Below are 144179 nucleotides of genomic sequence, written 5' to 3' on the forward strand. Positions count from 1 at the left end.
TGTTTTATTTATTAGCTTCACATATGTTGAGGCCATTTATAAATTTTTGCTGCAAAAATTTGACTCCAATGGAGACAGAGGGTTGTTGGCACTAATTTTCCATCAGTGAGGAATATCCCTGGTCACAATGGCAAGTGAGCATAGGTTGTTGTTTCCGTCCCCTGAACCAAACATAGAAGATGACTCAGGATGTAAGGAGGCAGATGGAGGACAGAGCTTCACCCTCCCATCCATTGAAGCACAAGTGGTGAGAAATCCTAATAAAGGCAGAACATGGGCCTCGTGTAGGGAGAGGGGAATGGTAATTCGAACAGGAGAGGGTCCCATATCTACTGATAGTTATGCTTCCTTTTCTCCCCTAAATGGATTGTTGCTGCCCTGTGGCTCTTACAGTTCAGAAAGTCAGCTCTAGAAACTTAGAGCCATCATGGGGCACTGGAGCTAAATCAGGTGACACCAGGCAAGGGTGAAGGTCCAATGTAATTGAGTACAGGTCAGTTGGCTGACCACATGGGTATTTTCTCCTCTTCTCCCTTCCCCTCACACTACAGGCTATGCAGGGAGCAAATGGCTATGATATTAAACTTGTGGAATGGAAAAACACAAAGATGTAATGAAATATAGAAAAGTCATCTCTAGACATTCTTGCTCTCCATCCTGCTCATCTCAAGAAAAACTTCCCCAGATGAGCATAGGCCAGGATTTAAGACATTTGCTCCTCCTCCCATATTGACAGGACTAGCAAAGGCAGCTAAGAGTCCCAAAGGAACAAAGAGGTAAGCTCACAGGGGAGAAAAATAAGGCATCTGAAAAGCATCAACAAAATGAACAACTGGAACATCCTACACCAAAGAGAGTTGAATAGAACAGGCAGAACCAGAGTTTGAAATAAGTATAATAAATATCTTCAGAGAAAGAGAAAGTAGATAATATAAGCATAAAATGCAAGCAAGCATTATAAAGGAACATCAATTAGAATTATTGTGTATGAAAAATATAACAGTTGAATTTAAACCTGATTGGGGTGGTTGAAGAGCAGAATGGACACAGTCATAGAACAGAAGGTTTCAGTTCAGTTCAGTTCAGTCACTCAGTCGTTTCCGACTCTTTGAGACACCATGAACTGCAGAACCCCAGGTCTCCCTGTCCATCACCAACTCCCAGAGTCCACCCAAACCCATGTCCATCGAGTTGATGATGCCATGCAACCATCTCATTCTCTGTCGTCCCCTTCTCCTCCTGCCCTCAATCTTTCCCAGCATCAGGGTCCTTTCAAATGAGACAGCTCTTCGCATCAGGTGGCCAAAGTATTGGAGTTTCAGCTTCAACATCACTCCTTCCAATGAACACCCAGGACTGATCTCCTTTAGGATGGACTGATTGGATCTCCTTGCAGTCCAAGGGACTCTCAAGAGCCTTCTCCAACACCACAGTTCAAAAGTATCAATTCTTCTGTGCTCAGCTTTCTTTATAGTCCAACTCTTACATCCATACATGACCACTGGAAAAACCATAGCCTTGACTAGACCTTTGTTGGCAAACTAAATGTCTCTGCTTTTCGATATGCTGTCTAGGTTGGTCATAACTTTCCTTCCAAGGAGTAAGTGTATTTTAATTTCATGGCTGCAATCACCATCTGCAGTGATTTTGGAGCCCCAAAAAATAAAGTAAGCCATTGTTTCCACTGTTTCCCCATCTATCAGCCATGAAGTGATGGGACCGGATGCCATGATCTTAGTTTTCTGAATGTTGAGCTTTAAGCCAACTTTTTCACTCTCCTCTTTCAGTTTCATCAGGAAGCTCTTTAGTTCTTCTTCACTTTCTGCCGTAAGGGTGGTGTCATCTGCATATCTGTGACTATTGATATTTCTCCCGGCAATCTTGATTCCATCTTGTGCTTCCTCCAGCCCAGCATTTCTCATGATGTACTCTGCATAGAAGTTAAATAAGTAGGGTGACAATATATATCCTTGAAATGCTCCTTTTCCTATTTGAACAAGTCTGTTGTTCCATGTCCAGTTCTAACTGTTGCTTCCTGACCTGCATACAGGTTTCTCAAGAGACAGGTCAGGTGGTCTGATATTCCCATCTCTTAAAGAATTTTCCACAGTTTATTGTGATCCACACAGTCAAAGGCTTTGGCATAGTCAAGAAAGCAGAAATAGATGTTTTTCTGGAACTCTCTTGCTTTTTCCATGATCCAGCAGATGTTGGCAATTTGATCTCTGGTTCCTCTGCCTTTTCTAAAACCAGCTGGAACATCCAGAATTTCAGGGTTCACATATTGCTGAAGCCTGGCTTGGAGAATTTTGAGCATTACTTTACTAGTGTGTGAGGGCAATTGTGTGGTAGTTTGAGCATTCTTTGGCATTGCCTTTCTTTGGGATTGGAATGAAAACTGACCTTTTCCAGTCCTATGGCCACTGCTGAGTTTTCCAAATTTGCTGACATATTGAGTGCAGCACCTTCACAGCATCATCTTTTAGGATTTGAAATCGCTCAACTGGAATTCCATCACCTCCACTAGCTTTGTTCATATTGATGCTTCCTAAGGCCCACTTGACTTCACATTCCAGGATGTCTAGCTCTAGGTGAGTGTAAGTGATCACACCATCATGATTATCTTGGTTGTGAAAATCTTTTTTGTACAGTTTTTCTGTGTATTCTTACTACCTTTCTTAATATCTTCTGCTTCTGCTAGATCCATACCATTTCTGTCCTTTATCGAGCCCATCTTTGCATGAAATGTTCCTTTGGTATCTCTAATTTTCTTGAAGAGATCTCTAGTCTTTCCCATTCTGTTGTTTTCCTCTATTTCTTTGCACTGATAACTGAGGAGAGCTTTCTTATCTCTCCTTGATATTCCTTGGACCTCTGCATTCAAATGGGTATATCTTTCATTTTCTCCTTTACTTTTCACTTCTCTTTTCACAGCTATGTGTAGGGCCTCCTCAGACAGCCATTTTGCTTTTTTGCATTTCTTTTTCTTGGGGATGGTCTTGATTCCTGTCTCCTGTACAATGTCACAATCCTCTGTCCATAGTTTATCAGGCACTCTGTCTATCAGATCTAGTCCCTTAAATCTATTTCTCACTTCCACTATATAATCATAAGGGATTTGATTTAGGTCATACTTGAATGGTCTAGTGGTTTTCCCTACTTTCTTCAATTTAAATCTGAATTTGGCAATAAGGAGTTCATGATCTGAGGCACAGTCAGCTCCTGGTCTTGTTTTTGCTGACTGTATAGAGCTTCTCCATCTTTGGCTGCAAAGAATATAATTAATCTGATTTCGGTGTTGACCATCTGGTGATGTCCATATGTAGAGTCCTCTCTTGTGTTGTTGGAAGAGGGTGTTTGCTATGACCAATGCGTTCTCTTGGCAAAACTCTATTAGCCTTTGCCCTGCTTCATTCTGTACTCCAAGGCCAAATTTGGCTGTTACTCCAGGTGTTTCTTGACTTCCTCCTTTTGCATTCCAGTCCCCTATAATGAAAAGGACATCTTTTTTGGGTGTTAGTCCTAGAAGGTCTTGTAGGTCTTCATAGAACCGTTCAACTTCAGCTTCCTCAGTGTTACTGGTTGGGGCATAGACTTGGATTACCGTGATATTGAATGGTTTGCCTTGGAAACGAACAGAGATCATTCTGTCGTTTTTGAGATTGCATCCAAGTACTGCATTTCAGACTCTTTTGTTGACCATGATGGCTACTCCATTTATTCTAAGGGATTCCTGCCCACAGTAGTAGATATAATGGTCATCTGAGTTAAATTCACCCATTTCAGTCCATTTTAGTTCACTGATTCCTAGAATGTCGATGTTCATTCTTGCCATCTCCTGTTTGACCACTTCCAAATTGCCTTGATTCATGGAACCTAATATTCCAGGTTCCTATGCAATATTGCTCTTTACAGCATTGAACCTTGCTTCTATCAACAGTCCCATCCACAACTGGGTATGGTTTTTGCTTTGGCTCCATCCCTTCATTCTTTCTGGAGTTATTTCTCCACTGATCTCCAGTAGCATATTGAGCACCTACCAACCTGGGGAGTTCATCTTTCAGTGTCCTATCTTTTTGCCTTTTCATATTGTTCATGGGGTTCTCAAGGCAAGAATACTGAAGTGGTTTGCCATTCCCTTCTCCAGTGGACCACATTTTGTCAGAACTCTCCACCATGACCTGTCTGTCTTGGATGGCCCCACACAGCATGGCTTACTTTCATTGAGTTTGACAAAGTTGTGATCCGTGTGATCAAATTGGCTAGTTGTCTGTGATTGTGGTTTCAGTCTGTCTGTGCTCTGATGCCCTCTCTCAGTGCCTACTGTCTTATCTGAGTTTCTCTTACCTTGGATGTGGGGTATCTCTTCACGGCTGTTCCAGCAAAGCTGCTGCTCCTTATCTTGGATGTGGGGTAGCCCCTCTCAGCCACCCCTGCACCATCGCAGCCACGAGTTGTCTTTAATGACAACTTGGCCAAATTCCCCAATTCTCTGATCACTGTTGGTTATTAAAAGTTAAATCCCATTAAGATGTCAAACTCAGTTTCAATACAAATCCCTTCTCCTCCATCTCCTCTCCTAACATTGACGGTATACAGAGTCCTCAGGCAGCAGAAGTCACAAGTTTCCTGTGTCTCTGCTCTCTCTGCTCTGGGGGAGGTCGTAAAGCCCAGGCTGATGATGACTCTGTCTGTTCCTTTCCTTAAACTTGCCCTAACTCTTGTAGTCTGGAATAAGAAATCTCATCAAACTACTCAGTTTTTAGTCATCAGGAGGTTCTCTAGTCCCTCTCTGTTTATGTTGCTTTAAGGAGTCAAGAAGCCTCAGCTCTACCTACTCCAAACAGAGAAGAGAAGCAAGAGGCTCCCACCCGTGCGCCCTACAATGCTGAACATCAAGCGACCAGACAAGGATGAAGCAGTGAGGAACTCACCTCAGGCACAAAGTTGAAGGAAGTACCAAAAAAACTCAGTAATCAAGATGAATGGTATATTAATGTAACATTTTTAAAAATCAAAATTAAGACAAACCAAATATCAAAATTTTAAATAATCATCAGAATTACTGATTTTTCCTTTTGCCTCAGGCTCCAATGCACAATAACCCATGTCCCACTTTTTGCAATCCCATGGACTGTAGTCCATCAGGCTCCTCTATCCATGGGTTTGTCTCAGCAAGAATACTGGAATAGGTTGTCAAGCTCTCTTCCAGGTGATCTTCCTTACCCAGGGATTAAACCTATATCTCCTATGTCTCCTGCTTTGCAGAAAGATTCTTTACTGCTGAGTCACTGGGAAAGCCCTCAGACTCCAATGTGTCACTGGACATCTTGATTGTGACTGCCTCCATCTCTCCCCTCCATAGGACTTCACCATGAGCAGAAAAAGAGTTAGGTGGTAGCTGATAATACCAGGGTCAATTTCGCTTTCTCATTGTAAGCCCTGAGGAAGATACATGGGTTGTAGCACTGATGAGTCCTTTCATAAAATAGGAGAACTAGTGCCTCATGATCCACAGCAGATGGCCCTACATTCTGGCCAATTTAAGGGTATTACCAAAAGCCCAGCAAGAGTTTCAAGGATAAAGAGACTCCAAAGAGTACCAACAAATACAGAATGCATGTTACTTTCTAAGTGTACATGGTACATTTTATAAATCTCCATATTCTGGATTCTAAAGAATCATTAAATTGCAGAGGAAATATACACTGAAGATTTTTTAAAGTGTTAATATTCAGCAGTATTTGACCTACAAAAATGGAAATTTTACTTGGTCCAAGCAAATATATCCCATATACTACCTATTATTTGACCATAATACTGTAATATGAGCAATCAATAACAAAAGGAGGACTTGAAAAATATTTCCAAATTTTTTAATATAATTTCTTTAAAAATTGTCTTCAGCAAGCTTGATTTGGACTAAGTAAATTAAAATCTATTATAAAACCTTTACAATAAACCTTTTAAAGCTTAAAACATGTTTTACGTTGGTTGGAGAGCAACCAACACAGACAGAACTTGAGAGATTCTGATTCCTTGAGAGAAGAGAAGAATTCTGAGTGAAATCCATAGTCACCTTTTTCTCCAGGGGCGTTTGTAAATATTTAGCACAAGGGAATAGAATACTAACAGAAAGTGGCAGTTTCAATGGTCTAAGAAGATAGATCTTGGAGTTTAAGACAACTGCAAGAGCTGGGGCTGGAGGGGCAGAATCCTGAGAGAAGAAAACAACAGGAAAGTTACTCTAAAAAGTCTCTATTAAACTCCACGTGAGATTTTGGCCAATTTCTAAACCACACAGAGGGCATGACTCCAAATAACTATCAAGAACCAGGAGCTAGAAGGACAAAGAGCTGAGCAGAGATTTTAGAAGAGTTGTACAATGGTCTGGGAAGACAGAGAAAGGAATTCAAGGGTACTAAAATGAAATGCCCTGGTAAACATTCCAGGCTCTCAACTGAGATACTGGAAAATCTTTATCCTAGGAGTAAAGACATAATTAATAGAACAACCCTAATAATATTTAAATGATCTGTATGTACTTTCTGCTGCCAAAGTGATATTAACCCTCTTGGAAGGAAGAAAACATCTCTCTATAATTTTTAATCCACTTAATATACAAAGTCCAGGATCCACACAAAAAATATGGGGCATGTTTAAAAAAGGAACCAGTTAATCAAAAGTCAGGTAGAAACAGACCTACAGATGAATCAGATATTAAAACTAATAGGTACATTAACTATGCTCAATAAAGGAAAATATGGAGGATTTTAGCAGAGACTTGTAATCTATATAAAAAATTTTAATGAAATTTTATAGATCCAAAAATATAATAACTGAAATTAACAATTCAGGCTGCTGCTGCTACTGCTGCTAAGTCGCTTCAGTCGTGTCCGACTCTGTGAGACCCCATAGACGGCAGCCCACCAGGCTCCCCCATCCCTGGGATTCTCCAGGCAAGAACACTGGAGTGGGTGCCCATTTCCTTCTCCAATGCATGAAAGTGAAAAGTGAAAGTGAAGTCGCTCAGTCATTTCTGACTCCTAATGACCTCATGGACTGCTGTCTACCAGGCTCCTCCATCCGTGGGATTTTCCAGGCAAAAGTACTGGAGTGGGGTGCCATTGCCTTCAGGAGATGAGTTTAATAATAGATTAGACAGAGTAGAAAACATAATTTGTAAACTAGAATACAAGCAAGTTTAAAGTATCCTGATTGAAGTCCTGAGAGAAAAAACATGGAAATTAGGAAAAAGAGTACTAGAGATATGCAAACATCCAAAATGTATAATTGGAATCTTGCAAAGAATGAAGGCTAGGGGCTCAAATGGTAAAGAATTCACCTGCAATTCAGGAGACCTGGGTTCAATCCCTGGATCAGAAGATGCCCTGGAGAAGGAAATGGCAACCCACACCAATATTGCTGCCTAGTGAATTCCATGGACAGAGGAACCCGGCAGGCTACAGTCCATAGAGGTGCAAAGAGTTGGACATGATTGAGCAACTAATAAAGAAAGGAAAGAAAGGAGAGTGAACACGAGACAGAAACAATATTTGAAGAAATACTACTTGAGAATTTTTGAAACTGACAGGCATCAAACCACAGCTTGATTAAGTTTAAAAACCCAAGCAGGATAAATATAAAGAAAATTACATCTAAGCACAACATAGTAAAGTATGGTAAAAAAAACAAAGACAAAGACAAAATCTTAAAATTTGACAGAAGGGGAAAAAAAGACACATTGCTTTCAAAGGAGCAATAATAAGTCTTAAGGCTGATTTAGCAACAAAAATTATGGCTGTCATAGGAAAATGAAAAGACATATTTAAAATACTGAAAGTGGCCAACAACCTGTAATTTTATAGCCAGTCAAAATATTCCTCAAAAATAGAGATAATAAAAAAACTCCTTATGCTAGAAATAAAGACATGCTTAAGAAATTAGGATATATCAGAAGGACATAGGAGACTGATTAAAGGGGCTCCCACTGGCCAAATCTAAGACAATTTATTAAGCATCAAAATAAGAAAAAAAACATTAAGAGATTATACCTCATTGAATAAAATAAGAATTCTTGAGTCCGTATGGTTAGTAAATATATTATTGAACTAACGTATTATGTCAACCAAAAAAATGTAGAGGAAGTTATAGATTTAGAAAATTATCATTTTGCAACCATCAGGGTAATAACTGATTCGGGTCTATGGATAATAAAACTACGTGGTGAAAATGTGATGAGGAAATAGGATATTTTGATGGTCTCAAAATATCTGCCTACTTATTAGTTACAGAGACATCATGTACTTTCTAATGTGATGCTTCAAGAAAGGAAAATACATTTCTTATGTATTATTTCTGCCAAATAATGTATAATTTGACTCTAAAAATAAGAAACCCCAATTGAGAAATACCTGCAGAAAATCTGGCCTTTACTCTATAAAATGTCACTATTATGAAGGAATTAGGAAGCTGATATTATCCATCAAGCTGTAGACAATATTGACATGAACTGATGCAACGGCAATGGAGATTTTGAGAAGGGATCAAAAACATGCTACAGAAATTGTACATTTTCAACAAATAAAGACTTCTGAGATGTGGCAGGAAAGAAAGATGAGGAAGTACAAGTTTTCCAGCTGGAATATTTATCCAAAGTGAGATTTAGAAGAGTGCTTTTACATGACAAGGTAGGATATGGTTCTGTTTTAGAAGTAGACTTACCATGAGATACTCATGAGCCCTCCTTGTAAAGATGTCTGGCTACTGGTTGGGTTGAAGGATGAGATCAGGTCAGGACACAAATTGTGGAGACATCTGCTTGTAGGGAGTGAGTGAAGTGGTGGGATCAGATAAGAGCACCCAGGGGAGCAGGAAGATTAAGAAGAACAGAAAGAAGAATAAGCGTAAAGCCCGTCGAAGGACCAAGCAAAGAAAGAGGAACCAGCCAGGAAAATAAAAGGGAGGATCAGAGAATTTAGAGGAGAATCTTAACAGGTTTGGTGTCCAGGAAACCAAGGAATAAGAGAGTTTAAGATCATACACTTTTGACTTTCATGCATTGGAGAAGGAAATGGCAACCCACTCCAATGTTCTTGCCTGGAGAATCCCAGGGACGGGGGAGCCTGGTAGGCTGCCGTCTATGGGGTCACACAGAGTCGGACACAACTGAAGTGACTTAGCAGCAGCAAGATCATACACCAAGTACATCCCTGTGACTTCTCTGGTGGCTCAGACGGTAAAGTGTCTTCCTACAATGCAGGAGACCTGGGTTTGATCCCTGTGTTGGGAAGATCCTCTGGAGAAGGAAATGGCAACCCATGCCAGTACTCTTGCCTGGAAAATCCCATGGACAGCGGAGCCTGGTAAGCTACAGTCCATGGGGTTGCAAAGAGTCAGACACGACTGAGCGACTTCACCTCACCTTACCAAGTACATCAGATACCAGCTGTACTGACAGATCAGCACGTGTGCTGTGCTTAGTCCCTTGGTACTGTCCAACTGTTTGTGACCCCATGGACTGTAGCTCACCAGGTTCCTTTGTCCATGGGATTCTCCAGGCAAGAATACTGGAGTGGGCCATGCCCTCCTCCAGGGGATCTTCTCAACCCAAGGGTTGAACCGTGGTCTCCCACATTGCAGGAGGATTCTTTACCATCTGAGCCACCAGGGAAGCCCATAAGGCTGACTAACACGTGATTCCTGCCCCTACAAAGTTCAAAAGTGTGTCAGAGGAAAAAACATAAATAACACAAAACATTTAAATTTTGCACATGAATCTACACAGAACACAATGACAGAAAAACACAGATGCATTACCATGAGAACACAAAGGGGAAAGCTTTCTCCTCTCTTAAGATGTTAGGTACCCATGGCCTCTGGGTTCTGTGGAGCATCTCTGGGTTTTCTGGAATGTGTAGCTTGGTGCGGTGGCACTCACTTCCTGCTGGTCATTACCAAACCCAGGACAACCACTGGTTGAGTTGAATGAACTAAGTATTTATCCTCAGAGGGTCATAAAAAGTAACAAATGGGAGACTTACAGCTTACAATGTGCAGCATAGTCACTACTTTTTGTTTTCAATCACCTCTTTTTCTAAAGAAAATCAAGAGAAGCTCACCCATTCTCAGTCCCTTTTTCATTTTTGGTCTTTTTCTTATCACACTGTTGTTTGGAAACTGTGGAGAAATGGATATATTGAATAGGGGAATTCTCCACAAGGTCATGGAAACTTCAAAAACTAAGTGAGAAATGCAAGTAGGTTAGTGCCAGGGGAAAATAGCAAGAGATAAAATTGGGAAGAAAGACAGAAATCCAGTCAAGAAGACAGCTACCCTTGAGATGAAGTGATGAAGAAGACAGATAAGGAAATTGTAGAACAAGTATACAGATGGTACTTAATAGGTGCCACTCTGCTAAGTGTTCTACAGGCATTAGCTCACTTAGATTATATCTGAGATACACCTATCATTATTCTCATTTTACAGACGAGGAAACTGAGGCCCAGAGAGATTAAGTAACTTGTCCACAGAGTTAGTGAATGGTGGAGCCAGGACTCGAACCCCAGCAGTACACCTCCAGAGTCTATCTGTGCCCTCACCCACCACACCCTAGAGCAGGACTCATATGCTAGATAAAGCCATTTGTGATAAATGCTCTGAAAGAAAAGAATAGGGGACAGCGAGAATCATTTCCTGGATGGGGAAATCTTGGGCAAATCGAGGGTAAATGATCTTTCCCTGATTGAGCCCATCAGTAGTGCAGCTGAGGTTTACATTTGGATCTCCATATTTCTAGCCCAGTATGGACTTCTTTCCCTTTCCTGGTGCTGCAGTCTTGAAAAGGCTGAAAATGAAATTTGAGAAAGGACTTAACCACGAATCAGCTAGAATACCTCATGGAGGGACTGAAAGAGCTCTTGACAGGATAGAAAGACAGACATGTTCAGTCTTGCCTCCTTCATTAACACCTGAAAGACACCAGGTGGGTGTGTAGAACTCTGTGCCTTGGTTTCCCCCTTTGTAAAATGAGAGCATGTAATAGATCATTGCTGTAGCCTTGCTTGGCACCTCTCACATTTTCTGACCTTCACCTCAACAAGGCTTTCAGTGGGATTGTGGACATTTTCCAGTTCAGTTCAGTTTTCACTGGAAAAACCATGGCCTTGACTAGACAGACCTTTGTTGTTAGGTAATGTCTGCTTTTTAATATGCTGTCTAGGTTTTTCCAGTGGTCATGTATGGATGTGAGAGTTGGACTATAAAGAAAGCTGAGCGCCTAAGAATTGATTTTGAACTGTGGTGTTGGAGAAGACTCTTGAGAGTCCCTTGGACTGCAAGGAGATCCAACCAGTCCATCCTAAAGGAGATCAGTCCTGGGTGTTCATTGGAAGGAGTGATGTTGAAGCTGAAACTCCAATACTTTGGCCACCTGATGGGAAGAGCTGACTCATTGGAAAAGACCCTGATGCTGGGACAGATTGAGGGCAGGAGGAGAAGGGGACGACAGAGGATGAGATGGTTGGATGGCATCATCGACTCGATGGACATGGGTTTGGGTGGACTCTGGGAGTTGGTGATGGACAGGGAGGCCTGGCATGCTGCAGCTCATGAGGTCGCAAAGAGTCAAACACGACTAAGCGACTGAACTGAACTAGGTTGGTCATAACTTTCCTTCAAAGGAGTAAGTGTTTTTAATTTCATGGCTGCGATCACCATCTCCAGTGATTTTGGAGCCCAGAAATATAAAGTCAGCTGCTTTTTCCACTGTTTCCCCATCTATTTGCCATGAAGTGATGGGACCGGATGCCATGATCTTCGTTTTCTGAATGTTGAGCTTTAAGCCAACTTTTTCACTCTCCTCTTTCACTTTCATCAGGAGGCTCTTTAGTTCTTCACTTTCTGCCATAAGGTTGGTGTCATCTGCATATCTGAGGTTATTGATATTTCTCCAGCAATCTTCATTCTAGCCTGTGCTTCCTCCAGCCCAGCGTTTCTCATGATGTACTCTGCATATAAGTTAAATAAGTAGAGTGACAATATACAGCCTTGACATACTCCTTTTCCTATTTGGAACCAGTCTGTTGTTCCATGTCCAGTTCTAACTGTTGCTTCCTGACCTGCATACAGATTTCTCAAGAGGCAGGTCAGGTGGTCTGGTATTCCCATCTCCTGAAGAATTTTCCACAGTTTATTGTGATCCACACAGTCAACGCTTTGGCATAGTCAATAAAGCAGAAATAGATATTTTTCTGGAACTCTCTTGCTTTTTCAATGATCTATCTGCTGTTGGCAATTTGATCTCTGGTTCCTCTGCCTTTTCTAAAACCAGCTTGAATTTTCCAGTTACCCCAAGCCTTTATGACATTTGTCAGAGGCCACAACATTGCATTGCACCTAAAAGAAGAATATACTTTAAATATATGGTATGCTCAAATAAGAGTTATCCTTTAAGAGACATGCCTACATATCTGTAAATAGTGAAACCAGTCCTGCTCAAATGAGGACAGCTACAGAAGAATATGCTAACAAAAAATATTTGGTGTGACTGGATCTGAGTGGTACAAATACCTAGCAGTGTGTGACTGTACCTAGCACCTGCCCAGCCATAGTAGATACAGGAATGATATTCACTAGCCCCCTTCTCAGTTTTCTGTAGCTTCTGCTTACAGAAGAAGCTTCCATACATCGTATTAGCTTCCATACATTTTATTTCCTGGTGAGTGATTTCTTACATATTTGTTGTCCCATTTATTGTTCTTTTTATGAGTTTAGATAATGTTATAATTATTAACTGCTTTTCAAAGTAAACTATTGGCCCTTAAGATTTTTTTGTTTTTCCTTTTATATGATTTCCCAGTTTGGAAAAAGACTTTTTACAAAGTGTCAATAAGCATACCCATCTGCAAATGGGCACATTTTAAAGCATTTGTCAGGCATATTAGTATTGGTTTGAAGGAAGACACCAACTTCAATGTCTTGCCTTTGGAAAAATAAAAATGTTTGGGATAAAAATAGAAGCTCAGTCTTCCAGGACTGATTTGTATGTCTTTAGACATCTAACACTCTTCGACATCAAATGTATCATCATTGTGACATTGGTGAATATAAATGGGCTGGCAAAATCTTTTAGATGAGAAAAAATTGAGATTTGATTGATTGACTCTCTCTGCAGTATAGATGGACTCAAACATAAATGTAAATTCATATATCCTGGGAAGTTATAAAGGGATTCTCAGAGAATAGTAATGTCAAAAATAAAATAGCATTTATTGAGTACTAACTTTATGCCAGTTATATGCTTGGCAACTTATGTATATATTTTTAAAGTGAATCTTTACAACTGCCCTGTGAGGTATGTAGTATAATACTCATTCAACAAATGAAAAAAAAAAAAAAAAAACTAAACAAAACTGAGACTTAGAGAAGTTAAGTAACACCCTAAGAATTACTGGAAAAAGACAAATTCCAAAAAGAAGGATTCACATTGGAGGAGTCACACTTGAGTTAGGGTTAAGACTCTCCTCTTTAGTGTGGCTTCTATAACGAATAACCACAAACTCGGTGACCTAAAACAGCAAGTAGTAAATCTCTTATATTTCTGGAGATCAGAAGTCCAAAATCTGTCTCAATGGGCTGAAATCAAGATATCAGCAGAGCTGAGTTCTCTTCCAAAACTTCAGGAAAGAATCCATGGTTGGCCTCTTGCTGTCTATGTGGCTGCTGGTACTCCTTGGCTTGCATCTGTGTTCACCCTCCACGGCCTGGATCTTCAAGTCTGTCTCTGTTCTGCCTTCATGTTGCCTTCTCTTCTTCTGTGTGTGTTACCACTTACTCTGCCTCTGTCTTTAAGATACTTATGATTGCATTTAGGACCCACCTGGACAATCCAGGGTAATTTACTCATCTAAAGATCCTCATTTCATCAGGTCTTTTACCTTATAAGTGATATTCAAGAGTTCAGGCATGAGGCCCTGTTATCTTCAGGGGGCATTATTCAGCCTACTACAAAGGACACACGAAGACATTCTCCTCCATATGAGATTTTCTGTTGTACCCGTCACTCTTTCCTGGACTTCAGGATGTTTAACGACAGTAATATAGGCTCACAATCTCTTGACTATGGTCATGAAATCCTGAAAACTGAAATATTTCTTCATAAATTTGGTATAAATTCCTCAACAATGAGAGCTGATGCAAATTGACATGAAGCTTTTTATAATCTTTGTCTATCTCCTTAGCATGACTGTTCATACATTCACTATGGAAATATTTTCTTATGTTACTGACTGCACTGCTAAGGATGTTACATAATTTACGTTATTTCTATTCTAACATCTGAGAAGATCTGAACTCTGAAAAACATTTGATCCCAAGAGTTTTAGATAAAGGATTGTGAACCCATGGTAAGATAGGAGACAGAAATAATCCCAAAAGATTTAAAAAGTGATGGAACCTGTAAGACAAACTAAAAATTACTTAAGGACTCTAGAGTATAGCTGGAGCCTTCAGGGAGTCAAGAAACCATCACATTTAGGAATCCCTATGAGGTGCTTAAAAAATAATTTCTAGGAAGATAATAAGTGTCATAGAAAAAAGTGCAAGTAATGGGAAAAAAGGACAAGGTATTCAGAGAATAACCCCTTCATCATTTTATCTCTAAGAAGTATTGTACCCAAATTGTTTGGCTTTCTCATGCTCTCCTGAGTACCAGAACTGGAACCCCCGTTCCTGACCCATAGGCCACATGTCCTGTTGTGACCATGAGCGAGGGTGTCAACAGCAGAGTGGCAACTGGTATGCTGGCTTGTGCCCTAAAATACTGGTGCAGCCACTGCTTCAGACTCTGCACAAAGCCCCTCAGGGAAGGACTTCCCCATGTTCATTAGAAGAGCCTCTTCTGATACCATGATCAGTTCATGGATGTTAGGGCCATGGAATCTCAGATTTCGATCGCCTAATGGAGTTACCCTTTCCCTGGCATGACCACCACCACCACCACCCTCATCATCTTCCTCTCTTGAATTTTATCTAGCCTTTCTCTCACCTTCCAAAAACATGTCCCAGTATACCCAGTCCCTTTCTCCCAACATACACACACACACACATCTTGGAGAGGAGGTGCATTTGGCACCTTTGAAAGGATGGCCTCCTTATGTATATTCACACAAACACAAACACCATACCTCTCCAATACCTTCCTTGTAAAGCTCTAAATACAGACCTTTAAAGGTTATTGCTCCCCCAAATCTTAATCTTAATCTTTAATGAGTATCCTAACATAATCCTCTTGGGTCAGCCATTTAAAAATGCGTGACCTTGGTCAAGGAGAATGTGAGTGGCTGAAGAGGGCAAATCAATCATGTTAACAAGAAAGGAATTATTCAATGAACATGAACTACTTTGGAAAGATGGAAAAAGTTTAGCAGCATCATTTTCCTTTGAAAATGATAATCTATACAGATATCCCAAAGGAAATGATATTATCTCAGTTGGTGACTCACTGAAGTCTGTCATGATTCTTACTCTGTTTCTGTTACCATCAATATAAATGACATCCCTTATGGTCTGGGTGATATTTTAAGTTGGCCACCAAACTTTTTATTGGTATTATACAGGAATGAGAGATTCCATGTAAGTAAACTTTTCAAAGAAATAAAACATGCTTTTATAAAAGCCAAAATGTAGAAATAGAGTTATAATAATTTTAATGGAAATATTTGTGGTGCCTTGTTCTGCTTTCATAAGAAAGAGATAGGTGGTGTTTGACTTCTGGCAATTTGATGTGCAGAAGTCCCTGAACATGGAGGCAGCTCACTAAACTCACATGATCAGTTCTTAGCAAAGAGAGCAGGAGAGTGACAAACAAGTGTCCTCAACTAATTCTTGCCGCACTCTGACAGGCTTCACAAGAGTTCCCTGGCCTTTAGTCTCAGTCTGCACCACCCTCTTCTCAGCTCACCTCATGCATCCATAGACCTCTCCCAGATACCCACAAGAGACAGCAGCACTAAGCTCTCAGAGTCCGAGAGGAAGATGGTGGAGCTCCAAGTCGTGAGAGAAGGTGAATAATGTGGCTATGTTGAGGTAAAATGTCTAGTGTGACAGAGAAAACACACCTAAAAGCTAATTTTATAAAAATATTTTGGACTATTACACTAACATTTGAATAAGTACATAGCATCCAAAAGTACAGAAAACCACGAGATCATTCAGGTTTGATTTAATCAAATCCCTTATGATTATACAGTGGAACTGAAAAATAGATTCAAGGGATTATATCTGATAGAGTGTCTGAAGAACTATGGACAGAGGTTTGTGACATTGTACAGGAGGCAGGGATCAAGACCATCCCTAAGAAAAAGAAATGCAAAAAGGCAAAATGGTTATCTGAGGAGGCCCTACAAAGAGCTATGAAAAGGAAGAGAAAGGCAAAGGAGAAAAGGAAAGATATACCCATTTCAGTACAGAGTTCCAAAGAATAGCAAGGAGAGATTAGAAAGCCTTCCTCATGATCAATGTAAAGAAATAGAGGAAAACAATAAAATGGGAAAGACTAGAGATCTCGTCAAGAAAATTAGAAATACCAAGGGAACATTTCATGAAAAGATGGGCACAATAAAGGACAAAAATGATATAGACCTAACAGAAGCAAAAGATATTAATAAGAGGTGGCAAAAATACACAGAAGAACTATACAAAAAGGATCTTCATGACCCAGATAACCATGATGGTATGGTCACTCACCTAAATCCAGACATCCTGGAGTGTGAAGTCAAGTGGGCCTTAGGAAGCATCACTATAAACAAAGCTAACAGAGGTGATGGATTTCCAGCTGAGCTATTTCAAATCCTAAAAGATGATGCTGTGAAAGTGCTGCACTCTATATGCCAGCAAATTTTGGAAAACTCAGCAGTGGCCACAGGACTGGAAAAGATCAGTTTTCATTCCAATCCTAAGGAAAGAATGCTCAAACTACCGCACAATTGCACACATCTCACATGCTAGTAAAGTAATGCTTAAAATTCTCCAAGCCAGGCTTCAGCAATACGTGAACCCTGAACTTCCAGATGTTTAAGATGGATTTACAAAAGTCAGAGGAACCAGAAATCAAATTGCTAACATTTGTTGGATCATTGAAAAAGCAAGAGAGTTTCAGAAAAACATCTACTCCTGCTTTATTGACTACTCCAAAGGCTTTGACTGTGTGGATCACAATAAACTGTGGAAAATTCTTCAAGAGATGGAAATACCAGACCACCTAACCAGCCTCCTGATAAATCTGTATTCAAGTCAGGAAGCAACAGTTAGAACTGGACATGGAACAACAGACTGGTTCCAAATAGGAAAAGGAGTACGTCAAGGCTGTATATTGTCACCCTGCTTATTTAACTTCTATGCAGAGTATATCATGAGAAATGCTGGCCTGGAGGAAACACAAGCTGGAATGAAGATTGCTGGGAGAAATATCAATAACCTCAGATATGCAGACGACACCACCCTCATGGCAGAAAGTGAAGAAGAACTAAAGAGCCTCTTTATGAAAGTGAAAGAGGAGAGTGAAAAGGTTGGCTTAAAGCTCAACATTCAGAAAACTAAGAACATAGCTTCCGGTCCCATCACTTCATGGCAAATAGATGGGGAAACAGTGTCAGACTTTATTTTGGGGGGCTCCAAAATCACTGCAGATGGTGACTGCAGCCATGAAATTAAAAGACACTTGCTCCTTGGAAGAAAAGCTATGACAAACCTAGACAACATATTAAAAAGCAGAGACATCACCTTGCCAACAAAGGTCCATCTAGTCAAAGCCATGGTTTTCCTGGTAGTCCTGTATGGATGTGAGAGTTGGACTATAAAGAAAGTTGAGTGCCGAAGAATTGATGCTTTTGAACTGTGGTGTTGGAGAGGACTCTTGAGAGTCCCTTGGACTTCAAGGAGATCCAATGAGTCCATCCTAAAGGAAATTAGTCCTGAATATTCATTGGAAAGACTGATGCTGAAACTGAAATTCCAATACTTTGGCCACCTGATGCAAAAATACTGACTCATTTGAAAAGACCCTAATGCTGGGAAAGATTGAAGGCATGAGAAGGGGATGACAGAGGATGAGGTGGTTGGATGGCATCACTGACTCAATGGACATGAGTTTGAATAAACTCCAGGAGTTGGTGATGAACAGGGAGGCCTGGCCTGCTGCAGTCCATGGTGTCCCAAAGAGTCAGACACGACTGAGCAACTGAACTGAACTGAACTGAACTGAATCCGAAGGGAAATGGGGACTGCTCATTAGAAAGAACAGCTTCTTGGAAACAACATCAGCTTGGGAACAAGAGGACTAGGTTCTGGTCCCTATTCTATCTTTTATTAACTCTGTGTATTACTCAGTGAAAGACATTTAACCTCACTGATTCTCAATCTTCAGCTGTAACAATTATGTTACGTATAAAAGAGCACTTTGAGACTACAATGAGTTAATACATAGGAGATGTTTTATAGATTCCAAAGTACAACACAAAGATATATTTGCCATTCTAAATGAGATATTCTCCATGTGTATTAAAACACTCATTCCTTTATAATCAAAGACACAACTTCTCTAAAATTTCCCTTGATAGGATCCAACTGATGATTGTTAGGATCCACCAAAACTTGGCAAAGTTGTTTTGGATCAAACTTAATTTTGGTAGGATTTTCCACTATCTAAGTAACAGCTTTGATCCTCTTTTGATATTGTATAAAGTAGCAAGATGAGAGAGTCAACATTTTAAAAGGTGGTTTCTATGTGGCTCAGAATTTGTATTCCATGAATAACCTCATAACATAAGTAAAGAGTGCTCATCCTGGTGAGATGGCAGATTAGGAAATCCAAAATTTATTTTTAATGTTAGCAGAAAAGGCAACATCTTAGAAAACAACACTTTCTCTGGAAACTACAATAAGAAAAAAAAGAATCAAAATTCATCAAGTCTTCATAAAGGTAGAAAGCAGCCCCAGTAGCCTCCAAAATCTTCTCAGAAATGTCTGTGACAAATTTACCAATGGATGCTTTCTGATTCTGATGCCGAAATTTCCATCACTTGCCAGTGAGAAAGAATGTCAGAAATAAAATAATAACTTTGTTTAATATTTATGCTATTCTCTCATATTAAATATAATTTATGTGATTGGTTTTTGTATTACACTGTTTAATTATGTATACTTGAAGAGGCTTTATATTATACATGGTTATCATTTATGATTAATTAATTCAATATGGAGTTTGTGCTCATGCCTGTAAAATGTTGGGCACAAGGCCCTGTGTCAAGATCATAATCCTCCTCTTTATCATTCTTGCTACAAGAAAATAAAGATTTAATTTACAGCATATTTTCCAGGGATGTGCTGTACTGTGCTGTGCTTAGCTGCTCAGTCACGTCTGACTCTTTGAGACCCTGTGGATGGCTTCTCTGTCCATAGGGATTCTCCAGACTGGAGTGGGTTGCCATGCCCTCCTCCAGGGGATCTTCCCAACCCAATGATCCAACCCAGGTCTACCGCATTGCAGGCAGATTCTTTACCATCTGAGCCAGCAAGGAATACTCCATCCTAAATGCAAATATTCCCTTTTTGTGCTGAACATCATTTAATTTTCCTTGAAGGACTGGAATCATCGTTGACAATTAGGAAGGTGCAGATAAAAGACAGAAGATGCAAATAAAAGCAGTCACTGGCACAGACTACCTGAGGCTAGTTTTCCCATCAAACCACTCTCCTAAAAGTCACTGTTAAACTTCAAATTACAGAAACCAAGGGTTTTCTTGTTGAGTCTCCTTCTACTTACTATTTCTCTAGTAACTCTTCTTTCTTAAACATGTTTCTTTTGGGGGCTCACAATAGTACCTGTTCATTGTTTTATGGGTACCCTTTTTTGATTGATCCTTCTCACTCTCCCAGGTTGGCTTTTCTTCCATCACTCATTCTCTTCTTGTACAATTCTTGGCCATCCTGGACCTGGTTCTCTTCTAATGCTACTTAGTCTCTTTGAAAACTCATAACCACTCCCATAGATTCAACTTGGATTCATCTGTAAAATGATAGCATCCAAAAATGATATCTCTATCCTTAAGTGCTCTCTTTATACATTTATTTTGACATCAGTAGTCCTTTTCAACCCAAATGTTCCATAGACTCCTCAAGCTCAATTTATCTAAAGCACAAATAATGAATTTTTCTCCTTTTGTGAACCACAGTTAACAGCTTCATTATCCTTTCCCTTCCAAGGGTCATCAACTTTGAATTCTTCCTCATCCAATCAAATCTTAGTTGTGTATGGCTGCCATGTTTCTTAGCATCCTCTTCATCTTAGCATTATTCAAGCCCTTATGATCAAATAGGAGTAAAGAAGGAACTAATATATTTAAGTGCTTACTTGTGGGCTGCAGTCCATGGGGTCTCTAGGAGTCGGACACGACTGAGCAACTTCACTTTCACTTTTCACTTTCATGCATTGGAGAAGGAAATGGCAACCCACTCCAGTGTTCTAGCCTGGAGAATCCCAGGGACGGGGGAGCCTGTTGGGCTGCCATCTATGGGGTCACACAGAGTCGGACACGACTGAAGCGACTTAGCAGCAGCAGCAGCAGACACTCTATATACATTTTTCCATTCATTCCATCAAGAACCATACCACACAGGTATTATTTTCACCACCATTTTTCTGTTGAAAATGCTATAAAGTCTCAGAAACATCCAAATGTTGGCTAATAGTTACAGAGCTACAATGGAGCTTGAATTGAGGTTTGACTAGAAATCTTTGTCTCTTCCCACCTCCCATTTTAGCATTTCTTTATCCCAACCAATCTCCCTGTCACTGGGGGCCCCTCCCCAGACTAGTCTTTTGAAGCAGTGGTGCCTGAGCAATGTTTGATGGAGCAGCTTAGTGGTCTGTGGGTCTTCATCATATTTTGGTCAACATTTTAAAATTTAGAAATACCACCAGCCTAACAACAACAATCAAAAAAGGTGCATCCTGTTTTTTTCATTAAGATGTCAGACAGTCCTGCAATGCTAGGCAGTTTCCCACACAGCAGCAATCAATTGACCCAACCCAAGTGTTGACCACAACCTGACCATAACTCTGCAATTCACTAGACTCCATCCCTCCCAGATGTCTGTCAAATATGCCCAGGTTCAGTTTATCATTGAGATTTCCTCATTAAACTTATACTATTGCATTTCTAAGAACAAGTTGCTTCATTCAATGATATTACTTGTGTTACTCTATTGCCATTTAAATTTGCAGTTCCTGGTCGATAAGTGTAATATAAGTGTAAAATGGAGCTGCTATAACAAAATACTATAGATTGTGAGGCTCAACACCAGAAATATATTTTCTCACAGTTCTGGAAGCTGCTAGCATGGTCAGGTTCTGGTGAGTGCTCTCCTCCCATCTTAGAGATGGCCACCCTCTCGCCGTGTACTCACATGGCCTTTCCTTGGTTCATGAATGTGGAGACAGAATGAGATCTCTCTTCCTCTTTTTATCAGGCCATCCATCTTATTGAATTAGGATCTCACCCTTATGTACTTATCTAACTTTAATTACTTCCTGAAAGCCCTATTCTCAAACATAGTCCGATCTCGAGTAAGGACTTTAATATATGAATTCTGAGGGGACACAATTCAATCCATAAAACAGTTTAATAATAATTATTGTTGAGTATTTACTATGTACTCAACATTGTTCTAAGTACTTTACAATTATTATCCAACCTAATCCTGATAATAATTCTATGAGATGGATACTTTCTATCATTTTCTCCATTTTCCAGATAAGGAATCAGAGAGAGGTCATGTAACTTTCCCATATCCCACAGCTAGCGGGTGACTGAGCTGGAATTTGAACCCAAGTGGCCAGATTCTTAACCTCCATTTAAAATTGCTTTTTAAATTCCCCAAAGTTTAAAAGTTCAGCCTTTCCTTCCAACATGAGCATCACCTGCCCTCTCAGGTAAATGAATCACTGGTCATTTTCTACTTCCTATTCACATCCTTTGTCTTTTTTGAGATTCTCCCCTCTTTTTTCCCAAGGGCTTGTACAGACTCTCACCCTCCAAAACCCTGGCCAAGTTCCATCTCAGTTGTGAACTTCTCATGACTTCTGAAACCTCTAAGGTATGTGAGCTCTCTCCTCTCAATGCTCTCCAAGCCCTTTACTCTTTATTCCTGCTGTAAGTATTGCACTACCCAATTCTATTTTAAAGCATATGTGTGTGTTTCCCCTTGAAATCAGATCCCATGTTTTTGCTTCTTTGTCTCCTTAAGATTGACATACAGAGGTGCTCAGACATGCTGGTTACGCCAAGTTGACCTGAGGTGTTAAAAATATTTTCCCCAGTTTGTTTTATTGAGATATAATTCACACTTAAGACCATATTAGTTGAAGATGATTTGATATATGGATTAATCAGATAATCTCTGAAATTCCCTTCAGTCTAAAACCCTGTAATTTCTAAATACATGTATGTAAGATATGCATTCCTCTGTTTGAAGTGCCCTCATTCTTTGAACTTTTCCATTGCTTTTTAAACAATTCCTTTGATTTTTAACTTTTTCTTTCTCCTCCTTTATATTCAGGGGAATTATCTTTTCCATTTGATATGGTTTTTGATTTGAGGTGGCAGGAAGATGGAGGTAGGTCTAAATAGGAATGCTTTTTTTCTAGATACTCTGTCATAATCTGTGCTTGAGGTTTTAGGAAGTCTTATTTTCGCCTGAGTGAAATATTTCTTGTTCTTAATTTTTTTTTCATATCACTTTGGACTTTATTTTTAAAACCCATAATGGAAGCAGAAACCCAGAGCTGAGTTGAAGTAGATATGTGCTTTACAGAGGCCTGCTGGTGAGTGGTACTGTCCTGACTGAGACAAAGTTCCACACCGAATAAACTGAGTCTACTTGGTTCAGTAGCATATCTTAGAAATCAGCCTGTAAAGCCTGCTAGACTGAGAGGCTTTGTGTAAATGCTGTATTTTACTGTTACAATCACCATTTCATATGTGTTTCTCTCAGGTTGGGTGTGAACATAAGAACAGAATTCAATATTTTGGGAGGAGATAGAATAGCATGAAAAAAGGAAAGCATCAAAGATTCCTATCATGTTTGAGCCATTTATTTTAACTTGCATCTGTACCAAATGTCTCATTAGGTAATAATTTGATTTGGGGTAGCACTGTATTTTTCAGAGCACTATCACACCCATTATCTAATTTCATCCTCAGTGTAAGTTTAGAAAGTATCATTATTCTTATTAACATCTTCATTTTCTATAATCTCAGAGAAGTATAAAGACATGCCAAGGTCACAGAGTCATAAATTGTGAGACCAGGATTTGAATCAAGACCCTCCAACCTCAAGCCCTAGACTCTTCCTGTATGACTACAATGTCTCAGCTTTACTAGGTCAACCAGTTGGCATTTCATTGTCAGTTAATCCCCTTTGCTTCCTTCTGGCAGAAGGCCAACAGGAAGAGCAGCAAAAAGATTCAGATCATTCTCAAGCTGAAAAGCCAACCTCTGAGGAATCCAGAGCTAACTGGGTAATAATTAGTGTATAGTGGTGATGACAACCAGAGAATTTTCCATTATTGTCTTACATACTAACAGACTGGTATACCTGTTCCTTTGAGAAGTCATCATTCGGATGATTCCTATAAGCCCACCCTGGTCACTGCACCTGGTGCTCTTGTAGGAGGATTTACACCGCTCATGACCCATGCATGTTCATGGATATGTGTAAAATCCAGTTGAAACACTTATGTGGAAGGTGAAATGTGGTACTTCCTGGTGCAAATGATACCCTGCAGGAAATGTTAACCTTTCACATGAGCTATTCAATGCTGTGCCCTCTCTGGCCCTTTTTTGTATACCTTTATCGCTCAGTCTATAATACACACTATATTAAAACAAATATTTTCAGATTTTTATTCTGCTCATGTGGTTTTTGAGATGAAGGACTCTTTTTTTTTTTTTTTCTCATTGATATATAGTTGACTTACAATATTGTGTTAGTTTCAGGTGCCCAGCACAAAGAAACTGGTTTTCTCCAGTGCTCCATGGGAACTGTATCTAGTGTTAGGGATATGCATATTTGATTCTCACAAATGATATGTGGCATGTAGTTTGCTTAAAAATCCTTATCAGTATGAATAATTAGAGGAGGCTCTGACCTTTAAAGTGGGAAGCATTCCAAGTTATTTCATATGTATCCACACCTTTACATATCTGTATATATATATATATATAAACACTTGACTTATAGCTTGCCTTAGTCTATTATCTAATTATAAAGTTTCCTTTGGAATGGCCATCCAAAAAAATTACCCATGCTTCTCCAGGATTGGGTTCTGACTTCGTAATCTTATTTTTTCTGTATATATATTTATATTCAGAAAGAATGGAAAATGAAAGAGAAAAAGGAGTATGCACATGTGATTGGAAAATGTGAAAACTTCCTATTGATTCTCAGACACAGCTCAGTAACTTACCCTGAGATACAATCTCAGTAATTTTTCTCTGTCAGTTCCTTTACAAAAAGAACTAAGACAGTGATGGACATAAGGGGACCAAACCTCCTCCCATCAAAAAATTTCCAGAATATAAGGGAAGGCAATGGCACCCCACTCCAGTACTCTTGCCTGGAAAATCCCATGGATGGAGGAGCCTGGTGGGCTGCAGTCCATGGGGTCGCTAGGAGTCAGACACGACTGAGCGACTTCACTTTCATTTTTCACTTTCAAGCATTGGAGAAGGAAATGGCAACCCACTCCAGTGTTCTTGCCTGGAGAATCCCAGGGACGGGGGAGCCTGTTGGGCTGCCATCTATGGGGTCGTACAGAGTCGGACACAACTGAAGCGACTTAGCAGCAGCAGCAGCAGCAGCAGAAGCCAGTAAGGGTAGAGTACTATTATAAGTTCTTTTTGGTTTACATCATCTGATCAGAAGGGGAAAAAGGAGGGAAAGAGAGTGGAAGGAAGAAGGGATGGGCTACATAACACATATCAGTTGCAGATAAAATCACTCTGGGTTATGAACACTTCATTCTCACTTACAGATATGGAATTTCAAGAATGATTATTAATGATTGTGACTCAAGAGGGAAACTCCTTTCCCTCCTTCGTTGTGCTGAAATCCAAGATTCTAATCCAACAAGTCACCTACTGAAGGATCCCGCCCCAGCACTACCTAATGATGGCTTCCTCACCAGGATCGTAGCGAGAACTGCAGCCACTGCCAGAAATGTCTGCCCCAGATTCCTTTCCAACTCAGCGCCTAATGCCATTACGTGTACTACAACAGCTGCACGGATACCTCCGTGAGCCGTTTGGGTATTTCAGAACAGATAGAGAACTGCCATTTACTTATGCCCAACACTAATCCAAACATGGTCTTTCACAAAAGGATCTAAATAAAATGAGCCAACTGGACTAATAACAAAAGTTTGCAAATGAAGCTTTCGAGGAGAATGTTTTTCCATCTCCAATGAATGCTACAGACCTCAGGCATATAGGGGAGTACAGAGAACAAGGCGTCATTATGTCACCCAGCCACCCAAGTATCATGAAGAGGCTCTGCCTGTTTTCTTGTCTCTACCATCCCGTGTAGCTGACTTCTTTGTAGGGAGTCATCTATGATTGTCATATGCGGTCACGTCTTCTCATCCACAGGCAGTCACTATGACCTGCTCAGCAGGTACCTGGGGAACAGAGATGAATGACCATAGGCCCCCCTCTGTTCTTTAACAGTATAGTTAGAGAAACAGATACTTACACAAAGACACACACACACACACACACACACACACACATTTTGTATAATGACCTGACCTGACCTCTACCCGGGGGGACATGGGGTTTCAAAGGAGAAACTGGCCATCTGGGGAAGAGGCAAGGAAGGGGATAGTTCATAGAAGATGCCACCTTAAAGATTATCTAGTCCTGTGGTTTTCCAGCTGTGCTTCTTTAAGCGCTAGGTGCCACAGAAAGGGAGGTGCTGGGTCGTCCTAGGCAGCTTCGAGTAGATAGCATCAGCCTTTATCAATTTTTTATATAAAAGTGCCAAATGGTGCATTGTTTAAAAAAATTATTGTCAACCCCTAGTACACAGAATCCTCAAAATGGTACATTTCTTTAGGGAAAGAACAGGATTTACTGCATGGGAGAGAAAGTGAGCCAGTGAAAGCTGGAGGGTTTTGATTTGTGTTTTTTTTTGTTTTTTTTTGTTTTTTTTTTTGGTCCACTCCAAGGACGGAACCCAGGCCTCAGCATTGGGAACTTGGAGTCTTAACCACTGGACGGCCAGGGAAGTCCCAAAGCTGGAGTCTTGATAATCACCCAGAGAGGACTAATCTCCTCTTCATGAGAAATAGAAATATATGATGGTCAGAGATGGAGAGAAGGGATGAGACGGAAGGAGTGAGGGAAGAAGGGAAACACGACCGGAGGCTGGAGCCCAGATTTTTGAAAAGGACAAAAAGCTTTATTGACATGAGTATCTAATAGGAAATTCAAACTATTTGTTTGTAACACTCTTCATCTTCCCAAAAGAATCAGTAAATTATTTTATAACACACAGACTCATGACTGTTGTTGCTGATGTTTTTAAGGGAATTTAAGGTAAAGAGCCAAATTTTATGCTTGAAGGAATGAAGTGCAGAACAACCAAAGCATGCTGCCTCCCCAGCGGCAGTGGGGCTCATAGGATGGGGCCCTGGGAATTATCCTTCCACATGCTATGCACTGAGATTTGAGTCATCTTTTCTAGATCTCAAAAGCCAAAGCAACTAAAATTTCATTTGAAACAAATAAGTGGGTTGGGCCTGCAAGTAAAACTGGTTTGAAAGACATTTATTTAACCCAAGCCTTTCATCTAATGAGGAAAAATTGCAGGCTCCAAAGAGGTGAAGGGGTCTGTTGAGGTCAAGCTCCAGGTCTTATCTGGCAGAGTAAGGGCCAGAATCTAGTTCTTCTGACCCAAGAAAAGCCTGGCTCTGTCTACCAAGCCAAGTTCAGGTTTAGAAATCTGCTAGAACCATGGTATTCAGAGGGGCAGAAGGTAAAACACTGATAAATCCCTATCTGAAATTCCAAAACCCTGCAGGGCCCAGAAAAACAAAACACTACACAACAAAATACAGCCTCAGAAATCAGAGAGACTTCATGGATTTTGCTGTGCAATCTTGGTCAAGTGATTTAATCTCATTGAGCCTCAGGCCATCATCTATAAATGGAATAAATAATACTTATCACACAGACAAGATTTTCAAAAAATTTAATAAAGCAATATATGTAAAGTGTATGCCACATGGTAAGCAATGGATAAATGGAAGCAATTATTATTGCTATCAAATGGAGATCTTTACAAATGTACCATAAGATTGATTTTTAAATGCTTTTTGCTTAATTATAAGACTAATATATTTTCACTATCAATAATTGAGAAAATATAAAGGAATTTTTTTAAAGACTTTCCACATTCCTGCTACCCTGAAACAACCACTGTTAGTACGTTGATGTATTTCAACAGGAATGATTTAGAATGTGCCGTTTCTTGTGCCTTGTAACCTTCCAAGAGCACTCAATTTAGAATAAAAAATTGGCAGGAATGCAGTCTGTTCTAAAACCAATTTCTTGTTTGTTTTTTATTTTAGGGGTAGTGGGAGGAGAGAAATTATACACAGATATAAACCATGTCAATACAAACATTATCACATTTTAAAATCATATTTTCATCCTTTTTTACAACTAGATTTGCAGAGTGCTTTATGGTCCATTAAACAAGTTCCCATGTACTATCTTTCTCGATGCTCTTAACAGCCCAAGGCACTAGGTACTATTATTATACACATTTTGCAGATGAGGAAATTGAGGATCAAAAAAGTTAAATGATTTAGTCCAGGTCTTTCAGGTAGTGAGAATTTGGGCAGAAGCCTAAGATTTCTGACTCAAAGCTGGTATCTTTCTACTAATTATCCATACCAACAAGAACTCTAATTAGCCTTAATCATCTGAATGTCCTCAAAGATAAATTAGGAGACAGCATAGTGAGCTAGAGAAAACACAAGAGTGCAGGTCAGGAGAGCTCCAAGTCATGCCTGCTTTCAGTATTGGCAAACATATGTCTTCCCTGGACTTAAGGGTTTCTCATTTCTCCAATGGGAGGGGATAGCCTCTTGAAGGAAGCCTCACACCTTCTAATACTAAATTCTCTCATTTTAAGGCACATCTTCTAACTTGTGAAAACATTTTTGATATGGTACTTTAAAAAAAAGATCTCTAAAAATCTAAATGAGTACAGTGAGACACCTCCGATCAAAAATGACAAGAAGCTTCAATCTGGCTCAAGTAATGGGAAGTCCCAGGCCCAGTTCAAGTTCTAGAACTGGATGACCTGTTGCCGCTGGGAGAAGAGCTCCTTTCGCAAATATACAGTGCTGTGGGCCCCAGTCAGGCAGAGGGAACTCTGCCAAATACGAGTATCTCAAGTGGAATTCCAAATGTGGATATCTTTTTCCTAAGTGTGGTGCTCCACCAGTTGAATTCTGATGACTGTTTTATGGTGTGCTAGCTTGTTATTAGCTGGATATCAATTTGAGATTTTTCAGAACACATATATTTTTGGACCAGGCTTTACAAGAGATGCCGAGAGTGGCTAAATACCTTTTTTGGAGAGATGGGGAAAGAATCACTGAACATAACTGGATTATCTGAATCTTAACATCAGAGGCTCAATTATTCATCTAAGCAATGCAGGTGCTGATGGCATCAGCTGTCTCCAGGACTGCCAGCCTGGTCAACTCAGGCACAAGCTCCTTTTAAATACAAATGAATGGCCACTTATTCCTCCTGATCCTTAGACTTTGCTGACCTCAGACTGCAGCAGCTTCTCCATTCCAGGAAGTCCCAGGATGGACACAGGGCCAGCTGTTGCATGGCAAACGGTGGTGAGGGGTGGGGATTACATTGTAGCTCTCTCCCAAGCTGAAACAGCAAGGCTGTTCTGCACATTCCATTTCCTAGATGGTTGAACAGACTAAAAGAAGATGATTTTCTGAGCCATATGACTAACTGAATCAGCATTCTTAGTTCCAAGTTGTGTTTATATTTTTTTCATTACCCAGGTGTGTCATATGAGTCCCCATCAGCTCAATCAGATTATCATTCCCTAAGAACAGTACTCTATCAGAAGGCAAAGGAGTATGCTGGCCTTGACAGAGGTATCAGTGTGAATTCCAGCCTTACTATTCTGTGACCCTGGTCAGGTACCTCTGTGCACCTCTGTTTTCTCACCTGCCAAATGGAGAATACGACAGTACTGACCTTGAAAATTTACTGGGAGGGTTTTAGAAGTTGTTTCAGGTAACACAGTTAGCATAAGACCTGGCATGTCTAAACGCACTGAGTCAAGATTAACTAGGAAGTGGAGAAGGGAATGGCACCCCACTCCAGTACTCTTGCCTGGGAAATCCCATGGGCAGAAGAGCCTGGTAGGTTGCAGTCCATGGAGTCTCTAAGAGTCCGACACGACTGAGCGACTTCGCTTCACTTTTCACTTGCATGCATTGGAGAAGGAAATGGCAACCCACTCCAGTGTTCTTGCCTGGAGAATCCCAGGGACGGGGGAGCCTGTTGGGCTGCCGTCTATGGGGTTGCACAGAGTCGGACACGACTGAAGTGACTTAGCAGCAGCAGTAGCAGAAAGGCCTCTACCTACTGCCTGCTCCATGCTGTGGGCCATGGGATACACATACATACAAATTCCATGAAAGAACAGGGAGTGGGGTGAAGGGCAGCCCTGGACTCAAATACTTAAACTACAACATAAGATTAGTATGATCACAGAAGAAAGTACCCCGAACTGCACATCCCCCAGGACTTGATGCAGGGCATTGCCATACTAGGTACACAATCCATGAGGAATGATGTTCTGATTTGAGTGGTGCTGGTTGAAATCTATTAAGCTGGTAATCACACACACAGTACCTCAAAAGAGTCCTTTAGTGATTTTTTAATGCAGAAACTACAGACGGGTTCAATTTGGCAGTGTTATTAAGCAAATAAATGGATTTTGAGATATTTAACTTCTAATCATATATGAACTTCAGGAAGCTAAATGCTCCAATGACATAGCTAAATACCTTTCTGTTACAAAGCCGTGGTTTGACTTTTGAGGCAAAGTTGAGGGCCTAAATTCAACCCCATTAGTTCATATTCTGTCCAAAATGCAGTTTATAATGAAGCCAGCAAATTAGGTCCCTTGACCATAAACTTCACAGAAGGAAAGCAAACAGAGCATGAATCAAAAAGGCTTTAGACGGCAGTTGGCTATTAGTAACATATAAATTAAGTGTAAAATCAAGGTGGGGGGGTGGCATTGGGGTAGGGAAGTGAGTTGCATGGTTACCGTCTCCATGGAACTTAACACAAGCAATCTGAATACAAATAATAATGATGATGGCCATAACAACGACGATGCAAACTTAGTTATGTTCTTGACCAACGATAAGCTCAGAAAGTTGGAGAGAAATTCATTTTCACTTCACTGCCACTGCCCTTAACTTGTCAGCTGCTTGTACCAAGTTGTTAGGGCCCATATGGTGTTGAAACATCACAAGCCGCTCCCAGGCCTCATCTGTAGTTTTGAACAATGGGGTGAGTCATGGTTAGCCACAAGTGCGAGTCTATTACCACTGGCGGTTTGTGTCACCAAACTTGCACAACTCTGCCTGAATCATATTAATTAAGTTTTGAGGGCTGCTATTTAAAGGTATTTAATTCTCCCCTAGAGTTATATAGAGTGGGAACCGGGCCCATTGCTTTCAAAGGAGTTTGAAAACTCACACATCGGCCCAATTGTTTTCCTACATATTTAGAGAATGTTAGAACACTCTGCAATGGCTCCACGAACCGTGGAAGTTTCTTCCCAGTCTCTGCGGTCTATTGGCTAAATTTATATTGACGGATACTTCAGAGCATGGATTATTGAGCTAATAGACCACAACGACTCACTATTGTGTACATCAGAACTGTCACGTCCATTTATAAGGCAAATCTGTTCCATGTGACTGAAAAGAAAGAGATATAGCAGAGAATACTTTTGAAAAGTCACCTCACAAGCACTGGTTGATGTTAGTCTTACAAAATCATCTGTCGAGAAAACATGAAGGACTCCAAGAACACTCATGCCTCGTAATGGCCTATAAATGTTTTGTAAGAGTTCCAAAAAGTGCACAACCAGTACATTTCTGTTTTCTATTTTTGTGTCTTAAAAAAAGTAAAAATAGCCAAAGGGCTGGATTTTTTTTTTCCCTTTGACAATTTGTGAAAAAATAAAAAGTTCAGTCTAAGGCTGAAACATTGCATGCCAAGTTTTTGCCTGGAACTAATCTTTATGGTTGAGTTACAAAGCCCCTGAAACTGGGGGGTTTCAAATGGAAATGCTGACACAGCTTTGCCCACAGTGGCAAAAAGGGAGGGGCTGTATTGCCTGTTTGTACCTTGTTTGCTGTATTGTCACTTTAAAAGTCTCGTGGTCTAGACCTGGGTGTTATACACTGCCTAAAAGCATATGTCTATACATGTGTCCTGACCATCTGGGGTTTAGAAAGAAGTTAGCACAGAACCCATTTTTGAAATGAATCTGACACCCATTGTGAGATAGGATAGACTTTTTCCTGATTTATAATAGCTTTCATTATTCCAGAGACACACCTTTCCCTGGATTTAACAGCAGTAACTACCAACAGAAAATGGGGAGCAGTCCACTCTTCTTCTTTAATAGTTCTTTAAATCTTAATTTTTGACAATTGTCTGCTGGTAAAGCTACAAAAGCTAATGATGAGCTGTTTGTGTAGATTCAGTGATAATGTGAATTACTTGGACAAGAGGATGTGTGAGGCTTTGAAGTACTTTTACTCTACATCACTACCAGCGTTTTAAGGTGGATAGCTAATGAACTTACTTTAAGTAGAAAGACAATAGTTGGAAGCTTTTGAGAGAAGCTTTTTTTCATTTCTAGCACCTGATGGATGCTGTTCAAAAAGCACTCAGTGACTGCTATTAAAATAACAAAAACAGAACTTCAGAACCCTGCAACCTGCTTGTATTCTAAAAGAGCAACAATAAATAATTATTGGTTAATGCCAAGAAAACCCATGAAATCTGCTGAAACCACTATCCAATATTCCTGTGGATTCCATGCTATCAGTCAGAATTCCTAGGTGTGGACAGTCAGCCTTGGTTACAATGACGGTCTAAAGGAAAGCAGCCCACTGGGGTCCTTAGACTCAAGGTAGGTTATGATTTTGGTAGTTAGGAAGAAGTACTAAACCTCAGCTCACAAACGCAGCATATTAAGGAAAAAGGGGAAAACCTGCTTCATTTAATTTTTCCAGTGAGTCTTTATTCTATTAAATAAAAGAAGGGAAAAAAGGCTTTTCTGAACTTTAGTGTTTTGTCGCTCGGGCTTTATTTCCACCTTAAAATCTTTACCTGGCCATGATCTGTTGTTCCATTACTGGAGGGCAAAAATGGGAGGAATTGTCTGGGCTAAATTGCAATTAGGCAGCCCTGAGTGCGGCTGGCACCAGTTAACTTGGGATATTGGAGTGAAAAGGCCCGTAATCAGCCTTCGGTCATGTAGAACAATGCATAAAATTAAATTGACATTAATGAATAATTGTGTAATGAAAATGGAAGAGGAGAGTTAATTGCATGTTACAGTGAGTGTAATGCCTAGATAACCTTGCATTTAATGCTATTCTTAGCCCTGCTGCCAAGACTGCTACACAACCTCTCTCAGCAGGAAGTCATTAAAGCTGTGAGGAGATAATGCAGGCTCAGTGAAACCTAAGTGGCAACAATATAACAAGAGTTTCTTTCAGACCTTAGTGTTTTCCAAAAAAAAAAGGGGGCATGTTGAGGTAATTTGTACACATCTGAATGAAAACAGGAAACTCAGAGCAATCTATTTGCAGTGTGTCCAGTCCTGCAGATTTCCTAACTGTTTTAGAGACCAAGGTCAGATCCTATAATCAAAGACAAGCCTAAACCACGAGGGCTTACAAGGCAATAAGCACCCAGCTGTCTACCAGCTACAACTTAGTTTTGTTAATCACTTAGTGTAGCCGCGTCTGTGAAATGCTTGACCTCAGACTTAGAAGACTAGAGGAATATCCTCCAGCCCAGTTCATGCTCACCACCTGCTCAAACAGGTAATCATTTCAGGAGCCCTAACTTTCTCTGAAACCCATCCTGAAACGTTCATTTCAAGCTGTGTGTACTTTGACCATAGCAAACAGAGCTTTCTGTATCTGTGTTTTAAGAGAAGAAAAGCTGTTTTAAAATTTGCAAGAAAAAAAGCGACAGTATTTTTCTCTTCACTAAGTTTCTTTTTTCCTGTTTCCAACTTTTGAGTCATTACCAGGTATTTGCGGGTTTGATCTGTCTTACGTTTTGGCCTCATCTGCAGACTGTCCTGACTCTGACAAACGAGTACCTTTTCAGCCTGGAAAGGTGTGAGTCAACCAGCATGTGGGACTGATCACCATGGAATCGGCCCTGGACAGTGGTCCTGGGTGGAGTGCACACAGAGCAGCGTTCAACTAGAAAGACCAGGTCAAAACAGATTCCAGGGGAAGTGGTTGGAGGAGGTGAATGAGTTTAAATATCTGTCATTTTGCATTTTTATAAAATATAGTTTTAGACCTCACTAGAAAAACAAAACTCTGTGTTAGCAACAGTAGCCAACACTTACTCATTGAAAGAGGACTCATTCTTTTTCAGTATCATATTTCTGTTTTGCAAATCCGAGTGTCGGTACCTATTTCAGCCAAAGTGATTTTTGATTGAGGAATTATTTCATCCTTAGGGCTTTATTTTGTTATTTTTGACTTGCCCAGAAACCTGTTCTTCTCACATTATTTGGGATGGATCTTCAGTGGTGTTTGGTGGAGGCCTTTTGCTCCAGTCTTCCACTCTTATTGCCAAGTCCTGCTGGGCATGGCCAGCATGTAGAGCCCCTGCTTAGAACTCAAACAGTAAAAGATGCTTCTTCCATCAAGAAATTCTCAAATACTAAATCTCTGAGAAAAAGATAACCTGGCCAAATAGCACTGGGGAATGTGTCCAAGGCACTGGGGACTGTGTCCAAGGCACTGGGGACTGTGTCTAGAACCCCAGACATAACATCAGGTTCATTGGCCAAGTTAATGCTTATACACTTAACATTCTCAGATTAAAAACAATAGTAATAAAGAGGAGACGGAGGGAGAGACAGAGTAGAAATAAAAGAACTGGAAGAATTCTGACTTAGAAGTAAGCTGTTAGCATTTTTTGTTTCCAGAGTTTAACCAGTCCAAGAGCCCTGTCCCTTGCTTGCTCTGTGATTTTGGCAACTTATCCTCTCTAAAACCTCACTTTTAAGATAACAGGGCTCACCTCCTAGGAGTTGGGCAGGCTAAATGTGATAATGTTTATAAAGTAAGTGCTGCTAAATATCACTACTATTACTTATCATCTTCATTCTCATCAATTCTAAGATCCTTGCCCTCCTGGGAACGCTTTTGTCCTTGCCCACCACACAGACCATGCCCATTCAGTATACCTTTTTAAAAAGGTAATTTTTGGCTGTGCTGGGTCTTGGTTGCTTCACATGGGTTTTCTCTAGTTGCGGAGAGTAGGGTTTACTTTCTAGTTGCAATACACGGGCTTCTCATTGTGGTGGTCTCTCCTGTTGTGGATCACGGGCCCCAGCGTTCGGGCTCAGTAGTCGTGGCCCACAGGCTTAGCTGCCCATGGCATGTAGAATCTTCCTGGACCAGGGATCGAAACTGTGGCCCCTGCATTGGCAGGCAGGCTATTAACCGCTGACCACCAGGGATGTCCTCTGTATACCTTTGATTCCTGCAAAAGCCACAGCCTCTTAGCCAAATCATTCTGCTCATCCTGGGATCTCTCTATATAATTCTTATTTGAAATATCTTTCCCCATTCTAATTTCCCCTGACTTATATGTCTCATCTTAGAAACTTAATTTTATTTTCTTATATGCAGTGTTAAGTCTTCTTTATAACATTCAGCTTGTGGGCCCCTACTCGATTAAAACAAATAATAATGTTTCATATATATCTTGATTTTAATGTACATTAACTCTAAAATTAAAGTACAAGGAACGAAAATGTTCAAACATGAGAAAAAGAGCACTATAGTTGAAAATATATTCAACTAGAATTAGCAGAAAATATAGAATTTTGATTGAGTTTCTGATTAGGTGGGGAAGATTTGTTTCAAAGCTTTCTATAGAGACTTTAAAAATAAAATTTCCCATCTTAATGAAGGACAGTGTTATGACCATGACAATGCTTATGTAATGAATGGGGACTTCAGCACATATCTGGCCACCGTGTTAAACAGTTATAAATACTGAACAGATAAAGATGGGGGAAGTATTAGAGACTAAGCTAAGTACATTCTAAGTTTTTGAGAGAGAATCATTAATATGACTTAATTTTGTTTGGCATTTTTGGAGGAGGAGGGATAGAAGTGATCTGCTGGAATAGAGAAGGGATGGTTATTTAATGTTTACTACCACATTATGAATGAGTGAATCACTCAGAATAAAGAGATTTTGCCTACATACATACAGATCAAGAGATTGCAAAGTTTACTTATTGTTAAAACTAATGAAGGGCGTGGATTGGAGGGAAGACTTTATTTTTTTTTTCTTTTCTGAGTCCTTTTGAGCACCTGAATAAAACTTGCATTTAAAAGGTTACACCAAGGAGAAAAAAAGAGCTCTGGATTGAGTTCTGGTTTCCAATAATTCCTAGCCATTAGAACTGGAAGGGAAATCTGACCTCAATTCCATTCACTTTTCTCACCTAAAGAGTGAGGGGCTCTGGTACTGTGTGGATCTGAAGACCTTCATCAAGACAATATTTTGAGATAGTCCTGCAAAATTAAATATACCTTTATGTGTGTTAGTTGCTCGGTTGTGTCCAACTTTTTGTGACCTTATGGACTGTAGCCCATCAGGCTCCTGTGTCCATGGGATTCTCCAGGCAAGAATACTGGAGTGGGTTGCCATTTCCTCCTCTGGGGGAAATATACCTATATTGAGCATTTATTATGTGGAAAGTATGTTATCTTACAGGGTACAAAAGCACTGGAATAGTTGTTGTTCAGTTGCTAAGTCATGTTCACCTCTTTACGACCCCATGGACTAGAGACAGGCTCCTCTGTCCTCCAGTATCTCCTGGAGTTTGCTCAGTTTCATGTCTGTTGAGTCAGTGATGCTATCTAACCATTTCATCCTCTGCTACCCACTTCTCCTTTTGCCTTCAGTTTTTCCCAGCATCAGGGTCTTTTCCAGTGAGTCAGCTCTTCGCATCAGGTAGCCAAAGTATTGGAGCTTCAGCTTCAGCATCAGTCCTTCCAGTGAATATTCAGGGTTGATTTCCTTTAGGATTAACTGGTTTAATCTCTTTGCAGTCCAAAGGACTCTCAAGAGTCTTCTCCAGCACCCCAGTTTGAAAGCATCCGTTCTTTGGTGCTCAGCCTTCCTTCTTTATGGTCCAACTCACATATCTGTACATCACTACTGGAAAAATCATAGCTTTTACTAGATGGACCTTTGCCGGGAGCCAGCGTGAGGAGCTCCGCCCATGGCAAAGGTCATGAGGAAGGAGGCTCGGCATACGCAAAGGTGGGATCAAGCCTCAGGAGTCCCCCTGGAAATTCTCGAGCACCTACCCCCAAAACCAGAGTCTGCCTACTTTACTTTGTGCTTTCACCTACACCTCTGACTTTACGGGGGGCTGTCCTGGGCGTGACAAGAATGTTTTAGTTCACAACCGTGAGAGGCAAGAGTGTTTAAACTGTCTAAATACAGATTCCTTTGAGCAGTTAAAAGATTGATTAGAAATTGTATTGGTGAAGGGTTTTTCACTTGTTGGGCCAATGTTTGCTGCTAAGTTTCCATATCCCTTACCTACTGTGTCCCTGGCAGTGTATTGATTGATATAATTGGTGTATAGGAATATAAGTAGTAGCTTTAATGTTTGTAACCTTGGACCCTTGAGTTAATTCTTTTTCTTGTTATAGCCCACCACACCTTTGCCCTGTAGGAATGCAACTTTATCTAATGCTTTTGGAGGGTGGCGCCTGACTAATCACCTTTAGAGAAAAATAAGTTTTCTGAAGAAAGGGTCTTAAAATGTTAACAGGCCTTCAGGCCAGAAGATGATGCAAATCACCTAAACTTTTGCATATGATAAGTTTGCAGGAAGAAAGCCTGGCTTACTGCATGACTCTACCCCTTCCCCCATTATCCTCTATGCATAACTTAAGGTATAAAAACTACTTTGGAAAATAAAGTGCGGGCCTTGCTCACCGAAGCTTGGTCTCCCCATGTCGTTCTTTCTCTCACCTTCTGGCTGAATTATTCAGCCTCTTTTCTTCACTGAATTTCTTCCCTGAGCTATCCTTATTCTATTACTCTTTATATCCTTAATTAACGTTTAATTAAGCAATTGTTTCCTGATCCTTGCCGACACTGTCCCCGCTTCGAATTCCCTGGATCCACCGGGGCTGGACCCCAGCAGACCTTTGTCAGCAAAATGATGTTTCTGCTTTTTAATATGCTATCTAGGTTTGTCATAGCTTTCCTCCCAAGGAGCAAGAGCCTTTTAATTTCTTGGCTGCAGTCACCATCCATAGTGTTTTGGAGCCCAAGAAAATAAAATCTGTCACTGTTTCCACCTCCACAAGAATGGTGCATGTGTGATAAGTCGCTTCAGTCATGTTCAACTCACTGTGACCCCGTGGATGGTAGCTGCCATGTTCCTCTGTCCATGGGATTCTCCAGGCAAGCATACTAGAGTGAGTTGCCGAGGCCTCCTCCAGCAGATCTTCCCAAGCCAGGGATCGAACTTTCATCTCTTACATCTCCTGCATTGGCAGGCAGGTTCTTTACCACTAGTGCCTCCTGGGGAGCCCTCCACTGGAATAGTACCTGCCATCAAAAAATACCTACTTCAGGAGCCAGTGTATACACCTTTGGAAGGTCTTCAAGTCTTAAATGATTTCTTTTGGAAATAACCATCCCTCTGACATAAGTGTTTTAAGGAACAGAAACAGGCCTTTTCCCTGGAATAATGATCCCAGGTGCCTGGGATGGTTTCTGTGAAAGTTTCCCTCCCTTCTATGAGACAAACCACACTTTTGCTATGGACTCCTCTAAGCAGTTGGAAAGCAAAGAATTAATCTATATTTGATTAAAAATAACAGTATAATTGCTGATAATAATCATGATAATGAGAACAGTAACAAAAAAGGAACCCACCTGTGAGTTATTTCAATTCACATATGGATTTAAACTAAAAATCATCTTAGAAGCTAGGCATAGAGTAATATATTTTGGATATTCTTTAGACAAAGTGGGGAACTGTTAATCTAACCATCTAGACACAGATCTGGGAAGATGGATGTGGGAAGTTAAAAATAAATATATAAAAACTGAGCCTTTTTTTCTTTTAACTGATGTTTTGCCAGTATGTTATAGGCTTCATCAGAGAATGCAAATACAAACTTTCGTTTGGACATCAAAGCATTTTTCAATTCTAGCTTAGGTAATGAAATAAATGTGTAAAGTCACAGATCCAGCGGCTGCTTTGTGTAGCTGGTTGTTTTATCACAACATTAAAAAAAGATAGCTATGTAGATTTAGCTTTAATACCTAGAAAAAATTTGGAAAGTCATCAAGAGATTGATTTGCAAACAAGGAGAAGACACTAGCTAGTGCTCAGCATGGCTTATTTAGAATAAATTCCACTGGATTAATCTGATCTTTTAGACAAAGTGACATACCTGACAAATGATGGGCTGTGGGTGTTTGAGAAGAGGGAACAAAGATAAAATATATAAGGAGATGTCAATGACTAAGGTACATTTAAAACCAGCTTCATAGACATAGGAACACATACTACTTTTCAAAAAAATTCTCTCTATTCTCTTTTGTGTTCAATTGTCTCATCTATAACATAAGAGGTGGATTGAATGAGTGTTTTTCAAACCATATGTCGTGGCCTTTTTTAGGGTCATGAGATCAACCTAATGTGTAACACTAGCAATTTTAAAAACATGAAGTAGAATAAATCAGAAAAGAATCCATCAGAGTCAATTGCATGAGTCAGTGGCTCAGAGGTAAAGAATCCACCTGCCAATGCAGGAGATGCAGGAGATGTAAGTTCGATCCCTGGGTCAGGAATATCCCCTGGAGGAGAAATAGCAACCCACTCCAGTATTACTGCATGAGAAATCCATGGCCAGAGGAGCCTGGTAGGCTATAGTCCATGGGTCACAAAGGGTTGGACACAACTGAGCACTCACACACAAAAGGGTAAGTACACGTCTGTATAACTTTTGTTTCAACTGTGGGTTGTGTATGTGTTTATGTTAACATGTTTATAAACATTTATATGTGTGTATATACTTTTAGCAGAGAAGGCAATGGCAACCCACTCCAGTACTTTTGCCTGGAAAATCCCATGGACGGAGGAGCCTGGTAGGCTGCAGTCCATGGGGTCGCTAGAGTCGGACACGACCGAGTGACTTCACTTTCACTTTTCACTTTCATGCACTGGAGAAGGAAATAGCAACCCACTCCAGTGTTCTTGCCTGGGGAATCCCAGGGACGGGGAAGCCTGGTGGGCTGCCATCTACGGGGTCGCACAGAGTCGGACACGACTGAAGCGACTTAGCAGATATACTTTTAGTGGAATATAATATAAAATATATTTCTTATTGTGGGTTGTATGCCATATACATGGTGCTTAAAAGAAAATAGATATAATACAAGTTTGTATATTAGACCTTAAAAACTCAGTACTGTGTGAGCTTAAATCACATTGGAACTTCATTATAAAATAAGAGCTTATCTTGCTATACTTCTCACCTTCCTTCTGAAGAAATGGGTAATTTTTTTTTCTTCTCTTCCTCCTCCTTTTAACCTCTTCTTCCCCCCTCGTTACTTTTTTTTCTTTACCCCTCCCCTTCCTTCTTTGACCACAATTGAAACTTAATCATTTTTATGTAATTTATTGAAGGGTTATATGTAATATGTGTGTAAGTAGCAAAACATAGTAATAAAGTAAACCCATCATCAATTTAAGAGCAAGAAAAGAACAATACTGTCCTATTCAATCCTAAAATCTCTTCCCTTCAAAGGTATCCACTAGCCTGAATTTCATATTTATTACTTCTTTATCTATTCTTGCCTAATTTATTGTGTGTGTGTGTGTGCTTGTGCATGTACGCACTAATTTCTTCAGTCATGTCTGACTCTTTGCAACACTATGGCAATAGCCCACCAGTCTCTCCTGTCCATAGGATTATCCAGGAAAGAACACTGGAGTGGGTTGCCATGCCCTCCTTCAGTATGTATGTGTACGTGTGTGTGTGTGTGTGTGTGTGTGTGTGTGTGTGTTAGTCACTCAGTTGTGTCCAACTCTTTGCAAACCCACGAACTATAGCCTGCCAGGCTCCTCTGTCCATGGAATTCTCCAGGCAAGAATATTGGAGTGGGTTGCCATTTCCTTCTCCAGGGGATCTTCCTGACCCAGGGATTAAACCTGTGTCTCCTGCATTGCAGGCAGATTCTTTACCATCTAAACCACCAGAGAAGCCTGTATATGTATATGTGTTCCTAAACACTATTTTTTTTGCTTTGATTTGTAATGACTTTTATACAAATGTTACGGATGTGATGTAACTTTTTGAAACTTGTTTTTGTTGCTTGAGTATTCATGAGTTCATCCATTTCCAGTGCTATATAGTATTCCATTCTTCCATTCTATTACTATGCCACCATCCGCTTCCTGGTGAGTTTCTTCTCTTGGCACACATAGCGAGAAGTTCTTGTCTAGTGCTTCCCAGTTGCTTCCATAGGCTGGAGGACTGCAGCTGCCCTACTTCCGTCAGCAGCCCCAACAGTGCACCTGTGACTCCTCCTTGACACAGCACTCTTCAGCTGCACACAGGACAAAAACCTCTGCTGTTGTGTATACTTTGTCCAGGCAAAGGATTGCCAGCTTTTAGAGTATGGGACTGTTGATTTCACAGTGTGGTTTTTCAAAAGAGTCAAGCCAACTTTTAGTCTGAATAGCAAAAATAAGCCTATTGTACCACATCCTCACTATAGTTAATATTATTAGACTTAATTTTTTCCAGTTTAATATGGATATGAATTATATCTCATCACAGTCTTAATTTTGTATTAGTATGACTTTGAGCAATTTTCATACAACATTTGCCTTATGTATTTCTTCTTTGTAATTGTTGTTGTTTGGTTGCTATGTCATGTCCAGCTCTTTGGGACCCCATGGACTGTAGCCCACCAGGCTCCTCTGTCCCTGCAATTTTCTAGGCAAGAATCCTGGAGTAATTTGCCTTTTCCTTCTCCAAGGAATATTTCCAATGCAGGGATCAAACTCCACATCTCCTGCATTGGCAGGTGGATTATTTACCACTGAACCACCAGGGAAGACCCTTCTTTATGATATGCCTGTTCAAGTATTTTACCCATTTTTAATTTTGGATGACCGTTTTGCTTATTGACTTGGGAAAGTTTTTTTATGTAGTCAGATTATCAATATGTTGTTTGTTTTTTGTTGTCTTAGTTTAGACTGTCATAATAAAATTCCATAAGCTGGCTCAAGTAACAGAAAATTATTTCTCACAATTTTGGAGGCTAGAAATGTGAGATCATTGTGCAGCAATGGTCAGTTTCTGGTGAGAGGTCTCTTCCTACCTTGCAGACAGCCACTGTCCTCTTTATCTGAGAGAGAAAAAGAGCGTCACTTGTATCTCTTCTTACAAGGGCACTGATCCCATTATGAGGGCCCTAACCTCAGGATCTCATCTAACTTTAATTTCCTCACAAAGGTTCCAACTCCAAATAACTTGATAGAGGAAGTTAAAGCTTCAACACATGAATTTGGAGGAGATATAATTCAGTTCATAGCATACTTATTACAAATCTCTCCAGGTTTGTGGTATAAAAAGATATGCACTTTCATTATTGTTCTTTATGATGAACAAAAATAAGCTCACAAATCTTTTTCTAGCAACAAAACTGTTGTATTATATATCCTTCTAAGAATGTTAACTTTTTGCCTTTACTAATTCAGTTTTAATCCATCTGGAATTTGTTTCTGTGAACAACCTGAGGTACAGATAATTAAGGGTCTGAGTCCCATTTACTGAGCAGTCCACATTTCTCCAGGGCTGTTATGCCACCTGTATCACAGTGGTCGTCAATGGCAACCTCTGTAAGGTTTCCATGCATGCGTGCATTTTTCTGAGTTCAATTCTGTTACATTGATCAATTTGATTATCCCTGTGCCAGCACACTGTCCAAGATACTATATATTTATAATATATCTTGATATATGGAAGGGCAAAATCCTCTAGGTCGTTATTCTGCTTCAGAAGGACTTTGACAATTCTTGGGCCTGTCTTACATGTAAATTTTAGAATTACCCTGTTAAGTTCCTTTGGAAATTTTTTTTTAATTGAATAAACTATATTAAAATTGGGAATAACTGAAATCCTTACAATATTGACATTTCCTATCCAAGATCATGGATTATCTCTCCATTTATTAGATCTTCTATGTATTTCATTAATGTTTTAAATTTTTCCCAAACAGGTGTAAAATTTTTGTTTGACTTATTCCTAGATATCTTATATTTTGTTGAAATTATATATATATATATGTGTGTGTTTTCATTTTTGATTCCCCTGTACAGATATATGATTTATTTTTATATATTGGTTGTATATCCAGCCATTTAGTAAACATTTATATTAATTCCAAATATATCTACAGATTACTTTGTATTTTCTATGTAGAAAATAATATAATTTGAGAATAATGATATTTCTGTTTCTTCTTTTCCAATTTTAACTTAATTTTTAAAAATATTTTAATAGTGTAATGGCTAAGTCCTTCAGAAAAACGTTGAATAGAATTAGGAGCAATGGGCACTTTTGTCTACTTCTGGATTTTAAAGCTTATGCTTCTTATTTCTGACAATTAAGGGTGATGTTTATTATAGTTTTTTCTAGGAAGGAAGTTCACTTTACTCACAGTTTGCTAAAAATTTTGTTTAAATTTTAAATCATGAATGAGTACTGAATTTTCTCAAATGCTTTTTTATTTATTGAAAAAATTCATATTTTTTTCATTTAATCTATTAGTGAAGTAATTCTATTGATCAAGCCTCTAAACTTTAAGCCTTCCTTACATTCTTAGGATAAGTTAACTTATCATGCTGACTTTCTTTCTCATAATGACTCTGTGTAGTTTTCTAATAATTTGTTTCAAATTGTCAAACTCATAATTATGAGTTGAAATGTTGACTAATTTACCTTAATTCCTCTACTCTTGTTTTTGTTTTAAACTAAGGAATTCTAACTTTGTAAATAATAATTGAAAAGTATTCCCTTTTTTCTCTTTTCTAGAAAAATTTAACATTGGAAGACTTTGTCCTTGAATATTTTATAGAACTTGTCTGTAAAACCACCTATTCCGAATATTTTCTAGGTGAGATTCTTAACCACTAGTACACTGTTTTGTTCTGTTCTGTTTTAAATTATGATAGTACTACTTGGATTTTCTGTATCTTCTTTTGTCAGCTTTTGCAATTCAGATTTTCTTGATATTTACTCTTTCTGTTTCTAGTTTAAAATTTATTAACATAAAGTTATCATACTTTTCTGTTATGTTTTAAATATTTTGCTATATCTTAGTTCCATTTTATCATCATTAGTATTAATTATAACCCTTTCCCTTTTTAAATCAGTCTTGCCAGAAGTCTTTGGATTTCATTTGTTCTCAAAGAATTAACATTTGTTTTTATTTATCCTTTATATTACATTATCATTTTATTTTTACATTAACTTCTGATCACTATTATAGCTTTAAAATACATTTGTAGGATTAACTCTATTGTTATAACTTAATTCAGGGGTTGGTAATTATTTTTTATAAAGTACCAGATAGCAAATATTTAAGGCTCTGTGAGCCATATAGCCTCTATTATATCTATTCAGTTCATGCCATTGTAGCATGATTTATTCCAATATACTTTATTTACAAAAATGGGAGCAAGATTTAGCCCTTGGGCTATAGTTTATTGACCCCTGGCCTTCCTTTTTGATCCTCAATCTGTGGTCTGAGATTTCTGGGAGGGTCCCTGATGTAAAGAGGTAAGGTCAAAATTATTTTTATGTAATAATTCTAGAATAATATATGACTTTTTCATTGTGTTACCTGGAACTGACAGTGCAAAAGCAAGGGTCGATAAAATTGCTGACACCTCAGAACAAATCATGGAAATGGTCATTGTGCTCCTTACCAGTGTATCCTCACTACAAAAATAAATGTCAGTTTTAATTAAGAATGTCTTTAATAAAACTGTAAAAAATATTATTTTGTTGCATTTTGATCCATGGTTACATCTTTTTAATATTATTTTGTTGAATTGGGATTTATACATAAAACACTTATGCTGTATTTTAAAGTATGATAATTCTCTCAGTAATTAAGTATATATGATTGTTGGAGCTGCAAGCCTAACTAGTCTTTTTCATCATGGAACACCATTTTAACATTACAGAAGAGCTAGACAAACTATGGGTTCTCAGCTTGAACTACTTGGCAAACATTTTCTCAAAATTGAATGAAATGAGCTTCCAAATAACCAAAAATATTTATTACCAATGTTAAAATTGGTAAGAGCTTTCAAATAAAATTAGAATTTAGTATTGTATCTGTCAATGAGTTTGACAGTTTCCCAATACTTAAAGGCTGTTCCAGTGACATCAGTGGTGATATTAACAAATGAATTTGTATCCATACAATACAATAAAATATATCAACACTCAGAAGATCTTTATTACTCAGTGTACCAGTGTTTTTCAGATTATCAATACATGATCTTACAAAATCACACGTAGGTGAAATATCCATTCAAAGTGTAAAACATACCAATGGATCTTAGGGTAACAGACCATGAAAGACTCATTGATGTGGTTTCAGATTCCACTTTGCAACTAACCTTTAAAAGATTACCACTAGCAGAGATTTGGCATAGTATCAAAGAAAACTTTTCACAGTTATATAAAAGGGCTGTTAAAATATTCTCCTTTTCCCAATACATGTCTGTGTGAAGCCAGATATTCTTTATATATTTCATCCAAACTAATGTACCATAGCAGATTGAATGCAGAAGCAGACACGAGAATCTAATCTAGTTCTCTTCTCCTAAATCAGACATTAAAGAGGTTTTCAATAATGTAAAATAATTCCATGCTTCTCACTAAGTTCTTTAGTTTTGGAAAATACTTTTATTAAAATATGAGGTTAATATATGATGGGTGTATTGTTTTTAAATGAATTAATAAATGTTGCAAAAATTTATTTTCTAATTCTATAATTATTAACAATTAAAACTCACATAAAAGTTCTTTGGGGTGTTTTAATTAATCAAATTACTGTAAAATTATTACATATGAATGTGTCACTGAAGTGGCTTAATAAGTACTATTGTACTGAGAAAATAAGGTAAAAGCTCTTTGTACTGTGTTCATACTAAGTCACTTCAGTCATGTCTGACTCTTTGTGACCCTGTGGACTGACTGTATGTAGCCCACCATGCTCCTCGTTCATGAAATTTTCCCAGACAAGAATATTGGAATGAGTCGCCATTTCCTCCTCCAGGAGATCTTCCCAACCCAGGGATCGAACCCAGGTCTCCTGCACATGTCTCCTGCACTGCAGGCAGGTTCTTTTACCACTGAATCTGTGGGGAAGCCCTCCATTTATCCCTTAACTCTATAAATTATTCTTTTTAATATTTTGAGTTTTCTTTATTGGGTCAACACAAGCATGGAATAGTTATACATTCCTGGTAAATTGAAATTGTTATCATTGTATAAGTGATCTTACTCCCCAACAATGTTTCAGTTTTTCCCTTAAAGTCTATTTTGTTTGATATTAACATAGCTATTCCACTTTTATTGTGGTATTATTTGCCTATTATTTTTTCATGCATTTAATTTCAACCTTTCTATATCTGTAAACTTTGGTTGTACCTCTTATAACATGGCTCAGTGGTAAAGAACCCACCTGCCAATGCCAGAGACATTGGCAAGTTTGATTCCTACCAATTGGGAAGATCCCCTGGAGGAGAAAATGGTAACCCACTCCAGTATTCTTGCCTAGGAAATTCCATGGACAGAGGAGACTGGCGGGCTACAATTCATAGAGTTGCAAAGAGTTGGACATGACTAAGCACTCACTTGTAACAGAATATCAGTAGAATTTATTTTTGTTCAGTATGACAGTCTGTCATTTAATTAGCATATTTAGTCTGTATGTATTATAATAGTAATTTTAGATTGTTTTTATCATCTGACTTATTTTATTCTTACTTTTCATTTCTTGTAATTGATTAAGTTTTTATTTTATTATGTTTCCCCTTTTACTGTTTTAGAAGTTATACATGCTATTTCTATAATTTAAAGGTCACTTTTGAAATTTTATCATGCATGCTAACTTAACAAAGTGTAATTTTAATAGTGTCTTACCCTGAAAAATATGAATACCTTAACATTATTTCTCTGAGCCACTCAACTCTTGACTTACATTATAGTAGTACTGCCTAGTATTTTAAGCATATCTTTTTTTAGTTCCATAAATTATATATTATTTTAAATTAATATATATAACATGTATATATTTTTAAGTTATCTATGTGTTTTATAAGTTTTTTGCTTACTTTTTTATCTTATATTTCAGCCATTCTTCCTGGGATTATTTTTATTCTCTCTGAAACATATTCCTTAGAAATTTCTTTAATGAAGATTTGCTGATGATAAACATGATATCAACATGCTTTTTATCTTTTAATCCTAAAAGTTTTTTCTATTCTCCTCATTTTTTGAAAAATAATTTTCTAGGTACACAATTCTAGGTGTATGGTATTTTATTTCAATACTTTATTTTCTGCTTTTATTGTGTCTTATTGCTGAGCAAAATGTGTTGTCAGTAAATTGTTGTTCCTTTACAAGTGATCTTTTCTCATTGGCTGATATTAAGATATTTTGGTTTTCCAATAATCTGCAGATTTACTATATGTCTAGATATGGATGTCTTCTTATTGCTGCTCAGTCATGTCTGATTCTATGTGACCCCCCATGGACTATATATAGCTCACCAGCCTCCTCTGTGCATGGGATTTCCCAGGCAAGAATACTGGAATGGGTGGCCATTTCCTCTTCCAGGGGATCTTACCAACACAGGGATTGAACCCATGTCTTCTGTGTCTCCTGTGTTGCAGGTAGATTCTTTACCCGCTGAGCCAATGGAGAAGCCCTTCTTTACACAGCATGGTAAAATTGTCCTTGCTTTGTCATAGATTCATTTCTTTCATTAGTCCATGAAATCCCAAGCTGTTAACGCTTTGATTATTCCAACTTCTTCATTCATTCTTTTTTTTTTTAATGACTCCTGTTAGATGTCTGTTAGAACTTACACCGTCCCCCATGTCTCTTAATTTCTCTTTCATATTTTCTATTTTCTTATCTCTCAAGACACCATGCTTAATGTATTCAGGTCTACATTTCAGTTTACTAATTCTTTCTCCACCAGTGTCTGCTTCTAGTTGTAGTAATATTTATCTTTAAATTTTCAGTTTGCTTTATTTTTCTCAAAAAACTTCAGGAGATATTTAAGGTCTCTTAGATATTTACTCATTTTTTGGCTCTTATTTTTTTTATATTATATATATAATTTTATGTACTTTTATCTTTTACATTGTATACCTACCAAATTAAATAACTGGCATCCTTTGACATTTAGATCTGTGTTGTTTCAGGTGACACTCACTCATGTTGGCATGTTTCCTTGTATGTCTGGAGATTTTTTTAGATTGTGGGTTCATATTTAAATGATCTTCGTTTATGAAAATCACGATGTTCTAAATTAGGAATGCTTTCCTCTCAAAGTTTTTCATTAGTTTCTGCCAGGAAACTACGAAGCCGAGAGCATTTGTTAACTTTTCCATTGTAGCTATTGGTTTTTTGATAAGAAAAATGGGGAACACTGGAGTATTTGCAAAAGAAACAGACTTACTTAAGTTTTAAAAAAATTACTCACAATGAAAGCAGACACAGGACAGATGCTAGAGATGAGGGAAGAGGTGAAAACATGAGCAAGGGAGTGACTGTAGTAATGGAGCATGGAATGGAAGCTGGGCAGTGAGGGAAGTCAGGGACATTGGATAGCTGGTGGCATCTATTTATCAGAGGTCCCAATAGGGTTAAAGAATTGTAGGAGATGGACTGGGGGAGTCATCTGCAGAGACAAGATGTGATACTGGATACATGGAAATGAGATTATTCAAGACTTTTACCTGAAGGAGATCAGCCCTGGGATTTCTTTGGAAGGAATGATGCTAAAGCTGAAACTCCAGTCCTTTGGCCACCTCATGCGAAGAGTTGACTCATTGGAAAAGACTCTGATGCTGGGAGGGATTGGGGGCAGGAGGAGAAGGGGACAACAGAGGATGAGATGGCTGGATGGCATCACTGACTCGATGGACGTGAGTCTGAGTAAACTCCGGGAGTTGGTGATGGACAGGGAGGCCTGGCGTGCTGCGATTCATGGGGTCACAAAGAGTCGGACACGACTGAGCAACTGAACTGAACTGAAGGTCTACACTACCTGTAGGAGTGAATGGCAGAGGTAGAGTGGAGGTCAGGAGCCTTAGAGGAGAGAAAATCAAGACTTGGTGATGCTGCCATGTTAAAAGGATCACTTACTTGCATTCTGAGAGCTCCAAGAATTAGAACAAGAAAAAGAAAAACTCCTTTCTCTTGCTGACACATAGAGACAATGAACGACAGAGATATGCACATTTGAACCAGGTAAAGAATACTTCATTGCAATTTTCTTTCACAGAAGAAATGTAAAAGAAAAGTTTTGTATAAAATAGGTAGCTAATGAGTATCTACTGTATAGCACAGGGAACTCAGTGCTCTATGTTGACATAAATGGGAAGGAAATCCAAAAAAGAGGGGATATGTGTAAACATATAGCTGATTTACTTTGTCGTACATGAGAAACTAACACAATATTGTAAAGTAACTATACTCCAATTAAAAAAAAAACAACAACAGAAAAGTTCTGTATGTGACCACCCAGATTCTCAGGCTTTCTGGTGACACACATCAGTCATTATCATGATACCTTGAAGAGGAAAAAGCAAACCATTCATGTTTCCAATCAAAAACGCTTTATAAATAACTGCCATAGCTCCCCAACTTCTATTTGACATAAAAATAATTTTGAAAACTTCCAAGAGATAGCAATTATTAACTTTTCCATGGGTGCTTTTTTTTTTCTATTTTATATTGTCTTACACTAAATGAAGCTCTATCTGTCAGAAAGGTCATTTTTATTTTCTAAAGCAAGACTAAGTACTACTCGAAGTTTAGTTCTTTTCCCTAATGATGCTATTTTATACTGTTTATTTTATTGTTCTTCCTGCTCTTGGTTAATTTTCTTTGTCCCCATCCCAAACACTTGATGACTTTGTCACATCTCCTGTGTAGATCCTATCACTGTGCAACCTGATTACACAAACTTCTATTTAATCTCTTCTTGATAAATTCTTTCAAATAACCATTTGTGATTATCCTGCTATGAAGTATATATTTTCTTCATTGTGCTGTTGAAGTTCATGCAAATATGGTAGCCTAGCTTTTAAAAGGCAGAAGTCTCTGTTGCCTGTACTAAGCCCCAAGGACCGTAGGTCTGTTTCTAATTGTGTCTGAGGCATTTTATGCCACCTCATCCAACGTACCTATGGTATGTCTAAGCAAAGGATCACCTATTTAGACAATTAGTGTTCTTTTAAAACTATACCTCCTAATTTACAATTTCAACCTTATAATTTACTGTCACCTTTATCTGCTTTGCTTCATCTTCTGCTTCTGCTTCTACCTGCTTAATTTTCCAAATCACTAACAAAGGCAAAGGAATAATTAATAGGGACTTACTACTGATTTTGAAACTCATCTGTTAAAAAGCTGCTTCTTCCACTCCCAATCAGATTTCCGTTTACAAAACTGACTGACATTTTGCTCTAGGACAGACTGTGATAGATGTTTTCACAGATATTTTTTCATTGAATCCTCACATCAATTCCTGAAGATGTTTTGTTTGTTTACATGTGAAAATTGAGGCTCCTAGAAGTTAATAAACTATATAAGGTCATACAGCTCATGAACAGTAGAGCCAGAATTTGAAGTCAGTTTTTCCAGCTCCAAATCAAGTTCTTATTCCACTATAATCTATAATATTACTCCCTACTACTTATTTTCACATTATCCTCTTTAAATAGCCATATCTAAATCCTAGTTTGATTTATTCTTTATCTAAAATATGCCCTCTATTGTTTTAGCAGGTGGTACATATGAATTTTTAATCATTTATTATACATAAATAAAAGTCAATGAACTTAATTTAGCTCTTTTGGTTTTTCATTTTTTAAATCTTTTATTATTTTTTTAACAAAGCTTATTTATGTAACAACATACTTACCTGCTGAGATAGAATTTTAGAAATAATTTCAGCTGCTTCTCTGCTCACAGATGAAAACATCAAATAATCTGGGGACAGATTTTATCATTATGAAAGGCTTCGCTTGAGTGAGCCTTTTTTGTTAAGAAAATGTGGGAAGGGAGAGTGAAGATTCATCACCATAGAAAAAGGTCCATAATAAAACCTTATAGTGGCTTGAAAAGATGGCACCTTTGGGAGTCTTTTCATATCCTTTAGTTCTGGAAGCACAGTTGACTAATTTTTATCAGGAGATTGAGGCTGTCTGGTTCTCTAAGATTGAAGGTAATGGGTAGTTCCCATGTTGGGCTGAAGTTGCTCTGCGGAAGGTACAATGATGAGAAGTCCCCACAGACCCCCAAAGAAAAACCTACCAGTTGGTATGAGGGACCTGGTTGCTGACTTAAGCTCAACCCAAATACCTGCAGATTATCTGTGTCTAGAAGCCTCTCTAGATCTAGCCACCCTGAATCAGCGTTGCAGTGTGAATAAATACATACGTAAGGAATGAAGTTGAATTAAAAACCCATTATTCTGATTCCCCTGGAAAGGCACGCACACTGCACTGCATCCCCGCTAGGGCTAGACCAGTCTTCAACAGCGACATTTTGAGACAGAAGTGTGGAATGGTTCTTCAGACAGTACAATCCCAGAACAATCCCTCAGAACAATCTGAGTTCGTGGACAACTCAGAACTGGGTGGACTTCAAAAATGAAACACCGAACTTCCTAAATACAAATGCAAATGGAATTTCAAGCACAATATTATGGAAAGTATTTGAGTTAGTTCTACTGAAGTGGATGAACCTACAGCCTGTTATACATAGTGAAATAAGTCAGAAAGAGAAAAATGAGTATCATATCAACGCATATAAATAGAATCTAGAAAAATGGTACTGAGGAACCTATTTGCAGGGCAAGAATAGAGACACGGACATAGAGAACAGATTTTTTGGACACAGCAGAGGAAGGAGATGGTGGGATGAATTGAGAGAGTAGCATTGAAACATATACATTACATATGTATAAAACATAGCTAATTGGGTCTATGGTGACTTCTTTTGTCACTGTACCTTCCATAGGGCAACTTCAGTCCAACTCAGAACTACCCATTACCTTGAATCTTAGAGAACCAGACAGCTGCAATCTCCCAATAAAGATTATTCAACTCTGCTATGTAACACAGGGAGCTCAATGCAGTGCTCTGTAACAACCTATAGGGGTGGGATGGGGTGAGGGGTTGGGGGGAGGTTCAAGAGGGAGGGAACATGTGTATACTTATGGCTGGTTCAGGTTGTTGTATGATAGAAGCCAACACAATATTGTAGAGTAATTATCTCTCAGTGAAAAATAATTTAAAACATTTTTTAAATTAAAATTGATTGGAAAACAGACAATGTACATCCTGAATATCCTCTTGTTGCATCTTCATAGCAGTTCTTAATGAGTCTTTCTTTCCCCCGTTCCCCTTTCCTTTCCATTTCCGCCCCCCACTCCCCAGATTTCTACAAAATCAATAATCTACAATGTCTTCTTATCACCTACAAAGCAGAATCCATACTCATCTTTCTGTCATTCAACCCCCCTGGCAATTTGAGCCCTAAACCTTGAAGGGATGTGGAAAAGAATAGATACTCATTGTCTATTATATGAGACACTTTATATATGTTCTTATCATAATTTCCTCTTCAACTTTATTTTCCACTGCTGCTGCTGCTGCTGCTGTCGCTTCAGTCGTGTCCGACTCTGTGTGACCCCACAGAAGGCAGCCCTCCAGGCTTCCCCATCCCTGAGATTTTCCAGGCAAGACCACTGGAGTGGGTTGCCATTTCCTTCCCCAATGCATGAAAGTGAAAAGCGAAAGTGAAGTCGCTCAGTCGTGTCCGACTCTTAGCGACCCCATGGACTGCAGCCCACCAGGGTCCTCCATCCATGGGATTTTCCAGGCAAGAGTACTGGAGTGGGGTGCCATTGCCTTCTCCATTATTTTCCACTACTCTCTTTTAATTAAGGTGTTAATTACATACAGGAAAGGATACAAATCCTAAGTGTTCAACTCAGTAAATATTTACACATGTATTTGCCTGAGAAATTATTATTGGAATTGAGTTACAGAACATTATCAGTTACTCAGAAATCTCCTTCATTCCCCTCCCAGACTGTTCTCCCCAAAGATTACCACTATTCTGACCATTATCACTCTAGGTTAGTTTTGCCTCCTCTGAACTTCACAGACATGATTTATATAGTGTGTATTCTTCTGTATCTAGCTTCTTTCACTGAACATTATTCTTTAACTCAACATGAGATATCACTACAGAGTTGCTTGTTCTTTTTCAACACACATAATGTTTCATCATGTGAATATTACATAATTTCCTAATTTTTCTTTCATTGATGGACAAATATTTTTTCACTATTATGAATAAAACTCAAATGAGTGTTCTTGTAGATGTCTTTTTGTAAAGATGAGCACTTATTTCTACTGGATATACTCCAAGGACTAGACTATCTGGGTTATAGTATGTATGAATATTCAGATTCATAGAAACTACCAGTTTTCCAGAGTAATTAAAACAATTTCTATTCCAAACAGCAAGTAATAAGAAAACTCCATTTACTCTACATCTTTGTCAACACTTAGCATTGTAAATCCTTTACATTTTAACCATTTAGTGTGTAGTAGTATCTCATTAAATTTTCATTTTGATTTTCCTACTAAGTATATTGATGACATTTAAATGTGCATGTTATCCATTTGAATATCATTTTTAATGAACTGCCTGTTCAAGTTTTTTGCCCACTTTTTAAGTTGGAAAATTATCTTCTCTTATCATTTATAGAAGCTCTCAATATATTCTAGATACATGTTCTTGGCCAGATATTTCACATATATTTGAAATATATGTATACATATAAATATAGATATAAAAACATCTTTTCTCAGGCTTATCTTTTTTATTTTCTTAATGGCATTTTTTATTGACATAAACAGTTCAATTTATCAATCTTTTATTTTATGATTAGCACTTTTGGTATCCTGGTTAAGAAATTTTTCGCTTCCCCAAGATTATGAAAATATGAAAATATTTTCTCATGGTTTCTTCTAGAAGTTTTATTGCTTTATTGTTCACTTTGAGACTTATAGTCGATTTTAATTTCTTATGATTGGTGAAATCTCAGTGCTCACTTTTAAATTCTACTCTAGGAAGATTGATAAACTCGTTATTATCTCCTAACTCCTCCTTTAAAAAATATACTGGATAATTCTGTTTCTTTACTCCCGCCTAATTTCTATGGTCTCCTATTTCTGAGTCCTTGACTCTGATCCCATCTTTGCTCTTACCTCCTAAGTGAGAAGTACACTTAGCATTTGATGTTTTACACTGTTAGCTACTTTTGTTCATGTGTAACCTTATTCCAACTAGATTACATGCTCCTCGAGGGTAGAAATTACCCATAAATGTTGCCCTGCATATCATAGCTATTCCACAAATATGAGATGGCAGCTGATTAACCTATGCACTTTGAGAGCATCAGAGCATCTGCTGAAGACAATTTGCTCCATGGTCATTTCTATGACTGGCATGGCTGTCATGCTGACAAATGTGTGAAATTCAATGGAATAATTTTGAATATCATTAAGGTGGTATTGCCAGACCTTTCAAGGAGTATTTTCCAGGTTTGTATCCATAGTCTTGTAGATATTCCCAGGTTACACATTTTTGCTTATTTGTTAATATCCCTCCATTTTCATAAATGGCTTGACCTGTTTGCTAAATTTTATTCTATCATTATAGAATTCTATCTATAGAAAGAACAGGTAGGTTTTCTGATGTAGCTACTTAAAAAAAAAAGTCAAAACCAGAATTTAAAGTAACTATCAAACATTCAAAATCTTCTCCACACTCCCTTTCCCACTCCTCAGGGTGAGAAAAAAAAATCAGTGGGTCTAAATTTGTCGTTTATCCTGTGTCTGTCATCTAGATCTGCTGCTTTCCAACTATGTCAGTGTACCTTTTCAAAATTATTTTTTCCTGCTTTGTGACTATAACAGAGGTGTCTGTATTTTTTTCATGCCCCTCACTTTAAAAGAGTTTAAAAACAGAGTATTATCTCATTGATTTGGAGTCATAGTTAGTGGCCTTGCTTGTTTTGTTTCCCACAAGAGACATAAATGCCTCTTCCTTTACCTAGCTACTTTATTCAGCTTATTCATTCTGGTTTTTGTCATAATTATCATTTCCTCTTAAAAAAAAAAAAGAATAGGTATTATGAGAAATTTCTCTAGGGTTCCCTCCCAATTTCCTCACTGCCATTACAGAGCCTCCCATCAGTCCTGATCAGGCACATTGGATATTCTTACTCTTTGCGTTCTTCTTTTCTCAGAGCAATTGTAATCTGCTTTAATTATGGTGGATACTCCAGCAGCCTGCCCTTCTCCTGGGTTTTAGTATTCCCTCCTTCAATACCATACTCACTAGATTTTTTTTTTTTAATTCTCCCAAATTAGCTCTCTTGAATTCTAATGCCCTGATAGAACTGCTTGCATCCTGGTTATGAGTAAGGTCCCATCAGGTTTCAGAAATGCCGACGAAAGCAAAGCTTCCTTGCATTTCTGCATACCTCTGATTGCTTGCCTTCATTTTTCAGACTCCTTTCAGGCCTCCGGCTTTGCCTTTTTACTCTGCTTAAATTGCTGTGGCAGACCTTAAGGGGGAAAAGGTTGTTTTAGATGCTTGATAATATGATATGACTTTTGACCCTCTTGTCTTTGAAAAAAAAAACTCTCCAGTAGAGGATACTTCTAAATAGCTATTTATCTCTCAATATAATTTTTTAAAATTTTATTCCATATACTCTATATTTTAACTGAATTCTCCAATTCAACCAGTTCCTCAGTTAGTTGATGTTAAACACTTGGTCAGTGCCGTCGTCTTCCAAGCCTTCCCTCTGCTGTCCAGGAAAGTGCCAAGGCCGACAGCACAGACTCTAGCTCACTCTGCCATTCTCCATCAGTGCCTGTGTTGTACACACACACACACACACACGCACACACACACACATACACACTAGTGACTAGCTCTTCTTTCCCACAAAAATGTTGGCTTTAATCATCTCAATACAACAAACAAGAAATATTTATACTCATTTTTATGAGGGTGGAGATTTCAGAGACTCCATGTTTATCTCTGAGAAGAAAGGCTTAGGACATCTGCCCTTGGGGGAGGGAGATACACCCATTCCCTCATGCTCAGGGTAAATTCATAGTCGACTCCCAGTCCCCATCCCCACCCTAGAACCACTGCCTCCAGTTCTTATTTCTGAAACATTGAGAATGCATTTCCTTACAGTTAAAGAAAACACACTTGAGTTGATTTAAGCAAAACAGAGGGAGTTATCACCATCTAAAAATGAAAAATCCAGAAACATGGCAAGGATCAAGCAAGGCTCTGGCCAGTCCCTTAGCACTGTCACCAAATGCCTGTGCTTTTCTTGTAATCTATTCTACCTTCTGTGATGCCATCTCACCTTAAACATGGCTCCTCCTGTGGTGTTAAAACTATATCAATAGTCTCCTTGCCTACGCATGTTCTCCTTCTGATCTAAGAAGGGAAAGAGCATTATTTCAATATTTTTAGTAAGCCCTGGTATTCCTTGAGTTAAACTAACTTTGGTCAATGGGCCCTCCAAAATCACTGAGACTAGCCAAGAGAATGCATTTACAGGCTTGGCCTGGGTCACATGCTATAACCCTGAAGTCAGAAAAAAAAAAAACTCTGTTTCCTAACAAGCAAGTGTTCTACCAAAAGGAAGTTATAGCTGCTAGGGAGGGAGAGGGTGCTTTCAGGAAACAACACAAAACTTGAACTCCATAAAAGCTCTATCCTAAAACATGTTGGGTTTACACAGTCTACACTGCAACTCTGTTGTAATAAAAACAGGATAAACCCTTCCATTTGAAAAGAGCAAACATACACACAAACAGGGCAAAAGATATCCCCTGGCTTCTAATAGGAAGTAGTTTGGTTCTGTGGGAAAGTGACTTCTGTGGGAAGTCTTTCCATTTTTATATTTCTCCAAGATTGAAAAGAAGATTTGTTCTAGAGACAAATGCAGGTGAAACTAAAAGTTGTCCAATGGTAACCCTATTTAGTCTGATTTTTTTAAGTAAAAAGAGAATACATTTCACAAAGAGAAAACATTTCTAGATATTTCGATCACATCAAAATGGGGCAAATGCTTTTATGCTGCAATGAATAAACATTTTTCTTTTGGAGATAATAAATTTATTTAGTGCATAGCATTCAAGGGGTTAAGAAGCAGGACCCAACCTGCCTGGCTTTGCCTTGGATTGTTAGCCCTTTGAAGTCCAGTAACACCAGATGGATCCTCAGGGATCCCTGCCAAACAAGAATGAGAAAACTCAGGTGAGAACAAGGGTCTGAGAGGTAAGCTGTAAAGTGTGTCACTCTTTCCTCGCCTGGGATGATTGTTGGGGAAAGAGATACAACATGTAGCCCTAGGCAGTCTATAAAAGAGCAATTTCTTCTCCCTCTCTCTCCCTTCCTTCCTTTCCTCCCCACTCCCTTCCTTCCTCCATCCTTCCTTTCATTCCTTCCTTCTTTCCCTTAATTGAATAAGTGTTCATTTTTTTGTTTCCTTTCCACATCTTTCTATCTTACCTGAGATGTTTCAAATCCAGCCAGAGGGTATGATTATCTACAGTCCGTCCTAAGACGAGCTGGGCTCAACAGGGGAGTGGGACGTCTCAGAGACACTTTCTAGAGTCAACTGCATTTCAGAGAAGAGAAGCAACTTACCTGGTCACTCAACTAGAAAGCTAACTCTTCAAACTCTGAATCAATTCAAGGGGCAATACCTGTGAGTTATCGTTGACATCTCAATGCTTGTTGAAACTGAAGAGACAGATGAAGTAAAAAAAAAAAAAAAAAAAAAAACAGCATCTTTCCAGAGCCTAGCACATAGAATCTCTAGGAATGATACTAATTTTTCTGAGTGCTTTACACGATTATTCAAAATGTCATCTATATCTCATTTTTTTTTCTAGTTTAGTGTCCATGATTGACTATAAAGCTTACAAGAAGTCATTTTGTATATATACCCAGATTCCACGTAGGAACTGGGGAAACAAACACTCTTTGGTTTTATGACTTCTCCAAAATGTCTCACTGAAAAATGTTAATACCAAATTTTTAACATTTCCTAGAAGCTTATTATGGGAATTTTCCCATCCATCAGACTATGTTGTTGTTGTTGTTCAGTCCCTAAGTCATATCTGACTCGTTGTGGCCCCATGGACTGCAGCACACCTTCACTATCTCCCAGAGTTTGCTCAAACTCATGTCCATTCAGTCAAGGATGGGATCCAACGATCTCATCCTCTGTCACCCCCTTCTCCTCCTGCCCTCAGTCTTTCCCAGCATCAGGGTCTTTTCCAGTGAGTCAGCTCTTTCATCAGGTGGCCAAACTATTGGAGTTTCAGCTTCAGCACTAGTCCTTCCAATGAATATTCAGTATTGATTTCCTTTAGGATTGACTGGTTTGATCTCCTTGCTATCCAAGGGACTCAAGAATCTTCTCTAGCACCACAATTCAAAAGCATCAATTTTCAGTCTTCTTTATAGTCCAACTCTCACATCTGTGCATGACTAATGGAAAAACCATAGCTTTGACTATACATACCTTTGTCAGCAAAGTGATATCACTGCTTTTTAATATGTTGTCTAGGCTTCCCTGATAGCTCAGCTGGTAAAAAATCTACCTGCAATGCAGGAGACCCTGGTTTGATTCCTGGGTCAGGAAGATCCCCTGGAGAAGGGAACAGCTATCCACTCCAGTATTCTGGCCTGGAGTATTCCATGAACTGTATAGTCTATGGCGTCTCAAAGAGTCAGACAGGACTGAGGGGCTTTCACTTTCACGTTCATGAAAGTGAAGGGAGTGAAGTTTGTCACCATGAAAGGTTTGTCATGGCTGGCTTTCCTTCCAAAGAGTATGCATCTTTTTATTTCATGGCTGCAGTCACCATCTGCAGTGATTTTGGAGCCCAAGAAAATAAAATCTGTCACTATTTCCACTTTTTCCCCATCCATCTATTTGCAATCAAGTGATGGGATGATGCCTTGATCTTAGTTTTTTGCATGTTGATTTTTAAGCCAGATGTTTTACTCTACTTTTTCACCTCCATTAAGAGGCTTTTAGTTCTTCTTCACTTTCTGCCATTAGAGTGGTATCATCTGCATATCTGAGATTGTTGAATCTCTCCTGGTAATTTGATTCCAGCTTGTGAGTCATCCAGCCCAACAGTTCAGTCACTCTGGGGTGTCTGACTCTTTGCAACCCCATGGAACTACTCAGAGAAGTTAAATTAGCAGGGTGACAATATATAGCCTTGAGGTACCCCTTTCTCAATTTTGAACAAGTTCATTGTTCCATGTCCATTCCTAACTGTTGCTTCTTGTCCTGCATACAGGTTTCTTAAGAGGCAGGTCAGGTGGTATGGTATTCCCATCTCTTTCAGAATTTTCCTCAGTTTATTGTAATCCACACAGTCAAAGGCTTTGACATAGTCAATAAAGCAGAAATAGATGTTCTTCTGGAACTCTCTGGCTTTTTCGATGATCCAGTGGATGTTAGCAATTTGATCTCTGGTTCCTCTGCCTTTTCTAAAACCAACTTGAATGTCTGGAAGTTCACAGTTCACATATTCCTGAAGCCTGGCTTGGAGAATTTTGAGCATTACTTTACTAGTGTGTGAAGGTTTTTTTGTACAGTTCTCCTGTGTATTCTTGCCATCTCTTCTTAACATCTTCTGCTTCTGTTAGGTCCATAACATTTCTGTCCTTTATCGAGCCCATCTTTGCATGAAATGTTCCCTTGATATCTCTAATTTTCTTGAAGAGAACTCTAGTCTTTCCCATTCTGTTGTTTTCCTCTATTTCTTTGCACTGATTGCTGAGGAAGGCTTTCTTATCTCTCCTTGCTATTCTTTGGAACTCTGCAGTCAGATGCTTATATCTTTCCTTTTCCCCTTTGCTTTTTGATTCTTTTCTTCTCACAGCTATTTGTAAGGCCTCCTCAGACAGCCATTTTGCTTTTCTGCATTTCTTTTCCATGGGGATGGTCTTGATCCCTCTCTCCTCTACAATGTCACGAACCTTTGTCCATAGTTCATCAGGCGCTCTATCTATCAGATCTAGCCCCTTAAATCTATTTCTCACTTCCACTGTATAAGCATAAGGGATTTGATTTAGGTCATACCTGAATGGTCTAGTGGTTTTCCCTACTTTCTTCAATTTAAGTCTGAATTTGGCAATAAGGAGTTCATGATCTGAGGCACAGTCAGCTCCCGGTCTTGTTTTTGCTGACTGTATAGAGCTTCTCCATCATTGGCTGTAAAGAATATAATCAATCTGATTTCGGTGTTGACCATCTGGTGATGTCCATGTGTAGAGTCTTCTCTTGTGTTGTTGGAAGAGGGTGTTTGCTATGACCAGTGTGTTCTCTTGGCAAAACTCTATTGGCCTTTGCCCTGCTTCATTCCGTACTCCAAGGCCAAATGTGCCTGTTACTCCAGGTGTTTCTTGACTTCCTACTTTTGCATTCCAGTGTGATCACTCACCTAGAGCCAGACATCCTGGAATGTGAAGTCAAGTGAGCCTTAGAAAGTATCACTACAAACAAAGCTAGTTGAGGTGATGGAATTCCAGTAGAGCTATTTCAAATCCTGAAAGATGATGCTGTGAAAGTGCTGCACTCAATATGCCAGCAAATTTGGAAAACTCAGCAGTGGCCACAGGACTTGAAAGGTTAGTTTTCATTCCAATTCCAAAGAAAGGCAATGCCAAAGAATGCTCAAACTACCGCACAATTGCACTCATCTCACATGCTAGTAAAGTAACGCTCAAAATTCTCCCAAGACAGGCTTCAGCAGTATGTGAACTGTGAACTTCCAGATGTTCCAGATGGTTTTAGAAAAGGCAGAGGAACCAGAGATCAAATTGCCAACATCCGCCGGATCATCGAAAAAGCAAGAGAGTTCCAGAAAAACATCTATTTCTGCTTTATTGACTATGCCAAAGTCTTTGACTGTGTGGACCACAATAAACTGTGGAAAATTCTGAAAGAGATGGGAATACCAGACCACCTGACCTGCCTCTTGAGAAACCTATAGGCAGGTCAAGAAGCAACAGTTAGAACTGGACATGGAACAACAGACTGGTTCTAAATAGGAAAAGGAGTACATCAAGGCTATATATTGTCACCCTGCTTATTTAACTTCTGTGCAGAGTACATCATGAGAATCACTGGGCTGGAAGAAGCACAAGCTGGAATGAAGATTGCTGGGAGAAATATCAATAACCTCAGATATGCAGATGACACCACCCTTATGGCATAAAGTGAAGAGGAACTAAAAAGCCTCTTGATGAAAGTGAACGAGGAGAGTGAAAAAGTTGGCTTAAAGCTCAACATTCAGAAAACAAAGATCATGGCATCTGGTCCCATCACTTCATGGGAAATAGATGGGAAAACAGTGGAAACAGTGTCAGATTTTATTTTGGGGGGGCTCCAAAATCACTGCAGATGGTGATTGCAGCCATGAAATTAAAAGACGCTTACTCCTTGAAAGGAAAGTTATGACCAACCTAGATAGCATATTCAAAAGCAGAAATATTACTTTGCCAACAAAGGTCTGTCTAGTCAAGGCTATGGTTTTTCCAGTGGTCATGTATGGATGTAAGAGTTGGACTATGAAGAAGGCTGAGCGCCAAAGAATTGATGCTTTTGAACTGTGGTGTTGGAGAAGACTCTTGAGAGTCCCTTGGACTGCAAGGAGGTCCAACCAGTCCATCCTAAAGGAGATCAGTCCTGGGTATTCATTGGAAGGACTGATGATGAGGATGAAACTCCAGTACTTTGGCCACCTCATGTGAAGAGTTGACTCATTGGAAAAGACTCTGATGCTGGGAGGGATTGGGGGCAGGAGGAGAAGGGAATGACAGGATGAGATGACTGGATGGCATCACCAACTCGATGGACATGAGTTTGAGTGAACTCCAGGAGTTTGTGATGGACAGGGAGGCCTGGAGAAGGCAATGGCACCCCATTCCAGTACTATTGCCTGGAAAATCCCATGGATGGAGGAGCCTGGTAGGCTGAAGTCCATGGGGTCGCTAAGAGTCGGACACGACTGAGCAATTTCACTTTCACTTTTCACTTTCACGCATTGGAGAAGGAAATGGCAACCCACTCCAGTCTTCTTGCCTGGAGGATCCCAGGGACGGTGGAGCCTGGTGGGCTGCCGTCTATGGGGTCGCACAGAGTCGGACATGACTGAAGCGACTTAGCAGCAGCAGTAGCAGCAGGGAGGCCTGGCGTGCTGTGATTCATGGGGTCACAAAGAGCTGAACACAACTAAATGACTGAACTGTACTGTACTGTTACTAGCGTGTGAGATGAGTGCAACTGTGCGGTAGTTTGAGCATTCTTTGGCATTGCCTTTCTTTGGGATTGGAATGAAAACTGACCTTTTCCAGTCCTGTGGCCACTGCTGAGTTTTCCAAATTTGCTTGCGTATTGAGTGCACCACTTTAACAGCATCATCTTTTAGGATTTGAAATAGTTCAGCTGGAATTCCATCACCTCCTTGAGCTTCATTCATAATAATGCTTCTAAGGCCCACTTGACTTTGCATTCTAGGATGTCTGGCTCTAGGTGAGTGATCACACCATCATGGTCATCTGGGTCATTAAACATTTTTTTTGCATAGTTCTGTGTGTTCTTGCTACCTCTTCTTAATCTCTTCTCCTTCTATTAGGTCCTTGCCATTTCTGTCGTTTATTGTGTCCATCTTTGCATGAAATGTTCCCTTGGTATCTCTAGTTTTCTTGAAGAGATATCTAGTCTTTCCCATTCTATTTTTTTCCTCCATTTCTTTGCATTGTTCGCTTAGGAAGCCTTCTTATCTCTCCTTCTGTTGTCTGGAACTCTGCATTCAGATGGGTATATCTTTCCTTTCTCCTTTGCCTTTTGCTTTTCTTCTTTTCTCAGCTATTTGTAAGGCCTCCTCAGACAATCACTTTGCCTTCTTGCATTTTTTTTCCCCATGGGGAAGGTTCTGGTCACCATCTCCTATACAGTGTTACAAACCTCAGTCCATAGTTCTTCAGGCACTCTGTCTACCAGATTTAATCCTTTGAATCTCTTCATCACCTCCACTGTATAATTATAAGAGTGTTGATTTAGATCATACCTGAATGATCTAGTGGTTTTCCCTACTTTTTTCATTTAGGCCTAAATTTTGCAATAAGGAACTCATGATCTGAGCCACAGTCAGCTCCAGGTCTTTTTTGCTGACTCTATAGAGTTTTTCTATCTTCTGCTCCAAAGAATATAATCAATCTGATTTTGGTATTGACCATCTGGTGATGTCCATGTGTAGAGTCATCTCTTCTGTTGCTGGAAGAGGGTATTTGCTATGACTGGTGGCTTCTCTTGGCAAAACTCTTGTTAGCCTTTGCCCTGCTTTGTTTTTGTACTCCAAGGCCAAAAACTTACCTGTTACTCCGGGTATCTCTTGACTTCTTACTTTTGCATTCCAGTCCCCTATGATGGAAAAGATTTTTTTTTTTTTTGGTGGTGGTTTCTTTCTTTTTATAAGGTCCTGTAGGTCTTCATAGAAATGTTCAACTTCAGCTTCTTCAGCATTAGTGGTTAGGACATATATTTGGATTACTGTGATGTTGAATGATTTGCCTTGGAAATGAACCAAGATCACTCTGTTATTTTTGAGATTACACCCAAGTACTGCATTTCAGACTCTTTTGTTGACTATGTGGGCTACTCCATTTCTTCTAAAGACTTCTTCCCCACAGTAGTAGATATAATGGTCATTGGAATAAAATTCACCCATTCCTATCCATTTTAAAGCTAAGACAAAATGGAACTAATGGTTCTGAGACGTTAACTACATTTTCCTGTGTACATTATAAATCATTCAAGATCACTTGTTGATGTCAACCTGAACAGACAGTTTACATTCTCCTAGTTCCTTTAAATGTGTCTTAATACAGAACAATCTCCTTTAGTAATCTCTAAGGAATATATAGATATTTAGTCAAAAGTCTGCCACTCTCCAATTCTGGATGTACACAGAAATGTGATACTTTGTAATTTTTACTTTTCAATCTTGAAATTTAAAATAAAATATATGTCCTTCTTGGTTTTTTCCATAACTGTGTTGATTAACCAATAAATAAATATCTGTTCTGAATGCACCATAATTTATTATTCAGAATGCAGTGCTTGGAATTTTCATGAGTTGCACAACCAGTTGTGACCTACCTGCTACTAACAATCATTATCAAGTCCTTTGTTAGAGGGTCTAGTTTCCACTGAGCTAAGTGTGACTTGGATATTTTTTGAAGAAACTTGGGCAGAGTCTTATAACAGAGGTTTTAACAATAAAAAATTTTTCATTTAAGAAAAAAATTCAAGTACTTCTGAAAATAACCTAATACAATTTCTAAAGCATAACTTAAGAGTCATGTGACCTTGCTACCAATTAACCTTGACTCTAAGGCCAGAGGTCAGGGCTATTCCTATAGCTATGTCCTCCAGGTGTGGAGTTAAGGAGAAAAAAGGTGACAATTTAGAGGACAGTTTACAAATCAGACATAATCATCTAAATTGTTGATTCTGTGTCATCCTAAGAATTTATGGCAGCCAGCAAGAAAGCAAATATGTTGTGCTAATTCAAGCAGTTACAGCTTCCTTCCCTATTACCCTGTACAGGAAAACTCCTACAGAAGTTGTAAATCTCACCTTTCTACAAAACTAATGAGATGGTGTCACTGTGTAGGGAGAATGACCTGGGGGCCCTATGAACAGGAGGCAGCATAAAAAGGGGCTTCCGAAAGTTTCACCTGGAAACCGAAGAACTAACCAGGAAACTAGAACCACCCCCATGTCAATGAGTTCTCCTTCATCTATGGAAGAGATAACCCATAAGTATGGAAAAGAAAGCTGGTTGATTTTAGCAATATTGATATTCCGAACAATGGTGGTAATAGGTTTGGTTTGAGCCAGAAAAATTTTTATTTTGTTCTCTTCTTTGTCTTTTTGTTTTGTTTCACTTTTTTTCTCATTTCCTTTTTCTTTTATCAATTCATTTATTCACTGAATAATAATTGACCATCAAGACACTGTACTGGGCTCTATGGAAACAAAAATGAATGATACCTGATGAGTGAAAGAGGAGAGTGAAAAAGTTGGCTTAAAACTCAACATTCAGAAAACTAAGATCATGGCATCCAGTCCCATCACTTCATGGCAAATAGATGGGGAAACAGTGACAGACTTTATTTTAGGGGCTCCAAAATCATTGCAGATAGTGACTGCAGCCATGAAATTAAAAGACACTTTCTCCTTGGAAGAAAAGCTTTGACCAGCTTAGACAGCATATTAAAAAGCAGAGGCATTACTTTACCAACATTTTTCCAGTAGTCATGTGTGGATGTGAGAGTTGGACTATAAAGAAAGCTAAGCGCCAAAGAATTGATGCTTTTGAATTGTCATGTTGGAGAAGACTCTTGAGAGTCCCTTGGACTGCAAGGAAATCCAACCAGTCCATCCTAAAGGAGATCAGTCCTGGGTGTTCTTTGGAAGGACTGATGCTAAAGCTGAAACTCCAGTACTTTGGCTACCTCATGCGAAGAGTTGACTCATTGGAAAAGACCCTGATGCTGGGAGCGATTGGGGGCAGGAGGAGAAGGGGACGACAGAGGGTGAGATGGCTGGATGGTATCACTGACTCGATGGACATGAGTTTGAGTGAACTCCGGGAGTTGGTGATGGACAGGGACGTGCTATGGTTCATGGGGTTGCAAAGTGTCGGACATGACTGAGCTATTGAACTGAACTGAAGTTATAGATCTATCCTTTGTTGTTGCTTTTTTTTTTTAACTTAAACTACTCAGTCCTTTCTATTGTTTAAGCCAGTTTTATTGGCTTTTTCTTATTTGCAAAAAAAAAGGTTGACACAAAGAAAAGACAAAAACCTGTCTCCAGAAATTTCGATTACTAAAACTTCAGTTTAAATGCTACTGTATATTTATCCTCCAGAATAAATCCTCTTTTAAAAGCTAATCTAAGTATTTTTTTAACCCCAGGAAGCAATTTAGATGAATAATGTGATTGATAAACAATTATAAAAGATTACTTTCTGTTTCTAGATGGGTTCTAGTCTGATATCAGGCATCTTACATTTCTCACTTTAATCCAGAATCCAACAATCTGAGGGGCTTTCCAGGTCACTCAGCAGTAAAGAATCCACCTGCCAATGCAGAAGATGCATGTTTGATCCCTGAGTCAAGAAGATTGCCTGGAGAAGGAAATGGCAACCTGCTCCAGTATTCTTATCAGGAAAATCCCATTGTCAGAGGAGCCTGGAAGGCTGCAGTCCAGGAGGTCTCAAAGAGTGGGGCATGACTTATCAACTGAGCATGCATTCACTCAGGTAAGTGTGCGATCACAAGTACACACAGAAGAGCCTGGTGGGATTGCAAAAGAGTCAGACACAACTAAACAACAACAAACACACTCATTAAACAAAAGTACTCAATCCAGAGAGTATACGTAAGGTCAAAAATGAAAGCTTTGGTACAAATACACAATGGAGTATTACTCAGCCATTAAAAAGAATACATTTGAATCAGTTCTAATGAGGTGGATGAAACTGGAGCCTATAATACAGAGTGAAGTAAGCCAGAAAGAAAAACATCAATGCAGTATACTAACGCATATATATGGAATTTAGAAAGATGGTAACAATAACCCTGTATACGATACAGCATAAGAGACACTGATGTATAGAACAGTCTTTTCGACTCTGTGGGAGAGGGAGAGGGTGGGATGATTTGGGAGAATGGCATTGAAACATGTATAATATCATACATGAAACGAGTCGCCAGTCTAGGTTCGATGTATGATACTGGATGCTTGGGGCTGCTACACTGGGACAACCAAGAGGGATGGTTTGGGGAGGGAAGAGGGAGGAGGGCTCAGGATGGGGAACACGTGTATACCTGTGGCAGATTCATTTTGATATATGGCAAAACCAGTACAATATTGTAATGTTAAAAAATAAAATTAAAAAAAACATTTTAATACTTAAAAAAAAAAGAAAGTGGCTCAGTGTTAAAAAAAAAAAAAATGAAATTCACTCTCTAAGCCTTCTTCAGGATTCATTGTAAATTTGTATTCTTCTAGATCCTTTGTCAATATGCACACATATAAAATTTAAATGACAATGGAAAGAGACTGTGCATGTTACTTTCTTCAACTTGCTTTTTCTTTTTTTTTTTCCACTCAGCAGGATATTATGGGCATCTTGCCACATAATTCTCATTCATTTTCATGGCTGCATTCTATTCTGTGTCAGTGCCATATTTATTTAACTTTTCCCCTACTGATGAATATTTGGGTTGTCTCCAATTTTTTGTAGTACAAATAATACTACAATGAGCATACTTTTACACATTTTATTATATACTTATACAAATACTTTTGGCAGAATAATTTTTAGAGGAGGCATTGTCACTTCAAAAGCAGTGAAAGCCTAGTATAAATTACTATATTAAAAAATTTTAGTATACCTGTAACATACAATATTGTACAGCAACTATACTTTAAAAAAATCACAAATTTTAAAAATTTTGATGTATCTGTCCTCCAAAAATATTGTACACACTCTCACCAATGGCATGTGAGATGTCCCCTTTGCCACACTCTCACCAATACCAATATCATCAATGAATAATGAATACATTTATTCATCACCATTAGATTTCAATCTTAAGCTGTAAAAATAAGAGAAATATCTTGAAGTATGGAGAGAATGTCATAGTAAATATGAAAGTACTAAAATATTAATTTTTTTTTTCATGGAGTAGGTGTGTATGGAAAAGGGAAAGGCAACCCACTCCAGTATTCTTGCCTGGAGAATTCCGTGGACAGAGGAGCCTGGCAGGCCACAGTCCTTGGGGCCGTAGAGTCAGACATGACTGAGTAACTAACACACACATGCAGGAGATATGTAATGGTTTTCTAGGTATTTGGGGGAAATGTCAGAAACATTAATAAAAAGTCAGTTCCAGATACTCAGGGATGCCATAATAAAAATTAGATAAATAATGTTAAAATAAGGTCTAGCTTTATAACAGACACTTGTCATTCTCTCTATAGATTAGTGAAGCCCTGGGACCTACTACTAAAACTAAAAGGTATTTATTTTAAATTCTACTTCCTTCTCTTGAAAAGTTGGTGTGTGTGTTGTGGGGGCGGGGGTGGGGGTGGTGCTGGGGCAGGGGCAGTGGTTCCAATAGAAAAAACAAATTATTTTGCTTGTAAGATAATTCTTTCATAAGTATTCTATTTAATGTAAAAAAATCAGTAATAGAAAATGAGGCAAATATTTATTGAAAGCATTTTAGAAGCACAAAGTACTGATAGGTGTTCCACACTTGGGAGCATCTTGCAGTTCACCAATTCTCAGGGCAACACTGAGGATCAAAAGGATATCAAAAAGATATTATTTTGCCTCTAAGCAAGGATTTATACTGATTATTTAACTCCAGAGCCTTCAGTTTGCAAATTAAATGACTAATTGTGAATAGATTCACTCTTGAAATCTTTGTAGAGTTTATTCCCCACCCCCAGCTCCCAACAACTGGGGAATCCTGGTATTTGGTAGAGGGGGTGATTGGGAGGCAGAGGCTTATCTAATGCTGTAATTTGATAAAGTAGCCAGAAGCTACAGTGCTAACGTACCAGTACCTACCCAGCCTGTCTTTCTAAATCATCTCCTCCTGTTAAGAGATTGAAGCCAATCTTTGTGTCTTAAGAATATAATATGTCAGAACATCACCAATTTACTTGTCTTCCTTGATGCCCTGGACTGAAAGACCTGAATCCCATCAAAATTGGCTTTTTATTGGAGACACCTGGGTGGTTCTATGTCCCATAAACAAAGGAAAACAAATGAACTAAAGTTTAGAAACCAGAAAAAAAGCACTGAACTAGAAATTACAGCACCCAACTATGGTATAAAAATCTCAGTGGAAAAACCACCGTGGCATATCTCTACTCATTTTTGACTCCAAAGGCTCATCTTATCTCTTTTCTCATTCAGAGAATACAACATTTTGTAGAATATAACTTGCTGAGGTTCTTAGCCTGTATGGTACAAGCCTGACTTATATATGCTGGTGGCAACTCTTGAGATTTCAGTAGAATGCAGCTGTCTTAAACAGAAGTCAAAAATAAATCTCCTAAATATTAATACTTTCAGTGACCCTCATTATCTTATATTTCACATGCAATTCATTTTACAGAGGTGCTAACCAAAAATCTAAACTCTCTTTTTCATGTTTGAGTGTAACTTTACACAGATAAGAGTAAATAAAAGTAGTCTTAAAACTCTAGTCATATTAGTTACATTCTTTTTTCTCAAAAAAGCTGAGTATCCAAAGGACTGTCCTATTTTTATTTGAATCCTAAGTGTAGCTTCATCTTTCCCCCTTTATAAAAGTACAGAAAAATATCTAATGGAGAATATGATGAAACAATTCAAATTAGAATGAGACAATCCTGGTTAGGCAATGTGGAAGGAAATAAAAGAAAGGGCTCGCATGATAAACTTGTTTTTGGGGTCCCAATATCCTGGGCTTCCCTAAAGGCTCAGTGATAAAGAATCCGCCTGCCGATGCAGGAGACATGGGTTCGATCCCTGGGTCAGGAAGATCCCCTGGAGAAGGGAATGGCAACCCACTCCAGTGTTCTTGCCTGGGAAATCCCATGGATGGAGGAGCCTAGAGGGCTACAGTCCATGGGGTTGCAAAAGAGTAGGATACGACTTAGTGACTAAACAGCAATCTTCTCTGATGACAAAGAGTAAGAATAGTATTGAAACAACAGTATAAACTACCAGTTGGGGGAAAATCTCTCTGGCTAGTCCTCTTCCCCACCCACCCCGCATCCTCCATCCCACTTACATTCCTTACTCAATTTACCCAATTCTCTACACACAGCCAGACTTCAATGAGGAGCACGCATCACAGTAAAATAAAACTCGAGTTGAGGGCAACATAAGAGAAGAAAGGGAGATCATACAGAAAAACATGGTTTACATGAAAGACTATTTGAACCAGTTTAATAGCTGTGGAGAAAGACGAATGAAAACATGTTCCTTTATTCTATTAAATGAGTCCAGAAATGTGGAGATTGTTGTTTATGTGCTAAACATCGTCATGCGTAATACTTAAGAATATTTATTTCCTAGATAACCTATCATCTTTTTGTGGTACATATGACAAGGCAGTGAAATCTTGAAACAGGTGGAATTTGAGCCCTTCAATAAAAATGAGTAAAATCAAAGTCAACAGAATTATTGCTATGATAAAACACAACTCTTTTTGTTATTAAGGCAGTTTAGTGATACTTTCATGCCACGGTTTTCAAAATACTAGTAGACCTTCCTCACTAATCATTTAGCCATTTGAGAATTATTTTTTTAAGTTTTTTTCTAAGCAACATTTTGAAGGTACTAGAATTTGAATTCAATATGGATTTTGGATTTTATTTGTTGTGGAAAAACAAAAAAATGTTTAGATTTGGTTTGAAACTACATCCAAATTTTGAAGGAATTCCCAAATTATCTGAACTTTGAAGGCGTGGAAATAAAACAGAATCCAACTTTCTTGCAAGGTTTTCCACATTTTCTGTTTGGAGTGATGGTTTGGGGGGCAGGAGAGGAGGGTAGATTTATTGTTTGGTGTCTGAGCTCAAAGAACTTCTGTGCATTAATAGTCTTGCTTTCTGTCTCTAGTGAAAACAAGGTCTGTATTGTACCAGTTTGTAAAATATTATGTTTATGTAACCTGTTTGTTTTTCAGAATTGTTGACAGTGAGATCTGAGGAGAGGCATGTGTATCAAGATCCAGTGGGTCTGATTTGTATTTCTATCCACTGAATCACACCTTACCCCGAACCTCCAAAACTTGTCACCAGCCCCCCATAACTGATGTCACTTTGCTTAGAACAGTCTCTTTTTTTGCTTTGTTTCCTCCAATGAAGCCATTTAGAACAAATTTTACTCTCCCAAACTTGCCCTCTCCTAGAAAATAAATAATAAAACACATCCAAGGCAAGGGAGGAGGGGGAGGGGAGGAGAATAAATGAAACATTCAATGTAGAGTTTTATTGAAAGATCCTTGTGGTATTTTGCTTTTGAAATGTGTTTAGCACAGACTTTAAGGATTGGCAATTTGTTTAAAGAAATGGGTAAAATATTTAAAACCACCACTTTATTTAAACTATTGTGCCTCCTTCAGTAAACATTCAGTACATGATTGAACCCTGTATGAACTTGTGCTTTTGCTGGTTAAATAGAATCTAAGCTTAAAATGAAAGGAGGCTGCTATTGAAAAGGGGACAAAAAACTTACATGTGCAATTTTTTTTTTTTTGCCCACACACAAGCACTCACCCCCAAAAAATATCACGTGAGTGAGATCCTTTATTAAAATACCCCTAGTTTTTTTTCCCCCCCTTGGCCTCAAAGTGCGAAACTGAAAGCAAGCTGTTAACAGAAATGAGTAATTATTGAAGCTCTAACAGGCAGCTTTCATTGAAGTTGATTACAGCAGCCATATAATCACTTTTAGGATGCTGTAATCACAGTAGCAGGGAATGCTTCACTTGGTTCTTATTGTTTTCGCTCAGGGTGGAGGTAGGGGGCCTGCAAGAAGGCCGTTTTACCACCTCGGTACAATTTCTGCTGCAAAAGAAATCTACACAGCCCTGAATGGAGTCGAGAATCATTTATTCTTTCTTTATTAGCATTTTCTCCTCCCTCACACAAGAGTCTGTTGGAGTCAGGAAATTGCTGTTATTCAATATGCAAGCCAGAGGTTGTAATGACCGCTTGGAAGGGTATGACCAACAATTACAGCCCTTAATGAATAGGGGTAATCTAGTTGAGACTAAACACTAGTAGCAACTCTGGGCTGTCTCTGGTTAAATTAAAAGAACAGCAATGCAAAGGAAGTTAACAAGAATTAATTAGTTAGATCGAACTGAAAACCTACTCATTAGAGATGTTATAGGCAAAGTAAAAGCCTATCTTCAGTGCAATTAGGTAGACAAATGAATTGTACAGCTGACTGACTCACACCTGCTAACAGCTAAGGGCTATAGTGCTATGTATGGGATCCACTTTTTCCAGTTCATGCATACTTGCATAGTTTAATGGATCTTACATTCTCGAATTAGCCTCCATTCCTGCAGATCTTTACTTCGATGTTTGATCTAAATATGGGCAGTTTCACTGCAGCAGGCATTTAACAAGCGCTGACTGAGGAGGGCAAAGGATGTGTTTGGAACCTCCCAGAAAAGGGTTGTCTTGCTTAAAAACAGTCCCACACAGGTTCTCCCGACCACTTATCAAAGAAAGGAAGTGCATCCTAAAGGGTGTCAGTTTCCAGATAGGCCTGTTAGCTAATTGTTCCATCTTAAATCATAAAAAGAAAGTCTGTGGTGCCTGTAGGCTAGAAGCAAATAAATATTAAAAATAGGAAAGTAACTCAAGAAAGATTTATAAAGCAGTTGTCATTTTTAATGATGCAGAGGGTTTGGAGTTATGCATGGTTGGAGGGAGACACCAGGGCAAAGACGTCTGCTTTGCTTTTGGGGTAGGGGTTGCACAACAGATAAAGGAAAGAAGAAACCCTAGAAATCTCAAGCTGAGCCCTTTCTGGGAGTCGTTATCATAATTATGCACTCTGGTATTTTTTCCAGATGTTTCTCTGGTCTTTTTCTACCTATTGCCTTTTGGCTTCTTTGCTTTCCTGTATGAAGTCCCTGAAAGCGTTCACTGCCTGATATATTTGTTCCTGCACTCGAGTTCAGGATGCACATTTAGTTAAAGTAGGAGGAGTAGGCGAAGGAATTCTGAAAGTGGATTCATCTGCTTGTATTTATGAGTCAGATGACAGGCTAGGGGTAACTCGGTTCATCTTGGAATGGTGTTGTAGAACAGGGATCAGGAGTCAGAAGTTTATTTTCTAGTACTGCCCTAGTGTCTCAGGATGAACTTGAAATAACCTCTTTGTGGCCCATATTTTTGCCTTTTTAATAAGGGTGATCACCAAGGTTTCCAAAATTTATGGATCAGTCACACGGGGAAAAATTCTACTAGTCCCCCTCTCACCACCTCAGAATCACCTTTGCACTACCAAGCCACACTGCTCTTCACCATGGCACCATGACATTGGCCTGGCACCAGTCTCCCTTTCAACTTCCCTTCTTGTCAGTAGAGCCAGAGAACAGACCAGTCCAGTTGATGTCCAGAACTTCTCTCTCCTTTATTCCCTGCCAGGATTCCCCCTACTGGTGTGATGGAGGAAGGGGCGTCTCAACAGGCTCTTAGGAGACAAGTGTCTAGCAATTGTTGGAAATCCCAGTGGTGGCTTCTAATAACCTGATTAGGGTGGGTCCAGTCCCTGGCTGAGACGGTAAAGCGTCTGCCTACAATGCGGGAGACCCGGATTCAATCCCTGGGTCAGGAAGATCTCCTGGAGAAGGAAATGGCAACCCACTCCAGTATTCTTGCCTGGAAAATCCCATGGACGGAGGAGGCTGGTAGGCTACAATCCATGGGATCACAAAGAGTCGGACACAACTGAGCAACTTCACTTTCTTTCTTTCAGTTAAAGCCACTCCTTCCAGCCTCTAGAACATGTGAGCTGCAGCCTTCCCCTGCCATTATTTTGTGTTAATAGCAATCACAAAACCTAGTGTAACTCAAGTGCCCTCCCAAGCCTCCCTAACCTCTAAAGCTCCCAAGTGAAAGCCATTGAGCAAAAGCTTCTTTTACATTTTAGCCACTTCTGCTAATACACAATAAGCACACAAGTAATTACAGGCTAGTTTAGCTTATTTAACACAGCTTCTCCTCACTCTGAGCCAAAGAAAGCCCTTATGATGCTGCCCAAAATGACCAAGGCAACGACGTGGGGGAAAAGCTACAGAAAGACAAAAGAAATGCCCTCTTCAACTAAGAGCCAAGAGAACAAACCATGAACATTTTTAGAGGGTCAGAATACAAAGCCAGCTTGGACATTTTCCCAGTCTTGTGTGAGAGCCTGGAAGCCGGGGGAAGACAGTTGAGAGCTTTGGGGGTCTCGCCCCACAGGCAACTTAGAGACCCGTGGGAGAATCCCCTGAGGACAGCAGTGACATTGTTAGGAGCCCCACCAATGACTCTTTGTCCTGTCATGTCGTTCCCCTGTCTTCCAGTTGTTGGACTACTGATGGCTTTCGCCTTTTCTATAGGGTCCATTCACTTCCTTATTTAGATCTTAAGTTAACCCTCTCATGAGTAATCCCTATCCCCCCAGAACAGTGCAGGAGAGAACTCTGGTCCAGTTGTTGGGTCTGACAATAAACTTCCCTTTCCAAGTCTATCAGGCCACTCACATTTCTATCTACCTAGATGTACTCTTGCTTCTGTTTTACTGATGGAACTAGTGTTCGTTTCTTAGGGCTGCAGTAAAAACAAGTTCTGGAGGTTACAAAGTCCATAGGCTCTAGCGAAGACTCCTCCCTTACTTCTTTCAGCTTCTATTGGCTCCAGCATTACTTGGCTTCTGGCTACATGTCTCTACTTTCACTTTCATATAATGTTCTTCTATGTTTCTGCATGTCTCAAATCTCCCTCTCTCCTCTCATGAAGACACTGGCCATTGGATTAAGGGCTCATGCTAAGTCCAGAACAATCTCATTTTGAGAACTTAATCTTAATTATGGGCTCCCCAGGTGGTGCTAGTGGTAAAGAACCTGCCTACCAATGCAGGAGACTTAAAGATGTGGGTTCAATTCCTGGGTGGGGAAGATCCCCTGGAGGAGGATTCTTGCCTGAAGAATCTCATGGACAGAGGAACTGGTGGGCTATAGTCACAAAGAGTTGAACACAACTGAAGTGCCTTAGCAGGCATACACACATCTTAATTATATCTACATTTGGATGCTTATTCCAAATAAGGTCACTTCCTGAGGTTCCAGGGAGGGCCCCATTTCAACCCACTACAGAACTATCATCAATGATGTCGGTTCTTTAATCTAAAACTTTACTTCATAAAGTGTATTTGGTGGAGCACTAGCCCCTTGAGATTCTTTGGAAAAAAACAACAACAACAACAAAACAAAAACAAAACAAGGAGGTAGGATGTTCTGTGGTCAAGCAAGTTCGGAAAAGCTGCATTCCCTCTGGTAGGGTCACAAATCACAGTGGCTCATTAAAGGTGTGAAAAGTCCTGCAATTAGGAAGCTGTTTATCTTTGTCAAAGTCATTGTTTCCCTAAACTTAACTGACCAAAAAGAGGGTCTCCTTTTTTTTTTTTTCCAAATAGCACATTATTAACAGTCCATGGAACGCACTGAGAAATGCTGGACTCAGTATTTCACTAAACAAATGTGAGCCTCCAACCTTAAATCTCTATTATTTAGTCTTTTCTGAAGTTTTTCTTAGAATTCAACAGTAGCCCATGGATACCCTTCCATTTCTTTTGTTTACCGAGTTGTAACAAGCCCACTTATAGCACAACCTTCATATCACATGGATTTAGCTGGACTGTAGGACATGTCTTCTGAAACAAAAAAAAAGACGTCAACAAAATATGATCTTTTAACATCTTTACAAGGAGTTTGGTCCAAACCCAGTATTATGAAAGAAACTCATTTCACAATTTACCATTTTTGTTGGTTCAAGGTTTCTTCCATTTTAGTGTTTAAGCTTTGTGATATCTGACACCCTTTTACTCAAAATAGCTTTGCAAAGGAGTGAAATTCTGATCCTGATTGTACCAATAAATAACTGAAATTAGGTGATTTATGCAAACCACCTAATTTTACAGTGAAGCCTCAATTCTTCAATCTGAAAAATGGGTTAATTTTAGTCTAATAACCATGGAATTATTTTAAGGATTACATTTAAAAACAGATATGTAAACATTTTACCAGTTTTAGGAAAACTACCTTTTGTTGTTGTGTTAGTTTTTCAGTCATGTCTGACTCTGTGCAATTCCATGGACTGTAGTCTACTAGGCTCCTTTGTCCATGGGATTCTCCAGGCAAGAATACTGGAGTGGGTAGCCATTCCCTTCTCCAGGGGATCTTCCCAACCCAGGGATCGAACATGGGTCTCCTGCATTGCAGGCAGATTCTATACAGTTGGAGCCACTTTTTAAAAATTGTTATTACATAGCTTTTGGAAAGGAAATATCTGTTATCTTTTGGGAATATCTGTTCTTGATGAAAGATTTAAGACAGAACCTATTAAAATAATAGTGCTCACATGTAAATCATACTTGAGCTAGTGATCCCATGAATAGTGCTTTAGAAACAGTAAAATCCTTAGTGTATCTTGAGACGAAGGAAAGAGGAAGGAAGGCAGGAAGGAAGTGAGGTGAGAGGAGAGAAAGGGGGTCCAGCTGGGGCCAACTTCTGGACAATCTGTGCAGCCACACAGGCCCTATATCTAGAAGGGCTCCACATTGGTTCAACACTCTGCTCTCACTATCTTGAAATTCTTAATCATTTTTGAACAAGAGGCCCTGCATTTTCCCTTTGCACTAGGTCTTCCAAATCAGTAGCCTGTCCTACACGAACCCCTTCTTCCCTCATAACCCAATGAGAAAGTTACTGGGATACCCCTCTCCAGCTGAAGTAGACAACATTCCAACTAAACTGATCCTACCATTTCATTTCTGCATGTAAAGCTCACCATTAAGGATCCCATTCCAGTTTACCGAACACTAAAAACCAATCTTTGGACCTGATCCAAGTCCTGAGTCCCTTCATATTTTAAGTTTATGTAGTTTGAGAAAACCCAGGCCACAAAGCCAGCTAGAACATTTTAAATTATGGGTGTGGCCCAAGTGTTATTTTTAAGTCATTAAATGAGTTCTTTCAAAGTTTGAACTCTCTCAAAGTTACTTCTGTGCCGAAAGTTCCTTAAATGATCAAAAAATGGGAATTTGCAATAAAAATGTTGACACAAGCCCACTCAGGGAACAGAGTTTTTTCTGCTCTGAGCATAGCACATGGGCAGTATGGTACTGGGGCCAACAACACATAACTGACAAGAAACACAGTCTGAACAGGCTTGGAAGTCAGAGTTTGTGTCTGTGCAGCTAAAATGGGTTGTGTCACAAAACTTTGCTAAACACTCTTGCCAGTTGTGTTGGCCAGCACTTTTGCGTATTTATAATAATCAGGTATATTCAGATTTAGAGCTTCCCAGGTGGTGCTAGTGGTAAAGAACCTGCCTGCCAATGCAAGAGACATAAAAGATGCAGGTTTGATCCCAGGATCGGGAAGATCCCCTGGAGGAGGGCATGCAGCCCATTCCAGTATTCTTGCCTGGAGAATCACATGGGCAGAGGAGCCTGGAGGGCTACAGTCCATAAGGTCATAAAGAGTCAGACACAACTGAAGCAACTTACACACATATTTAGATTTTACTTGTTTTATTATATTTACTTCAAGGTGTGGAAGAGAATGGCGTAGTCTGTGTATCTTCTACTGCTCAGAGAAAGATAAAGTTTAAGAAAGGACACTGAGTGAATAGACATTGATGTCCAAAAATCATCATTGATTTGGATAATAGAATTTATTGAGTTATATTTAGGAACCACTAAGTTCTCTCTCTTTCATTCTCCCTTTCTTAGTTTTGTTCCTTTCAATTGTTTTAATATCTTGGAAATTTGGATATCATTTTAATATTTCTTTATGATCTTCTTCTCTCAGATTCAAAAAGCAGGTGCTGTGTGCTTCCCCCCTCCCCATCTTCAACTTTGCACAGAATTGAAATGGCATTGGTGCTCTCCTTTACCAGCAACAACAACGGCTTAATTTATGTGGCCCTGTGTGTTGCCAGGCCAGTTCAGCTTGCACCCCATCACATCACTGACGATGGTACATCTCACAGGACTGGTCAGCGGCTGGGACTGATTCAACAGATGGAGTCCAAAACAGTGTCTACACAAGGTCTAGAAAAATAGTGGTTTTTACAACACATTGGCGATTTTAGGGTAGATTGAAGAAGAAAAAAGAACCTACTTATCATTTAGATTAGTCTTTCCCATAAGATTGTGAAAATATTAAGAGAGATTAATCTCAGACCAAAAAAGAAAAAAAAAAAAAAAAAAAAAAAACCTGGTGTGGTAAGAAGTGAATAGTAACAGAGAGGAGAATCTTTCAGATAAATACAGAAAACTGAATATGCAACTTTGGTCTAACCAAACTACGTACTATTGACAGTAAAATCATAAGACTTCTTGCATATCATAATACCCTTCCCTCTATCAGAATTGGATAGGAATTATCATCACCATCAGATTTAGGAGGCAAATGAAAAGCTTAACTATGGGTCAAGCCACTCTGTGGCTGAGAAGCTAAGCGGGATTTACATGTATCCACAAAAATTCTGAAATTTTAAAACTAAGAAAACTTTAAGGGTTCTCTAGTCTAGCATCATCCAATAGAACTTTCCATAATGCTGGATATGGGTCCAAATCTGCACTGTCCATTATGATTGCCTGTGGCTAGTAGCTATAAGAAATGGGACTAGCAACCAAGGAATTATATTTTTAATTTAAATTAAATGTAAATGATCACATGTGGCTAGGAGCTACCACAACCACCAACCCAGCATGGTTCAGCCCCTCTGGCTTACGGAGAGGAATGGAATCTAAAGAAGTTCAGGGCCTCATGTAAAGTCTCACATGGACTCAATGAGGAGCCATCACTGTCGGGGTAAGGGGGCCGCCTCCCAGGCAGCTGCTCCATCTGCTCCGTGCCCGTGCCCAGTTCTTGGTCTCCAGCAAAGCACAGAGTGACTGATAGTGAAGTGAAAAAGATCAGAGCTACAGCCTATGCTTTTCATAAAGCTCAACTGAGTTGTTTTAACTTTTTATAAATCTTCATTGATGGTATTGTTTTTTCATGCTATTATGCAAATTCCATATTTAATTTTAAAGCTGTTGAGATAAGTTTAATGTTAACAATTCTATGTTGTCTTCCAATTTGTTCTTGTTTTTTATTTTACTGGTCTGTGAAGTCTAGTTCTAGAATCTTAGAACCAGGTATTAAACCCCAGGTAGGCAGTACCCCAGAGTCAGGGGTACCTTCTAGGGAGGTTGCCTCATTCGGTGTCGCCCTCCCTAGCTGGCTTACAGAAGGCTACTTCCTCAACTGCCAGCTTCCTCTGGGCTGCACCTGGCCAGAGCCATACCCCCATCTTCCTCCAGTCCTAGGCTGATCAGGCTGTTTGAGATGCATTTCACAAGCTCCACCCATGAGCTGAGACTGGGGCCAGTGTCAGGCCACAATGAGCCCAATTGCCACATCCTCCAAAACAGCTGCCAAAGAGGAAAAGTCTGGGACACATGTTAAGAAAGGGTCCTGAAGTGAAAGAAACAGAAAAGTCAGAGATACGGCCAATATTGAGAAGAAAGGAAGAGAAAGAGCAAGAAATAAAGATGAGACTGTGGGAAAGGAGGTGAAGGATTGGTGGCCGTAGAGTGAACCACAGTGCGCTCAGGGGACCTTGAGAAACTGTCCAGGTTCTAGACTGAGAGCACCCAGGTGCTGCCTTCAGGCCAGGAAAATTAAAAAAAAAAAAAAAAACCTCTCCAGAATTGATGAGGTCTTTTGTCTTCTTTCAAATATTTTGTTAATGATGAGCATCATCTCTCTTAATAGCCAGTTTCTATGTCTTATCAAACTAATGCTTGAAGAAGCGCTTCCTGGTACTAATCAAAAGCGTCCTGCTTTAGTGTTTTATTTTCTCTGATTTAGTCACCTGGGGCATTTGTCACCCTACATACCCCACTGATGGGTAATAAAGCAGGCCCCCACCCTAAAATTATTGGGCTCTTCCTAGCCCAGTAATGACATATAGCCCTTGTCATGATTCATTTATTCTTTCAACAAGCACTTAGTAATTGCCTGTGATATTCAAGGCACTCCTACTCAAAGTCACAGCTAATAGTTCTCTTAGGCCAGTTGTTTGTAATATTACAAAATATGGTACAAAGAGGACTATTTCTTAGATGACCAACCAGTATTTTACAGGTGAATGACTAGCAGGTCCCCAGCAGACAGAGAGACTGTCTAGCTTCAACTGAAGTGTTCTTTTTAGAGATTTCTTGTTCTAAATTTCTTGTGACCCTCTCTCTGGGTCTCATCTGTCCCTGAACCGAGGACATCTTTCCCCAAGTTCCTTTGTGACTCTAGTAGACTTACTCAAACCTGGTTTCCTACAAACTATACCAGATACCCAAGGAAAAGAGATGTTGGTTGGTTTGGTTGGTATTTATTTTCCATCAGTTCCCATTTCTGTCCGAGCTAAGCCTCACTCTTCTCTGAAATATCCTGATTTCCCAAAGAAAATGCCATTTCTGGTATCCATATCCTCTAGGAACTGATTCTTTTCTCCGTTTCTATAACTGGCCTCTGTGTTCCACAGAGACACCAAAGTATTTTTTATTTTCTTCATGGCTTCATCTAGAACTGAGAGCCAGTCTGTCCCATGATGAGGCATCTCTCCTCTGTCTCTTGCTGATCAGCTCTTAGCAGTTAGATCCAGTAAGCTTGTAATTATTCATTCATTCAAAAACACCTATTGATTACTGACTCTGTATCAGACACTACAGATGCTGGGGCCGTAAAGAAAGGAAGGTGGTAGGGGAAGGGGAGGGAAATAGCAAGCTCTTGTGTTCTAGAAGTGTACAATCCAGTGAAAGACAAAGGCAAATAAATAGATACTCACAATAGAATGTGGTTAGTACATGATAAGAGAAAATACAGTTTGCCAAACAAGCATCAAGACCATCCAACCCACGCTCAGACTCCCATCCAAGAGATACAAATGAGAGGCCTGTGGGGTTAAAATTTTAATATTAATAGAGCCTTTTCACTCTACGGTATTTTTTTTAATATATCTATTTTCTTCCTCTTGAGTTAGGGCCGTAGCACAGCATGTATGCACCAAAAGGTCATACTTTTCGGGAAATCACCAAATCACTTCCCTGACTCCCCAGTGCCTCTCCTTCCCTGCCACACTGTCACCTTCCCAAGGCACCATTGCTCCTTCAGTACATAAGCTGGTGCCTAGGATGGTGGTATTCCAGATCCTGTTCCATGATGGGTGTTTTACACGCTCAGTGTCACCCTTGAACTGTCATATTCACCTCTCATCTCCACATCTTTCTGTACAAGTGACAAAAATGACACAGAATAGACTGATGGAAAGATAAAAACAATATTTGCTTATGAATTTTAGGGTAAATTAAAATTTTTATTACAAATTCTCCATTTTTACTACATGCAGTTTTTGCATTGGGTTCGATGTTCCAATATTTGAAGGACTGGTGATCTCCAAATAGTGTATAATATCTGATTTGCTAAATCTTTCTCTGTCTTAACCCAAACATACCCAGAGAGACTACACATGATATAAAAGGAACCCAATCCATGTCTACAGTTCTAGTTTCAACAGTACTAGAAAAAGAAGTGAGAGGAATTTGGTCGCGAAATTTGTACTGTTGCCTTAACAAGTAGCAGGTTGTGAGTTGACCCTGCTTGTGGTTTTTCTACAAGACCCTCTGGGAAGTCGGCTAGGGCTCCTTCAGGCCAGCTACCACTTACACCCAGAGTGTACATTGAGAAAAATTTCATGGTGTGACAATTAAGCCCTCAAAATACACATTTATACCTGATTTAAAGACTTCTTAGAATTAGTGTACCTGGTCCTAAGACCCTGTCCAAGTCCACAAGTACAGAATCTCCTGAAGAGAATCCCATTTTGTCTGGTCCTCCTATAATGTCAAGTTGGCCCAGGAGTGCTGCTTAGTTCTCCTAACCATGGTTCTCAAACTTCCGTGTGGATCAAAATCGTCTGGAAGCCCTGTTAAAACCCCACACCCAGAATTTCTGGTTCAGTAGGTCCTTGGAATGGAGCCCAAGGAATTTCATTTCTAATATGTTCCCAGGTACAGATCCTGTTGGTCAGGGGACCACACTTTGAGAATCACTGCTTTACAAAAATCACAATACCACCTTATGGTCAATTTGCAATCCCCATCATTTCTATCATTGTTATACACAGAGTTCCTCTAGGCTGCATAGAACTCAACTGAGTAAATCAAAGAGAAAATGTAATTTGGCAGTGACACAATTACTAAAAGGTTTACAACACTATACATCCTTCCAACAGCTGTGTTCTGTATCCCCTTCCTTCCCGAAGGATTTGAAAAATTCCATAAACATTCTTAAAGTTTTACTGATCCCCAGAATTTGCATGGGCCTCCCTACCCCACGCTTCATCATGGTCACCCAGGCCTAAACCATCACTTCCTCCAATTCCTCTCACAAAAGGAGTATAAATATCAGCCTTGCAGAAGACTAACTCAGAACTTCTCCATTAACAACAGATTTCTGAATGAGAAGAAAACTAAGGAAGCAAAGTGATACATCTCTTTTGGGTGGATGTCCTGATTTCCTTTAAGCCCAGAACAATTTTTTTCAACCTGGGCCTTATGAAAATCTGCTTATTTGCATGATTTTATTGGACAAGTTTTAAAAACACATTCTTTCCTGACAAAGACACTGTTTTGTCTTTCTTCTTGCATCTTCTAAGTGCTTGCTCTCTCAGTAAAATTTAAAATGCTCAACAAGCTTTGTATGTTTACTGGCTTTAAGGGCTGGAGGCACAAATATTTGACTTCAGCATGTGCTTGTTTATTAATTATAGGTTAATTTTCATTTGAATCACGATCTCTCTATCTGCCTACACAATCACAAACATGTCCATTCGTTGTTATCACTGTTTGCATCAGAGAGCTATTAATCAATCATTAAAAGTTGTTTCGTATCATGGACAGAAGATTATTAATGTCTTATTGTTGAAAGGCTTACCTAAGCTGATGTTTTCAAAACTGAAACAGTTCATCAAGTTTGGCATATTTTGGATTTTACTTAATATACAAGTCTACCTTGTCCAAGTGAAAGTAGCACATGACAAAGATCACACTGGAAATATACTGATGGAGAGAGAGATGCCCAGAGAATGTGTCTAGTTGAAAGCAATGAAATATGTTTTCAATGGTGAGAATCAGTGATGAAGACATGAATTGAAAAGAAGCGGGGATAGTTTCGTTTTCAAATTTAGTTCTTAGACCAAGATATTTCTATTTGTAAAAATCCCCATGAATATTTTTCTTTTCCTATTCTGCTGTTTGTTAATGGTTTCACAAATTATCAGCATCTTGGATTGTTCCAGGTGGGACATATTTTTCAACTTATAATAATAAGTATCATTCAACCTTCTAAGTAAGACTTATTAGATTTTTTTTCATCCCTGTCTCTTCAGTAAGTATCTCTGCCTTAAAAATAAAATAAAGCATCTTTTTAAAGAATGTGAGCCACAAGCATACCCTCAGAGGAGGTCTTATCTAGTTGTTAGAGCAGGAACCTGGCTTTCCAGGGCACTGAGTACAGTTCGATGCTCCACCACATCCTCTGAATTTGTCACTTACTCTCTCAGTGTTCCACTTTTCCCATCAGGAAAATGAGGACAGCATTACGTCCCATAAGTGTGAATGAATCTGTGTTGGTAAAGTGTTCTGTAGTTCTCTGATGAAAGCAGATAATGTGGAACCTAGTATTTGACCAGATCCATAGTCCCTTGAGCCTGATAGGAATTAATGAAATAATCTACTCTCAGAGCATTGTGAAGAGGGGGACTTGGCCTCTTATTATGATACTTATCCTGAAAAAAGAAACAGATCTCTAAGTGTTTGTGCTGTTTTGTTTGATTTTTGTCTTTTTCCCACTAGCAAGAAAGATATGCAGTAAGTATATATGATTATATATACTCTGATTATAAAAATGAAACCCACTGGCATATCATCTTCTGCCATTCAGTGTGAGAATTTCCAAATCTTGTCCTGTGTACATTTATTAACAGAAGAACATACATTCCTGTAAAGAGCTGGGGAGGATAATGAAAGTCTGAAAGTGGAAAAAAGGCTTATTCATTTCTCTATTGAGAATATTGGAACAGCAAAAAAATAAGCTCAAGATTGAAGGAAATTGGAGTGCAAATAGTTTATTTTAAATGTGCATGCAAACACACACACACACACACACACACACACACACATGGAAGTAAAGGAAATAAGAAATTTCAAAAAAAAGAGAAGAAATCTTACCAGGAAAATCTGTTTTCTATGCTGGTTTTGGATACAAGGAAGGTGAAGACCTTCAGGAAACATTTTAATGTTAAACAAGATCCCATCTATTGTCTAGAACTAGGAATTGAAAAGACCCAACATCGATTCCTCATTCCGCCCTCAAGGATGACAGCCAATAAGCTTCATGACCCAGTTTATCCTGCAAGCCCAAGACTGTAATGATTTAAAGAGCAGATATAAGTAAAAGGGGTATCTTTTTAACCTTTGTTCCTCAAAAAATAGGCAGTGAGAAAGTTGGAGAGAGGGTAAATCTTTAAAAGACTTGGTGTACAGAGGAGGGGAAAAAGGCAAAACTTTTAGCAAACGCTTATCAAAGCCTTATAAGTTAAAGAAAAAAATAACAGTTCTATAGAGCATGGGTAATATACTAAATATTCCTTGACATTCTCCTAATTACAGCTATACCGTAATATAGGAAAACAAAACAAAGTCATTAGCGTTTGGATAGAACACTAGCAGTCATCTAATTCAATGCTCTAATTTTACCAATGAGAGAAAAATGGAGCCCAGAAAGTGACTTACCTAAGGTCACTCAAGTAACTAGTAGTATATGGGAGAAAACAATTCAGATTTTATGAACCTGGGTCTATTGCTTTTTCTACTACACCACCAATGATGCTTTAAGGAGCATCATTCCTTGTAAGAAAGTCAGAAAACACAATGACAGCATGTCTCAGCTCTGAAATCCCAGTGTGCCCACCAGACAAATGTTCACTCTCTTAATTTCTATGAAAACTTTTTCATATGAGTTTCAGTTATTTACCTTGATTTAACAAAAACTAAACACAGCTATCTTTAATGATTAGTATATCCATATTCTCCAAAACCCCAACCTAGATGACATTTCCCATCCCTCTTTGACTTACATATGACCATATGATTTGACTTCTAGCCAATGAAATGTGAGAAGTGACACATGCCCCTCCCAGCCTGGCCAGTAAAAACTGCCCACTTGCTCCTTATCCATCATATTCTTGATGCAAGTGGGGATGTTGAACTTAACAATTATAAGTTAAGGGTGGTAGAGACACAGATGGAAGAAGTCTGGGTCCCTGAACTCCAACATGGAGCAGAGTTACTCACTCATCATGATAATCATTTTAGACTTCAACACAGGAGAAAATTAACTCTTTTTAAGATTAACCACTTAGACACAGGATGTATGTACGATATCAGATAAATGGTACCTTAACTAATGTACAAAACCAAGCATCATATATTTGTCAAGTTTGCAAATGCTTGTGTGGCTTTCTTCCTTCAGCACTGGTAATGCAGCATTTTTCATAAAACTTTGATAAAAGCCATATAGATTTGACATTATCTTTTAAGAGAGCTCAGTACAACTTGAAAATGATTCTATTGTTCATGGCAATGAAATACAAATCTAAATATGAGCCATGGATGATTCAAATGAAAAGGAGTAAAAGTTTTAGGCTGTGTAGATAGTTTTAACTCAGCTAGAGCTGCCGTATGCTTGCCTCATGCTTTGTATTTCTAATTACATTTACAAGGAAATTTGGTTGTCGAATTAGGCTTTAATCTGACAATTCCAAAGTCACATATATTAGTGGACTTAAGCGAGAGCCTTTGGCATCTGGATGATTTGAAGTGATGCGTGTTGCAAATAAAAACATATTGTTTGCAAATGCCCATTTGAATAAAAAGCTCTATAGCTTCTACAATCAAAGATATTGCAAAGATAAGCTTAAATATAGAAATACAGAGACATATGTGTGACTTCAGACACAGGAGGGTGGATTTTTGTGACATGTGTGAATTGTCTGTTGGAAGCCTTTTTGTTTTCTCTTTCTTACTTTTATCTTCTGCCTTCCCTGTGGCAGCTCTGCTGTTGGGATATGAACAGTAGCCATGTTTTTCACTCTAGAGTTGTTTTCTTTGGGTCCAATGTTCATTCTTCAGTCTTAATAACTGGGAGAAGAATTCTTAACCTAGACCATAAAATTGTACTATTATCCTAGGAGGTTAAAGGCCCTTTGTAACTATGAACACTTAACTTCTGACCTTAAAGTGATTTTAAATATGTAAAACTCTAGACAGAGGAGTCTGAAATCATCCTCAAACAATCTATGCTGTATTAACAAATTGGAGTGGATATTTAGAAAGTACAGTGGCAAAATTTCAACTCTGCGGTTATTAAACCTAATTTGCCCTAAATCCTCACTGATGGATTTATGTCCCCCGTCTCTCTGGAATCAAAAGCTTCTTCAGAGGATAAACTAAAAGAAGCTAAATAAACATCACCAGGCTGAACGGATGGCCTGTTACAAAAGATACTGAGGTATCTAGCAACAGTACAAACCCGAAGAATGAAAAGTGAATCACTGGATATTACTTCATAGAAAATCGCAATGAGTTCTCTGTGATGTGTCCTTATTTTATGACAGTAAGAATCACATCATACAAATATGCTGTGGAGAATTAGCTTTGCCTTTAGTATTTAGTGGGAGACTTTATTTGAAGACATGAGATGAGTTCACTTAAATAGAAAAATTGGCCCTGGGTTCAGTGGATCAGAAGCTCAAGGGCTGAATTTTCACTGCTTCTGTTTAATGCATCCTAGGAAGGTGATGGACTTCATGTAGAAAAGCCCTCAGTGTTCCTAACTCTGGTCTTTTGCAATGTATCAGTAAGTATATGCGTGCTTAGTCACTCAGAATCATGTCCAATTCTGAGACCATTTGGACTGTAGTCTGCCAGGCTCCTCAGTCCACGGAATTCTCCAGACAAGAATACTAGAGTGGGTTGCCATTTCCTCCTCCAGAAGATCTTCCCAGCCCAGGGATCAAACCCATGTCTCCTGTGTCCCCTGCATTGTAGGTGCATTCTTTACCTGCTGAGCTATGGGGGAAGTCTGTATTGATAAGTATCTGATTGTGCTTCTTAAAAACTGAATCTGTAGCAAAAATACTTGGCACCACCATGGTATTTTTGGTTAAGGAGATAGACCCCAAGACTGGATGGCTGCCCATGTGGACAGTTATGTGTGACTAACGAAAACTCAGCCTCTTGTTGTCCTAAGTATCCAAAACAGGATTCTGGACAAGAGCCATCCTGAAAGGATCCTGAAAGGATGTGTCAGAGGTGATGCTGGCTACTGTGAGGAAAGTAGAGACTGCCTACTTCACTAACAGTAATGCTCATTCCTGTGTCTGGAATTTACAAGTTAAAAATTGTGTGGCTACTTCAACCTAGTTCTAAAGAGATGGATGTAGTGTTACAAGTTTTGTTGTTGTTTTTTTTCCCCACATTTGTTTTGGCTTCCATGGTGGCTTAAACGGTAAAAAAATGTGCCTGCCATGTGGGAGATCCAGGTTTGATCAATGGGTTAGGAAGATTCCCTGGAGAAGGAAATGGCTACCTACTCCAGAACTCTTGCCTAGAGAATTCTAGGGACAGAGGAACCTGGTGGGCTATAGTCTATGAGGTTCCAGAGAGTCAGACATGACTGAGCTGCTAACACTTTCACTTTCACTTTCAGACATGATCAAGTTCTCTAAATCAAATTTTCATAGCCAACTATATCTTCAAAAATGCCCCTTAAGGAGGGAATGTATGAAAATCAACCATATTTATATATTTCCTAGAAACAAAAAAACTAGAAAATCAAATTTTAAATTACATTTAAAATAATGCTAAAACCTAAAATACTTAGGAATAAATTTAATAAAAATGTGCAAGACCATTATATTGAAAAAATTATAAAACATTGCTGAGTGAAACTAAAGGCCTGAATAAACAGAGATAAAACATAGTTGCTGTAGACTGAGTTGTGCCCTCTCAAAAGTCATATGTGGAAGTCCTAACAGTCAATGTGACTGTATTTGGAAATAAGACCTTTAGTTTATTAAGGTTAGATGATGTTATAAGAGTGGGCCACTAGGGTTGGCATATCATAAGAAGAGAAAGAGACACCAGAGTTCTCTGTCTCTGCCATGTGAGGACACAGCCATGGTAGACATCGTCAAACTGGAAAGACTTCAGCTAACACCTTACTCTTGGACTTCCCAGGCTTCAGAACTGTGGGAAAATACATTTTTGTTTTTTAAGCCACCAGTCTTTGGTATTTCATATGGCAGCTTGAGCTAAATGAATAATCTTGTATTTTAAAATTTAATATTATTATCAATACTATCAGTATTACTATATTGAATATGAATATCATTAAGATGTCAATTATCCTCAAACTTGTCTAGAGATTCAAGTAAATCACAGTCAAATAAATATGTTTTCTTGGTAAGAAACAGATTTTCCCCAGAAACTGACAAGTTGATTCTAAAATTTACCTGATGGTAAAAGCTAGAAGAGACAAAGCAATCCTGAAAGAGAACAAAGTTGACTCCACTTATCTACTGATTTAAAGATTTTCTTTAAATCTACAGCAGTCAAGACAGTGTGGTATTAATGAAAGGCTAGACAAAGAGGTCAATGCAACAGAAGAGAGAGTTCAGAAATACACCCACACATACTGATCAACTGGGTTTTGACAAAGGTTCTAAGGAAATTCAGTGAGAAAAGAAAAGCATTTTTTAAATATCCATATCATATGGATATTTCAAGACTTAATATCCATATGAATAAATAAAACAGACATTGACCACTACCTCACACCACACACAAAGAATAATTTGAGATAGATTGTAGACCTAACCATGAAAGCTAAGTCTGTAAATTTTCTAAAAGGAAATATAGAAGAATATCTTCATGACCTTATTATCCAGAAAATACTTTTTTAGAGAAGACACAAAAAAACCCACTAATTATACAAGAAAAAAATGATAAATTGGACTTCATCAGGTTAAAACATCCGCTCATTAAATGGCACTGTCAAAAACATTATTTTCTCAATATTCTCTTCTTCCCCTCTCCCTGTATGTGTGTGTGTGTGTGTGAGAGAGAGAGAGAGAGACTCTGGAAAACGATACATCCAGCATATATAAAGAACTCATAGCTCAATAACAAGACAAACTATTTAAAAGGACTTAAAGTTTTCACAAAAGTTCAGTAAGCACATGAAAAGATGTTCAATATCATCAAAGAAATGTAAATTAAACCTCAACAAGATTCTTCTACACACCCACTACAAAGAATAAAATTTACAAGACTTGTAACACTAAATATTGGCAAGAATGTGGTATAACTGGAACTCTCATATATGCTGATAAGAGTATAAAATGATACAATCATTTTGGGAAAATGAGAGTTATTATAAAGTTAAACATACACCTACCCACCAATCCCATTCCAAAGAGAAATAAAAGCATATGTCTGCAAAAGACTTGTACATGGATGTTTATAGCTGCTTTATTCATAATAACTTTATTCATATAACATAATATCTGAAAACTGTAAACAACCTAAATGTCATCTCATAGGAGAAGAGATAAACAAGTTGTAGTATATTCATACAATATAATAGCACATAGCAGTTAAAAGAAACTACTGATACATGCAATAATATGGTTGAATCACATAACCATTATGTTGACTCACAAGTGAGACACAAATAAATACATACTGTATAGTTCCATTTATATAGAGTTTAAGAACAGGCCAAACTAATCTATGGTATTACAAATCAGAACAGTGGCAGCCTGTGGGGATAAAGATTGATTGGAAGAGAACACAAGGGAAATTTCTTGAGTGTTGAAAATATTCTGTTTCTTGATAAGGATGTTTGCTGTACATGTGTATATATTTGTCAAAATTCATAGAATTGTGCACTTAAGTTCTGTGAATTCCAATGGACACATTTTATCTCAAAAGAAATTTTTAAAAGAAAAAATAGTGAAGTAAAAGTACACTAGAAAAGACCTGAACTGCTCTGAACTTTGTAAAATACCTTAATTCTGCTCTCCAAATATTCTCTAAGCTCACTAAATATGTCTTCTCCCCACTCTGCATCTCAAGGGTCTAGTTAGTCTTCAAAAGGTGAACCATACTATGAAACATGAAGGTTACACTGAAAAACACAAAGACCAGGAAGAGTAGAAATATTTTATTCTAACATTGGTCCATCCTCGTTACAAATATTTAATTAATTGTATCTCTTTCCAGGTCATAATGTCTAGTTATGATGATGATAAGTCATTAGTATTTGTATAATGATTTATGATTGACAGATTATTTCTAATATGTGAGAGTTGGTATGCCTTGGTGCTATATTAAAATCTATACCCTTTATTTGTTGATTTTGTATTCTAGCCAGTGAGTGTGTATTAAAGAATGGTTTGTTTATCCATATACTTGTACTCATGTGGCACTAGAGGTAAAGAACCTGCCTGCCAATGTAGAAGACATGAGATGCGGGTCCAGTCCGTGGGTTGGGAAGATCTCCCGGAGGAGGAAATGGCAACCTACTCTAGCCTGGATAATCCCACAGACAGAGAAGCCTGTAGGGCTACAGTACAGGGTCTCAAAGAGTTGGGTATGACTGAAGCAACTTAGCACACACACAAGAATCAAAAGAATGGTTTCCCCTTCTGCTTTTTATTATCACAGAAACCCATTATGCTTCATTCTTTGGATGCTAAAACTTTAAAATCCGGTAAGCTGGAATCACACTGGACAGTTCTGTACTTTAGGCTCTTTTTTGTTACTCATTTATTCATTAAGAAACTATTGTTTCCATCAAGTCCTATGCACTGGACATTTTCTCAATGTTAGAGCTTCATAGTAAATACATCCAGTTCTTGCTTTCAAGGACAATTCTGTAAAATGAAATTTAAATAATACAATACAAGGACGGAAGTGCAAATAAAGGCATTTCAAAATATTATTAGAGTCTAAATAAAGGAGGTGTTAATTGTTTAAGGTCTCTACTTTGAATCTCTTTGGAATAAATTAAACCTTAAATAAGAAAAGAAAAGTATTCAGACTGGGATAAGATGCCATAGGAAGCATCAGAGACCTTATATTCAAGTCATTCTTAAAGGAAAGCATGATTTTGCCAGGAAAAAAAGTATGTAAGATGGAAAGGAGATTAAGAAAAAAAAAAAAAACAAAAAAACCTCTAGGCAGAAGAAAAGAATAAGAGTAAAGGAAAAGAGTAAAAGAATAAGAGTAAAGATAGCCCCAAGGACCAGGAGAGGTCCTTTCTCCAAAGGACCTACTCCCCACTGGGTGAGTAGTGACCACGTGCTTCAGGGCAAGAGGAGATAGGCCCAGAAAGAGAATGGGATCAAGTCACAATGATCTTAATATTCCAGGTAGGACACTGATTGATCAGATGAGCACTTTGAAAAGATGCGACTGGCCACAACATGGAGTGGTGGCCCTCGGCCAAGGTGTATTTACACAGGATGTGAGTTGCATCGAAGGCATTTTATTGTTCATTGCAGTTAAACTGAAGCAGTTTTGAATGACAAGCTATTTTTATGTGTATTAGAATTAACTAGATATGACTGTCATTTGTTCATTTTTTTCTCCTTCATTCACTTGATAACATACACTGAGATCTTCTAGGTGCCTCTCCAAGCTCCTACTCTCCACCCCATTCTGTGCCCTGGAAGGCTGAGCTTTGTGAACGCTAGACTATGTTCATGCTTTCTGGCTTTCAACTGGATTAGGACCACAGGCATGAGCAGGATATGAGAGGGCAAGATAAGAGTGAAGTCAGGATATGTTTTTCCCTCCCATCCTCTGCTAGGCTGGTCCCAGTGCAGATTGGTTGTGTTCCTCCAAAGAAGGCCACGGCCTCTGTCAGGTGGTACCTTCACATGGTTATCTAAGTCCCTGCCATTGTTTCAGTGATTGTAAGATCATGGCATCCGGTCCCATCACTTCATAGCAAATAAAAGGAAAAAAGTGGAAATGTGACAGACTTTATTTTCTTGGGCTCCCAAATCAATGTGGATGGTGACTGCAGCCATGAAATTAAAAGATGCTTGCTCCTTGAAAGGAGAGATATGAGAAACGTAGACAGCATTATAAAAAGCAGAGAAATCACTTTGTCTACAAAGGTTCATATAGTGAAAGCTATGTTTTTTTTTTTTCCAGTAGTCATGTACAGATGCAAGAGTTGGACCACAGAGAAGGCTGAGTGCTGAAGAATTGATGCTTTTAGATTGTGGTGCTGGAGAAGACTCATGAGAGCCCCTTGGACTGCAAGGAGATCCAACCAGTCCATCCTAAAGGAAATCAGTCCTGAATATTCATTGGAAGGACTGATGCTGAAGCTGAAACTCCAATAGTTTGGCCACCTGATGCAAAGAGATGACTCATTGGAAAAGACTCTGATACTAGGAAAGATTGAAGGCAAAAGAAGAAGGGAGTGGCAGAGGATGAAATGGTTAGATAGTATCACTGACTAAATGGACATGAGTTTGAGCAAACTCAGGGAGATTGTGAAGGACAGAGGAGCCTGACACGCTGTAATCCATGGGGATACAAAGAGTCAGATGTGACTTACATCTGAACAGCAATATCCTACTCAGCCAACTGGTGGTAAGTGTCCCCACCTCTTCAGTTCAGTTCAGTCACTCAGTCGTGTCTGACTCTTTGCGACGCCATGAATTGCAGCATGCCAGGCCTCCCTGTCCCTCACCAACTCCCGGAGTTCACTCAGACTCACGTCCATCGAGTCAGTGATGCCATCCAGCCATCTCATCCTCTGGCGTCCCCTTCTCCTCCTGCCCCCAATCCCTCCCAGCATCAGAGTCTTTTCCAATGAGTCAACTCTTCGCATGAGGTGGCCAAAGTACTGGAGTTTCAGCTTTAGTATCATTCCTTCCAAAGAAATCCCAGGGCTGATCTCCTTCAGAATGGACTGGTTGGATCTCCTTGCAGTCCAAGGGACTCTCAAGAGTCTTCTCCAACACCACAGTTCAAAAGCATCAATTCTTCGGCACTCAGCCTTCTTCACAGTCCAACTCTCACATCCATACATGACCACAGGAAAAACCATAGCCTTGACTAGACGAACCTTTGTTGGCAAAGTAAAGTGTCTCTGCTTTTGAATATGCTATCTAGGTTGGTCATAACTTTCCTTCCAAGGAGTAAGCATGTTTTAATTTCATGGCTGCAGTCACCATCTGCAGTGATTTTGGAGCCCCCCAAAATAAAGTCTGGCACTGTTTCCCCATCTATTTCCCATGAAGTGATGGGACCAGATGCCATGATCTTCGTTTTCTGAATGTTGAGCTTTAAGCCAACTTTTTCACTCTCCTCTTTCACTTTCATCAAGAGGCTTTTTAGTTCCTTTTCACTTTCTGCCATAAGGGTGGTGTCATCTGCATATCTGAGGTTATTGATATTTCTCCCAGCAATCTTGATTCCAGCTTGTGCTTCTTCCAGTCCAGCATTTCTCATGATGTACTCCGCATATAAGTTAAATAAACAGGGTGACAATATACAGCCTTGACGTACTCCTTTTCCTATTTAGAACCAGTCTGTTGTTCCATGTCCAGTTCTAACTGTTGCTTCCTGACCTGCATACAGATTTCTCAAGAGGCAGGTCAGGTGGTCTGGTATTCCCATCTCTTTCAGAATTTTCCACAGTTTATTGTGATCCACACAGTCAAAGACTTTGGCATAGTCAAGAAAGCAGAAATAGATGTTTTTCTGGAACTCTCTTGCTTTTTCGATGATCCGGCGGATGTTGGCAATTTGATCTCTGGTTCCTCTGCCTTTTCTAAAACCAGCTTGAACATCTGGAAGTTCACGGTTCACATATTGCTGAAGCCCTGAAATCCCATGTGACCTTGTGCTCCTTTCCTTAAACTTTACTCACCTGCCAATACAGGTTCAATCCCTGGGTTAGGAAGATCCCCTGGAGAAAGGCATGGCAACTCACTCCAGTATTCTTGCCTGGAGAATCCCATGGACAGAGGAGACTGGTGGGCTACAGTCCATAGGATCACACAGAGTTGGACACAACTGAATATTTAAATAACCCCTTGATTTAAATCTTCTTAACTTCCCCAGTGTAACTATGCTTTCTGTTTCTGCAAGGATGCTGACTGATCTACATACATTTCTCTCATGTTTACAATAAGACAGGAATTCATCTCAGCCCTGAGGAAGAGCAGTAAAGATGGCAGAATCCCTCATGTCTTAAAGTTTAAAGTGGAGGAAAGAGTCAATGACAAAAAAATAAATATACTATTAATATAATGTTTAGAGATTTGTGTGCTGAAAAGAAAAGTAAAAAGAGGAAGCAGTTATGAACTACAAGGGCTGGCTTTAGGGGCTGGCTTGGGCTTCAGCTTTGGATAGAGACCCAAGTCAAGTTGATGTTGCTTTTTCCACTAAACTTAAGCTTACCCAATGTTCTTGATATGCTTTCTTGACTGGGAGTGGAAAATAAAGATAAAGGGACAGACACGAGATGTATTTGGAATGCAGAATAAATACACTGAGTAAAGTTGTTGAGTTGAGTGAAGGTTGGTTTCTAGTTGGGATTGTTTAATGGTGGCACTGGTAACCAATGTGGGGAGCAAACAGAAAAGTTGATTTGGTGGGCAAGATGCTAGCTTTAGTTTGGAATATAAGTGCCTGTTTGACATTCCGTAGTTCATCAGGCACCCTGTCTATCAGATCTAGTCCATTAAATCTATTTCTCACTTCCACTGTATAATCATAAGGGATTTGATTTAGGTCATACCTGAATGATCTAGTGGTTTTTCCCTACTTTCCTCAATTTAAGTCTGAATTTGGCAATAAGGAGTTCATGATCTGAGCCACAGTCAGCTCTCAGTCTTGTTTTTGCTGACTGTATAGTTTCTCCATCTTTGGCCGCAAAGAATATAATCAATCTGATTTTGGTGTTGGCCATCTAGTGATGTCCATGTGTATAGTCTTCTCTTGTGTTGTTGGAAGAGGGTGTTTGCTATGACCAGTGTGTTCTCTTAGCAAAAGTCTATTAGTCTTGGCCCCTCTTCATTCTGTACTCCAAGGCCAAATTTGCCTGTTACCCCAGGTGTTTCTTGACTTCCTACTTTTGCATTCCAGTCCCCTATAATGAAAAAGACATCATTTCTGGGTCTTAATTCTACAAGGTCTTGTAGGTCTTCATAGAACCATTCAACTTCAGCTTCTTCAGCATTACTGAGTCAGGGCATATACTTGGATACTGTGATATTGAATGGTTTGCCTTGGAGACGAACAGAGATCATTCTGTCATTTTTGAGATTGCATCCAAGTACTGCATTTAGGACTCTTTTGTTGACTATGATTGCTACTCCATTTCTTCTAAGGGATTCTTGTTCACAGTAGAAAATATAATGGTCATCTGAGTTAAATTCACCCATTCTAGTCCATTTTAGTTTGCTGATTCCTAAAATGTCAATGTTCACTCTTGCCATCTCCTGTTTGACCACTTCCAATTTGCCTTGATTCATGGATCTAATATTCCAGGTTCCTGTGCAATATTGCTCTTTAAGTATCAGACCTTGCTTATATCACCAGTCACATCCACAAGTGGGTGTTGTTTTGCTTTGGATCCATCCTTTCACTTTTTCTTGAGTTATTTCTCCACTGATGTCCCGTAGCATATTGGGCAGCTATCGACCTGGGGAGTTCCTCTTTCAGTATCCTATCTTTTTGCCTTTTCATACTGTTCATGTGGTTTTCAGGCAAGAATACTGAAGTGGTTTGCCATTCCCTTCTCCAGTGGACCATATTTTGTCAGAACTGTCCACCATGACCTGTCCGTCTTGCATGGCCCTACATGGCATGGCTTAGTTTCATTGAGTTAGACAAGGCTGTGGTGCATGTGATCAGATTGGCTAGTTTTCTGTGATTGTGTCAGAGGTTCGTGACATTGTACAGGAAACAGGGACCAAGACCATCCCCAAGAAAAACAAATGCAAAAAAGTAAAATGGCTGTCTGAGGAGGCCTTACACATAGCTGTGAAAAGAACAGAAGTGAAAAGCAAAGGAGAAAAGGAAAGATATCCCCATTTGAATGCAGAGTTCCAAACAATAGCAAGGAGAGATAAGAAGTCCTTCCTCAGTGATCACTGCAAAGAAATAAGAGGAAAATAATAGACTGGGAAAGACTAAAGATCTTTTCAATAAAACTAGAGATACCAAAGCAACATTTCATGCAAAGATGGGCTCAATAAAGGACAGAAATGATATGGACCTAACAGAAGCAGAAGATATTAAGAAGAGGTGGCAAGAATACACAGGAAGAACTGTACAAAAAAGATCTTCACGACCCAGATAATCACGATCACTCACCTAGAGCCAGACATCCTGGAATGTGAAGTCAAGTAGGCCTTAGGAAGCATCACTATGGACAAAGCTAGTGAAGGTGATGGAATTCCAGTTGAGCTATTTCAAATCCTGAAAGATGATGCTGTGAAAGTGCTGCACTCAATATGCCAGCAAATTTGGAAAACTCAGCAGTGGCCACAGGATTGGAAAAGGTCAGTTTTCATTCCAATCCCAAAGAAAGGAAATGCCAAAGAATGCTCAAACTACTGCACAACTGCACTCATCTCACACGCTAATAAAGTAATACTGAAAATTCTCCAAGCCAGGCTTCAGCAATACGTGAACCGTGAACTTCCAGATGTTCAAGCTGGTTTTAGAAAAGGCAGAGGAACCAGAGATCAAATTGTCAACATCCGCTGGATCATGGAAAAAGCAAGAGAGTTCCAGAAAAACATCTATTTCTGCTTTCTTGACTATGCCAAAGCCTTTGTGTGGATCACAATAAACTGTGGAAAATTCTTCAAGAGATGGGAATACCAGACCACCTGACCTGCCTCTTGAGAAACCTGTATGCAGGTCAGGAAGCAACAGTTAGAACTGGACATGGAACAACAGACTGGTTCCAAATAGGAAAAGGAGTATGTCAAGGCTGTATATTGTCACTCTGCTTATTTAACTTCTATGCAGAGTACATCATGAGAAACGCTGGGCCGGATGAAGCACAAGCTGGAATCAAGATTGCTGGGAGAAATATCAATAACCTCAGATATGCAGATGACACCACCCTCACTCAGTGGCAGAAAGTGGAGAAGAACTAAAGAGCCTCTTGAAGAAAGTGAAAGAGGAGAGTGAAAAAGTTGGCTTAAAGCTCAACATTCAGAAAACGAAGATCATGGCATCCAGTCCCATCACTTCATGGCAAATAGATGGGGAACAGTGACAGACTATTTTGGGGGGCTCCAAAATCACTGCAAATGGTGACTGCAGCCATGAAATTAAAAGACACTTCCTCCTTGGAAGGAAAGTTATGACCAACCTAAACAGCATATTAAAAAGTAGAGACATTACTTTGCCAGCAAATGTCCATCTAGTCAAGGCTATGGTTTTTCCAGTAATCATGTATGGATGTGAGAGTTGGACTATAAAGAAAGCTGAGCACCAAAGAATTGATGCTTTTGAACTGTGATGTTAGAGAAGACTCTTGAGAGTCCCTTGGACTGCAAGGAGATCCAACCAATCCATCCTAAAGGAGATCAGTCCTGGGTGTTCATTGGAAGGACTGACGCTGAAGCTGAAACTCCAATACTTTGGCCACCGGATGTGAAGAGCTGACTCATTGGAAAAGACCCTAATGCTGGGAAAGATTGAGGGCAGGAGGAGAAGGGGATGCCAGAGGATGAGATGGTTGGATGGCATCACCGACTCAATGGACAGGAGTTTGGATAAACTCCGTGAGTTGGTGATATACAGGGAGGCCTGGTTTGCTGTGGCCCATGGGGTTGCAAAGAGTCGGTCACTACTGAGTGACTGAAATTTGAACTTTGAACTTTGACATTCCAATGAATATATCCATTTATCAGTTGGAATTATAGACATGGAACTAAGGGGAGAAACTTCGACCACAGGTATGAGTACAGAGTCATCTTCAGTGATGAAGGTAGTTGACTCTGTAGAAGGAAAAAGTACTGTACAGAAAGAATGCTCAAATGAGAAATGGGCTGATATCACATTTACATTAAGTATGTGAAGAATGAACCAGTAAAAGAGTGAGAAAGAATGATTTGAAGTGTAGGAGGAGAAAAAGGATAGGAAAGAGCCTCAGAATAAATAAATAAGTAAAGAGACACAGAATAAATTTCAAGGATGTTGAAGCTGTCGAGAGGTCAGGTAAGATAACACTTGAACGGTTAATTAAATCATTGGGAAAATTCTGGTTGCACTAACCAGAGCAATTTCAACAGAAAGATGGAAAGTGAAGCTGGGTCAATTACCCTAAGTGAGTAAGAATCTGAAAGAAAAATTAATCTCAAGACTTATAACTTTGGATACCGAGACCTGAGTTTGAGTTCCTATCCTCTCTCTCCTCTCAATATGTGCTTTAGACAAATCACTTAATCCCTTAGGGTTTAAATTCCTTTCTCAGGTGAAAAACAGAAATAAAAACGTTTCCCCCAGCCACCCAATGTGTTATATTTTTCTGAGAGTCAAATGAATTATTTTGGTAAATATACATTTTTAACTATAATTTTATGTTCTACAAGGTGAGGTATTGCTGAACTAGTAATAGAGATGGCGCTAATGCATCTCTGCAATGAGTGGTTTCCAGAAAAGTAAATCTCCACAATACTAGTCAATGTTTTAAATTAGTTGGCCATTTAAAATACCTATGGTGAATCTTTGGGAAAGCAGCAAATCTTTTTTAATGTGAACAGTCATGCTGCAGTATTTTTCTTTCTTTCTTCTTCTTTCCTGTTCTTTTCATTCCTCCTTCCTTCCTCCCTTTCTCTGTTCCTTTCTCTTTTCTTCATTTCACCTGTATGTTTTCTTTAGGAAAAGCAGAACACAAACAAAATGAAGACTTATTGCCTCTTAGAAAAGAGATTTTAATAAATTGTGAAAGGGTGGGACAAAGAACATGCAGACTGAGATAGGCTTGGAAAAGACAAAATACTTACGATTAAAAATAGAAATAAACTGTTCTTCAAATTGTCACACTTACCAATGCCACAACTGCACAAAGGGGCAGCAATCTTTTGAAATTAGGGACTGTTATTTGGCTAAGAAATACTCATCAGGAGGGGACCTCAAGCATCAAGGGAAAAGTATAAAGACAAAGGAAAAAAATCTGAGAAAGTCAGATAGTAGAAACAGAAAAAGGAAACAAAAATATCGAGGGAAAGTAAATAAAAAACAGAGAATAAGATGGGAAGAGGCCTTTAACTTAAGTGGTCAACTTGGATGGGAACCATGACCCTACCATCTCCCAGCTTTTTGGCCTTGAACAAATTATATAACCATTTGAGCTTCTTTGCAAGTGTTCTCAGTCACTCAGTCCTATCTGACTCCTTGCCACCCTTTGGGCTGTAGCCTGCCAGGCTCCTCTGTCAATGGGAATTCTCTAGGCAAGAATACTAGAGTGGGTTGTCATGCCCTCCTCCAGGGCATCTTCCTGACCCAGGGATGGAACAAGGGTCGCCTTCACCGCAGGTGGATTCCTTACTCTCTGAGCCACCAGGGAAGCCCCTGAGCTTCTTTCTGTGTCTGTTAATATTGACAATCACAAACACTTCATAAAGTGGTTGTGAGCATTAAATGATAAAGTAAGTGCCAAGGGGATGTCTGGTACACCAGAAGTATTCACCAACAAGTAGATGTTACAATATTTTTTTTTAATTAAAGGTCTCTGTTTCGGTTGGAGACCCAGTCTGACTCCACACTCTGAACAGACCAGAATAAGAGAAAACAATTCTGCAACAGTGTGCCTTACACTATGGCTCTCAGGGTATTTGCCCAGCCATGAGGGTGGACTCATTCAAATATTGCTGTGTCCCTTATCTTCTAATCATTTCCTCTACCTTTACTAGAAATTAACAACTCTCCACTGCATCTTGTTTAGAGATTCTGAATACTGTATGTACTAAAAGCTACAGTCGACTATAAACCGCTGAAAATTACCACATTATTTATTCAGAATCGTCAGCTTCCCTGCCTCTGATGACCCCATATTATCACACTCTGGAATTAGAAACCCTGTATTTGCAATTTGACTGTGTTGGATTTGGGTTTTCACAACATGTAGTTTGCACAGTAATAATACTTATAGATTTTTCATTTTTCTACAGAAATTAATTGCCTAAACCACAATGATTTATAGTCACACTGAACATGATTATTAATTTTCCTGATGATTATACCTGTGGGCGGCAACAAATCTACTCGTGATAGACCTGGCTTTGAATTGCTGCTAAAACTAAAATGTCCATAAGGTAATAACAACTAATTTTACCTTAATCAACTTACACTTAAAAGAATTTAATATAGGGCACTTGTGCCTTGTGGGGAAACTTGTTTGAAATATAAGGTGCTGAGTTATTTATGAGAATAATTATATATTTGTTACTCTAGTTTATACTGGGAAATCAGAATCTGAAATTAGTCTGAGATACATTAAAAAATATAATGAACAGTGGAGTTGCACACACTAAAGAACTTTTGCACTAAGATAACTATATAACCTGTTATAGCTGCTCTGGTTATGGAAAGAAGATTATTAAAGCTCACTACACCATGCAGCCTTTTTTTTTCTTCCCTTGTCCTGCTAGTTCCTTAAACGGCTATCTTCGTTAACAAAAAAGGTAAGGCATTTGGTACCTAACAGTCTTGTCCTTGCTTCTTCCTTACTCACCCTAAAATTGTCTTTAAAAGGATTTCTCTTATATTCCAATGAGTATAGGTCCCTGTCAATGGCTCATGATGAAGGGAAAGAATGGTAGACTGGGAAAATCGAACCCAGAACAGAGAGTCTCGTGTCTTACAAACACTCCTTGTTCATATTAGGGTGCTAGGGAGGTTCATTCATTTCTGTAGATCAGTTTCCCTCTATTACAAATTACAAAAAAGAGAGGGTCTGATTATTGGTTGATATGCATACCTTATATAATTCTGTATGTTCATATCCCAGAAATATTTAAGGCTTTTTCCCTGATTGGTGGCATTATGCAGTTATGCAAATAATGTTATATCTAGGCACATTATGCCGTTATGTAAATGATCTATTTCATTTGTATTTCCCACAGAGTAATGGGGTAGGGAAGAAATGCTCTTCTGCATTTCCTCTGGTTTTTAATGAGTTGTTCAGACATAATTCAACTGGTGATCAGTCTCGGGATTTCTGGGGCCGGGTGTAAGTTAGCTTTTCTGTCCCATCACCACGACCTGTTCCTAACTTTCCTATTCAATTCAGCAAATATTTATTGAGTGTTTATTGTGTACCAGCTGTTTGTGCAGGTGGGAATGATCCAAAGGAGCTCCAATCTTGCTCAGCTAGGTTCTGGCAGGGATGTTATTTACCTTGTGGTGTTCCCTCTTTGACTACTTGGACACGTGATGAAGGTCAGCTTAACTCCATCCATTTCAGAACTTCTTAAGTCATATTAGAAAATATTTTTAAAGTTCAGGGAAAAAATAAATAAAAAGGGAATAATTTAGAAGGGCTAACTGCATGTTATGCAATGAAATATACAGAGCAAGCTAAATAATTTAAATACAGATATGGCTACAGACAGCAGGCTACAATTAAGATACAATTCTTAACTGTAAAGTGGAAGCTGAGTTAAATCTACTGTCATTTGCCTGATACATCACTTTTGATCTCTTGCAATATCACACATGCTAGTCAACAAATCACAGAATTTAGATCAGATCGATTGTTTCCTTTTATTAAGACTGATATGATAATTATAGAGAATTCTAAACCTCTCTATCAGCATCCATTTAACGTGTATTGATTTAGTTAACAAATACTTATTAAGCATCTCTGGCCTTGGAGTGCCAACCTTCATTGGTGGAGGAGAAATTGATCTGAAAATGTGGGCACTGTTAGGATCTAGGAAAAAGAGGTGCTTGGACTAGAAAGTGTCCTGTCAGGGAAGGTCCAGACTTTCACATCCTGAGTCTTTTTCAATCACATTTAACTGAAATCATATGTTTTGATTGGGCTTCCCTTGTGGCTCAGCTGTTAAAGAATCCACATGCAATGTGGGAGACCTGGAGTCGATCCCTGGGTTGGGAAGTATCCTGAAGAAGGGAAAGGCTACATACTCCAGTATTCTGGCCTGGAGAATTCCATGGAGTGCATCATCCCTGGGGTCGAAAAGAGTTGGATACGACTGAGTGACTTTCACTTTCACTTTTTCATATGTTTTGATTAGCTATCAAAATTATCTGTGCAAAGACTGACTTATTTCTTAGGATGGACAATCTATAAAATAATCCTCTGTGATAGTTTTTGGTTCAGTTCAGGTTAGTTCAGTCACTAAGTCATGTCCGACACTCTGCTACCCCACAGACTGCAGCATGCCAGGCCTCCCTGTCCATCACCAACTCCTGGAATTTACTCACACTCATGTCCATTAAGTCGGTGATGCCATTCAACCATCTCATCCTCTGTCTTCCCCTCTCTTCCTGCCTTCAATCTTTTCCAGCATCAGGGTCTTTTCCAATGAGTCAGCTCTTCATATCAGGTGGCCAAAGTATTGGCGTTTCAGCTTTAACATTAGTGCTTCCAATGAATATTCAGGACTGATTTCCTTTAGGATGGACTGGTTGGATCTCCTTGCAGTCCATGAGACTCAAGAGTCTTCTACAGCACCACAGTTCAAAAGCATCAATTCTTCAGTGCTCAGCTTTCTTTATAGTCCAACTCTCACATCCATACAGGACTACTGGAAAAAACCATAGCCTTGACTAGACAGACCTTCATTGGCAAGGTAATGTCCCTGCTTTTTAATACACTATCTAGATTGGTCATAACTTTTCTTTCAAGGAGTAAGTGTCTTTTAATTTCATGGCTTCAGTCACCATCTGCAGTGATTCTGGAGCCCAAAAAAATAAAGTCTGGCACTGTTTCCACTGTTTCCCCATCTATTTGCCATGAGGTGTTGGGACCGGATGCTATGATCTTAGTTTTCTGAATGTTGAGCTTTAAGCCAGCTTTTTCACTCTCCTCTTTCACTTTCATCAAGAGGCTCTTTAGTTCTTCGCTTTCTGCCCCTGAGGGTGGTGTCATCTGCACATCTGAGGTTATTGATATTTCGCCCAGCAATCTTGATTCCAGCTTGTGCTTCATCCAGCCCAGCATTTCTCATGATGTACTCTGCATAGAAGTTAAATAAGCAGGTTGACATTATACAGCCTTGACATACTCCTTTTCCTATTTGGAACCAGTCTGTTGTTCCATGTCCAGTTCTAACTGTTGCTTCCTGACCTGCATACAGATTTCTCAGGAGGCAGGTCAGGTAGTCTGGTATTCCCATCTAGGGAATCAATTATAAAAAAACTCCAGATTTGGTTAGGTTTCCCTGGCAGTTCAGTGGTAAGGAATTCACCTGCAATGCAGGAGACATGGGTTCGATCCCTGGTCTGGGAAGATACCCTAGAGAAGGAAATGACAACCTACTCCAGTATTCTTGCCTGGGAAATCCCAGGAATAGAGAAGCCTGGTGGGCTACAGTCCATGGTCATAAGAATTAGACATGACTTAATGACTAAGTCGGAGAAGGCAGTGACACCCCACTCCAGTACTCTTGCCTGGAAAACCCCATGGATGGAGGAGCCTGGTGGGCTGCAGACCATGGGGTCACTAAGAGTCGGAAATGAATGAGCAACTTCACTTTCACTTTTCACTTTCACACATTGGAGAAGGAAATTGCAATCCACTCCAGTGTTCTTGCCTGGAGAATCCCAGGGACGGTGGAGCCTGGTGGGCTGCCGTCTATGGGGTCACACAGAGTCGGACACAACTGAAGCGACTTAGCAGCAGCAGCAATGACTAAGTAGCTTCTTGATTGTCCCCATCTCTATACCCCAAATAAAGAGTGCATTGGCTCATTTCCTCTGAAAATATTTTGAGTGAGGCCTGATTTCAAACCCTAGGGCTGATATCAAGTATTCCCAATGTCCACTCTTTGGATCTCAGTTAACTTCACAATTCTAATAGTTGACTTCAAAATGTGCCTATGATATCTTAAGGCTGAAGATCATCAGCAGCTCAAGCAGAAAACGTACAAAATCCTAGAGCCCAAGATTCTGAGTATAACTACATTTGTTGAATTTACAATGGTTGACAGATTCTAACCGCACTATTCAATATTTGGAATTTGGGATAAAATGACATTTTTTACAAACAAAGTGTTCCTGGAAGAAATATAGTGTCATGGTTCTGTATCCATGTACTAATAGAAAGGTCTGATCAATCCATTTCTAAGCTGTGTTCTAATATTGCAGGACATACTTATGTCTGATATATTATTTCCCTAAAATTATCTCATTATACTTTTCTTGTTACTCTCTACAGTAGGGTATATTATAAGGCGGGGAGGGGAAAGGCAGAGAAAGGGGAAGTAGAGATAAGCTGATAGAAAGGAGGCAAAACAAAAGGAAAAAGAGCCAGGGAGGAAAGGAAAAAGCAGCTGATGAAAGAAGTCAAAAGGAAGAGGCATAACAGAAGAGAAAAGAAGTGATGTGACTTGAGGTAGTAGAAGCTGAGAGAAAGGGAAGAACGTGAGAAGCAAGAAGAAAAGAGAGACAAAGGGTGGTGCTTTGAAGGCAATGTAAATGTAGAGAAAAAAACTAAAGGTAATAGCTAAGAAAAGATGAAAACTGAGCATTTTAATATGAGAAAGTAATCATTTAAAATGTATTATTTTATTTTTTTGGCCAAGCCACAAGGCACACAGGATCTTAGTTCTCCCACCAGGGATCAAACCCATCACTTCTGCAATGGAAGTGCAGGTTCTTAACCACTGGACTGCCAGGGAAGTCCCTATTTTAAAGCTTATTTTAAATATGAAAGCAAGAAGGAATGTTTAAGGATTTAGGGATCTCGAGGAATATGGTGACAAAGTGGACAAAATGGAAGTGAAGGTAAGAAGGAAAAGGGTTTAAAATAGTCAACAGATACACATTAGAGGAAATGATAAAGTTAGACATGAGAAACTAGAAAAGCACTGAATTTTTGTTTACTATTATCATTACATTTTATCTTTTTAACTGTTTATTATTGTAAATGGATAGTACCAACAAAAAAGTATTGAATACTGTACATCATTCTCTAGGTTATATTACACATATAAATCTGGAGCAGTATTGGATGAAAGGCACCCAAAAGGGAAAGCACACATAAAAGTCAAAGGTAAACTATAACTTGACCATGTGTACACACACACAAAAATCATCTGTTCCAAATTATATACCCTTAGCTTCCTTATGCCAACTTTAAATTACGTTTGCCTTTCTTGGGCACTTTCTGACTTGTTAAGCAGAATCACAAACTAATATTTGTTTTGCTGTTTGTTTGGCAGAGAATCATCTCTCACTGCAGTGAAGGTGGTGGAATCATACAACTTCACACTCTGACAGATGGAGATGATCCATCCCGCATACAGACTAGTTCCTTCTGACTTTCCCCTACATCATTTGAAGAGGGGCTCATATTTCCTTTCATAGGTTTTTCACACTCTTGTCTCAGGGAATTAAGTTCTTTCCTTTGGGAATAAATCTTGTTTTAGCTGAGTAAAGGATTGAGGCATCACTACCCTTCATGCAAGAAAGAAAAAGAAAAGATTCTCTTGCAGTATTTGTGCATGGCCTTTGCCTGGCCAGGCTGAAGTTGGCTGTCTTCAAGAGTAGAAAGTCTTTTGCAGAATAGGCTGCTTGCCAGATTTAGTCTGGACCTCATGATCTTGAGATTTACTGTTTTTAATCTTTTTTCTGATGGGCATTCTAAATACCTGTTTCACGTGAGGTTTAATTTCAGCACAGCAGGTATTAGTGTATCCAAAAATGGGAATAAGCCACCTGTTTTCTTGTGTGATGAAATGCCTAAAACACAGCTACGATTTTACAGCATCTAGTCTTTTATCCCCTAACAACCAGTTTCTTTAAAAATGATACTTTTGTTGGATTTCTCTGACCATTTCTAAGATAATCTTACATAGTCCATATTCCCCCCTAAGAATGTGAAGCTCCACATCTGTATTCACTTGGACACTTTTTGCACTGAGACTCACACAGGAGAGAGGTTTGGGGTTGTTTCCTTTAATAAGATGGCAGCCTGAGGACATTAAAGAAAGCAATCTCTCTAAATTTTTCTGGGCAGATGTTGATGACACCAAGAGAAATTATCTTCAAAATTGTCAGCAACACCATTAACCATGCCTTTGTTAAAACTTACATAATCTAAAGAAACGTTCAGCCCTTAGCGCACAGTGAAGAATTCACCTTGCTGGAATATGACTTGTGAAGCTAATACCTGTGTGTATGCTCAGTCGCTTCAGTCCTGTCCGACTGTAACCCTTCTCCAAGTTATATCCATTTCTCTTTCCCTCAGGGTCCCCTCCACAGATCAAATCTGATACTAATACTGATAAATCAGTTTGATAATGGTATTGATGATGTTCATCAGAGCTGCCACTCATTGCGTACTTCACACGTGCAAGGCGTTAGAGTACATTTCTTCCTGTACTACCTCTCATCATATCTGTCTGCTGTAGAAATGTCTTTCCTTTGCTCTCAGGATAAAACTCAAACTTTAATAATAGAATAAAGAACATCTTACTAAACCTAACCTCTCTTTGTAACCTTTCCAGTCTCATTTCCTACTACCTCATGTTCTATACACCAGCCTTCAAGGGATTCCTTCAGTTCTCCTAAGATACCTCGCTCTCTCTTACCTTAGGACCAGTGCTACTTAGCTTGAAGCCCTCAGCTCCCAAGTCACTTCCTCTGGGGAGCTTTTCCTGACCTTACACAACCTGGTGAAGCATCTCTCCAGGTGGAGAGAGCACGTGTGTTCACTGTCATTAATGCACCTGTGTGTGTGCTCAGTCGTGTCCAAGTCTTTGCAACCCCCTGGACTGTAGCCCACCAGGCTCTTCTGTCCATAAGATTTTCCAGGCAATAATACTGGAGTGGGTTGCCATTTCCTTCTCCAATTTATGCACTTATTTGGATGTATTATCATTTCCTGCTTCCATTTTCTCTATTAGAACATAAATTCCATACGGACAGAGAGACTGAATGCCAGACTTACAGATTGTTTCCATTAAATATTTATAGAATGAATGAAGGTAAATAAATTCCCATTCTTGTGTATTTCTTTAAGGGAGAGGAAGCAGAAGTGACTCTCTTTGTCTATAATGCAAGCTTGTATATGTATGCTAAGTTGCTTATGTCCTGTCTGACTCTTTGCAACCCTGTGGACTGTAGCCCTCCAGGCTCATCTCTCCATGGGATTCTCCAGGCAAGAGTATCAGAGTGGGTAGCCATTTTCTTCTTCAGGGGATCTTCCTGACATAGGGATCAAACCCGGGTCTCCTGCATTGCAGGCAGATTCTTTACTGTCTGAGCCACCACGGAAGCCTCATAATGTAAGCTTGCTACTGCTACTGCTGCTAAGTCGCTTCAGTCGTGTCCGACTCTGTGCGACCCCATAGACAGCAGCCTACCAGGCTCTGCCGTCCCTGGGATTCTCCAGGCAAGAACACTGGAGTGGGTTGCCATTGCCTTCTCCATTGTGTGAAAGTGAAAAGTGAAAGTGAAGTTGCTCAGTCATGTCCGACTCGTAGCGACCCCATGGACTGCAGCCTACCAGGCTCCTCCATCCATGGGATTTTCTAGGCAAGAGCACTGGAGTGGGTTGCCATTGCCTTCTCCGGAATGTAAGCCTACCTTCCCCCAAATAGGCGTACAAAATTCAGTGTCTCCGATAGTCATAATATATGAAGTCTGTTCACACTCAGAAATTAGTGGGCTGTTTTCTAGTCTAGTACATTGTTTTGTAAAATGGGTTATGTAAAATGACAATTTGTTATGCAGGGTGAAATATTGTGATGCTCATCTATATTTATACAGAACTAAGTTTTATAAATATTTTCTATTTGAATCAACTTTCATGGCCATCCCAGTCTGTATGTATATCGGGCAGCCTTGAGTGGTGTGGTAACCACAAGATTCTGAGGAGAGGGAATGAAAACATGTGCAACATGCCATTACTGAAGGTTAAACATACTGATAAAACGGATTCATGGAGTCTGTTATCTGACTTTAGTTACACTACCCTCACAAAGTGGACACCTTATGTTTTTAAATTGCTGCAAACTACAGCTTGAAATTAATGCAGATTAAAAGACTACGGATCAAAGATGAAAACAGTAATGTAAGCACAAGCTTGAGCTCTTCAACACCATATTACTAACTAAAAGAAGGGCAATATAATTTTATATGGTAATATGTCAACCAGTAATAAACAAAAAAATGTTTTAAGGCAGCTACATTCATTGTTGTAAATGATAAACTTAGCCTTGGACTTTGTTTTGAGGTGTTAATTGATGGTAGTGGCACATGTATATAATTTATAAACAAACATGTATAGATGTGTATGCAAGGAATTTTTTTTTAATTGGGGGGTGTTCAATTGAAAGAATTTGGAAACATTTGTCCAGGAAGGAGCAAGTCCCTTCTTTCTTGCCCATTCCACATCCCACCTTATCTTCCTCTGTTCTCTCGAAGCCCAAAGCTTGCTACATTAAGGGCCACTTTATGGTCCATCCAAGAGGCTACTTTATAATCCATCCAGTCTTGCAATGCCTGCCGCCTTCTCATCTGAGCCAACCCTCTGCTGTTGTAGAAATAAAGCCACTTCATCAATGGCAAGCTGAGGCCTTTAAGTCAAAACTACAAGGTACTGGAAAAATATCTCCATTGGATATTCCTTTAATATCTTTGTCAGTGCAAAAGAGACACTAGCAACTCCTGAAGACAATAAAATATAAGCCATAGTCCCTCCCTCAAGGAACTGGTTAGAAGACATACTGTGAAAACTAGTGAATATTTAGAAAAGATTGACCTGACTAGTGTCCAGGTCTTCCTTCTTTCTCCTGATCTCAAGACCAGTAAATAGGCCTCCTCCTATGATCCCACATCTAGAAGTGTGGGCCTGAGAACAGAACCCTCCCTATTCTCCACTCTAATATTCACTAGTGCCATTGCAAAGGTGTTCACCTCATCACACAAAATGTGTGATAAAATTTCACGAAACTCAAAACGATCAACAAATAATGATTTACATTTTATTGACTTTGGATTAAAACTATAGAGGCTATCAATACACAAGGTTTTGATGAACTTCCTGGAAATTCCAGAAATAGTACAGTTGTCTTAAAGGGAGTACTCATTGAGAGTTATCCTGGTGAAGGTGTTTAAGATCCCTGCTTAAAATTTGACATATTAATGATCTACTATTCAACCCAACATTTCTTGCTATGAAACTATTTAAAGGAATTCACTCCCCATTGTCCTCGTTAGTTGGAAATGAACGCTTATTGATCCCAGTATTGATCTACTACTTTAGACAAAAACAATACTTTTCAAAGTACCCTCAAAAGAGTTTAAGGACTAAAGTAAAAATGTAACTTATGCGGGTTACTAGGTGATTGATCACAACTGATTTTGCTCCCATAGAACATAACTTACTGCGGCACTGCTTATCTGGGCTCCAGAGTCGGCCCTCATTGAACTGTGCGTTTTGTATGAATGATCGATGTGGATCTGAATATTTTGTTAGATTCACCTTTCAATCCATTTTACATAGCTGACTTCCAGAAAAGATGAGTCCTACTGAAAAATTCTACAGGAGGAATGTAACAATTATGAATTTAAGTGATCTCTGGCGATTTATTCACCTGATTAAGGTAATTTCTGCTTTGTTTAGAATCAGAGAACTGAAGTCAAGCCTGGCTCATTTGCGCAGTATTTTTCCAAAAGAAATATCCTTTTTGTCTGTGTCAGAAATTTAAAAATAAAAACTGGCTGAAACCCTTCGAAGGTCAGAGAAAAAAGCATTCAGGTGTGTGTACATGAAGAGAAACAGCAAAAGATCTGTCTCTTGGGAGCTGTAACATTTGACCTTTATATCCTGACCCACCTTAATTCAACCCTATTTATACATATCATTGTAACTAACTGAAATATATATTTTTAACATTTGCAAGGGATTAGATTAAAGCCCATACAAATGGCAGTGGACATACTGTGATATAATGCCTTCTCCATCAGATTATAGGATGTGAATTCATGATCTCTTTGTCCACATAAGAACACAGTTTGACGATGTTAAATGACAGCTGTTTTCATCTAGCTTTTCTTCGCAGTCAGTTGATTTCACACAACAGTCCATCATTAGAGATCATTACTGTATTACTATTGTTAACAAGGAAGCATAAAGCTTATGCCTTCGTCTCTCTTAGATATAATAAGTCTAAGGGAACAAGAGTACCCTAAAGGCTCTTCACTTCTAAAAATGATTAAACTTCATTCAAATCACAGCCTGTAACCCACTTCTGGGCATAGTATCAAAGTCAGCTCCATAGGTGTGATCTAAGGCGGGGTACTATTCCTGCCTCAGGTTTTACACAAGAGTAGTTTGCATGCATTATCCTCAAAGAACAGATTGCCTTTTACCAAAATCCTATGCATTTTGGCACTTGGTGAGTGTCTTAGATGGCATTAACTGTAAAACATTTCTTTTTACATAATTATGGCTTTGTTTTGAGTGTGTGCTAAGATGGTTGTAAAAGTTTTAAATGTGAAGGGCTTGGGGAACCGGAGAAAAATCTCTGAGAAAAAATGAAAGCCTGTTGTTAACAATTAAAGTTCAACATTTTCCTGACAATCTTTCAAAACTTAAGGGGATAAAAAAACTCTACATGGTTATTTTAATAATTGTTCCCCAAATTATACCATTATTAGAAATGTATAGAAAATACAAGTTGTGATGATTGCAAAACACCTGGAAAATTAGAGCTATTGTTTTCTGGGTGTATTTGTGTAGCAATAAGACCATCTTTGTCAATAACTGATAAAAATAAATGCAGAGAGACCTAGTGTTCATTCTAATAATGAGAAATCCTTCTGAGCACTCAGAAAGGTCTTTGCCTCAGGCATTTACTCAGATGCCTGAATCCACCAGCCTTGCCATGAATGTGTTAATTGACATGCTTGTATAAATTTTAGTAAAGCCATAATATTTTTGCATGGCAACTATTAAAAATATTTTTTTCTCTTAATTTCACCAGGGAAGCTGAGACTCTGAAATTTTCCCCCATGCAGGAGGGAATAATTTAGATTTTCTTCCATCCCTGTCAGAAGTTGAACAGACGAACAAAACAGATTCTTCAGAGACAATTTTACACAGAGTTACATCCATCCAATTCAATTATAAATTAAATTGACTAACGAACCATAGCTCATTATGGGAATCAATTACTCAGAACTGTCTTTGGACCAAAAATGTGGAAAATAAAAAATAATGGTCATACTTCAATATACCAGATTGTCAACGTTTGAAAGCTCTGTTTTTCTCTAGCTTGGCATAGTCCAACGCCAAAAAGAAATGATAATCATTTGTTTTACAGCTCCTAGAGATGTTCTCGTTTTCTGAAGACTAGTTAATTCTTGAGTTTTGATCTCTTTGGGATGAGTACCTCAGGCTTTTCTGAGATGACAGGCCAACCCTGGAGTCATGTAATCGCATGGGAATCTTTCAGATCAACTTATGCAAATGCGTTATTAAAAGGAACCTCATTTTAGCCTCTAGTGCCACCCACGCAATAAGAGTCAAAATCTTGGGAGGTCATGTTAAAAGCATTTTATTAATAAAATGATTCCAGGAACAGGATGGGGGTGGGGGCATCAGTCTCTGGAGCATTTTCATTCCAATTGTTTGGTAAAAGTAAATCCATGGAGATTCCAATGGCTGCCTTATTTACCGAGCAGTAGGGCCTGATAAAAGGAATAGTATTAAAACAATGAGACTAAAATCTTTCCCCTTTGGAGGCCCATAGCTCAGAAATTTTCTGTTACAGTGAATTAAAAAACCATTCTGCTTTGAACATGTATAGGTAGAGGCCAGGGCCTTCCCATGTTGCTCAGTGGTAAAGTATCCATCTGCCAGTGCAAGAGATACAGGAGACCCAGGTCCGATCCCTGGGTCAGGAAGATCCCCTGGAGGAAGAAATGGCAACTCACTCCAGTATTCTTGCTTGGAAAATCCCATGGACAGAGGAGCCTGGTAGACTGCAGTTGATGGTGTGGCAAAGAATCAGAAACAACTTAGCAGCTGAGCATGCATGAACACAGGTAAAGCTGAGACCACAAAGCACATACATGTATCAACTTTGGAGATGTGTGATAACACAGTGTGGGAGTCTGTTCCCCACAAAACATATCATGACAAGGTGGTCAAAGGACAAGGCTAAGACTTTTTCATGAACTGAAATCCTAAAGATGCCTTCGTTTTCTTTTTCCTCATGTACTTATACTTATTCACTGACACTTGGAGGATAACAAAAATAGATATTTCAAATTCAAGTGTTCACCTAAAGAACTAAGATCTCACTAAGGAAAAAAAAAAAATGAATTTGTGTATTTTTCTCATCCTAGGAAACCAAAAAGAAATTGTTTACCCAGGAAAAGCACTACTATACATGAAAGCAAGTTAATCCTCATAAATATATAATTCAGTATCATTTTGCTTAGAACCTCATATTTTAAAACATCCACTTCTTAAAATGGATTGAGTCTGAGTTTGTTTCACTAAAACATTATTTTTTAAAAAATATCAGACATAGAAGAGAAGTGGCTGGAAATTTCCAAATGTGTGTTTTGGCTAATACAGCGAGGTGGGGGAGAGCGCCTTCCTCATTTGTTTACTTTTTTACCATTAGAACAAGAGAAAGAACAGTTGCATTTACCATTATGTTCAACAGATAGGGAAGAAGGACAAATGGACATGTAATTAAAAAATAAGCATTTAATGAAAGGTCCCTTGAAAAATCATTTCAATAAATGGGGTCTGTATTCAGGAATTCAGGTTCAGGGTTCATAACTCAGAGTTCAGAGATTACATAATGTCTTTTGGACTGAATCATTTAAAAGGGAGGCTGACTCGTTTTTGCTATAAATAAACACAGCTTAACTCGCTATTTCAATGGCTTTCTCTTTTGTGAACAGCTCAAGCCTTGGGGACAGACTTGGATTCAAACCTGACTCTGCCCCTTACTGTCTGAGAAATAGTGAGCAAGTCCACCTCTGTACAGCTCAGTTTCCTGACCCCTAAAACTGAAATCATAGTAATTTCCATTTCCTAATGTTTCCAGAAGGCTCAAATAAGGCAAGTACTTAGCATGATGCCTGGCACACATGTGTGTTAGCTATTATTCCTGTTATGGTTGTTCTTCTTATTCTATCATTTCACAATAGGCAACAGCACAATTCCAAACCCAAAGGGAAGAGAACATCCATTCTTTTTCACCCTATTCTCAAACACTTTGTCAAAACTGGATCATGCCGCGTTTCTCAAATCTCCTGCAAGGTAGGCCTTGACTGGTTTGAAGGGCAGCTTACAAAGACTGAAGTGGCCCCAGGGATGTCTATGGAGCTCGTAGTGCAGCTGTCTTTCTTCAGTCGCCTCTCCTGCTGGTGGCTCCACCACTGCCCAGATCTCGGCCACATCCCCAAACCAACCCATGTTCAAGGGCCACCCCTCACATAGGAAACCATCACAGATCACTGCTGTCTAAGGAAAAGCTGCCTTATAGGCTGTACACACTCAAGACTGGGAAACTTGATGGCATTCCTGATCACCTGCCAGAATTTTGAAGGAAGACCTCTTACAGGCCTCAAGCATTTATGGAACCGTGTATTGCACGAATGTCTTGAGTGCACAGAGGAGCCTGGTGGGCTGCTGTCCATGGGGTCGCACAGAGTCGGACATGACTGAAGCGACTTAGCATGCATGCATGCAGGCATTGGAGAAGGAAATGGCAACCCACTCCAGTATTCTTGCCTGGAGAATCCCAGGGACAGAGGAGCCTGGTGGGCTGCCGTCTATGGGGTTGCGCAGAGTCGGACACGACTGACACGACTTAGCAGCAGCAGCAGCTTGCTCTCCAGCCCATATGCAACTGAATATGAATGCTATCAGAAATAAATACCTTTCTCTTTACTCCTTCATGTGGCGATAGGCAAAGAACCTGAGTTTGAGAAGCTGAAATCAGACTTGCACTCCATCGCAGGAATTCTTGGCAAAGCCTTCTAATTTTAACCAATTAGAAGAGCCAATCTTCTTTTTGTTCAGAAATGTATTAAAAGATATCACATTCAAAGGCTGGACATGCCCACAATTAATTACTGGTGTCCAGCTAAAGGTCTATCATTAGCTATTGCCATGACAACCTTTAGAAGGCCTTGGCCCACCTGTTGCAAGATAGAAACAGCATTAGGCAGTTGGTTCCTGCACTTGGCCTCCCTCGGGCCTATGGGGAATTCGTACTAATTAGAATTAGTTGTCCTTCTGTAGTCCAGCTTCTGACACAAATTGCATTCTGTAGCTTTTTGTTCCACTTGAGTTCACAGACAAAATAGCCCATGCCATGTTTGAAATGAAGCAAGGCAATATAAAAGGATTTTATATAATTGGCTAATATACTTTAACATTTTAACTAATATCTTCAGTGTTGGTTTCTTGGAAGGGAACTTGTTTACTTTCTTCTCCTTTTACTCAAAAGTTGTTTATGATCATGCAGCATGTAATTTTAAAACGGCTTGTTCAGGTGTCATTAACCCACTGTCAGACTCAACTGCATATAGAACAAAACAAGTGACCTTTAAAAATGATAGTTTGGAAGGGCCCCATGGTGATGGCAAAGAGAAGTACAAACAGCAAAGAAAACGAAAGGACCCTTTCTCACGTCTCACTAAAGAGAAACTTGATTGAAAACAAAAGCTCATAGAGGAAGAGTCACAGTAAAACAGAAAAGCCAGGAAATGAAAGAAATTATTAGGATGTGAGCTTGTGTGGTTTTGCCAGAAAGGGTGGGCCACAAACAGTGAGATCCAAAAAGATGCAGCCACAGGACCCACTGAGAGACACTTGAGAAGAGAAATACTAATCAGTGTCGCCCAGGAAAGACTAACTTTGAACATATCAGGATTTTAGGAGTGAACTGAGGAGATTCAACAAGTGTATCTTATGTTGCATCTTCCTGTGTAGAAGAGACAGGCATTGGCCAGGGTCGTCTAAGAAACCTATGTGGTCTTTATAATCTCATTGTGGAGTCATTTTAGTCATTTTTAGGAATAGTAAGACTCCAAAACACAAAGCAAAATTGATAGTCTAAGGAATTCTGGTTGGATTTTTCACAGGGCTGAGGGAACCTGGAAACGTGTTTGCTCAGCTCATTTTAGTCATGAACTGGAAATAAGAGTTAATTCTATGCTTCACCTTTCTTGTCCAGGTACCTCAGTTTCCAGGAACTCATGTGACAAATGATCTTATGCTTGTTATTGACTTTCTCTCTATATAAGAGGTTTTCTAAGCAAAGACTCTTAATCTTCCCACGAACAAGTACAATACAGTTTTATTTTTATTTTAAAAAGATACACTGAGAGCTAAGAGAGTGTTCCTTTCACAATAGATGTGTTTTCAGTTGGGGAAGATGGTTGCAGAACCACCATTTGCTTGTTCATGAAAGGAACTGTAAGTAGTTTTAAAATAAAATCTATACACATCCCAAATTCATTCTCCAAGCTACCATATCAGCCTCATATTGTTCAGAATGGGACTGAAGCCAAGAACAAATATCTCTCTTCCTTTCCCTGACTTTGAATCTGAATTCTGAAATGATAAGAGGTACTTTAAAATTCTTAAAATAGATGGATTTAGGAATGTCTGAGCCAAGGTAGCGCCTAGTTACTCAGAGATAAGCCAGAACTGCCTTCGTGAGTGTATTAAATGGAAAATGTATAAAATGTGCAAAATGTGCAAGAAAAATCAGCAAAAAGTCCAAGGAAATTTTAAAGTCTCAATTTAACTGAGAAAATCACCTATCTTTTCAATCTTTTCTGTTCTAAAGTACTACAGAACTACTTGAGAACAATAAGAAAGTCATTTGTTTGAAAACAAAAACCTTCCAAATGAAAATGCCAGCATGTTTGTCAAAGAACAGGACTGTCTATATTTTCTGTGTTGAGAAATTTTAAGTTTATTTATTGGTTTATAAAACCCTCCTTTTCCTTGAGCCTAGAGAAAGAGCAAAAAAATTTATTTTCACTACAACATCCATAACAGATAACATCAGTAATAATAACATAAATGAAAGGTAACCACAAAACACAGTACAAACCACATCACACCCCGAGTTGAGCAGGCTGGGTTAGTTAATTGACTTGCCAGCATGAACAGGCTGAACAACACACACAAGTTTCTCCAGTGACTTGCCAGAGTATAACATGGGCAACCCTGAAAGATATTTCAGTTGGTCCAAAAGCTTTTGTTGATAATTTCTCACTAAGGATAGAGATTTCATGGGGAAGATGCAGAGTTAGTCCCTCTCTAATAGGAATCAAATCATATTTATATCAAGATTTATCCTGGGGTCACCTTTTCCGGGAGGGCTTTTCTCCTCCTCCTTATACCACTTCCAAATTTATTTATTTTTATTTTTTCTACAGTAGACCCTTGTTGTTTATCTATTTTAAATATAACAGCGTATACATGTCAAACCCAAACTCCCAATCTATCCTTCCTTCCCAGCCTTCCTCCAGTAACCATAAATTCGTTCACTAAGTCTATGAGCCCCAAATTTAGATGAAGTACACCTTCTTTCCCCTTCAGTGACAAAATGTGCCTGTCTCTAGCTTCATTCTTCATCTTTTTTGGCATTCTCTCCAATCTATAGATTTCCAAAGCAAAGGAGCTTAATTTTTCCCACAAAACCAAGGAAGATTCAGAAGGACTCCATATAAGAGCTAGAAAAAACAAACAAACAAACAAAAATCCCTCCCAGTGTTCTGTGATATTTTTAAATATTTATTTATTTTTGGCTGACCTAAGTCATCATTGCTGCACATGGGCTTTCTCTAGTTGCAGCGAGTGGGGGTTACTGATCATTGCCATCAGGCTCCTCATTGCAATGGCTTCTTTTGTTGCAGGGCACTGGTTCTGGGGTACACGGGCTTCCATAGTTGTAGCTCCTGGGCTTTAGAGCATGGGTTCAGTAGTTGTGGTGCATGAGCTCAGTTTCTTCGAAGCATTTGGTATCTTCCTAGACCAAGGATTGAACCCATGTACCCTGTATTGGCAGGCAGATTCTTATCCACTGTATCACCAGAGAAGTCCTATAATCTGATTATGTACCTGTCTCCCATACCAGTCTTTGAGCACTGGAAGGCAAAATGCGGGTCCTCTGATATCCACTATCATGCCTGGGGCATAGTAGTTGCGTAATACCTGTTTGATGAATGAATGAATTTCATCGTATCCTGACAATCATGGTAAAATCAAAGTAAAGTTTAACATTTATCTTTACTTCACCTGCTTCACAAGTTGGGTAGAAGAAAGTCATTTTGGAAGATTAGCGTCTTAGTAAAAAATGTGTACAACCAGTCCATTCTAAAGGAGATCAGTCCTGGGTGTTCTTTAGAAGGAATGATGCTAAAGTTGAAACTCCAGTACTTTGGCCACCTCATGCGAAGAGTTGACTCATTGGAAAAGACTCTGATGCTGGGAGGGATTAGGGGCAGGAGGAGAAGGGGACGACAGAGGATGAGATGGCTGGATGGCATCACCAACTCTATGGACATGAGTTTGGGTGAACTCCAGGAGTTGGTGATGGACAGGGAGGCCTGGCATGCTGCAGTTCATGGGGTTGCAAAGAGTTGGACATGACTGAGCGACTGAACTGAACTGAACTGAAAGAATGTGTGCTTTGGAACAGCACAGCAGCCAACTTTTTTCAGACATTCTACCTAAACAGACACAAAGTGTTTAAATTAGCAAATAATATGTCCCCTTTAGTCCTGACAGAGTTCATGACAATCTGAAGAGTACATCTCAACTGTGACGTAACTTGGGAAAAACATAGGCCTAAAGCCGAAAGTCACATTTAAGATAATTCTGGGCTGACAACTCCTCAGCCAATCACAATAGCCTCTTAAGTTTTGCTTATAACATTCCAAGGTTTTGGAACACCCTTAGAATGAAAACAAAAGGAAAGATGAGGCTCCCTTTGACTGATAGGTACTTCTAAGGCCTGATGTCTTTCCACATAGTTAATCTTGTTGATATGACCTTTCTTCACATTTCTTTATTTTAAGTCACCAAGGCATTTCTCTGAAAAATCATCTGTTGCAAAAGGCCCCAAAGCAAGTATAAAGGAGAGAATAAAATCATTTATCAAAATTGTATGAATTTATAATTTATAATAGGCAAGAAGCAATTTAAAAAGATAGTTTTCTACCACTGACACGGCTACCAAAATAAATATGGGGAAGATAGTCATAGTAATTAACAGAAGAATTAATTTTACTTTGTCATGAGATAAGGTTCAATTTGACTTCTGATTAAGAGAAAATCTGTACAAAAAATACTTTTTCTTCATTGTTTCAATTATTATAAATTTAGAGTGGGATACCTATGAGTTTCTCAGCTCTTGCCTTTCACTGGGAAAATACTCCATCAACACTTGAAAATGCTTCAACCACAGCCCTTAGCTCTTTCCTCCCATCTCCAATCCATGCTTCCTTCACCTACTCAGCAAAGAAAGTTGATATTATATTCTACTAAGCCAAACACCAAAATGTTAGGCCCCAGAATATATTTTTCAGATTGAAGCTGTTAGCTTTCTTGCCAGAAAATAATGTTCTTTGAAGAGCCCCTGAGCCTGTTTGATTATGGTCATCCAAGAATCACAGACTCCAGCAGCGACTCAAATTCCTCTAGCAAACAAACCTCAGGAGTGATTGCATTCTCCAAGTTGGAGTTTAACAGTAATCATGGGGTCAGTTGAGAAATTGGTGTTTTGTAAGACTAATAAGCTTCAAGCTAAAGGGGCAAGCATGAACACACATCTATCTGTTGGAGAACTCTTGGCATACATTTAGCCTGCAGTAAGGGTTCAAAAACATTATAAATGGGGCAGAAGAAAATACACATACTACACATCTTTAGTAATTGAAGCAATTTGATAACCTCGTTCTTGGATGCGTATCGCATTCCTCATAAAGTTTGACTATGTTTATGAACATTTGTGCCAACTCTATCTCTTAAAAAGAGAAGATAAATGAAAAACTAGTTATCAAAACTTGGTTGGGAGCTAAGAGATGTGCCACAAATGTAAAGGCCCACAGTTCTCTTCTGGTACCATGCAAGAGTAGACTGTTCTTCTCTTGGGAAGAGATTAGTTGACCTTAAGGAAGTTATACCACATCTGTTGGCTCAGTTTCCTTGTCGAGAATTGTGTGGGGTGGGCGGGGGTGGGGAGGGGCGGTAAAGATGATCACTAGGTCAGTTTCCAGTTCTAACATTTAATGAGCTAGTTACCAGGCCAAGATTGGCAATGACTAGATTTAGAAAGCTAAAGAACTGACTGTTCCTCCCCAAACAAAATGCTAAGCTTTCTAGATAAGAGCATACACAGCCTTTGTTTTTGTTGTTTGGGTAGAAAGGGAAGAAAATTTAAAGACAAAAATGTCACCGTATCAGTTAGCAATTGCTGTATAACAAATCACATCAAGACTGAGTGGCTTCAAACTAAGTATTTATTATTTTTCATGAGCTTATGGATCAGTTAATAGTTGGCTGATCTGCGCCAGGATCAGCTCACCTTAGCAGGGCATATTCATCTGTTTGTGTTCAGCTAGGGAGTTGGCTGAGGGTTGCTGGTGTAGGTTAGGCTTCCTCACATATGTGGTGTTTGGCTGGGTTTTAGCAAGGGAGACAAAGGATGACTGAGCCAAGGGTTCTCATCATCCAGCAGGCTAGATCAGGCCTGTTCTTTCTTGAGATATAGTCTCAGAACTGGCCTACTATCACTTCTGCCATGTTCTATTGGCCAGAGCACATTCCAGGAATCAGGAAATAAGATCTGCCTCTTGAAGAGAGACACTGCAAGGTCATACAGCAAAGCTGTGGATGCAGGAAAGGGTGAAGAATCATAATCGCTTTGCAATCAATCTACAATGTCACAAATAATGTTTTGATGGCTGTGAGAATACAGGGGTGATCAAGATCAAATCATCCCCTTCAAGAAAGTCATAATTTAGAGTGGGGTAAAGAACCTGACACAGCTAATTAGAAGATAGTGTAATAAATATCCTAACCATGGAGATAGTATGGGATCTAGATGTGGGCAACTCCTGCTCAAGATACTCAGGGAATGCTTCTCAGATGTGGTGACCTTTGAGTCAGGTCCTTTTGGGGACTGGATCCCAGTGCCTGAGATGGTTCCTGGCTTAACAGTAAACACTCAGTAAATATTTGATGAATAAGTAAATGGAGAGTGAGGAGCTGATACAAACAGAATGAATGAAAATCATTCCAAGAAGAACCAGCATGAGGTAGGAGAAAAGGACTCACCATTTCATCTCAAGAATATTTATTTTTTCATGAACCTCCATGGAGTGGGAGGAAGACCAAATCCTTATTTATACTCCCCTCGATGTGAGAGAGCATGCCCCCCTCCTCCAGCTCCTGTGCCCTGCTCACATAGACATCACCACTACTACTCTCCATGTGATGAAATCAACACTGGTGAACTCAATGAGAACATGAGCTGATGGCATTCACCGGGATGCTCAAAACTCAAGATGCACCCATTCCATAGCAGCCAGATCCCTGGTGAGTATCTCATCGGAAGCCTTCATTTTTATTTCTTTTGAAAAAAGTGTTCAAAAAAATAAAAATAAAAGTGTTCAAGAAGGATGCAATCCATAAGTAACATTACTAGTTGGAACCCAAGACTATCTTAGAAAATACTTCTAGGTTTTTGGAAAGCATATTTTGGTACAGGGACACATAAGTGCCTGGTATAGTTTTGCAGATCATGTAAATATGTCAGTGTTCTAAACGGCATGGGCTGAGTTAAGCTTCATTCTTTTCGACCTATTCCATATTTTTTAAGGATAGTTGTCAAAGGCACTTTACCATAAGAGGTTTGCAGGGTGTTTGGACAATTCAGGGACCTTTGTCAGTACCTGCCAGAGCAGTATGACTTGTGCTTTATACACATATATAACACTCATCTTAAGTGGAAAGCTTAAGAATCTTTATTAAACATATCCAGAGTAACCCATAAAGCATAAATAGAATACATAGATTAAAAGTATTAAATGGAAGAGAAGCAAAAAGCAAAGGAGAAAAGGAAAGATATAAGCATCTGAATGCAGAGTTCCAAAGAATAGCAAGGAGAGATAAGAAAGCCTTCCTCAGCAATCAATGCAAAGAAATAGAGGAAAACAACAGAATGGAAAAGACTAGAGATCTCTTCAAGAAAATCAGAGATACCAAGGGAACATTTCATGCAAAGATGGGCTCGATAATTGGACAGAAACAGTATGGACCTAACAGAAGCAGATGATATTAAGAAGAGGTGGCAAGAATACACAGAAGAACTGTACAAAAAAGATCTTCATGACCCAGATAATCACGGTGGTGTGATCACTCACCTAGAGCAGACATCCTGGAATGTGAAGTCAAGTGGACTTTAGAAAGCATCACTATAAACAAAGCTAGCGGAGGTGATGGAATTCCAGTTGAGCTATTTCAAATCCTGAAAGATGATGCTGTGAAAGTACTGCACTCAATATGCCAGCAAATTTGCAAAACTCAGTAGTGGCCACAGGATTGGAAAAGGTCAGTTTTCATTCCAATCCCAAAGAAAGGCAATGCCAAAGAATGCTCAAACTACTGCACAACTGTACTCATCTCACACTCTAGTATAGTAATGCTCAAAATTCTCCAAGCCAGGCTTCAGCAATACATGAACCGTGAACTTCCAGATGTTCAAGCTGGTTTTAGAAAAGACAGAGGAACCAGAGATCAAATTGCCAACATCCGCTGGATCCTCGAAAAAGCAAGAGAGTTCCAGAAAAACATCTATTTCTGCTTTCTTGACTATGCCAAAGCCTTTGACTGTGTGGATCACAATAAACTGTGGAAAATTCTGAAAGAGATGGGAATACCAGACCACCTGACCTGCCTCTTGAGAAATCTGTATGCAGATTAGGAAGCAACAATTAGAACTGGACATGGAACAACAGACTGGTTCCAAATAGGAAAAGGAGTACATCGAGGCTGTATATTGTCACCCTGCTTATTTAACTTCTATGCAGAGTACATCATGAGAAACGCTAGGCTGGAAGAAGCACAAGCTGGAATCAAGATTGCTGGGAGAAATATCAATAACCTCAAATATGCAGATGACACCACCCTTATGGCAGAAAGTGAAGAGGAACTAAAAAGCCTCTTGATGAAAGTGAAAGAGGAGAGTGAAAAAGTTGGCTTAAAGCTCAACATTCAGAAAACGAAGATCATGGCATCTGGTCCCATCACTTCATGGAAAATAGATGGGGAAACAGTGTCAGACTTTATTTTTGGGGGCTCCAAAATCACTGCAGATGGTGACTGCAGCCATGAAATTAAAAGATGCTTACTCCTTGGAAGGAAAGTTATGACCAACCTAGATAGCATATTCAAAAGCAGAGACATTACTTTGCCAACAAAGGTTCTTCTAGTCAAGGCTATGGTTTTTCCAGGGGTCATGTATGGATGTGAGAATTGGACTGTGAAGAAAGCTGAACACTGAAGAATTGATGCTTTTGAACTGTGGTGTTGGAGAAGACTCTTGAGAGTCCCTTGGATTGCAAGGAGATCCAACTAGTCCATTCTAGAGGGGATCAGTCCTGGGTATTCATTGGAAGGACTGATACTAAAGCTGAAACTCAATACTTTGGCCACTTCATGCAAAGAGTTGACTCATTGGAAACGACTCTGATGCTGGGAGGGATTGGGGGCAGGAAAAGAAGGGGACGACAGAGGATGAGATGGCTGGATGGCATCACCGACTTGATGGACATGAGTTTGGGTGAACTCTGGGAGTTGGTGATGGACAGGGAGGCCTGGTGTGCTGCGATTCATGGGGTCACAATGAGTTGGACATGATTGAGTGACTGAAATTTGAACTTTGAACTTTGACATTCCAATGACTGTACTGAACTGAAGTTTGCCTATTAGACTTATCTTGACTTCTTTTAAGGTCTACAGACATTTCTACGGGCTGAAATATAGACCTCAAGTCTTTGTACTTGACTTTGTAATACTAAATAGACATCTATGCTGCTGCTACTGCTAAGTCACTTCAGTTGTGTCCGACTCTGTGCGACCCCATAGACGGCAGCCCACCAGGCTCCGCAGTCCCTGGGATTCTCCAGGCAAGAACACTGGAGTGGGTTGCCATTTCCTTCTCCAATGCATGAAAGTGAAAAGTGGAAGTAAAGTCGCTCAGTCGTGTCCGACCCTTTGCGACCCCATGGACTGCAGCCCACCAGGCTCCTCCGTCCATGGGACTTTCCAGGCAAGAGTACTGGAGTGAGTTGCCATTGCCTTCTCCAGACATCTATGCTACTCAAATACTTATCAGGAGGATTTAGGTACTGACCAATCAGAATGGGTATATGGAGCTTTCAGATATGCCAATCATTAACCTTTAATTGTTGGGTGGCAGGGAATTCTAGAGGTGATGTGGGAGGAGTGGTGCTCAGGTGGCCAGAATGGTGTGGGTAGGGGTACTTTTGGAACTCCTGGATGCTCTTCTTGACTAATGATAACAGTTGGCCCTGAGCTGTGCAGTACGTACCTAATCCACTTTGTGAACACATCTCTCTGGTTATGTTCAATCATGATCAATCACATCATAACATACTGAAGCTGAAGCTCCAGTACTTTGCCCACCTGATGCAAAGATCCACGTCATTGGAAAAGACCCTGATTCTTGGAAAGACTGAAGGGAGAAGGAGAAGGTGGCAACAGAGGATGAGATGGTTGGATGGCATCACTGACTGAATGGACATGAGTTTGAGCAAACTCTGGGAGATGGTAAAGGACAGGGAAACCTGGAGTGCTGCAGTCCATGGGTTTGCAAAGAGTTGGACATGACTTAGCGACTGAACAACAAGATTGCTAAGTCAACTATACTTCAATTTTTAAATTACTGATTTCTAAAAATCTAAGGATAAAGCTGCTATTGGCCACGAACAAACTGATAAATTTTCTTTGCCTTTATTTCTTTTTTTTTTAAGTCTTTATTGAATTTGTTACAATATTGCTTCTGCTTTATGTTTTGTTTTTTTGGCTGCAAGGCATGTGGGATCTTGGCTCCCTAACCAGGGATTAAACCTGCACCCCCTGAATTGGAAGGCAAAGTCTTAACCACTGGACCACCAGGGAAGTCCCGCCTTTATTTCAATTAACAGAAACAACCTGTCTTTTTTATTGTAGGGAATAAATTATACCTATAAGAAGAACATGATGAGTAACAAACAGTAATGTGAAGTCAGCTTGCTAAATGTGTCCTTAAAGTAAAACAACTGCCAAAGTCATGTTAAACCAGACCTTGCTGTGGGTTAGCAATATCAAGGTCTCCTTTCTCCTCCTCCTCCTCCTTCATCTCTCCCCCATAGCTTTGGAAGCTCTCAACCAGCATGTCCTTAGCTTATGTGACTGGAGATCTGAGCTCCAGCAGCGTAGGCTTGTCATAAAGAACTCGTGGAAAAACAATCCAAAGATCCAGTCTTTGGTGCAGGCACTGGGCTTCATTTCCATGTTGTTGTTTTTCTGGTCTTTAAAAGCAAATTCTTTACAGATGTAGTAAGACTGGAACTTGATCAACAGAACAAATGTTACTTTAAACACCATAATGGCAATAATGTAATCAAATGTGATTAGCTTTTAATAACTTTATTGGCCCTTTCATTTTGGCCCAAAAGCAGCCACGTGAATGGTTTGCTTATGCATTTTTAACAAGAGAGGAAATAAATGCTTTTGCTTATAGGAACAGAAGACTAATGATGTTTTTTCCCACACTCTTTGTTTCAGAGAACTAAGTCAGACGACCCTGCCATTAAAAGTGATCAGTCTGAAACTCCAATCTTGATAAAGCCAATGGCAGCACTGGGCCTGGTTCTTTCTCTGAGCCTTGAGGGCATCCAACAGCTAGATCAATACTATCATTTTCCCTGTGCCTAATTGTTTACAAAGCACTTTCACTAACATGCACTCTCTTAAACCATATGACTTTCATTTCACAGAAGAGATACTCGGAGTAAAATGGACTTGACCAATGTCACACCATGAGTAGTGGTGGTACTGGGACTTGAGTCCTTCAAGCTCCCACCTCTGCATGATGGTGGGTGGTGTGTTAACATAATGAGCTTAGGTGGTCCATGCTGTAATTGTGAAAAGAACCAAATCCTATTTATTCCTAAACCAAACCTTCTCATACCACAGCCTGTCTGAAAAAGAAAATAAAAATAAATAAACAAGTCATCATTAAGCCCGCAGACTCCTGGGTGAATAGACTTTGCCAGGATACTGAGTTGGAATGATTCACATTCGAAAAGTTCATCCGCTCACACCTAAGGGCCTCTCTCATTTAAGGGGTTTAAAACAAAGGCGATATTGTTTGTGAACAATCAATGAATGCAGGACTGGGCCATCATTAAAGCAGTTGTGGGTTGTTAAAGAACTTTCATTCTGCTAGAATCCAAAGTTCATGGAATGGATTGCCCATATTTTACATTTAACCCTTATTTGTAAAACTTACTTTACCAAAAATACACTTTCTCAATTAACTTGAAGTTGTGAATTTCAGATAGTCATGCCACAAACCAAATCAAGAACCAATTGGTGAAATTTGGTGATAATGCCAGAATACAGTTTTGATTCCTTAAAATTGATTATTAAACAAAGAACAGGGGCAGGAAAGGGGGTGGGGTAGAGGTTGGAAATAAAAGGGAACATAAGTTACAATGGATCCCCCCAAGAGTCCCCTAAAAATGGCTTTGAGAAAGAAAAAGGTGACTAGGAAGTTTATTTATGCTTTCTAAAAAGCACTGCCAATCCCAATTTATCAGTTACTGTCTTGTGACAATTTATTCATTGTTCACTGTTAGAAGCCAGAAGTTACATAGAAATGCATGATTGGTGATAGCTTCTCTATTTCAATATGGTATAATAGAGATAACACAGTGCCCAAAAGCTCTGCAGCCGACTTTTTGTCTGCTTTGTCTCTTTTCATTACTCTATCAGAATCTTCATTTAATATAATCCAAAAAAGCAAGGTAATTGCTTCACTTATCGGTTATCATCGCTCTCGCATACTTATCATGTCAAAATTATTTATGTGGATAGGCTAGGTTGATCTTGCTGCATTCAGAAGCTTGAAATTTGAATAACTGTTCTGCCAGTTAGGTTATCAAAATTGCGGTATAAGCAATGAGCTTCTGTTCTGGATGTTGAAGTGGGGAAAAGGAATAACCTCTTAGGTGTGCAGGTGTGAAGGGGAGCCCTGGGCTAGGGTGGCCCTCAGAACCAGCTCTTTTGGTGAAAGGAGGGAGGAAATGGCCACAGGATGAACAGGGTAACTTGAAGATTCATTGTGTAGCTCTATGACCAAGTACAAGAGAAATGAAGGCAATTGAACACTGTCTTTTGATGTTTTTCCTCAACAATCGTTCCCTGTGTAACTAATACAATTATTCTATAAGGCAAGACACCTTTCAACCTGGGTATCCTGTACCTACTTCTCCCTTTGTACTGGACCCTCCCATAAGTAAGTGTTGCATTTTTCTACGTGTTACTGATTTTTTGTCAAGCATTTTGTTGCTTTAAAGTTATATTAGGTTAATGTGGAAGTTGGCAGGTTTTTAGTCTAGAAGTAAAACATTTTTTTCTACAAAAATAAGTGTGGTTAGACAAGCTTTGTTTTGAGGCTTTTAGGAGACTTTTTCTTTTGCAAATGTTAATGGTAAAAAGAAGTTACTTTAGAATGTTCATTCTCAGCTCAATATCAGGGACTGTGGTTATATTAGCAGAGAATGGTTAAGTCCATGTAAATTTTGATTCTTGCCAAACCTTGTGTGCTCTCTTCAAGGACAATCTCAGAACCAATAGGGACGCTGCATCCTAATTCTTCCTGAGCCACTAACACTGTCTTAAAATGTCTGTGGAGTCTGAGCCATCCTGATGCAGTAGGACCTTCTCATATTCAGCCAGTCATTCTCATATCCACTCAGGGAATGACTACAACTGATGGCTGATATTCTCATGACTGTCTTAAGATCATCTCTGGCTATATAATGGGTACCTTTTAATATTTCTCAAATTTTCTTAATGTGACAGATAATATTTTAAACTTATTTACCCAAATGCTGCCATGCTATTAGCTAGGATTTAAAATCAATCAGAAAGTTTTACCTAAGCTAATTGCAGCTTATTCCAATGAAGCTGATCTTTCATTGCAGCTTTAATTCTTCACTTACGGTGGTTAGCCTTGGAGCTGGCAACATGTGAAAGAGAGCACTGGGACATATTTGTGGTTTTCTCACTGCTGTTTTGATAAATTTTTTGAAAATGGGGTGAAGAAAACATGCTTAAAATTCAGTGTTTATATATTAATTCCCTAAGTAAGTAAGTGATAAGTCACTCGGTCATGTCCAACTCTTTGTGACCCTATGGAATGTAGTTTACCAGGCTCCTTAGCATAAGACAGGGTATAAGAGATGTGTATTCATCATGACAATACAAAGTGGTATGTGTATTAGTACTATAGGAGTACTAGTGTTCTAGTACTATAGGAGTACTATAGTGTTCTAGGAGTCAGCAGATAATGTGCCCAGTGATCAGGAAATGCCTAGAAAGAGTTGGTATATGAGCCTGGACTCAGATAGGCCTGTTTCGTGGTGGTAATGGTGGTGGTGGTGGACTTTAGTCCCTAAGTCATGTCTGACTCTTGTCACCCCACTAGGCTCCTCTGTCCATGGAATTCTCCAGGCAAGAATACTGGAATGAGTTGCTATTCCCTTCTCCAGGGGATCTTCCTGACCCATGGATTGAGCTGGCGTCTCCTGCATTGCAAGCAGATTCTTTACCATCTGAGCCACCAGGGAAGCCCATTAATTCCTTAGTAGCTGCTTTTACCTTAGAAGTTAAAACAAAAGACTAGGTGGATATCATGACCTTTAAAGAGCTTTGCCAACCCTAGAATTCAATTCTTATTTAAGAATATAGCACAATGAGAATATATTTGAAGAAGGGTCCATACCTAGAAAAATAACCAATGTCCCAGTGCCTAGAAGAGTCTGGTACCTAGTTTGCAGTCAAATATGTGTTGGGTGAATGAATAAGTAAATGAGTAAATAGTTTTTCCTCCTAAACTTTAACCTTCAAAATGCCACTCAATACTAAACAAACATTGAACACCTCCAACACCTAACAGACCTAAGGCCCGGTTTATACACCGACCCTATCCAGACTTTTCCTGATCACTTGGCACATTATCTTCTGACTCCTATAGCACTGACACATATGATGAGTACACATCTTTTACACACTGTCTCGTGCTGAAGTCAGGAACCTGGAGTCAAGGACTGTGTCTGTATACTTTATTTCCCCCTTAATGACTGATGAAACACCTTTGTATGGAATAAACATGAGTAAATACCTTATAAAAGAATGAATCAGCCTCAGATTCTTCAATTGGTTAAATGCCGATAATCATAATGAGGTGTGATAATCACACTGAGGTATACTAATACAGCTATTATTTCATGATGCAGTGCCTGGTAGGCAGGAGACACTCAACAAATGTTGGCCGTATCTGAATGTACAAAAGAGCATAGAACAAAGCAAACTAACTCAAAATGCAAGGCAAGAAATTTTCCACAGGGTTCAGATTGGAAGGATGAGTAGAGAATTTCTAAGGGAAAGAAAGAAAAGTAGATCCCAGCAGAGGAAGCACTATAGACAAAGATCCGAGGTGAGAAAGATCTCATCAAATTACAGAATCAGTGGATAATGCTACCTGGGAACTCTGAGGGACCTCTGATCTTTTTCTCCCACTCAATTATTACCTAAACACGTGGGTGTCCTTAGTCACCCAGTCATGTCCAACTCTTGGCAGCCCCATGGACTGTAGCCTGCCAGGCTCCTCTGTCCATGGGGATTCTTCAGGCAAGAATACTGGAGAAGAGATCTTCCCAGCCCAGGAATCAAACCCAGGTCTCCCACTTTTGCAGGTGCATTCTTTACCAGCTGAGCTACCATAGTTCTTCTCAATTAAAAAAGGGGGGATTTTCTTTGCCTTCTTAATTAAGACACCGTATATCAGCACGTGTTTCATTTTATTTGGTTTGATTTTAGGATGAAGACCTAGTTTATTGGAATCATTTTGAATTTAATTTTAAATTCTAGAGTAAGGCAGCCACCATCAGTTTCAGTCATATGTGCAAAACGTTAACATATCTTACATACATATTAAGGAAAGATTTGGCATCCAAATTATGACTCTGTAAATAATTTCAATTCAGCATCCTATGTTTGTATAGCTAGGAACATCTAAAAAAAAACCAATGTATACCTGGGCAAAAATGGAGAAATGTGGCCAAAATCCAGATGTTTTGAATTATCTAGATGTTTGACATGATATGGATTTAAATATTAACAAAATGATGGTAATAAATAAAAATCCAGCATTTTTACATTAAAAAAAATTTATCTAGTTTTGGATACTTAATTTTATGTTGATATAAGAAATGGATACACTTCTATTCATTACTGCCATTACCATTTAAGACTGTCTAAAACTTATTTGGGTCAAGGTAATTGGTATGCACTGCTTTTTTACTCTGTAAAAGGTCATTAAATCTCAAACAATTTTTTATGGCCTTTTAAAAATAGGTACTCCATTGGCTTTTTCTCAGTAATCTGGGGTTTTGCCAATCCTCCACAGATCTTCACATGTTATCATTCTTGGCTCTTGATTACATCAATTATTTTCTTGGCAAATCCAAGGCAGAATTGGTCAAGCTCAACTAACATAAAAATATGCAACACCTCAAAGTAAACTGTAGGCCAGTTCAAATTGTGCTTTAACCTTCATTTTTATCTTAGCCTTCTTACTTTAGGCACATCTCTATAGCTACTTTGCTTTATGATCACTGTCTTCTGTATACACATGAAACTGCCAAGAGGCTCAGGGAACAATTTAGAATCATCCAAAGCCCTTAACACTATTAAATCCTACTTGATCCATGAAGAATAATTAGCAAGGTCTAGGGAACTTGTATGGGAATTTACCTATTTACAGTTAGGTCTGTTTGTTTGTGAACAGCCAAGTGTTTCAGCCAGGTTCAAATAAGCATTTAGAGTAATTCTGAGACAGCTATATAGTTTCTTGGGTCAAGATGATGGACAGGCCCTACGCTGCCTTCTCTCCATTCCAGATTCCTATTGAAAGGACAATACACACAGAAAAATAAATAAATCGTTAGCAGCACTTGAAACAAACCAGAAAAAGGGAGGAGAAAGGGGGATGACATTAGCAGACCAGAAAGTTTGATGAAGTCTTGGAAGATAGAAAGCAGATTGGATTATATTGTTAGATAAACTCTAATAGAGTAAATCACAACCCAAAATGCGCACTAAGAGATGTATTAGAGGTAGGATCATTTTCCTTAAAATATCCCTGGAGAGGCCTCAAGCAGGTACAGACTGAAGAAATTGCTAAGGGACAGCAATAATGGCTTGTAAGTGGAAGAGCATCTTCAGAGCACCTGGACTGGATCTAGTATATGGAATAGTTGGCCTCTTTGGCACTTTGCTGTCCTAAACCTGTTGACATATTTGAAAGAAGAAAAGCCATTTGTCTATAGGATTCATCCTTTGACACAGAACCTGAAGGCAGCCTTTCCATTCAGGAAAGTGGCCTTTTGGGTAAAACAGTGTATATGACTTAAAATGATATTCATGACAGCTAAGCAAATTAAGAAAATATAGTCCTTTTTGCCAAGTATTAGTGATTAACCAAGGATTACCATAAATTTAACATAGACTAAGTAGAAGCAAAAGAAAACCAAAGTTGAATTTTAAAAACTGACCACAGAACAGAGAGTAATAATGGAATAAATAGAAGAGAACAAAAAATTTCTAATCAGTATCCTCAAAATCTTAAGAATTTGCTATTTTTGTTATATTATAAAGGCTGATATGGGTTCTTGGAAATGAAAATATAAATCATCTAAAAAAAAACTATGGATTGAACAATGGCAGACAGAAGTAAATATTCAATTTAATTTTGAAGGTAGAATTGATACAGTTTTCCAAAATGGCAAAAAAAAAAAAAGAAAAATATGAGATGTCATTTCAAGAAATATAAAGCTTCTCCATTCAAAATGTGGTCCATTCAGCAGCAGGATTGACATCATCTGTCTCATTAGAAATGCCAAATCAAAGGCTTCATCCAGACTTATTGAATCAGAATCTTCATTTTAATAAGTCCCCAGGTGATTTTTATGCATTAAAATTTGAAAAGTACTGTATAGAACATAAATTTTAGAAAGACCAAAAACATATGTAAAAGATGATTTAGAAGAAGATAATATAAACAATAAAGGAGTTGAAATAACAAAAGAAAACACATAAAGAAAATTTCCTGGAAAAAATATCAGCCTCAAAATTGGCACATCCAAACACAAGCCAAGTGGGAAAAATGCACTATATATATATATATATATATATATATATATATATATATATATATATATATTTGTATATATAGAAAGCACTAAGCATGAAAAGAAAAGTTCTAAAAACTTTCAAAAAAGTTTTGAGGGGAAAAGAAGGGAAAACAGTGATTACTCAAAAAGAAATAATCACCAGATTGGCATCAACATCTTATCAACAACATAACGTATTAAAAGACTAAAAGAATCTTTAAATTTAGAATTCCATATCAATGACAGTTATAAATAAAGTTTAAGTGAGAAATAAAGGCATTTTTAAACATGAAATAACTCAGAAAAGTTACCTCTCATCTATCTTTTCTAAAGAAGATATTATGAGGATGTACTCTAGTAATATGAAAAACTAATCAAAGAAAGAGGAAGAAAAGGAATCTAAGAATATCTTAATCTAATCCAGAGGTACAATAAAAGAAATCTCAGAGTGAGCTATAGGTCAAAAATATAATTAGTAGAAATCAGAAGGAAATCAGAGGACTTTATGAAAAAAAATTATATTAATTGGAGGTGGGTTGAGGATGGCAGTGTGCATGGGAAAACAAGTAAAGAAAAAGTCATGGTGAAATATAAAACAAGCTAAAATATAATATTATTTGAACAATATTGGTATATATAATATGTACAACATATATGTACTTTATTTCTTTATCATAATAATTTTAAAGTAAGATATAATATTTGCTATATAAATTAAACTTTTGGACTTTGGTGTTTGGAACTATATGGGATTATATCACCAGCTCTGTGTGCTTAATCATATATGTTCTAGTGAAAGTAATATTTAAATACTGTTTTCTTTCCAGATATTTATGTTTTTAAATCAAATTATGGACAAATCATGAAAGATACTGGATACAGAACCAATATGTAAATGGTATAAATATAATGATACCAGTGCGTAGGTTAGGTTATTATAATAATAATTTTTGTCTATAAATAGTATTAAACTCTAAAAATGTAAAATATAATGATTTAGCAAGGAGGAAGAAATGCTGAAAGTGTAGGTGCACTGATTTCTTCATTGCATCTAATATGAGGAAGATAGAGTAGTCTAGAGCTGGTGACTAGAAAAAATAAGTATATTAAGAAATAAAGGTAACCAATAGAAGAACTAAATCAAAACAACAAAACAATAACAATAAAACAAACCCTAAACTTAGGGGGAAATAGTGAGAAAGGAAAAAGAAAAATATGAGTGCATAAAATTTCTCATCTTTCATCTGGAAATCAATAGATACTCTCTGAAGTCTTACAAAAACCAAGAATAGATTGTGTTGTTTAGAAATATGATGGTAAATATCTGAATAGCTAAAAAGAGAAAGTCATTTTCTTTAGAAACCTTTAGAGTTCAATAGAGGACAGTGAGGATAAATTTTATTTTTCATCCATTCCCCATGTACACAAGTTTTAATATTTTAACTACTACATATAGAGTGGTTTAAGCAACATGTAATAGATTACCTTATTGCAACTAAGCAGAGTAAGCACAGAAAATTTACTAGTAAGTATTAATATCTGTTGATTTAGTAAATTTCTTGAGCATCTACTCTGTATGTTCTTTGCTAAACACTGATCTGCAACACTGAGTCAGACAGGTCTGGACCCTATCATACCGGAGTTCACTCTCTATCAGTAAAGACAGACATTAAACAAATAATTACACAAATAAATTGCTCAGTACTCTTGTGTTACATGCTGTGAAGGATAAGTGTACAATGAGAAAATATAACAGGGGAATTTAAGCCTGGGAGACCAGGTTGCTTTGGATGAAGTTGTGTAACAAAGTTTAACAAATTTGATTTCTTGATACTAACATATAAAGACTATTGGACACAAAGGAAAAAGCCATTAAGAGACCATTGTTTAAAGATAACTACTTCCCATTAAGCACAGTTCTGTCCCTTACTCTATGTAACTCAAGTCAAAAATAAAAGCATTTACAGATGTTCATCATTTTGAATTTTCTGAGCTAAGGAAATTTCCCCCAAAGGTGGATCAAATCACTTAAATTTTTTTTCAAAAAAACTAGAAAGATATATTGAAAGCTGACAATTTGGCAATCAGCTGAAGCTAGGTGAAGATCAACCCACTTTCACATTTGAAAAAAGCCTAGTATTTCCAGAGATGTCAGGAACTTCAAGTTGTGAAGGAAGTAATTTGATCTACTGCACTTAAAAACTATTTACTTACCCATTTCCATCAGCATTCACTCACATAAACCAAGTGTGAGGACCAGAAAGCATATTTTTTATTCATCCTGCATCCAGCTGAGACATGGGATAGAGTGTGAGAGAGAAGAGGTTCTTCTGATAAGACCAGAGGGCTGGCCAGACAGGGAAGCCTGCCCTGAGAGAAAGAGGGGTTTCGGGGGCGGGGGACGGTCAAAAGGAGAATACATTAAATGATCAGGAGGCCATTTTATAATTCATAAAAATTTCATTATTTGCCCTTAAAACAAGTTTGAGCTTTCTCATGTGCTATGTTGAAACTGACATGGTAAGGCCAATTGTAACTGCAGAGGCCCCAGAACAGGTCACCTCCTCTACAATGAATGTGCACCTTTCACATTCACCTAACTCTGAATCCCACTACCATACTATCTACACCCACATGCACACCCAAAGTCATACCCATTTTTGGTGCTTCTGGTCTGGAAACTTGATAAACTTAACCATTTGATCAGACCAGAAGAATAGATTGGGACACTTTGTTACTGGTTATTCCTTTAGAAAGTATCAATGTCCATTTCAAGCCCAAACCTCTGCATGTATAGAGGCACTGGATAGAATATATGGAAAGAGTTCATTTTTGTGCAAACCAAGCCAAGGCAACTAAACAAGACGCTGTCTTTCCCACAAATAAGAAGTTATATTTCAACTATGTACTATTGTTCTTAAAACAACAAATGTAATAAGAGGCGAATCAAATTCCTTTAACATAAAAATCAGTAGACATTAGGTTGCTGATTGCCTCTATGTGCTTCACAGTTTTTAGGAACTTTTCCAAACCTCTAGAAAACTAAAGATGGGACAATAATTTCAAAGAAGGTTAAATTTTATATTGACTTCCTTTGGGAAACCCAAAAAGAAAAGTATTCTTTTCTCAATGCTTCTTAATTTTTTTCTTTTAGGAGAGTGCAGAGTATTTTGTTCTTGTTAAATAATTTCCAGCATTGCGATTATACACACGATGTGTATCCCTGCTTTGTGATTATACACAATAATCCCTGCTTTGGGAAATATCTGATATTTTATGACAGTTTTGTTGCAGAATCATTTTAGAAATACGTATACAGAACCTATTATGTGCCAGGACACTGAGTGCTTTATATATATTAACCCATGCAATATTCATATAGTCCTAGAAAGCTGGTATTCAGAGATGTTGTGGAACTTCTCCAGTGGCACACAGCTAAATGCATGGTGGAGATGGCATTTGAAACCAAGCAGTCTGCCTCCGAGAGGTCTAGTTTATAAAGCATATCTTGTAAATACATGTCATATTTTCACTTTGACTTTCATTATTGTGTCATCAATGTTTATCTTGAGACTTGGTAAGCCTCTGAGTGTCACTGATTCCTCTGTCTCTTGAACGTTCTCTCCCTTCCCCTCGGCTCTCTCCACCTGCATTTCCGGCCTGCCTGTCAAATAGTTAATGATCTGCACACAAACACTTACATGAACTAGTGGAGCTCAGCCTTTAAAAGAATCCTAGGGGAATCCTTTAAAGACTCTTTTACAATATGAATAATCACCCCCTAATTTGTTTATCTGTAAATTTTTGTTTTACATACAATAGATTTTTCTTCAGGTACGGCCAACATGAATCAGGCTCTTTCTTAGTTCTCAGATGCATCATCTTTGCTGTGCCATTTTGTAATCCAAGAAACCAATTATTTTAACGTTCACAACAGCCATTCTCCTTTTAGAGTTTATAAAAGTGAAAGATACATAGCACAAAAACTCTTTGTTAGGGACTATTTCTCATGAAATGGAAATTTTAGTTCCGTGTACTTACTTGGAACGCTTATTTGTTCAGACACAGGACAGTGAAAATAAAATTTATGTCCAGACTATTATTTCTATTCATTTTAATTTTGTCAGGCCAGATCCAGTTTCCATAGCAGATTAAATTAAACTTTTGTATCAGCTCACTTCTCATTTAAGATCAGGAAATTCGCCTTTCTATATACTTTGACTTTCGAGTAAATATCAGCTGACCCTGATTGTTCTAATTACCTCTTTCACAGATCTACTTCTTTGACTCATCTACCTTCAGGCAGCTTTAGTTTTCTGAGACCAGCAACAAAAACCAGACTAAACCCTATCTTTAAGTACTTTAAACAAAAATTAAAGCAACCCAATAATGGCAAACATTTCAAATTTACCACCAAGTCAATCAGTGATATGGATGTATAACTTCATCGTGGAAGCATATAATGGTTTTTGTCTCAGTTGCTGAATCCCACCTTTGGATTTGGAGTACTCCAGGTTCAAGGTTGAAATTGAGCTAAACTGTTGTAATATGATGGCTTTCACAATTAATGGCAAGGAATGGAGATCAACATTAATAGGGAGATCCTGTTCACTTTTCCCAGAGGTCTCTGAAACATATTTTCCAAATTCATCCATGTGATCCAGATCATGTTATGGATTTGTTAACTTTGCAATACATTCGATTGAAACATCATAATTCTTTCCATGACAACAGTGTCTGATGTTACAAATGCCTAACCAGCAAGGTCAATAGTTGACAGATGGAAGTTGGAGCCACACAATTACATTTCCCAGTATAAAGAATGTAACTGAAGAGAGGTGGGACCTGTCTAAAACACACCAAATATTAAAAAGCACAAAAATAATTGCTTCAGATTGAATGAATCTTTCTTTGATACAACAACCAATCCAAGAATCTCTGAATTCCCTTTCTCTGGTAAAAGTCAAAACATTTTGAGCCAGTGGCAGTTTATCTAAATTATTGTTTTCCTTCCATCGGTCTTTAGGCTTAATTTCATTTGCTTTTATGGATATGGTAACCCTTTTGAATAGCTTTTAACCTTTTAAAAGTCGCCTTGACCCGAAGAACCTAAAAAAATTTTAATACAATATTGAATAATAAAAATTGAACAATTGAGTGCTTTTCTTACCAGCAGTGTACTTGCAGGGCTCTGGGTCCTAGAGCAGAGTTTCTGAATAAAATGAAATTAAAATACCTGTATATAGCTTGCTTCTAGCAGAAACCTTCAGCTCTGACCTCAGTTTCATTGGCTCCATTGTTCCTTCCGCCACCACAATATATTGGCTTTCTCTCCTCCAAAGGAAGAGTGTGCTTTATCCTGCAAGCATGTCAGTTTCAAAGGGCTCTTACTTTAAGTGTCCAGAGCATCATTATGGTAAATTTAAGAAATCTTCAGCTTTAGATTGTCTCTTTCAATAGCATATAATGTAGATAACTTCATGACCACATGTTAGAAACCAAGCCTTTTGTTTGCTTGTTTTTGTGTGTGTGTGTGTTTTTTCCCCCCCTCACCATAGTCTCCAGGGCATTTTCTATTTTCTATTTGGAAAGTTGCAGGACAAGAAGATGATCCATAAACACAACTCTTTTTTCATCTTTGTGATGTGGAATTTAAATATCAGACTAAAAGGAAAAAAAAAAAAAAAAACAGGATGGCATTCCTGCCAGCCTGTGAGAGGGGTAAGGACCCTCCAGTGCAAGGCTGCCCGAGTGGGCTCATGGTGAGAGCTGGGAGAGAGGGTCGCCTTCCCTGGGAAGAGCTACCGACTACCCGGCAGACCCGGCTGGGGCCCACGCTCCTGCATCCAGAGCCAAGGAGCACCTATTGTTGGGAATGTCAGTCCGCTATTCTGTTTCTCTCCCTCGCTATCTGAGAAGGGGATCTGCATTTTCTAAGCCAGTTGGCAGCATGCACCTCAAACAGCAATGCACTGCAGGCCCACGGTATAGACTGTCACCCTGTGATAAGTGTGCCAGCTCAGTGGTGCAAAGGTTTTCAGATACCCTCCCTTGGGCTATCATTCTCTTCCTCCTCCTTCCCTCGCCCTCGCACACGGTGAGCATCGGGCTCCCAAGCTCACTTCTCAGCACAGTTAAAATAACCCATCCCAGCCAGTGATGCTTAAAATTGAACCATGGTTCAGGGGAGCAGTAGGTTCTCCCTGCAAGCTCCCTAATGTGTTAAACAGCCATGCCAGGTAGCTCTCTCCCTTCTCAGAATCAACGACTTATGGAGACCATCTGTCAATGGAAGTTAGTTTTTATGCAAGTCCTCTAACCTAGTGTTTGAAGGATAAACACACTTGTACTCATATAGTTTCTTTAAGAACAGTATCTCCCTTAAATGTCTGCTCTAGCTGCCTGCTTCAACTGTGGGCCTAGAAACAGGAAAGCAGTGTAGGTTTCCGAGCCCCTCTGGTGACTGAGCGTGTACCTCCAACATGACTACGTTTGTACAGCTGAGGCTCGGCATGTAGGGCTCTTTAGATGGTTGGAATTATTTCATTTGGCACCGTGATTGCCTCAAATGATACATGTTTTCAGAGAGAGAAACACTGCAAAAGTAAACTCGAACCAATAGGGACATTTATTCTCCAGGTTTAAAATTAATTTCCTGTATTTCTCTGGCTTAAAAAAAAAATTCTATTGGAACTGCAACCTTATGAGAAGAAAAATCAGAAACTATTTCTTTTACACTGAGCCCAGTATCAGATGAAATGGAAATGTAAGGATTTCCTTAGCGTTAACCTACTGGAATTCTCCAGCTGAGAACTGAGGTCTGCAGGCTGTTTTAGGTTAAGACCTTGCTCCACTCCATGTTAGGTAATCAGATGTCATTTAGGCAAAATAAATGGGAAGTACTCAAGGAATCAGAAGAGGTGAAAGAGCAGAATCTGGTTTGGATAAAAGTTTAATTCTTCAGTTCCAAGAGGCATGGCCCTTCGAAGATGCTGAGCGAAGGCAGACAGGAGTGGCCGAGTAATGAAGATGGATGCAGCTTGTTATCAGCAAGCCGTTTACTAGGGCTTGACGTAACCTTAAACATTGCAGATAGCTCAATGGCACTTGCCACTAAAACCCTAATTAATGAATAGCAGGCCCTAAATTAACAATGTACATTTACAGATGAATTCTGGGCACTCATTAAATGATGTTCAAATACCAAGCAGAGACTGTTAGCTTATTCCTGCTGGAATGCTTCATCCACTGGGTGTTTGAGAGGTGCTTCCACCCAGGTTTTCCTGTCTCTGAGGCCTAGATACCAGCGGCAGAGCAGAAAGGGATGCCGTTCTCAGGAGGTAGGGAGTGCAGGGATGCAAGCTGAGTGCTGACACCTGTACTGCCATTAATAGGGGATCAGAAACAATCTCATGTTTAGCTGGTGCTGCCAATAAAAGTAAAAAAGAAAAGTTTCAATTCTAATCAACTCTGCCAAGGACGGAATAAGACTTTTCAGAGAGCGGCCCCACAGCGCACTTTCGTGGGCGGGCTGGAATGTACTCTGGAGGCGGAGGGTTTAGACAATGTGTAGATTTGTTTGGCAAAAGCTTCATTAATAAACAATTAAGGGCTTGTGGTGAGAGAGCCGGGGTCTGGCTGCTGCAGGCCAGGGTCCTGCCTGCCCTTCCATTTAAGCGGAGGCCCAGCCTGAAAGCTGAGGCGCTGTGCCCAGAGCCAACAAGAAATGTTTTCTGCAGCAACAGTAGCCAAGCTCATTATCTTACCCTGGTCTGTTGGGGTGTTTCCTCTTGATTTCGAGGAATAAAATGGGGAGCTGAGGACTTGTAATGTAACAAGGATGTAGCCCTCATGTGGAAGGTGTATATATGACTATTAAATAATATTACCTTCAATTGGCACAGAAGTCAAGACAGAAGCCAAGTATGAGTAAGAAATTGGAAAGTAAATTAAGGGAAAAAGAAATATTTTTTAAACATTTGTGGGAGGTGACAATGAAAGAGTGTCTTGCAAAGCTCCGGTGAGGAGTAGAACAAACAAATTTGAAGGGAAGGGATGTTCAGGAAGCATCTTCCTTTGAGATTTTGGCTTCAGCTAAAATCCTGGGGCAGGGCACTTCTGTTGTGAAGGGAAAGCCTCAGAGTTTTCTGAGCGGTCACTCTGCGGAAGCATCCATACTAAAGAAAGCACAGCTGCCTGCTCGCCGGGGGCACAGGGTAGAGGCTGTGGAATAGCCTGGGCAAATTCCCCACATGGCGGTGCCAAGACCCATGTATGGTCAAAAGCAAAGGCATTCTCTTGTTTCTATGGATCATTCCCACATCAGGCTTTTCAAACTTGTGTTTGTGTATGTTCAGGGACAGGGTATTCCTATGGTCCCATAGAGACAGTAAAAAGCAAACCAGCTTGCCAAAGGAGAAGAAAAAATAACTCTCAATTTTTAAAATGCCAAAGGGACTTGTGTTGGGGCAGGGGCCGGGGGATGGGGGGGGAGGGGGCTGTACTCTTCCTGTCTGCCAGCTAAATGTTCCTGAGTAATTAATGGGTAGGCATTGAACTGAGTGGGGGGAAAACAGGTGTTTCCTTTTCCCAAGGGCATTTCTCATTTATTATATATCTAGTCAAAAGTTTCTTTTTGAGCAGACTTTGTCACATACAGCTAAATAGAGGCTGTGTGAAAAAGCACCCTGAGCAATCATTTTAAGAGCTGCCCTCATTCCACATTGTGTGACTGAATACAAATCCTTTATTCTCTCTGGTTTGATGATGAGATGGAGATTTAACCTCTGCTTGCCATCATTATCAGTTCACTGAGTTTCTGAGTAGAAACCACAAAGCTCCTGAAAATGTAAGTTACTGGATGTTTGCCCTTGCCCCATTCCCCCCCCCCCCCATGCCCAAAGCAATCCAAATACAGAGCTTACTGGGAGGGGAGAAGATCAATAGGAAACAGTTTCTTATTACAACATTCCACTGGATTTCTCAGAACTCCGTCCATCGGATCTCTAGTCCCAGTGGTCACACAATTAGAAAAAAAAAAAGGAGACTTCAGACAATAAAAAAGAATGAGCAAAAGACAGACACAAATCACAGCATCTTTTTCTGTCTCCATTATAAGCTGCATAACCCAGCTCATCATAGTATATGTGTGTGTGTGTGTGTGTGCGTGCAGGCGTGTGTGTGCCTCATTTCCTCAGGTTTCAAAAGCCTGATGGTTCAATCAGAAATGTATGTCACGATAAAGCAACAAAAGAACTGTGCTTTACATAACCCTCACTGGCAAAATCTCCAGATTCCCTAGCCCATTTTGATTCAAGGAGTCACTGGGGAGTCTCATATGTGTCCCAAATCACTACAAGCATCCTCCACTACCACCTATGGCATTTTCTCAAATTTCTCTGCTATTCCTGACTTCCAGAATGACTCTCCAGGTGTTAAAATTGACATTAATCTTCTAGCTAGGTATTTCCACCCTTGACATAGTCTCTTTTAAGATTCTGACCTTGGCCTAGAGAGGCTTTCTCATACCTACATAAAAGGAACCCATTCTTTTTCAGTCTAACATATTATCTAGGAAGTTAAAGGCTAGTCATTTATTCTTGGGAGGGTCTTCTCCTTGGGGAACAAGTCATTCACCCCAATCTGACAACTATTAATTCCCTTCTCTGTCCAAAGGGAGTTTCACCAGTTCATTAAACCAGTGTAGAGAATAATGTCTAGGTACACCACATTGGTTGCTTATACAGTATAGATTCTCACTCTGAGTCCCTCAAATGTACATGATTGAGTGAAATAAATTTACCAAAACTGTGGCTACTATATAGAGGAGAATGTATGGATGCAGATATTAGCCTTATCCTGTAACATTGCTTTCATAGGACTGCTTCTTATATTAAGGTAATTCTATCTGTTGTAACAAAAGAACTCAAAAATGAGGCAATAGATCAAACAAAAGAGTTTATTTCTCACTCACAATGGAAATTGAATGGGTGATTTTTCAGGTAATTATCCAGGGTCCCAGACTCATTTTATCTTTAGCTCTGCTATCTTTAACATATGACCTCCAAATTCACCATGCTCTTTTGCATTAAACTGAGAGAAAGGGAAAGAGAGGAATACTATTTCTTAATGCCTTTAACTCAGCTTCAACACTGCATAAAATCCACTGGTGAAAGTCAATTGCATGATCCCTCTTAGATATAAGGGGTGGTGAGTGAAAATACAGTCCATGGCCAGGAAATCATTTCTAAAGGACACCTCTACACCCTGGAAAAGGAAGTACAAATGTTGAGGAGAGTAAGGCATCTCTGCCAGAGAACTATACAGGAATATATATCTTAACAAAAGGAAAATAACACAATGACAATCATACAGTTGAAATTGTGTATTCAATTTCAACTTGTCCTGATGTTGAACTCTTTGTGTTCTAGGTGTATTATCCCATTTAGTTCTTGCCATAAATCTAAAGTAAGTCTGGTTAGGTATTATTAGTCTACTTTACAAAAAAGAGAAAGTACAGAAACTTCAGAAATTTGTTAAAGAATAAGCATGATTTAGAGATGATGATGTCAATGGGAATGTCAGAGTAAGAACTTCCAAAAATCTGCCTCTTCATAAAGCAAAAAGAACACTGACAAAATTGCGAAAATTGAATTGTTAAAAACTCTGGAAATTAGCCAAAGGCTTGAAATGAGGTGTGTTTACTCAAGAAAAACAGCTGAATATCCATAAGAAAATCAAACTATGGTTTGCCCTCTTCCTATTCCCCTCTTCTCAGTGCTGATGTAAACTTGAAAACCAACAGCCCCACAATGACAATAAAAATCACTGGTCTAGCAGTCACTAGAGAGCTCCCAGAGAACTCTCATTATTTGACCAGTCTGTCAGTTCCCTGGAAATTTCACTTGAAGTACTATCTTCATTTGATCTGACTCAAAGCTAACTAAGCGTGAACAGCCTTTTCCCTGAAAATGTTTATCAAAAACAACAGGCAACTGGGACTTCCCTGGTGGTCCAGTGGTTAGGACTCCATGCTTTCACTGCAGGGGGCACTTAGTTGGGGGACTAAGATCCTACATATCACGTGACAGCTAAAAAAAGAAAATCACCAGCAGTTGTATAACCTTACAGTTGGCTGAGAAAGAGATAACATTTGGGGCAAACAAGAAGCTAACCAAAAAACTTAAAACTCCTGGGGTAATATTTATTGAGACTTTAAAAACCTTTGACATATTTCTGAAAATATAGAAATCCATGTGCATGTATATGGCTGCACACATCTCTAGGTAAGACCTGACAAGACTCTATATTCCCATTTCTGGCTAACCCCAAGGCTCTGTGGAAGCAAAAAGTGAAGGCTTATGAAGAGTTGTAAACTACCAATCACTGAATCAAAGATGTACCTCAGTACACAAAGCCCTTAGGCAAAGGCTCAGAGACATACTGGTTCCAAGCATTTAGGAAAATATCTTTCCATTTATTAGCTTACCACCAAGCTAACTTTGCAGTGATGTTAATGGCAAAACATGACAAAGAAAACTGGTATTACATAATTAGTTCAAGAGGGTCCCTAAACAAACAAATAATAAATTCTGGGTTTGATTTCCAGAGTTGTCATATTGTATTACTTTAAATATCTAATACAGTTATGTTAAGTTTAAAAATAAAATAAAAAAAAAAAATTTTCTTCCAGAAAAAAAAAATAAATAAATAAAAGCCATCCGAGTGGATGTAAAGTAAAAAAAAAATAAAATAAAATAAAATATATTTGGTTATTTAAAAATAAATGTCGAACTATCTAAATAACATATGATCCTCAGAGTAAAAAAAGTATCAATATGTAAAAAAATAAATAAATAAATAAATAAATAAATAAATATCTGTTTTTCAAAGAAAAATTTGTGAAACATGCAAAGAAGCATAGAAGTATGGTCCTTGCATAGAAAAAAAAAAATCAATCAGGAGAAACTGTCCATTATGAAGTCCAGATCTTAGATGTACTAGTCGGAGGCTTCAAATCAGATATTTAAATATATTCAAAATCTTTAGGGCACCACATCCTAAAGAATTAATGAGAGTAGAGAATAATGTCTCACTAAATAGAAAATATTAATAGGTTGACATTTAAAAAAAAACTCAGATACTCTAGCATTAAAAGGTGCAATAATAGAAACAAAAAGTCATTTTTGTGGGTCTCAATATCAGATTTGAGATGGCAGAAGAAAGAATCAAAGGATTTTGCATATCAGGTCTAGAGAAAAAATAAATGAAAAAGAATAAAGGAAAATGAACAATCTCAGATATTATGGCACATCAAAAGGGTGTCAACATGTTTGTAAGAGTCCCAGTAACAGAGTGAAAAATGACAGAAAGAATATTTGAAGAAATAATGATCAGAAAATCCCTAAACATGATTTAGAAAACATTCATTTCCACATCCAAGAAGTTCAATGAATTGTAAATAGGATAAAATCACAGAAGTCTATACCTAGACACAT

General features: G+C 38.9%; 2 long non-coding RNA genes across 4 annotated transcripts; one reads left to right on the forward strand and one right to left on the reverse strand.

The window, feature by feature from the left end:
• The first annotated feature begins 32897 nt into the window (after positions 1 to 32897).
• Positions 32898 to 77976, forward strand: LOC129656158 (uncharacterized). Of its 3 annotated transcripts, none has more exons than XR_008716238.1 (6): positions 32898 to 33250; positions 43559 to 43640; positions 47440 to 47491; positions 66031 to 66264; positions 67992 to 68029; positions 77612 to 77976. It is a non-coding gene; the product is annotated as an uncharacterized LOC129656158 (long non-coding RNA). The 3 variants fall into 3 exon arrangements; XR_008716237.1 differs by lacking the exon at positions 77612 to 77976 and adding an exon at positions 70700 to 71383; XR_008716239.1 differs by lacking the exons at positions 43559 to 43640; positions 77612 to 77976 and adding an exon at positions 70700 to 71383 and having other exon boundaries at positions 32900 to 33250.
• Positions 77977 to 111803: 33827 nt separating this feature from the next.
• LOC129656159 (uncharacterized) lies at positions 111804 to 136304 on the reverse strand. The gene is made up of 3 exons (XR_008716240.1): positions 136175 to 136304; positions 133897 to 134047; positions 111804 to 111855 (listed from the first exon to the last, which is right to left on the reverse strand). It is a non-coding gene; the product is annotated as an uncharacterized LOC129656159 (long non-coding RNA).
• Between the last annotated feature and the right edge of the window lie 7875 nt (positions 136305 to 144179).

This window comes from Bubalus kerabau, chromosome 6 (assembly GCF_029407905.1).
Source record: "Bubalus kerabau isolate K-KA32 ecotype Philippines breed swamp buffalo chromosome 6, PCC_UOA_SB_1v2, whole genome shotgun sequence".
Taxonomy (NCBI): Eukaryota; Metazoa; Chordata; class Mammalia; order Artiodactyla; family Bovidae; genus Bubalus; species Bubalus kerabau.